This window comes from Caretta caretta, chromosome 2, assembly GCF_965140235.1.
Source record: "Caretta caretta isolate rCarCar2 chromosome 2, rCarCar1.hap1, whole genome shotgun sequence".
Taxonomy (NCBI): domain Eukaryota; kingdom Metazoa; phylum Chordata; order Testudines; family Cheloniidae; genus Caretta; species Caretta caretta.
In genome coordinates, this window is record NC_134207.1 from 81,330,992 (window position 1) to 81,456,794 (window position 125,803).

The following is a 125,803-nucleotide window of genomic DNA, read 5'->3' on the forward strand; positions in this document are numbered from 1 at the left end:
CTTGCTGTTAACATTACATACATAGTACATGTGCTTTCGTTATAAGGTTGCATTTTGCCTCTCCCCAGCATGTGGCTAGCCCCTCCCCCCTCCCTGTGGCTAACAGCGGGGAACATTTCTGTTCAGCCACAGGCAAACAACCCAGCAGGAACGGGCACCTCTGAGTGTCCCCTTAAGAAAAGCACCCTATTTCAACCAGGTGACCATGAATGATATCCCTCTCCTGAGGATAACACAGAGATAAAGAATGGATGTTGTTTGAACGCCAGCAAACATACACTGCAATGCTTTGTTCTACAACGATTCCCGAGTACATGCTACTGGCCTGGAGTGGTAAAGTGTCCTACCATGGTGGATGGAATAAGGCTGCCCTCCCCAGAAACCTTTTGCAAAGGCTTTGGGAGTATATCCAGGAAAGCCACGAATGCCAGGGCAAATTAATCATTAAACATGCTTGCTTTTAAACCATGTATAGTATTTTAAAAGGTATATACACCAGAGGTCCCTTCTCCACCTGGTGGGTCCGGGAGGCAGCCTTGGGTGGGTTCGGGGGGTACTGGCTCCAGGTCCAGCGTGAGAAACAGTTCCTGGCTGTTGGGAAAAATGGTTTCTCCGCTTGCTTGCTGTGATCTATCTACAACCTCATCATCATCTTCCTTGTCCCCAAAACCTGCTTCCGTGTTGCCTCCGTCTCCATTGAAGGAGTCAAACAACACGGCTGGGGTAGTGGTGGCTGAACCCCCTAAAATAGTATTCAGCTCATCATAGAAGCGGCATGTTTGGGGCTCAGACCTGGAGCAGCTGTTTGCCTCTCTGGTTTTCTGGTAGTCTTGCCTCAGCTCCTTAAGTTTCACGTGGCACTGCTTCGGGTCCCTGTTATGGCCTCTGTCCTTCATGCCCTGGGAGATTTTGACAAATTTTTTGGCATTTTGAAAACTGGAACGGAGTTCTGATAGCACGGATTCCTCTCCCCATACAGCGATCAGATCCCATACCTCCCATTCGGTCCATGCTGGAGCTCTTTTGTGATTCTGGGACTCCATCATGGTCACCTCTGCTGATGAGCTCTGCATGGTCACCTGCAGCTTGCCTTGCTGGCCAAACAGGAAATTGAAATTCAAAAGTTCGCAGGCCTTTTCCTGTCTACCTGGCCAGTGCATCCGAGTTGAGAGTCCTGTCCAGAGGGGTCACAATGGAGCACTGTGGGATAGCTCCCGGAGGCCAATACCATCTAGTTGCATCCACAGTACCCCAAATTTGACCCGGCAAGAACGATTTCAGCGCTAATCCCCTTGTCGGGGGTGGAGTAAGGAAATCGATTTTAAGAGCCCTTTAAGTCGGGGGAAAAAAGGGCTTCGTCGTGTGGACGGGTGCAGGGTTAAATTGATTTAACGCTGCTAAATTCGACCTCAACTCCTAGTGTAGACCAGGGCTCAGGCCTCAGAGTGACTTCTCTGTTGCTCACTGTTTGTTCAGAATGCAACAGTGCATGTACACACTGGCTTGAGCTTCCACAATCCTATTAAGCCCACTCTGTTCTCTGCATTGCCGGCGTATAGAGTGGCAGACTGCTTTTGTTGTTAACTATTTCTTATATTGTGCTAGCACATAAGGGCTCCAGTGGAAATCAGGACCCTACTCTGATATGCACTGTTATTGTTCAAAGCCCTGCATGGTAAAACAGGTCAAGAAACACTAACTTTTTCTGAGAAAACATTCCACCTGCTCTGTTAAGTGGAGTTTGGCCTTGATGCATTCAAACTCTCCTGCTGAAGTTCATGCTAAGGACTACTTGTGTTCTGACACTGCCCACCATTTACAGGTTTCACCACTGAGCCTCAGGTTATCTGGCAATTATGCCCTTGCTCTAGTGGGACTCAAAGTATGGAACTTGCTCTCCTCTTAATATTCATCACAGCCCATTCTTCCCCACCTTTGAAGAGTACTACGGGTGGGATTTTCTAAAGCACTCAGCACTGCCCTATCTCTCCTCCCCGCTGAAGTCAGTAGCAGTTTTGGCGACAGCAGAGATGGCTCAGTGTTGGGCTATCATTTTTGCTTACTCATTCTCTGTCGCAAATCTTTTCTCCTTCTGCTATATCGGCACCACAGTCTCCATATTTATTAACTTCCCTTATTTCTTTTTTCTCCATTTTAATGAGAGAGTTTTATTATAGTCCTATTTTATGTTGTTCAGCACCCTGACTGCCTCAACAGGAGAGTGGGGGATACTGTGCACTTTATAAATTCATTCTGGTTATTAAATTCAGTTCTTGGAAGGCTTTATTAATACAAATATAGTTAAAGTCCACATAATCTCTGGGGTTTGTCTGCAGTATGATTAGACCTCATGTTTATACAAAGCTATTGATTTTTCTTACGTCCTCTGTTCTCAAGTAGCATAATCTGTTGCACATAGGTGCTATTTTAACATGTTCCTCTTCATTATGCTCAAGTTTTGAATAAAATTTTATCGAGGGAGAGAAGAATCCTGCATATTTTCTCAATCATCAATAGAAACTTGTTTCCTGGAAAACCCTCGTCCTTTTGGGAAGCAGTAAAATTACACTTACACTTGGTTTTTGTTACTCACTCTACATTGCCATTTCACTTCCACCCAAGGTGATGATGACCTAAATGAACCTTGCAAGCAAGGAAGAGATTTTTATCCCTAGATGAATTCATAAGAACACTGTGTGTATTTTTAAACAAGGTCTGTTCTACCCATTGTTATCACTTCAACAATAGCCTTGGGCTGTTGGGAGTTTATGCTCTGATTTATTAGAAAGGTACTCATGAACCCTTCATTTTTGTGGCTTCTACTCCCTGCCCCCTTCCAAATTTTAAAAATAGTTCTTGGGCACCTGAGGATCAGAGTATTTCTCCTAGAATAATGGGTTTAAGCAACTATGAACAAATCACTTCCCTTTCTCTGCTGGACGGGGCTTGAACCTCAAAAGGTTCTGCTGCATCCAGATAATTCTCACACAGCCTTCAAAGAGGTTTTGCAATTCCTCAAATCCATGTTCATAGGGAGTAAAACTATTAAAGGGAGGGTTACCTAAGACCCAAAAGGGGCCTGGTGTACTGAGCCACCCTGCAAAACACAGGAGGCATAGTGGCCCCCTCTGCACCAGTTATACAATATGCTGGGACAACTGGATAGGTGTAAAGGTGGATTTGCAGCCCTTGCACTGCTCCAGGCCCCCGCTTTTGAACTTTTACACTGGATTACGTGGAGCTGGCATGTACTTTCCACAGTACAGAAGGGATGTAGGGTCCCTGTGCAGCTGCTCTGCTTGCACAGTCCCAGAACAATTCTCATGTGGAGAAACTACTGCAGTGGTTCTCTGCGCTGTGGGTTGACTTCACCATATCACCATTTTTTGTTTCAAATGTTTTCCCATTCGAATGGTTTGCTGCATCTCAGATGGTGGTGGAAGAACCGCTTGTGGTTCAGCTGATCAATTTGGTGAAGCAGTTCACACAAACAAGTTTATCCAAATCTCATTGCTCCACTTATTTAAACTTTGGTTTTACAATCCAAAACTACATCAGACTGTATAGACACTGGAGAGAGGGATGTTTTGATTTGCAGTTTCACAACTGTAGAAATACATTAGAAAAGGCAAAGATTGGCACTGATTCCTATGAAAAATGATCCAACATGATAACATCCAAGGAGGGAATCTTCTCCTTATACAAGGGCATGAGTGCCATTAACCTTACTGACAATTATGCATGCACTTTGAGAGGAGAATTAATCGGATCATCTCTATCTCCTCAGAAAGCCTGGAGAGCTCTAAGGTTGGCTAAACAAAATAGTGACCCCATTTACCATTTGTAACACATCTTGTGATTCTCAGTGTATTTTAGGACTTATCTTTCTCTCTGTCTGCTGCTGGCTGGCAATTACCAATGACCGAATATGACCTGCCAATTGTGGGGAATGTGTCAGCCCTCTTAGTATCAGACAAAGAAATTATAATAAATATTTGCTCAGTGATTTTATTTTTTCTAGGTAGTCCGTTTTGATTGTTTAGCACACTATCTCTGACCTAACATCATGACTGTACAGTAAAGTAAATGCCATAGATTCAAATAGGTTTTGATCATTATTTCAAAAGAAATCTTGCAGCTAATCACACTTTGTTACCTTTGTGTTTGGACTGAGGATTATATTATAAAGCATGGTATAGCAAGGCTAATAGTGTACATTATGTTCTCACCTTCATATATGCTCTGAATACCTTCACACTCCAATGCAAATTCATGCCTGAATTGTCCTGATTACCAGAGCACAGGCTTATATCTGAACATACTTTTACTTTGAACCATACAAAATCTAATATTGTCACTTGAGGCCATATCTGCTTTCCTTATTATACTGCAGTACTTCGTTTTCTTTGCCAACTCTACAACCACACTGAGACAAGAAAAACGCACTGTTTGATGTCTCACTAGGTCAGAAAAGCTAAATGTTGCAGCATCGGCTAGTGTTGAAATGTGGGCAGGGAGAGTAGTAGATCTTCGCTTCTCTTTTTATAAAAAGGAGTCACCCAGTGCCAGGAGCCTTCATATCTTAGAGATCCTACTTTTTGGTGTGCGGAATGGATTGGCAAATGAGGGGAAGCCTGATAATTCACAGTTTAGGCACCACAGGCAAAGAAAACAAAGGCATAGACAGGTGATAATGTCTTCTGAGTAAGTGTTCCGGAGTCCAGGCCTGGACCACAGGGCTACAGTCAAACCCTATAAATTCCTTCCAAGCACCGGAAGATCAAGCATAGATCCATTCCTGAGACCTGCTGGCAGGAAACCTAGGGCTGAAGAGAATTTAGATCGACAGATCAATCTGAGGAGGGGGTCAATTGCTGGCGAAGAGTCAACCCAGGAGACCTAGAAATTGGAGATTCGGGGGTTGGCTGGCTTCTCTTTGCTGTCTCTTGCGTTTGAATTTAGTACACCACCATGTTATGCATTACGAGGTATGATCTGAGAAGCCCCATAATGCATTATGTAGGAACATGCTAAAGCCAGTCACAAGGGGCAGCCAATGGGAGGAGGGCAGCAGTAGCACTGAAACAGCTGGGTCCACCAGAGAATCATAAGAAGTGACCACATCAGTGTTTCCAGTGCCCTTATCTGAGGGAGGAAGGACTGTCCCCATCCCACTGAACTCATCCCTCTGAGTAGTGAGTAAGCACAGCATGAACCACCGCTGCACAGGCCATTCTGTTCCAGCATCCTTTTGTTTCCTAGTCCAACTCTGCTGCAGTGCCTATTTATCAGCCAAGCAGCAGCATGGATCATGAGGAATTTGCAGCTGCAACTCCGCTTGCAGCTCTGGAGCAGGGGAAGCTCCTGGCTTACAGTGACCACTTTTGCTACATTTTCATGAACTGCTGCAGTAAATGATAAGTAGCTGGTTGTAAAGTGGGGATGTTCAGAGGCTCAAACTTTAAGTTCATTCCCTAAAATGAATTGGAAGCATCTGGTTGTTTTGCTGTCAGTGGGTAATGATGCAGCCATGTCACAAACCCAGATGTGATTCTACATTTCTGCAGCTGTTCTGATGGGAGTTCCAACACTTGAAACATCTGCTATTGGGAATCGGAGGCACGATATTCACACAGTGGTTTAGGGCTGTTATTGTTTTGTTTGGGTTTTTTCCCTTAGAAAATGTGTTTTGTCTCTCTAATGTATCTTCCTATTTTTTACTAAAAGTGTTAATATCCTCAACAAGAGGTTCGCTCTCTCTCTATCTTTGTTTCAGTAGCAGATGACACAAAGGTCAGGAAATTCAGAGTGAAGGCTGCATGTGTGTCACAAATGAGGTTTATGGAGATTGACATGATAGCACATTATGGTCTGTCATGTAAATATATATATGGGGAGCTGTTAAAATGAAGCTATTATTGTCTGTTGCATAAATATGTATTTACACCATTTTAATAATGCAGAGATTGCAGATTTAGAACATGGGTGGGAAAAGCGTTTTGAAAATGAGTCATTGCATAAGGGCTTTTTCGGGGGGGAATTCAGATGATCTAATTTATCAAAACAAAAGTGATTTGACTATCATACCACGAACTAACTAACCAAATCTAAGGATAATTCAGATGGGATGAAAGTGTCTTGAAAATCAGTAAGCCTCAGGGAGTGGGGGGGTGGTATATGACTTTATAATGCTTACATTGATTTATTAAAATATGGTGGGGGGGGTTGCACTCTGGCTGAGACTTTTGAATGCCAAACTTAATCCTGAAGTGGAAGTTTGATTGCATTGTATAAACTCATTAAACCCAGAATTTCTTATGGAAATGCTGATTTAGCACAGTAGCATGAACAGAAAATGTTATAATTCTTTGATTTCCTGTCACTGTGGACAGTTAATAAACTCCAAGTAAATAGGACATGGAAAATCAATATGAGGGACTGTATTATTCCAGCTGCTACCGTTCTGTTAATTACACTTTATTTTTATTGAGCAATTCAGCACAGACTTTCTGGTGTCCTGGAGGCCATCTCCTGCTTTGGAAAGTTAATCTCATATTTTAGCAGCAGCAAAGGACACGCTATCCCACTAAGGTTTCTGCATGCTGATGGACTCCCAGACATGCACCACAGTGATGATAATTGCGTCTCAGCTGTGACTTTTCTCTTACATTATCATAGACACCGAAGGTGCTGTGAGATAGCAGTGGTGGCTGGTAAGGCTGGGAAGGGAGGGTCAGTCAATATGAAGGGTATGAACCTTAGGAACATGAAAGCATGCTCTCTGCTGTTGCCTCTAGGGCTGAGAGGGTTACTGAAATGAGTGAGAGGCATCAAGGGGAATGGAGAGACTAAAGCAAAATGGGGAGAAGACAGACAATGAGAATGAAAAGATACAAGGTGGTAGTGGGTGTTGAACAGAGAGTTTGGAAGACGGGAGAGAAACAGCAGGAAGAGGAGGATAAGACAATTTGGAGAAGGAAGAGAGAAAAGCTTAAAAGAAGGAGAAGGAAATGGAAGACCGGAAACTGAGATAAGAGAAGAGGAGCAGGAAAAGAAAGAGGAGAGAGGCAGAAGAATTTCTTACCCTGGGAACAGGAGCTCGACTCATTTACTGAGAGCTTATGCTGCCTTGAGAAGAGCCATTTCAAGCTGTGGCGAGACTCATAGGAGGAATTAGGGAGCTCTGAGTTAACCATAAGAAAGCAAAGGAGGAAATGGAATTCAAGTGCAAATATAAGAGGAGAAGAAAAGGGGAAATGGAGAGAAACGGGAGATGTCATTCTCTTTTTGAGAAGACAGGATGTCCCAGTTTAACTTTACTATGTATTTTTGGACTGTTTCAGGAGAGGAGCCCCACTTCCATGCTAGATTTCAGCAAAGCAAACTCAGCTCCTTGCTTTGGCATCTCAGTCAGCAGTAATTTATATTGCTGTTCCTCCTTAATAAAATCCATCGTGCACTCCAAAAGAGTAACTAGGACACTTAGTTTTTATTCCACATGCATCTCATTTGTCTTCAGCAGGTTCTTCCATAATCTCATCATTATTGCTATCACCCTCTGAGGACAGCTGACTTGCATTAATCAGCTAGGCCTCTCTCATCCCTCACTAGATTCTTTACAGTTTTACTGTGCCCTTGGGCATCCTAACTTTACTTGAAAAATTAATAAACCTCCCCTCTCTTATCTTACCTTATTAATGTCTGTCTTTGTAACCCATTATCTGTGCATCTCATCAGTGACCATTTGAGGATGTGGTGAGCACCAAAGGATTGCACCCTGGTGATGTAGCACATAAGAGTGCCCTACATAAATACCCAAAAAAAAAAAAAAAGTTCAAAGACCAGCATAGTTGTTTACTAGTTTGGATGGCTGATGGAATGAAGACATGGGAATTGTTAGGAACCAAATAAAGGCCATTAAGGCCCATCAAATAGTTCCCTCTTGCCTTATCCCTCTTCCCATTTAGCCCCCCTCCCCCTCCAGTCCTCTTCCTGCACCTCTTTCTCTCTTGTACACTGTTAAATCTGACTCGTTAGTTTTAAATGTTTTGAAATACTGGTACATTAATCACTTGTGTTTGCACACTGTTTATGTGGGTTGTTGGTCATGGTCTGTAGTTATACTGGCTGTCTCCCTTGCTTACTTAAAAGTACAATCCAATTGAAAATAAAGATTTTGCAGGTTTGCTCATTTCACACAGTGATAGCAGCTGGTAAGTGTCTTTTGCAATTCATCAGAGGCTTCCCAGACCACCTGCTCTTGGCATCCTGCAAACAGCTGGCTCTGTGTAAGTACCATAAGCTATTATCTTACTCAATAAATAATGAAATAAAGAAAGCAGGACAAAGCCATTTCTTTGTAAATAAAATAAGTCCATTGCCATCCATCCCTCCTCTTCCAGCAAAGAAGCCTTCAAGTTAAGATACTTTGCAACACCGTATATCAAAACATTGAGATAAATCAACACCAAAATCGAATGCACTTTATTTTCTTTATACAAAATCTGCTGCATTTCTGAAAAGGCCATAGGGAGCTTTTGTGGAAATTTCAGCTAATGTCACCAGATGTCCCACTTTTCAGAGGTGACTGTTTTCTAAGGACTACCTCACTTAACTTTTTAACTATGAACTTTTGTCCTCTATTTGTGATCCCAGCAGTAGACTCCAGTTCACTTCCCCCTCCTAGTGCTGTGCTATACTGCAGCAGTGTCTTCTAGCAGCATGGGGTGTGCTGCTGATCCACCAGAGAGGAGATGGGCCATGCACTGCCACTGGGAGCAGAAGAGTCAGGGGCAGCTTGAGCTCAGAGCTGGTAATGGATTGCTGATTGGATAGAAATCCCAGAGCTATGAAGGAGAACTAGACAGCAATGTCCCAAAATCTCCCCAAGGATGTGTCTAGAGTCTAACAAGAAAATACTGCATTTTGGAACAAAACCCATGTCTAAAAGACTTTTTTTAAAACTGGGAATTCCACAAGGTGCATCTAACAAATAAATGCAATCTGTTGCATGAATGATTTATACCACCCTATTTTAAGTTTAGGGACTATTTTGTTAATGGCCTCCTGTTTTGTGCTTGCTATAGCTTGAGGTTGCAAGTGATGGCGGTTAGCTATCGAACGACCTGAATTGGGAAGACAACTACGCAGTTCAGTGTCTTGCCACGCTTTGCAAACACAGAGCCACCCTTCCTCATCCACAGGGAGACCTGATGATGCAAGCAGTCCCTTTTTCTTTAATGGCAGTGTTCATGGAGAATGATTCTACTCAATGTCAGCAAGAGTGACAGAATGTGAATCACAGTATGTGGGTTCAGGATGAGAGGTGAGGCTTAAATAGATTTTTAGTGTCTTTTAAAAAAAGTACTCCGGTTCTGATTTCCGTAACATTTTGTTTACACCATGACAGCACCCATGGGGTGAGTTGTTGTTAATATTTAACACATACTGGCTCATGGATGCTGGAACAATTTGTATAGTGGGGATGCTGAGAGCCATTGAACCAAACTGTAAACCTTGTGTATGATGTAAACCACTTCAAGTTAGCGGGTGCTGCAGCACTTCTAGTTCCAGCACCTGTGTACTGACTTGATTGACTAGAACTACCCCCCTGTACAGGCTACCTGGACACAGAGCCAGGCACCAGCCCCAGCAGTAGGTAGGTGTGGATGGACTGGATGGGATGGGAAATGGGTGGAGCCTTGGCTTTGACCACAGTGCACCAGCCTGCACATCTGAACTGAGGTAGAGTGCTGTATTTGCTCCTGGTATAGGTCACTACCCAAGCAAAGAGGAGGAAGGAGAATATTGTGCCTCAGGAGGAAAGTGCCTCCTGGGGCTACTTTTGGGGTGGTGCTGCTGCTTATGCACTGTCCCTTACTCGGAGCAGGCTCAAAAAGCACAATCTACCCCATACCATTTTATAGACAAAAAGTTAGTTTTACTCACACCCCCTACTGAGTTATGGAGAGGGTGTATTATCCCCATCCTGAAGATGGGGAAACGGAGGTTAGAGAGGCTGAGTGACTTGTCCAGATCACAGAGAAAGTCAATGGCAGAGAGCTGGGATCACAATTCAAGAGTTGCTCCCAGTTCCCCATCCTGTGCTCAGAATTCTAGTGCATTTCTAGAATGGGTCTGTTTGCTGAAAGAGAGAGGGCCATTCATAAGAAGAACAAGAGAGGGAATGGGGGAAGGGAATGACCTGTTAGGTTATCCACCTAGATGCTCCCATTCTTCCGCCCCTCCCCCCATTTGTTGCCCCTTGCTCTCTAGGCTTCCTCGGACCAAGTCTGTCTGGATGCATTTCCCTTTAGCATTTTTAATTGCTGTGTAGATGTAAGCTCACTGCGCTTCTCTCTATGCCTCTCCTGTCCTGCTGTCTTGGACAGCAGGTGCTCAGCGTGATGGAGGAGCTGGATGTGGAGCATTGAGCTGCAGGTCCGGAACAGAAGCTCTCCACCAGCCCAGGTGGTGAAAGAGCACTACGGTGGTATCCCATCCCCTTACATAGTAGAGGAGCTTGAAGAGATACAGAAGGGGAAGGACAGACATGAGTGGGGGCAGACACACCTCACTGAGGAGAGGAAGAGAGAAAAGGGGATAGCAAAGGGAAGAGAGGAGAATCAGAGAGACAGGCAGAAGAAATTCAGAGGGATCAGGGAGACATGGGCAAGCTCAGAAAAGGAGAAATGACGACCACCACCCCCCCCGAAGACACCAGAGGGGGATGGTCCTGTCATTGCCTCCCCCCCCCCAGTGTCTTCTGATGAAATGATGACAAAGTGGTAACTGTATGGATAAGCATCAAATAGCTAGGTGCTTTTATGAACCTACAGAGACCCACCCCATAGAGACTCTGCCTCCCCAGAAAACAAAGCACAGGAGAGCCAGGGTCTCTTTGGGGTGGCTGTGGGGCCTCTTTATGTTCATAGAAGCAGCTGAGCTGTTTGATCTTTACCCAAGTCAGTCGCGAATACCAAACACTTTGAGGTTCCCCAGTCATGGTATTTTATGGGTAATTTTGCCATTAGGGCAATGAGCATTGCGAATGGGCTGCTATGTATTTTGGCAGTGTTAGCACTAGGTTCCTGTGTTAATATTAAACATGGGCCTGTACCAGAACCCCAGTCCCAAGGGTCCCTCTGCTTTGGACATCAGCTTCCCCCACCTCTCTCTTGAATTTTCACCTTTTTTCTCTTTTTGACACTTAGCATTTTCTGAAGTGCATGGCTGGAAGCTATGGTTTTATGATATTTTTAATATGCTGCATGCTTATTGAAAGAGCACCTTATAAAACCTCAATCTTCAGTGAGCCCCCTATAAACTGGTTCTGTTTTACATCAACAGGCTTCAGATTTTTCCTGGCCATCATCCCCACCCCTTTTAATAAAACAAGGCAATCTCCAGTAAGGATTTCTCTTATGTATGCTGGTGCAGCCTACTCAAAATTCTAGACAGAAGGCCTTTATTTTATTATTTCACCGAGACTAAAATCCTCGAGATACTATTTTCAGTTTTAAGAGCAGCCCGGGTAAACAGTGAAATTGGAATTAAGAATGTCACTCTTGACTCAAAGAAACTTGAATAAAATTAACATGGGACATAGTATAACCTAGCCAGGAGCACAGAAAATAAGCTAATAAAAGCAAGAAATTCATTACCAGCAGGCCCCAACTAAAACTCTGGATCCATACACCCCAAAACTGTGACAAAGTTCAAATCTGAATTTTGTTCTACCCTTATCAGTATAATGGGTTGAACCAAACCTCTGGATCTGAATATTGAGGAGTATGGATTTACATTGAATCTTTGACACACAGTAGTAAATAGTGAAGGATGACCTTCAAAGGATTTGAACGTTTGGTTTAAACCATCCTCCAACAGTCTGGATGCCTCTCTGAAACATAACTGAACTACCCAAAGCTCTGCAAAACTGGGTTGGAATTATTATAACTAGCTTTTTTGTGAGATTTCCAGTCCTTCCTACTTCCAGTCAGGCCAGAAATACTGTAAGAGCACCCCTTTCGTGCATTATTTCAGCCCTTCTATTTATAGCTGGATAATATCCTGTATTTACAATATGATAGTGCCCAAAAGCACTAACCAAGATTGGGACCCCATTGTGCCAGGCACTACACACACAAACAGTAAGAGAGTCTTTGCCTTGAAGAACTTACCTTCAGTGTCCCCTATTCAGCAAGGCTTGAGGCATGTGACCATTCCCATTGAGTCAATGGGACTATTCACCTGCTTAGAGTAGGCAGGTGCTTGCTAAACCAGGGCCCAAATAGACAAGGCAGACAAAGGATGTAAGAAAGGAAGTATTATCTCCTACAATTATTGTCTGTAGTTTTTATTTTTATTATTATTATAATTAGGAAGATGTTAAGTATCATTCTCACTTGTGTAGGCCTTTTAAAGTATCTCCTAAGCTGTATGTTCCATGCGAGGGGCTACAGTACTTATCTCCCTTTTCTCAAGTGTTATCATTAACAAGGAAATGTGGCATAGCTGTCTGCAACTGCAGTTGAAGCCCACATACTTTAGTTAAAAACTGAAAGTAAATGGAGGCTCTGGAATATCAATGGGAGGTAGCACTCCAGCTGCTGGTGCAGCACTGTTAATTACACAATACTTTTTATTGAGCAATTCAGTGGTAATTCTTACTGCTACTCCTCCTTAATAAGATCCATTGTGCACCATAAAATAGTAACTAGGACACAGTTTGTATTCCACATGCATCTCATATCTCTTTAGCAGGTTCTTCCATATCCATAATCTCATCATTATTACTATTACCCTCAGAAGACAGCTGACTTGCATTAATCAGACAGGCTGCCATTCCCTTGCCAGATTTTCTGCAGTTTTATTGTGCTTTTGGACATTTTAATTAACTTGAAAAATTAATTAAAACTCTTACCTTATTAATACCCCCTTCTCACCACCCCCCTTTGTAACCTATTATCCCTGTTTATCACTGACCATTTATTCTAGGGTCACCAAAAATAGTGCTGAAATGGGTGACCACACAAGAATATCTAAATTAATGGTAAAATGATAAGCTGATTTGAGAAATGCTAAAAAGGGTTTCTTAGTATTGATCTAAATTATATAAGACCAGGAGAGAAGTTGAAGACACGACTATAGATCAGTAAAGTTTATTCTGGTTCTCTCTCACTGACTGTACGGCTATATCCTCAGGTCTTTACTGGAGTTGCCTGCGTAAGGACTGAATAAACTGAAGGCCAAATTACTCAGCACGAGTAAGAGTGGACTAGGCTACATCTACACTCGGAGCTGGGGCGAGGGGTGATTCCCAGCTCACATAGACACACTTGCCCTAGCTCTCATTGAGCTAGCATGCTAAAAATGGTAGCGTAGCAGGCATAGCACAGGCAGAGGAACAGACTAGGCATGCCAAGTATGTACCCATGGGGTTGAGGCTGCTAGCCTGTGCTGTTGCTACCCCAACTACACGGCTGTTTTGAGTGCGCTAGCTAGTGCTAGTATATTTATGTGAGTTGGGAATCGCATCCCCAGCTCCAAGTATTGACGTACTCAAAATCAGACCCTGAGACTTGGCTATCAGTAACATAGACTAGAGTTTTAGGACTTTCCTTATGGAAAAGAAAAATGAAAGAGAGAGTCTATAGAAATTACTCTATAAAACCCTACAGTGAAGTTTAATATAGTGCAATCCTTCCTATGGAATTTTTAAATCTACAGAATTTAATCAAGAATGCTACACAATTCAAGAAGGTGATTTAAAAATTCTGAAGAAGCAATATCATTCTCTATAAAATGCATAATACTATTCCATAACTGGATTTTTCATGCCTGTCTGTATTACCTGACACATTTTTATTAGAAACTCACACTATTCTTATGAGATAGTCAGTCAGATTAGACTACCCTTACATGGGTTGAATAGTATCACACTACAAGAGCAGTTCCATTGAAAGCAATAGGATTGCTTTCAGAGTAAGGTACTATTCACCATGAGTAAGGGTGGATCAATCTTGTCCTTATGATTTACATTATGATAGCAGTCAGATGCACCAATCAGGATCTGGGCCCCACTGTGTTAGCTACTGTCCATAGGCATATGAAGACATAGTGCTTGGTTGGCAATCGAAGGGCCAGATTTAGTGTTAAAACATGGTTGTTTTGAGTGATTTTTTTTAAACATTCTGCAGATTCTGTGGCACACTGTTCACACTGACACCCAGTTCAGTAATAAACCTTCCTACCTGAAATACTTACTAAAGGCTAAATCTCGGCCTGTTAAGCGCAAGTAGGGGACACATAAACCAGCTCCTCAACTTGCAACAAGTCCACCACTGCTCATTAAAAGGGCAGAAAGGCATAAAGCTGCTCAAGGGGGTGAGGAGCTTATTTGCTCTCCTTGCAGCCTGCAGAGGGAGCACTAGGAGGTGTAGTAACCTCTGTGGTTTCCATAAGGAAAGTGAGAGGGGCAAGAGCAAATCCCATAACAGCTCCCTTCAATCATACTTAGTATCTTCTGGGAGGCAGAGGAGGATGGAGATTGGAGGGTCGGGGGATTCTTTATCCTCTCCATTCTTGACTGCCTAGGGCAGTGGTTCTCAATCAGGGATATGCAGAGGTCTTCCAGGAGGTACATCAACTCATCTGGAAATTTGCCTACTTTTACAACAGGCTACATAAAAAGCACTAGTGAAGTCAGTACAAATTAACATTTCATAAAGAAAATGACTTGTATATACTGCTCTATATACTATACACTGAAATGTAAGTACAGTATTTATATTCCGATTGATTTATTTTATAAATTATATGGTAAAAATGTGAAAGTCAGCAATGTTTCAGTAATAGTCTGCTGTGACACTTCTGTATTTTTATCTCTGATTTTGTAAGCAAGTAGTTTTTAAGTGAGGTGAAACTTGGGGTACTAAGACAAATCAGACTCCTGAAAGGGGTACAATACTTCTGGAAAGGTTGAGAGCCACTGGCTTAGGGATAGGGTTGTTAACAACCAGGAAGGATGATCCAGGGACTAGTAAACTAGCCTAGGACTTGAAAGACCTGTGTTCAAATCCCTGCTTTTTCAACCTTCTTCCTGTGTGACCTTAGATTTAATTACTGAGTCTCTTGGGGTATGTTTACACTGCAATTAGACACCCATGGCTGGCCTGTGCCAGCTGACTCAAGCTCACGGGGCTTGGGCTGCAAGGCTGTTTAATTGCAGTGTAGACTTCCAGGCTTGGGCTGAAGCCTGGGCTCTAAGAACCTGAGGGTATATCTACACAGCAAAAAAAAAAAAACTTGCAGCTGGCCTGTACCAACTGACTTGGGCTTATGGGGATCAGGCTGTGGGGCTATTTCATTGCTGTGTAGGCTTCCGGGTTCAGGGACTCTAGGACACTGCGGGGTGGGAGGATCCCAGAATTCAGGCTCCAGCCCATGTCCAGAAGTCTAGATAGCAATGAAACAGCCCCGCAGCCCAAGTTCCATGAGCCCATGTCAGCAGACATGGGCCAGCTGCAGGTATTTAATTACAGTGTAGACATATCCCCTGACTCAGTTTCCCATCAGTAAAATGAAGACACAAGCACGTTCTGATCTCACCAGGGTGAAGAGAGGAAAAAGATAGACTATGAAGTGCTCGGATATTATGTTAAAGGAGGTCTTATAACTATCTTAGATAGAACTGTCAGGGCTGTGCAGGGAAGAGGGCCAGGAGTCAGTGCAAAGTGATTTAATATTAAACCTAAAAGACAAAGGCTACCCAGAAAACAAAAGATATTTACTAAAGTAGCCACAAAATAATTCTAACTCCAGTCGCACAATGGAAGATTCACAGAACTCCCAGCAAATGGAAGAACACGGGTGAGAAACGTCAAAATAGCCTGTGTTTTTAATCATTTTAATAGGAGAGACTTGCATTTTAATAGATGTTGGCATTTCATGCATCACAGTCCCCGCCCACCTTTAGATAAGGTTAAACATCCAGATTTCCAGAAGACAGACGCACAAGAGTGACCATCTTAGCTTCATAAGGAACAAAAAGCTCTTTGAGGTAGTTAAAAGCTATACATCCTATCACAGCCAAGAGAGAAGGTACTGAATTATTTAGTAATCTCGGACGGCTCCAAAGGAGAAGAAACTCATTGCAGGTCTCCATGGGACTTGGATGAAGTTATGTGGGTAGAAGTATTATATATTTATTCACCATGGACTTTGATAAATTATTTACCTGTTCTACTGCCACTGACAAGATCTCTGAATGGTGAGGTCTCTGCAATAACTAAATATAAATATTCCTTTCATTATTTACACAGGTGAGATCCTAACCTTTTAATACCGAAATCTAGTGCTATGTTCCCTAAAGTCACCTGAATAATGAGAGAGCCTCATGTTCTATGGACATAACTTAATGTATTTTCTAGCCACCTTTCTGGGCCTAATCCTACTTGCCTTACATTAAAATAATGGGATTAATCATGTGAGCATGGGCTGCAGGATCTGACCCTCTCTTTGTGTAATGCAGTTAGGCCTTTCACAGGACAATGAGAGATGTGGGGGAAATGCACAGTTTCTGTAGTACTGTGACAGGTTTCAGAGTAGCAGCCGTGTTAGTCTGTATTCGCAAAAAGAAAAGGAGTACTTGTGGCACCTTAGAGACTAACCAGTTTATTTGAGCATAAGCTTTCATGAGCTACAGCTCACTTCATCGGATGCATTCAATGGAAAATACAGTGAAGAGATTTATATACACACAGAACATGAAAAAATGGGTGTTTATCATGCACACTGTAAGGAGAGTGATCACTTAAGATGAGCTATTACCGGAGGGGGGGAGAAAACCTTTTGTAGTGATAATCAAGGTGGGCCATTTCCAGCAGTTAACAAGAACGTCTGAGGAACAGTGGGGGGGGGGGGAAATAAACAAGGGGAATAGTTTTACTTTGTGTAATGACTCAACCACTCCCAGTCTCTATTCAAGCCTAAGTTAATTGTATCTAATTTGCAAATTAATTCCAATTCAGCAGTCTCTCGTTGGAGTCTGTTTTTGAAGTTTTTTTGTTGAAGAATAGCCACTTTTAGGTCAGAAATCGAGTGACCAGAGAGATTGAAGTGTTCTCTGACTGGTTTATGAATGTTAAAATTCTTGACATCTGATTTGTGTCCATTTATTCTTTTATGTAGAGACTGTCCAGTTTGACCAATGTACATGGCAGAGGGGTATTGCTGGCACATGGTATTGCTGGCACATATATCACATTGGTAGATGTGCAGGTGAACAAGCTTCTGATAATGTGGCTGATGTGATTAGGCCTTATGATGGTGTCCCCTGAATAGATATATGGACACAGTTGGCAACGGGCTTTGTTGCAAGGATAGATTCCTGGGTTAGTGGTTGTGTTGTATGGTGTGTGGTTGCTGGTGAGTATTTGCTTCGGGTTGGGGGGCTGTCTGTAGGCAAGGACTGGCCTGTCTCCCAAGATTTGTGAGAGTGATGGGTCGTCCTTCAGGATAGGTTGTAGATCCTTGATGATGCGTTGGAGAGGTTTTAGTTGGGGGCTGAAGGTGACGGCTAGTGGTGTTCTGTTATTTTCTTTGTTGGGCCTGTCCTGTAGTAGGTAACTTCTGGGAACTCTTCTGGCTCTGTCAATCTGTTTCTTCACTTCAGCAGGTGGGTATTGTAGTTGTAAGAATGCTTGATAGAGATCTTGTAGGCGTTTGTCTCTGTCTGAGGGGTTGGAGCAAATGTGGTTGTATCATAGAGCTTGGCTGTAGACAATGGATCGTGTGGTGTGGTCTGGGTGAAAGCTGGAGGCATGTAGGTAGGAATAGCGGTCAGTAGGTTTCGGTATAGGGTGGTGTTTATGTGACCATCGCTTATTAGCACCGTAGTGTCCAGGAAGTGGATCTCTTGTGTGGACTGGTCCAGGCTGAGGTTGACGGTGGGATGGAAATTGTTGAAATCATGGTGGAATTCCTCAAGGGCTTCTTTTCCATGGGTCCAGATGATGAAGATGTCATCAATATAGCGCAAGTAGAGTAGGGGCATTAGGGGACGAGAGCTGAGGAAGCGTTGTTCTAAGTCAGCCATAAAAATGTTGGCATACTATGGGGCCATGCGGGTACCCATAGCAGTACCGCTGATTTGAAGGTATGCATTGTCCCCAAATGTGAAATAGTTATGGGTGAGGAGAAAGTCACAAAGTTCAGCTACCAGGTTAGCCGTGACATTATCAGGGATAGTGTTTCTGACGACTTGTAGTCCATCTTTGTGTGGAATGTTGGTGTAGAGGGCTTCTACATCCATAGTGGCCAGGATGGTGTTTTCAGGAAGATCACCGATGGATTGTAGTTTCCTCAGGAAGTCAGTGGTGTCTCGAAGATAGCTGGGAGTGCTGGTAGCGTAGGGCCTGAGGAGGGAGTCTACATAGCCAGACAATCCTGCTGTCAGGGTGCCAATGCCTGAGATGATGGGGCGCCCAGGATTTCCAGGTTTATGGATCTTGGGTAGCAGATAGAATACCCCAGGTAGGGGTTCCAGGGTGTGTCTGTGCGGATTTGTTCTTGTGCTTTTTCAGGGAGTTTCTTGAGCAAATGCTGTAGTTTCTTTTGGTAACCCTCAGTGGGATCAGAGGGTAATGGCTTGCAGAAAGTGGTGTTGGAGAGCTGCTGAGCAGCCTCTTGTTCATATTCCGACCTATTCATGATGACAACAGCACCTCCTTTGTCAGCCTTTTTGATTATGATGTCAGAGTTGTTTCTGAGGCTGTGGATGGCATTGTGTTCTGCACGGCTGAGGTGATGGGGCAAGTGATACTGCTTTTCCACAATTTCAGCCCGTGCACGTCGGCGGAAGCACTCTATGTAGAAGTCCAGTCTGTTGTTTCGACCTTCAGGAGGAGTCCACCTAGAATCCTTCTTTTTGTAGTATTGGTAGGAAGGTCTCTGTGGATTAGTATGTTGTTCAGAGGTGTGTTGGAAATATTCCTTGAGTCAGAGACGACGAAAATAGGATTCTAGGTCACCACAGAACTGTATCATTATTTCACTTTCAACTGTGAGTACAAAAGGCAACAGTGCTACCCACTCCCCAGCAGCATTCACTGCATGGAAGCAGAAGTTTTGTGCGTCCCTAACCAGTGTATTCTTCTCATTCCATTTAAATGAAAAGGCCAGATGCCATCTCTAAACCTTTTATAAGATTCTTCTTTTGTAAAACTCCCTGCCATAGTCTTCCCCTTGCATTTGTACATTATCAAGCAATAGTGACCTCAAGTGGCCTACGTAGTTGCTCATTGTTATCTTTTCCACTGTGTATTCCCAGAGGAAGTTATCCGTTGTCACCAGTCCATTTTGTAAACAGGAATCTGAAATAAATCCAATATTGATCATTTGTCTGGTTAGATCATATCTAATCAGTGTCTCCATGTCATGATTTAGATTATGTTTATAGATTATAATCTGATTGCCAGTAGATCCTCTAATTTTTCACTGTTTTAAAGTTCTCTAGCAAAAATGTGCCTGCATAATCCTATTGTCTGGAATACTGGAATACTCCCATTCAATCTGTAACACAGGGAAGAGCAAAAGGGTCAAGTATTATTTACTATCTTTTATTGTGATAGTGCCTAGCAGCGCCAACTAGGGATCAGGGCCCCATTGTGCAAGACACAGCAAACACATCACAAAGAGATTGTTCATGCCTCCAAGAGCTTGCAGTCTAGATATAAAATTAAAACCAACAGGTAGATATAACAAACGGAGCACCAGGTAACAATGGGATGATAACAGCATGATAAGAAGTGGTCATAACCCACCAGCTGCCCAAATGGTAAGTGAATATAAATCCCTAAATAATAAAGGCACATAATCCCTAAGTCTGTGGAAAGCACTCACACTGACACTACTAAAGATTCTTGGTGAAGGGCATTTGGCTGCACAGTGGACTTTCAGAAGACGGATTTGATGAATCCAGATTCTGACCGTCATTAAGAAATTCTGAAAAACCACCTTCTTTGCCTTTCCACCATAAAAAAATATGCTACTGACACCTCTTTTACTGCTAAACCCTAGCAGCTAAATAAACCTTCAAAAAAGTCAAAACAAAAAAATCCTACCTCAAGAAAAGTTTTGACTCCAAGGAGGGAGAGGTGTTAGAGACTCCATGAAACTTACTGAGGACTTTACTGTTTCTATAGATGGTACGTGGAAGGCATTCAGATACTATGGTAATGGGCTGCAGTATAAGGCCCAAGACAGAATACAGCAAGTTTCCTTTTTCTGAGCCTGCAAGCACATAGGAAGGGCTTAGAAAGATTTCAAGGACGTTTATGGTAGAGCTAGTTGAGTAATACAAAATTTGGCTTGTGGACTTTTTCACAAATCAACATGGTGTGTTCGGCTCCCCTGTTATGTGTCATGTGATTCGTTGCCCACAAATACTTGGGCAACTGGTGTGTTAGTTTATGCAAATGTTTGTGAACCCTAAAAGTTTCAGAGATTTTAGCATGGGCCAGCCCTGGGTTTTTAATTGCAGTGTACACATACCCTCAGCATATGTTATTTCAATACTACCATCTTCTGGAAAGTTAGAAAAAAGCAGCAAAAAAGCTGGAGCTGTTTGTCTAATGGAAGGCACTCCGATACTATGGGAATGGGCAGCAGTATAACACCCTAAGCAGAAATAATGGGGACAAAAACCTGCTTGTTGGAACGCTAGCAAATAGGAATAAAAAGAGACACAAACGTAGCTGACCTGGAGAATTATTTGGCAGTCACATAAATGTCCATGAGCCCCATTTTTACTGTATTTGACTAGCTCTAGTGCAGAGGAGCTAATTGACACGTTGTTGAAACCTGACTGCATTCGTGAAAGAGCTGCAAAGTCCTCCAGGTTTTAGTGATTGAAGAACAAGTCAGACTAGAAGTAGTTTTCACTTAAAAAAACATCTAAATACATTGGGCAATGTTGACAGATGCAAAAAAAACTTTCCTGGCAGTGCCCTAAATTGTGCTCCTCACACACTTGTACAAAACCCCTTTCTCCAAGGGATGGAGCATATATTAATATGGCAAAGAGATCAGGTATTCTGTGATATTTTTTTTTTTTTTTTTGGACAGAAGCATGCCATATAGAGAGGCTGCTCACTGCCCCCTTTAATCCCCATCATTTAAAACTGGTCAAATTACTCATGGAAAACGAGTAATCTCAGTACTTTAGCCCTTTTCATCTGTTTGTGAATTGTTAGTGAACTCATTCTGATTCCTACTGGTTATTCATATGGATTTGCCAAATAGTTTGTGTGCAAAAATACTAGCGTATGTGCTGCTCAACTGTTCACTATGACTACTAGCTATTTGTTATTCATTTTGTGTGACTGGTCACCTAAGTCACATGGTATTATTTCTGCTTCCTGATTGGATGACTGAAACTTTTTAAATGGAAAAATAAGGAGCTGGATTGACTTCTGACAGACAATTATTAACACTTCCAGAATGAATTTTTGTATGAATAGTCATTTGTGCTGACAGCATATATTAGAAGGAAGCAAAGTGAAAAAGTAGAACCAAGACCCCGATACAAAGAGATTCATAATCTCAGGCTTCAGGGGAAACAGTGTTCTTTCCAGCAGTGTGTGCCTTAAAAAGGATGGGTTGGCCATGCAAGATGAATGGCAATGCCCATGCAGATACCATCTATGATATTGGCTTATCAGGCTCTGACATATATTCTGGCTCTCTCATGTTAGACTGTCATGTTCTGTTGAATTCAATATTCAAACTAAACCCAGAGATGGCATGATCTGAGTGGTGATGTCACCAACAATAAAGATCACATAAGCCAAACATGACCATTTTTAAAGTTTTGGATATTGGTATAGCACCTCCTCCCCTTTAGCACACCCCCTCCTGTCTGGACTGGCATTGCAGGGAGCTTTACCTCTTGCACCCACTACTGACTATTTCCTTGCCTTGCAATGGCCTGTCTCTGTCTGAGCCTTCACCAGTCTGGCCCTCCTGAGTTTAGCCCCCTTCCAGGGGAATAAAAGGTCTAACTAGAAGTCAAAAATAAACACAGATTAATTATTCTTCTGCCCCTCTCAGGCTCCACTCAAATTCTCAGTTCCTTTTCCTGACCCCTGCAAAGCTTCTCTTAGTTTCCAACCAACAGTGTCTCCCCTCCCCAATGACTCAAGCAGCTTCTGTGCTCTTTGCAGAGCCTATCTCAGCCCCGCCCACCCCACCTCCCTTGGTCTTTCAGCCTAAATGTCTCCAGGCCCTTCCTATGAAAGACCTCTAGCCCCTCCTGTGTCTTTTTCCACTAAGTGCTCTGTTTATATAATCTTTCCCTGACCCTTCCACAGCTGGGGTCAGTAATTATTATGGTTGCCATCAGATGGGGGCTAGCTAGTAGGTTACAGGCAAAGCTGAGCCCACCTTGCCTTAAAGGGCCAGCCAGCCTGTGACAGATATATTTTCAGCTCTTTGGATATTATAACAACAATTAGGCCAACCATGTGTACGAGGAATATGCATGAGTAGATATGATGGAATTTCAGAAAATGTCTCCAAAAGGTCTAGGGACCTGCTTAGAAACCTCATGTGAGACCTGCAGAATGATCAGAATCTAAAACCGTTGGGTTGTATCACAGGGCACTGGGAGCCTTCGTTAATTTGCAGAAACTCTGGTTTAAGGTAAAGAACTATAGCTGCAGTTTTGCTAATAGTAATAATAATGAAAAGCGTACATCAACTTTACCATACGGATCCCAAAGTGCTTTACAAACAATTTTTTAGACAGACGTCATGTGATCCATACTTGTAACATTTTGGAGGGACAATTATATAGTCCATTTAATTTCCTAACAGAAGCAGAAGTAGGTGGACCTGGGATGTTGAAAACTTTTCCACCTCCCAATCATTGGTCAAGCTTTGTGTTTAATACCAGTTCAATCAAGCTCAACACTTGGCTCCTTTGATTTGATTTTGATTTTGCACGGGAGCCACAGTTAGTGCTGCAGATAAAGAGAAAATCCCAGGGTTGTGTTTAAAAAATTCCAGATGTAAAGCAAAAATGAATATACTTTTCTACAAAGTAGGGAAATAAAACCCCATCTGATGTTCTTCCATGCAATTTGCCCCAGGCAGAGAGCATTCCACTTAAAAAAAAATACTTTTGATCAGAGAAAATTAAATGTTCCCATGGAGGAATAGCTAGAGGTCAAAGGTAAATTCACTTTGCTGGCACATGTGTTTCCAATCTGTTTGACCCTGTGATCAGCAAGATGCAGACATGCAAAGGGAAAGAGGATAAAAAGGGATTGGGAAGAATAAAAAAAACAAAACAAAAATACTTAGATTTTCAAACTACAGGTATAAATTTCCTTTAAGGCAGGGAGGTGGAAAGCATTGAAGAAGTTTTCTGCTTTGAAAGAAAAAGGAGGAGGATGTGGACTGTGACAGAGAACAGGGGTTTTCTCAGCAGAAGAGAGAGGGAAGAATTAGCCTAGAGCTGCTGTGACAGGGGTTTGTTTCTGATGTAGTGCCGGATGATGGGCATACCTGAAAAGAATCAGTGAGGAGGGGATCAGCACAATGACAAATACAAATAATGAGAAAAAACTTTTTCCACTAAACTGCTGAGTCTGCATGCTCCTTGTCCTACTTTGCTCAGCGAGCACATTCCAGCTAGCTGCCTTTAAACTAGGCTCTTCAGACATGTCCGCTCCTAAGGGAAGTCCTAGGGGTAGAGTCTACAAATAAAAGCTGCCTCATGTCATACATGTCCTTGAGGATGTATTGCCTCCTTCCATAGTAAGTATGGGAGGGGTTCTCAACCTTTTTTCTTTCTGAAACCCACCCCCCCCCCAACGGGTTATAAAAACTCCATGGCCCACCTGTGCCACAATAACTGTTTTTCTTCACATAAAAGCCAAGGCCTGTGTTAGGGGGTAGCAAGCAGGGCAGTTACCTGGGGCCCCAAGACACAGGGGCCTCCACGAAGCTACATTGCTCAGACAATGGGGCTTCAACTTTCTACCCTGGGCCCCAGTGAGTCTAATGCTGCCCCTGCCTGGCAGCCCCCCTGAAACCTGCTCAAGGCCTTCCCGGGGGGCCCTGGACCCCTTGTTGAGAACCACTGATCTATGGGGCTACAGAGCCTTCTATTGCAAGACTCCATTAGTCTTTTGTAGTTCCTGCTACCGTTCCCAATTTCTGTGCTCTGGAGTCCAGAACAGGCTTGCTAAAGAGTCATTCCTTCTCCTATTACCTCTACACCAGAGGTGGGCAAACTACAGCCCGTGGGCCACTTCCGGTCTGCGGGACCGTCCTGCCCAGTCCCTAAGCTCCCGGCCAGGGAGGCTAGTCCCCGGCCCCTCCTCTGCTGTTCCCCCTCCCCTGCAGCCTCAGCACGCTGTGCTGCCAGCGCCCTGGCCAGCCACTCCTGCGGGGCAGCGTGGTGGCGGGGCTGCTCCGGCATGGTAAGGGGGTGGGGAGCAGGGGGTCTTAGGGGGCAGTCAGGGAGCAGGGGGCGATTGGATGGGGCAGAGGTTCTGGGGGGGCGGTCAGGGAATGGGGAGCAGGGGAGGTTGGACAGGGGGTGGGGTCCTGGGGGGTGGTTAGGGGACAAGGAGCAGGGGGCGTTGGATGGGTTGGGGGTTCTGAGGGAGCAGTCAGGGGGCAGGAAGTGGGAGGGGGCAGATAGGGGGTGGGCGCCAGGCTGTTTGGGGAGACACAGCCTTCCCTACCTGGCCCTCCATATCGTTTTGCAACCCCGATGTGGCCCTCTGGCCAAAAAGATTGCCCACCCCTGCTCTACACTGTGTATTCTCTCAGCAGTCAATTGCCCCTTGCAGTCCAGTTTTCCTTTTGAGCTAACCAGGTTAACATTAACGGATTCCAGTTTAAATGAGTTATAAAGATTGTTGCATGAATACGGTATAAATGCCTGGATGTCATGGACAAATGGATATGTTTGGTCTTGTTTCTGTTTCAAAGTTGATCAGTTTACCATGAGGTAACAAAGTCATCCCTTACCCTCGTACTTCAGCCATATTATTGTCATGAATGATTGAACCGACGGGGGGAGGGGGAATGAATGCTGCTATAATCGTTTTTGTTCCAGGTTGTTGCAGAATGACCCATCTGATGACTTTTTCTGCATTTTGTGTTCCTGGCTGCACATTCCTCCTCCCTGTGAAGTCACAACTGTTGTTTGTGCATAACCTGCTCTTCTAGGCACACCCTCAGTTTGGCTATATGTGTTTGATTTGTCTGTGCTGTTTATGGGTTGGGGATATTTGAGTGGAACTTTCTTGAGTGCTTTGCAGGTCTGACTGCTTATATAACATCTAATAATGTCTGAGTGGTGTGCAGTTGTGACTGACTGTTTCAGGGTCAGATCTGATTTTGCAGGCAGTGTTTGTGCTAAATCCTTACCAGAAATAACAATTATAAATGTCTCTCAAATGCTCGCTCCTACTACTCCTAAAGTCACAGAGAGTCATATCCTCAGCTGGTGTAAATTAGAATAGCTGTATAGATTTCAATAGCATTATGTGGATTTACACAAGCTGAGAATCCAGGCCACAGTGTTCTGCCAATACAGGCTTCCAACAAGTGTTTCAATTACAGCTGGACCCAATCAAAAACCCTTGCCCCTAACACACCCAAGCTGTGAGACAATTTAGAAATTGGCCCCTCTTTCTAATGGGATTGACCAAACCCTTAGATCTGAACAGCCTCAAATTTTGGGGGAAGTTTGCATCAGGAGGGAAGTTAGACTAAAGTCATTCATGAGGGGTAATGAGATTTACCCTACAAACATATCTAACTAGAAAAGGTAGCTCTTCCCTTTCCAAGGAGTAATTCAGAGTGGAAGGGTAGGCAGAGGTTGTACTAAAAGCAATGGAAGTTACACTTCCTTGTTTGTAGCTTGCCATTCTTAAACCAAATGTATGTTCCAGAAGCTCTGTGGCTTCATCGATTATAACAGGGTCTCAGTAATAAACCTGGGAAGAGATTTCAGAAAACAGGAGCAAATACAGCAAAAGTGTGTGGAGGGGATACACAAACAGGAGTGTCGATGTGGAATCCAGAAACATATTTTGCTAATATCTGCTTCATTTACTTGAGATTTACACCACCATTACTCCCCTGAAGTGACTGGATTTACACTGAGGGAGAGGGAGCCTTTGTCACACTCTTAAAAGATACACTCCTCTCTGTAATTAGATGTTGTGATCAGAATCCGTTTTACATGCCTCTGGAGTTCTCCTTTCAGCACAATGTTGCGAGTTTGCTCTTTATATTTTTGCACGCGAGATCGAGGATTGATGAGCCCATTCATTTCTCTTTTATCTGTCTGTAAGCTATATCACTAAAGTCTCTGCTTTGCTTGTCTTCTATTCAGTGTGCAGTGCAACTCATCTGCAAGCACAAATTACCTTGCTCAAGTATTCTTCAGAGAAATAATTAGCCACAAGCACCTCCTCTGCAGGCTCTTGCATATGCCTCAGGGGACTAGGGCGCTTGACATAAATCATTTAGTCCTGAGCCCTAGCACGTACCTTTCCCAAAGGACTCCATAATTGGCAAAGCAGTTGCCAACTGGGTTTAAAGTGATTTGAAATTGTTTTCTGTACAGCCTTGCTGACAGCAAAAGGTTTTCCCTTTACCTCAAGCTTGAGTTACAGTAACATGATTGAATGTAACCAGTTATTCAGTTCAAGCTGTGATTCTGATACAGTATAGACAATATAAATTCCCCGGAGCTCTGTGAGGCCACCTCAATGGTCCATTTAAGTCCAATTCAATTAGGCTCACTATAGTTCTTAGGATTTCTTAGGTATGTTTGCAGCAGCCTTGGGGTTTGAATGTGAGAACAGTATTCATCCAGGACTTTTAAATTAGGTCTCAGGTGTCATCATTCTAAATGAATTATTACAGTGGTGTGTTCATGCACTACAGTTAAGGTTATGTTAGCATCTGCACTCAGCCATTTTAATGCACTGAGGGCTGAGGTTTGGCATGGAAGGTCCTTGCCTAACAGTGACTATTTTAACCCAATTTTTCACTAATTGGTCTGTCAGGTAAATACTGAGGTGTATATATTTATGTGTAAATAGGTTTTGTACTTTTGGATTTTCAGTGGTATGAATTAAGGAAAGCATATTGTGCACTTGGCACAAACACTGTGCTACTGTAAACATCTACACAGACAGCAAGAAGACAAGGTCCCTGTCTCAAATAACTTGCAATCAAAATACACTATGAATAGATGTGGGGGCGTGGAGTGGAACAAGAACATGCAAAGTTACTGAGCAATGAACTTTAGCGTGTGTCTTGCAGGGGCCGTGATATTTTTGTTCAGACATATTGACTTTAAAAAAAGGCTAGAGCTGAGGGGATAAGATCAGCCTTTATTTTGCATTTCTTCACACTTGCTCATTGGTGTCTCAATTTAATCCTGACAGTATTTATCTAAATTTTCAAAGTACTCTCAATTTGGGCTCTTAACCATGCGTGCCCAAATCTGCAGATCCAAGATTTTTGGTGAAAAAAAATCATATTTTCTGCACACAAATGTCACTTGCACACTCCAGTTAGGTATTACAAATGTCACATGTGTGGTTAAATCTGAGTTTTTATGGATTAAAAAGATGCACAATTTTGAGCATGTAAATTTGGAGACGGTTTTGAACATATGGCCCTTAGACTCATATTTAAAAAGAGAAAGTAAATTTTTCTAGCCTTTCATTGTTATTGTTATTATGGTCCCACTTATAGGCTCCAACTAAGAAAGGGACCCCAGTGGACTAACCACTATAAAGCAGAGTAAGACACATTCCCAAAGAGTTTACATTCTAAATAGACAAGGGAGGGGAAAACTTTACATGTGGGGAACTGAGACACAAAGACCCACATCCACAAAGGTATTTAGGTGCCTAAACCCCAGATTTAGGTACCTGGATCTGAAGTTTAGGCACCTAAGTCCCAGTTTTGGCTCCACTTCGACACCCAAAACTCCCACTAGACCCTGTAGGTACCTAATCTCATTCACCCCATACATTTTCAGAATAAAAGTTCCCTAGGTGCCTATGTTTCAGCCTCAATGGTGGGTGCCCTAACCACTGGGCTACAGAGTCATTTTCTCTGTCTCTCTCCCAATGACTGTTTAAGTATTTATCCACAGTGGAAAAGTCATTGGCCCAGAGACAGTGGTACATTGGGAAGGGATTCATAGACTATAATGTCAGAAAGAACCATTAGATTATCAGTCTGACCTCCTGTATATTGCAGGCAGTAGCTGGTGTCATTTGAGCAGCCGTGCCTGGACACATCATGCTTGTGAAAACCGTGGTACCTTCAGGGGTGCGAGGAGGAGCATCTGGAGGAGTGGCACTTGCTGTACCTTTTTATAAGATGTTGCCTGTGCAGCTCCAGCACCATCTTGCCAGTGTGCAGTGGCCTACTCTCACCCAGACCTGCTTCTTGTGCGGATGGCACCATGAGCCAGCCAGGCAAGACCCACTCCTCCGAGTGCTCCCCCAGCACCCCTGAAGGTACCAGCCAGCATTCTAAATCTTGATACTGTAAAAATTAATTTCTGATATCACAAATTAATTTTCTTTTAGCCAGTTTCATCCATTTATTCCTATTTTTGACTCCTCACACTACCATGGCCCCCTCTTCTCCCTCCTTAATATAGCTACTGTACAAGTACAATCAAGGTCATTTCAAAGTATTACTGACATTCAGGGGAAGTCTCTCTTCTCTTTTGCAAGAACTCAAAGGAATTTCATTCAGTTTGCTTAAAATTAACCATGTGTTTAAGTACCTTGCTGAATCAGAGCCAGAATACAGGAGAAAAGGGAAGTGTAGGACTATACACAGAAGGTAGAATGACTATCTCCTGAGAATAGGATAACTTTTAGCCACTTTCCTAGACAAGCTGACATTATTTTGATCAATGTTTGTTTGTTTGTTTTTCAGATGTGGAATAATTCTGTGATTTTCCTAAAGAGTCAGGTTTTAGTTCTGCTTTTATGAAAATGTTTGTCAGTATTTTAACTATCCTCTTTTTTGCTAGGCAACACTTCTGGAAGTTTCTGCATCAACTGGATAATTAAGTTTAGTGGATATACAACAGACACCCCTTTTATGCATTGTGAAGGGCATGAAAATCCATGTGAAGCCAAATCTTGCAGTCCCTATTGCATTAGCATAAAAACATATTGGTAACTAGAAGTGAAAAAACTTTCACTAAAGCTACACAGTCCTAAAGCCTGAAAACATTTTTTGGGATTCTCAGAGTTAGAAATTGATCCTCATTTGCACAAAACTCATGTGAAGCACAGGTGATGTGGGTGGTGGTAAAAGAGACCAAGATGGGTCTAAGCCATCTTTCCGCTTCCTCCATCCTGGGGCTGGTTGGGCCCAGAGGAAATTAGAATAGCCACTGGGCTGCTTGAACTTGAACCAGCTGATGACCTTCTCCACTGGTCCAGCATTACTGGAGCTCATTGTGCTATGGGCAGAGTCCCTTTTCGTCCCCAGCACCCAGCAGGGAGGAATTAAGTGATGTGAAGTTGGCTACATAGTGAGAATACCCAGCTGTCCCTTTAGGGAAGCTTTACACGTCCTTAGAGTGCCACAGATGGGACTCAGTCTGGGCCAAAGGTCTGGACCCTAGATCCTGAGCTATTTTTGTCGGTTTAAATTGTGCAGGTTGGATGCCAAATACCTGCATGGCTCAGCTGAACCAATTCCCAGCACAAATTTACCTTCCCATACACAGGCAAAACTTTGTCTTCCTTTCTCTCAAGGTCCCTTCCAACCATACATATCTATGATTCTGTGTTTTTAAAAAAAGTTCTCAGAAAATAAAGAAACAGCCGTGCCCTCAATATTGCAGCGTTGTGGGCACAATATCAAAAGATGTCTTTCACTTGTAAAATATGCAGTGTAGTAGTAGTCATGTTGGTCCCAGTATATTAGAGAGACAAAGGTGGGTGAGGTAATGTCTTTTATTGGACCAACTTCTGTTGGTGAGAGAGACACGCTTTCAAGCCACACAGAGCTCTTCTTCAGCAACCCACAGATTACCACGCCTACCTTCATAGATCCAGTAACCCCATCACCCCAAACACACCAAGAAATCTGTTATCTACAGCCAGGCACTCGGATACCACAGAATGTGCTCTGAGAAGAAATACCTGCTCTGGAATATACACCTTAAAACACATAGAACTCCCTTCACCAAACAAGGACACTCCACCAGAGAAGTAGATCACATCATGGAATGGACCACCCAAATACCCCAAGAGATCCTGTTTCAAAACAGAAATAAAGCCCTCTCTGACTGCACATCCCTATTGTTACCTACCTCCCCACGCTGGAACCCATATGGGGTATCATCTAACTACAATCCATACTCAATGGGGACCCCATCATGAAGGAAATCTTTCCTGAACCCCCACTTCTGGCCTTCAAACAATCCCCCAAGCTCATCATCAGAAGTAAGTTCCCCACAGACTAGGACACACCAACCAGACCCTGGCAGAGCAACTGCAGACATATGCCCACTGCTACAATGATCAACATCCCCCACAACACCCCTTTCTAGATCCATGGATCCTACACATGCCTATCACAACATGTGGTATATATTATCCAGTGTGCTATGTGTGTGAAACCAGACAATAATTTGTTAGTTTCTAAGGTGCCTCAAGTCCTCCTTTTCTTCTAACAGGAAAATTATAAAAGACAAAAACACCCTATCACCTGTGGGTGAACACTTTTCACAAAGTGATCACTGTAAATCTGACCTATCAGTCCTCATCCTCAAAGGAAACCTGCACAACACTTTCAAAAGACAAGCCTGGGAGCTTAAATTAATTACTCTGCTATGTGCCAAAAATCATGAACTGAACAGAGACACTGGATTGATGGCTTATTACAACAATCAGTAACCTACCAGCCCCCTCTTTTTGTCCTGTGACTGCAAAGGTGTTAGGCCACTCTACCTTGAGTGGTCCCTTATAATATGTGTTAACTGCTTATGCTAAGCAATCTGTTCCACCTTGCATTTTGCTGTGATGCTGGGAGATCCTTTCCCAGACCTGAAGAAGAGCTCTGTCTGGCTTAAAAGCTTGTCTCTCTCACCAACAGAAATTGGTCCAATAAAAGATATTACCTCACCCACTCTTGTAAAATATGACACTCACAACATCTACATGGAGCTTTTTCATGTACTTGACTTTTCAGGCCTACTTAATGCAATAGCATCCTGTAAAGTATGCTAATGCTATACTGCACATAGGCCATGGGTTGCTATAATAAAACCCTGCATGTCTAATATAATTTACAGCTATAGTTCTGTGGAACAACAGTGACACCCAGTGGTCAGTTAGGACAAGTCAAAATGTGTATTTCATGTAACATGAGTTTCCCAGGGGAAAGTGCATCTCCTACTTTATCTTTCCTGTGTAACGACAACAGTTAAAATACTAATAAGTATGTGACACATCAAAAATCACTTGTCACTTCTGAAAAATTGGGCCTCTCTTTTTAACTGGAAAACCTCAATATAATACAGTAAACTAAGTCTATATATGAGAAATTCAGTAATTGAGTAAGGCCAAGAATGAGAAGCTTTGGAAGTAGTACAAATTGAAAATATTTCAAGGGGATGGATAAGCCACATCTTCTGAGGAGGTATGGTCTCATTGTAAATCCCAAGCCTAAGTATTGCCAACCCCAAGTGCTCCAAAATCATGTCAGCCCTTCCCCGCTGCCCCACCAAATGAGCTTTTTAAAAAAAGAATAAATGTTGAGTTCTTTTTCTTTGCCTTGTATTTTCTGAGCCTTAAGATTATAGTCAGGTCACATTTTCAAGCTTTTCTCCACGATCACAAGGGCTGTAAGATATTTTTTTTAAAAAAATGAAAGCCAAGATTCTCATATTATCAGATAATTCCAGGAGCTGGGCTTTAAGGAAAACCCTAAATATTGTGAGACTCACTAAAAAATCATGAGAGTCAGCAACACAGAAACCTCTTTTTCTTTTATTTTTTCCCTGAAGGCCCAGTCTTTCTATGTGCATGGATTAAAAGACATTAACAACTGTAAAATGAGGGCATTCCTGGCAAAAACAGACTTGAGGCCGAGTATACAAGAGAAATTTTTGTCAGTATAGCAATATCAGTTAGAGGACTGGGGAGTTTTTAATTACATGTTTTACCAGCAAAAGCATTAGTGTAGATGAAGTCATACCAGCATAAAAATGCTTATTTTATTCAGGGAATTGGTATAATCTATACTGGCAAAAACATTCTTTTGCCAGTGTAAACTGTATCTATACTAGGAGGATTTGCTTATATTGCTATGCCAGCAAAACTTTTCTAGTGTAGAATAGGCCTAAACCAGCCTTAACTTACCATTCCCACACATTCAAACTACCAAAAATTGCTAGGATTCCCCAGAAAAGGGAACATTTTTCCAATGGAAGGTTATGGTCCTTGGCCTCTGCTTTGGCCAAAGGCTTTTTACCATGGCTGTTAGACCAGTCGTTCTTTTCCTAAAATCTGAGAGTAAAAAGGCTTATCTACTTAAAGGACAATTTCACTGCAGCAGAGTCAGAAGGGCACCCAAGGCTATGTATCAAGCCACAGTACATTTGTTAAAGCTCTTGAGGATTGTGGTAAATACATAATAATCAAGTTTCTCAGTTTAAGCTTTCTGGGCTTTGCTCTGGGTGTCATAGCTCTAAAATTAACCAAAAAAATGTAAATGGGCACAAAGGGAATCCATAACAAACAAGTGTCAAGAGACGATGTCTTAACTCCTGACAGAAAAGGAAATTAGCAAGTTTATTGGGGTCACTAGTAGCTCTACTCCTTGCTTTTCCAGTGGCCATAGGGACATCCAGAGTTATCCACTGGTAGAAAGAAAATTAATAACTAATTGAGAAGCAAGCATTACAAGTGTCACAAGCCACTTGGCTAGACCTCCTACAGTAGAGGTTAAAACCTAATACTGTGAGAATCCTATTCCTTCCTAGACTTATCCCTTTCAGAAATCCTGGAAAGAGATTCCTCATAGTCAGTCTTCTTCAGTTGCTAACAGTAAGTGGGATATGGGACATATCAGAAACCCTACCAAAGCATAAGCAATCAGGGTTGCATTGAGTGTGGAAAGATCTTAGCGGGCTACTGATAACTCAGGAGATTCTGCACACGTGGCATTTTTTTAAACATTTCAAGTGGAAACTTTTAAAGATGAATGTGTAGAAAAAATTCAATGTAATACGTTCCATTGATGTCATGAAGAGAGGACTAAAATTGCTTTTTGCTGCTGCTGCTTTTGTAGTTACAGTTGCTGTCTCCCCTAGCTGATCTATGGAGATATATACATCCTGTGTCTTAATCAGCAAAATCCTGCTGCTGCAGTGTGTTTGTGAGTGGCCTGTGCCTGGAAGGAGAAGAGGAGGAGGATGTCAGCTATTCCATGAGTCATTCAGAAGCAGGGTAGAATATGGCTCACAACAGTACCAGTTTTGCTGTATAGCAATAGACTTCTAGTAAGTTTGAGTATGTCGGTAGGTACTGACTTCTTTCCTTCCCATGCTTGACTGAACAAAAGCCATGAAGAAGCAGCTACTGGTAAGTGCACAACAGCTATAATTACAATTAGGTCCCTCAGTCAGTGTCAACAACAGTGTGATTCTAATCTAGCAATGTTCCTGCAGCAGTTCTGTAGCTGTCAGCATGACAGGTGTGTGCCAAAGTTATGCCAATGCATCATCAGCCCAGAAGGACAGCTGTGGACAGAAGAAGAGCCAAAGACTGCAGGGCAGGGGGAAACCACTGGGGTACCAGCGTTGAAGTACATGCCATAAGTGACAGCACCATATTGTCACATAGGCACTGAGGAGAAATGTCCTCCCACCAGCAGAAAGGAACGGCAGTTTTCTAACAACCTCTCTCCAGCTTTGCCTGCCTTTTCATGTGCACCATCAGAAGCAGCATCTCCCGTCAATTGCTGACAATAAATCCTACGGGGACAGTGCAGATGCTGTGTAACGAAGGAACAGCACAACAGGCTAGCAGTAGAGTCGTGTGGAGTGTGTCAGCTTTAAAGGAAACAAGTTCTTTTGCTGAAAGAAAAAAAGTGGGTGGTGAGAACAAAGAAGATGGGAGGTGGGACAAGGCAGAAAAAAGAGGGGAAACCTGATCTGAGGAAATAAGGGAGATGAAGAAACAGCAAAGGGGGGAGAGCTAGTGATATTGGTGGGGTAAACAGTAGTTCCTTTACCCATTCCTGCCCCTGTCCCTGGTTTTGGCTCTGCACTGATGCTGCTGATTATTCTCAGGGACCAAAGTGGGGAGGGAGGGAAATGTGATGGAATGCTACTGAAGCTTCATCGCCAAATCCCTCGTTATGTCCAACATCCCATAATTCCCCCCACTCATCACGCTCACAGTCCTGTAATTCCTCATAGAGCTGCGGTGCCCCCCTCAACAAGGAATTTAGATTATTGTGTTAACAGGATTGCTTGTGATTTTGAAACACAGGTTATCCAGATTCATACTAGCCTGAGCAAGTCTATATATGGCCCAGGATCAAAATATAGAGATGCTGTCTTTTTCCTTACATGCTCAAAAATCTGCTCATAGTCATCCTCCTTCATCTCTTTTCAGCCCGCTCAGGATCTTCTGTCATGACCACTGCTCTTCTAGATGGAGTCCTAAATTCCCATAGCTGTTTCTTATAACTCTTTCTACCTCCCACAGCCTGTCAAACTCCCAAGCACCTCTTATTCTTACTTCCCTATATACCACCCTTTTCTCTCATCAGTTTACTCCACAAGTGCAAACTTTGAACTCCTCCATCAGCTTCTATCTCCTGCTTACTGCCTCTACTCTGTAACCTTGGGCACAAATCTTTGCTACACCTCAGATTTTAGCCAGCTTTGTTTCATATAGGCATGGCTCCTGTTGTTCACCTGGAAAATTGAGCCATTTGACATTGCATTTCCACTTTCCCAGAAGCCAGCAGGCTCCAACTAGTGAACAATCATCATTTAGGCTCCCTCTGTAGAGATATTGTGCTAATTTATGCCCAAAAATCAAACGTCTCCATTACCATGTATGCTGCAGATAGCGTGAAGGGATTTGAGAAACATTCTGATTTTGCATTAACTGGGAAAAATCTGATTTATTCCCCTCTCACTGCAGTAATTATCAAAGTGAGTGTGGTTGGATTCCCGTTTTCACTGGGTCTTGGCTGCATACTAAGAGTTTGGAGGCTAGGTGGCACATTTGGTGGAGAAAATGTTCTCACTTAGTTATTATCTTATTCAGCCTACTATTCCAGTGTTCTTTTCCCCACTACCCAGAACGCACGGGTGCACAGACAGACTCTTGAGCTGAAGAAGTATGTCATTTATTTGCTGCTTCAGTGAGTGATCAGTCCATTGAAACAGGGCATGGCATAGGGTTAAATGCAAGTGCACCCCCACATTCAGAGAAGTGCCAGAGATTCCCTGAGTCCCTTAGGGACTTGTTATTGTGATTGATTTTACATGGAAAATGTTTAAGTACTATGGTGAAGGGTGGCATTATAAAAGCCTAACATAGATATGTAAGATAGATCTGAGCCACTACCCTTTCCTCTTTCTAATCTTGCCACAAAACACAGCTCTTCCATGATGCCTACAAGATGGGATAGGTTGAAGGGGAGTCAGGAACAACTGAGGTGTTTTCTTTTATTCATTATTTTCACAAAGTATGCCATGTCAGTATTTAAAACGTCAGTGTTGTAAACTTTTTTGTTCTGTGTTTGTACAGCACCTAGCACCACAGGGTCCTGGTCCATGACTGGGAGTCCTAGGCTAACTGCCATATAAATAATAGTTTTCAGAGTAACAGCCGTGTTAGTCTGTATTCGCAAAAAGAAAAGGAGTACTTGTGGCACCTTAGCGACTAACCAATTTATTTGAGCATAAGCAGCTGTAGCTCACGAAAGCTTATGCTCAAATAAATTGGTTAGTCTCTAAGGTGCCACAAGTACTTCTTTTCTTTTTATAAATAATAGTAATATTTGATTTTCCCCCTCACCTCATCCTCCATTTGTTCCTTATCTTCTTAGATTGTCAGTGCCTTCAGGCTGGGACCGTGTCTTCCTATGTGTTAGTACATTGCCTAGCACAATGGCGCCAGATCCTGATTGGGATGGCTGAGCACTACTGCAGTACTAATCAAACCTAATAATATATTACATAGCATGTCTCAGACCACTTTTTTCTATTCACTCTTGCCACAGGAAGTGTTAGAAAGATCAGAGGTAATCATGATGATGTTAGGCTTAATGCTGCACATATCTGAGGGCAGTTAGTGAACACAATAAGGTGAAACAGCCCTTGTTCCTGCTGTGGACTATTTGCTCTGAGTCGTTATTTACCCCAGCTCTTCGCAATCCTGCTGTGTTAATACTGTTTCAACAGAGAGTTTTAACATTTGATGAAGCAGCCATGTTAGCATTTACCCAACTGATTGTTAAGTTCCATGTAGCTAAATCTAATTTCGCCCTCTCCAATTTCTTCTTGAAGCTAAACATCACATTTTATTTCAACCAAATCACTCCCTTAATAGGTCAAATTTTGAGCCTGATGGAGCTTTTTGATGACTTCTTCACCAGTGGAACATAAAACAGTGTCTAGCATATATATGTTTTTGCAATTTAATTCCAAATGATAAATTAGGAACCAAATTGAAAAGAGGGTTGACTCAGATCAGGGTCTCTGTCTTAAGAAGCATTACATCCTTTAAAAAAGGTTGAGAACAATTGATCTACAGGATGGGCCAGAATGTGAATGGCCTGTGCACAGGACTCCAGGAGACTCCCCCATCTTCCACAGCCCATGGAAATGTTTAGCTACAATTACAGACCTTATGATCAGGGGAACACGTGGGCCACGCCCTGCATAAATCCTAATGTGGGTGGAGGGATGGGGAAGAGGCATGTCCAGTGTACCCTTCTGTGAGCACCAGTAAGCTCAGGGAGGGATTATGCATCTATGTTTGTTTACCCTTGGGCACTGCAGCATTGCATTGCCTCACATAGGTACAACCTAGCCCAATGTGATTGTCAGTTCTTCCTACCATGTGGATAAACAAGATACAATGCTAACTTTTCTGGCGTATATTTCAACTGCTTCTCCATTCTGCAACTTTAATTATCCCCAGGTAGTGTCCAAGTGCAGTTTCTGGACGACCTTGATTTGGCACATTTGCTTATAAAATAGTCTGGTTGGTGGGTTCTTTCTGTTAAGAAAGTTGTACTTTCCTGGCCACTCCTTAGGGAAATCATTTCTCTCCAAAGATCTCCCCATGTCCTTAAACTGAGTGATGGCTAATCAAAGTAATAAACAAAGCCAGCTCTGAGAACTGACAATGTTGTCTTAGACTATCATACAATATGTTCAGCTTCACTAATCTTTCTAAACCATACAGGGAGCTGATAAGATTTTTTCTTATGCTGAATATACTTACCCTCTTTATTTTTCTCTGACAACGGATTTTCCCCTTGAAGTTTAGAAGGATCAACTGAACTTTGCAGGTAGTTCTAACACCACCTACACCAACCAGTGCTTCTCTCAGAAGATGGTTGCTATGATTTTACACAAAGCACATGCCCTGTGTTCACTTTGCACTCAAACTATTCAAATAGGTAAATTTAAATGAAAAAAATCAACAACTCTGATACAACACAAAACTAGCATCACTGTTCCTTTTATGAAATAGCAAGAACAATCAAGCGTTCCCACAAACCAGTGTAATTCTATTACATCATGAGTCGTGTCAATTATTACATCATTCATAGTCAAAAAAAGTCCTAGATTTTGATATCAACAAATATTATCATGAAAATAATAGTAATGTGTCTAAATGAACAATATTGTGAAAGGGAAAATAGCCTGGTGGCAAAGACCCAGGAATGGAACTCAAGAGGCTTGGCTGGCATCCCTGGATTTGCCAGACTTCCTATGGTGACTGGAACAAGTTACATAGGGTCTGATTCAGTTCTCATCTAAAGCAATGGGAGTAGGAGTCAGCCTTAATCCCTCCTTGCCTCAGTTTCCCCAGCTGACAACCAAGGATAGCAATATTTACCTACATCATAGGGTGTTGTTTGACTATATTAACTAATGTTTGTAAAGTTCTTTGGATTCCTGGGTTGGAAGGTACAAAGAACTATTATACATTACATAACATGTATAATTATTATACCTATATAGGCTCAATAATAAAAGAATGTTGGAGCAATAATGTAAAATGCTGGAATTATTTTATGTGTGGAGGGAAAGCATATCCATAGCAATGGGATTTTAGGCAAAGGGATAATTGAGTGTTTATTGATTTAACTGAGGGAAAGTGTAAGCTTTTTTTTCTTTGTAATTATAGGATCATTAGGACTAGTCCATTGTTGTTATTGTGTATTAAACACTGACATAGTTAATGCTTAGATACTACAGGGGTGCGTTCTACTGAAAATTCCTCAGAATACATAGATGTTTTGGCACTGTGTGAGACTCTGAATGAAGGAAATCTCAGCCCTGAAGTGCTTACAATCTGTTGGATGGAAATGGAGAGAACAGGACACACAGGGAAACCCAGAGGTAGTGATATTATTTTTGTGTGGATTTTGTTTTGTAATACAAATAAATCTCCCTTTTAATGTCCAGTTACCAGGTAACTACCATTATGTCAGAGCTGACAATCACGCAAGAGGAAAAACAAGATGTTGATTTAATGAACTTAAATAAAAAGTGATCTCACAAGAACCTTTTCTTTAATTAGCATTTTGCTTTACTTTTTAGCAGAATAAACCTTATAATCACTGAAAGAATGTAAAGATGGAAAAGGACAATGACAGTATCTGGTCCCACTCATATATTTTTGAGGATTTTTTCAGTTGAGTTGCAGAAGTCACACGTGATGGGGTTCCCACCCCTTCCTAAATCATCTCACTGTCACTGAGAAGTAAAATGCCAAACATAGTTAGGACAGTAGTAGTGCATTGTGGAAATATCTCTGTGCCCTTTAGTTACTACTATTCATTGGCTCAGTTATAACTGAACTATAGTAGACAGAGGAGTAGAAGAGAGGATGTAACACAGAATACACACTCACACACATATAAATATGCACTTTAGGCTTTTGATACTTTGATACCTTAAAAATTAAAAGCTCTAGTTGACCCACATCTGAATCAACTTTAGAAGTAGTTGGAAGACCCTTGCCTAGAAATTATACAGCTGGTATTTGAAAGGTTACCACCTAACCATGAAATTAAGGATTTATGTGCATTCAACTGCAAATGTGAAAACTTAGAATTAGTGTCTGTACAGATGAAAGATATTTCACATGTATGTGAGAAAAAAATTTTACATCAACTTTGGATCCTGTTCCTGTAAACACTGACTCACATGCTTAAGCATATCCACATGAGAGGATCCATTGAATTCAATGAGCCTATTCATACATATAAAGTTAAGCAAATGCATGTTTGCAGAATTGGGCCTATCTGTCCCAGCCATTATACACATAATGTACAGTATCATCTGGGGCAAGTTTTCATGCTTATAACTGCACAGCGATCAGTGTCCCATTGCTCATGAGCATACAGAACATCTCCAATTTGGGTCTCCTTTTGGACTATGTTTTTCCCCCTCTAAATTCCCTTTACATGGTATTCTTACATCAGTCACAGTAATGAGCTATGTTGAATTCTGGCGTCCACTCTGAGTGGCCACTTCAGTTGCTCTTAACTTTCTCAGACAAATTCCTTTATATTGTCCAGTCTTAGTCCCACCCCAAAGATGATTTATTTTTTTGAGGACTAGTGGCTCAAAATTACTTCAGTTGTATTTAAGTTATGCATATGCAGGGAAAACTGCTCTCTTTCCATATGATCTGACTGAAATTTTTGTGGTCACCAACCTCGAGTATTGCTAAAGTTTGGCTTCCATGTTGGCTTCCTCGCTGAGGAAGAAAATACAAGCCAGAACCCTGATCCTGCAGTCCAATCCCTGTGGGCAGATTCTTGCTCCTATGCAGAATCCCACTGAAGTTGGGAAGGAAGGCTCCAGAAAAAACACAGGTAGGGGCTGCTTCCAGGGATGAGATTCTGGGATCAGGGTCCTAGTTTGATAAACATTGATTAAAACATCCCTACATATATATATATTGTTAAACAAAAATCAAATTTTGGCACACATGGACTACACCCTTTCTCATTTCTTAGTTCATTTTGAGGATAAATCAATTTAGAATTCTAGAGATGCTGTGAACCAGTTTAGATTTGAGGCAACCTAAATAGCTTACGTGTGCCATAAATCTTTAAGATATCTTATTAGTGGCCATCAAGACTGCTACTAAATTGCATTAAGGGCTTATGACCGTTCATGATCTTCTATTGCTTTAAATCCTTAAAGCACCTTAAATTCTTATACTCACCTAAGATCTCAGGATGAATTAAGGAAATTCCCAAAATATTTAGTGAAACAAGATATGTAAATAAAAGTCAAAACTGAATTTTATTAAAGAGATGCTGATATAAGCAATACTGCTATGAGAGTGGATGGCTTTGACGTGACTTCATGGAAGCAGCCAACTTCCCTGTGAATGGGCAAACTTGAGGGATGTCAGTCATTTTAGTTCCAAAGTTATGTACATTCCATGTATACTGGGTTACCACACACTTCCATTGCTTAAAAATTATTTACACAGTAAAAAGGACTAATAAAAGGAAGCTGTAGATATATTTATACTGAATGAATCCCACAGCACTTTAAGATTCCTTAAACTTACACTCAGCATAGCTGTGAGAGGGAGAAAAGGCTTTACGTGACCCTTGCAGCTTCCTGGTCCCCAATATAACTTAGAGCAACTTCAAGATGGCTCTAGGTGATGCATGGCTACCCACGGGACCAAGGAAATCACTGTGGCATGTGTGTGCTAGAGCTGGAAGGTGTAAATTCCAGCTCAAGAAGACATACTGGGCTAGCTCTAATAGAGCTAGTATGTTAAAAATGGAAGTATAGCCACAGTGGCATGAGCAGCAGGCGGGGCTAGTCACCCTGAGTAGTACCCATGGTCTTGGACAGGATCTCAGACAACTAGCCACTCATGCACCTGTGGCTGCAGTCTATTTTTGGCTCCCTAACTCCATCAGAGCTAATGTGGATACGTCTAACTAAGCTTGGAATTACATTCCAGTTTCAATGTAGACATACCCCCACAGGCACTCCACCTACCTCTGTTGTGGGAAAGCCCCCTCTACTGGAGTGGGAGAGGTGATCTAGAGCCAGCTGAGCTCTGCCACCTCTAAACTACCTGAGGGTTCCCCACTACCAGTGGACTTCTTAGCTGGGACAGTCTGACAGGCTTCTGGCTGCTTTATGCCGCTGCAGTGGTGCAAAGGTGGTAGGACTGGGCTAAGGAGCTGGCTCTCTGTTTGGAAAAAGGTTTTCTATTTTTTTGTCTTCCCTCTTCCTTAAGACCACTTGAACACAGTTGCTCCCAGCCAGCCAGTGGACAATTTATGGCCTGAAAAACCTCATGAGATAGCAGTTCAGGCATTATTCCGAAAGCATTAAAGAGGAGGAAGTGCCTTAGCTTACACTGTGAACCAGGAAGTAAATGTGAGTTTTTAGCCAATAAGGAAACACCTGTTTTGATAAACCTAGAATGGATGTGATACTGAAAAAAATAAATGAGTCCACCACCCAGCTTTGAACTCGTGAGGCTCAAGAGAGTTGTAAATTAAGCAAAACATGCTCTCAATCCCTAGTTTTACATACAACAATGATTGAGCTTTAGAATACCTGAAGGCCTGGGATGCAAATTTCCTTAATTCACCGTGGACCCAAACTGCATCATGGACTTTATTTTATGTGACCTGCTTCAGATCTCTCCCCTTCCTCCTTTGGGCTTGATTACTGCTTTCAAAATCACTTCATGGCCACTCAGCAGTTTTCAACTATTAGAAAAGCTAAATTGGATGCTAAGTGGCCCGACTGCCTGCAAAGCGCTGATAATGACCATGTTACTCTGAAACATGGGCAAGGGGACAGTTTGAAATGCAGCCTTTCTCTTTGTCTGGACAGAAGGCTCACCACAGCTCCTTAGGTGTCTGGAGCATCTTGGAAGGTTTCCTTTCACTTAAATAAATCTAAACTGGGAGCAGTTATGGAAGAGGAAGAATTATTCATCATGGTCAAAGGGGACAAGACAAAGGCTAATGGCCTGAAGCTAGGAATAAAGACAATCCAAGGTAAAAGGAATCCTAACAGAAGGTCAACTGAGCAATACCATAATCCCCAAGGGAAGTCATCAAGGCACCATCATTGGATGTATTCCAGGCAAGACTGGATTTAACACTTGCCATAGGGCAGAGTAACTCCTGCACTAGTGGCTCTGAGGAGCAAAGAGAAGGGACATGACCTAGATGGACCCTTCCTGCCTCTAATTGTATGATATAAACAGAACCAGGCTAGAATTAAAAAAACACTCTAGGCATTAAGACACTCCATTCTTGGTGAGGAAGTGCATAGCCTTCTACGTTTGTAAAACTGCATTACTGTACAACAATAAGCAATGGGAGGTTTTATTACCTGTTTTTTTCTCTGGACATCTTATTTACATATCCAATGTATTGAAAACCAAAGAAACCATCTTTTGAGCCTAATGTTCTCATAAGCCACTGTCCGGTTTCTAATCTCCCTTTTCGAAGCAAGCCAACTGAGAAGCTGGTAAAGAAAAATCAGTTTCCAATTACCCCTGTTAGCTGCCAATATCCTGGATCCCTCCTAGCCAGGTTTCAGGCCAGGGTACAGTATTGATATTGCACTTTTGCTCACCTCTTCCTGGCTGTAGACAACGGAAGTATAGCCATACTAAATTAGTGGAATTTAGGCTTAAGCAACTTAGAAGACCTGGGTCTCAGATACTATGGTTTTGGGACAACATGTAGGTAGGGAGGTAAATAGGTCTGTTTGTAAAGAGCTGAGCTGGTGGTTAACTCTGGTGCTATCATACTAAAATGTGGATGGTGCTTTTAGAGTCTGCTGTGACGATCAAAAATATAGGTGCCCAATCAGAATTTGACACTGGACATTAGTGGCATAATCAGAATAAGATTATCCAATGTGTAATATGATCAACTAGTTCGAATTAGTCATTTGTAGAAAATGGAAAGGAAGAATTGTGCATGTAAAAATGAAACTATGGGTATGTCTACACTACGGAATAAGGTCGAATTTATAGAAGTCGGTTTTTTAGAAATCGGTTTTATAAATTCGAGTGTGTGTGTCCCCACAGTAAATGCTCTAAGTGCATTAAGTGCATTAACTCGGCGGAGCGCTTCCACAGTACCGAGGCAAGCGTCGACTTCCGGAGCGTTGCACTGTGGGTAGCTATCCCACAGTTCCCGCAGTCTCCGCTGCCCATTGGAATTCTGGGTTGAGATCCCAATGCCTGATGGGGCTAAAACATTGTCGCGGGTGGTTCTGGGTACATATCGTCAGCCTCCCGTTCCCTCCCTCCCCCCGTGAAAGCAAGGGCAGACAATCATTTCGCGCCTTTTTTCCTGAGTTACCTGTGCAGACGCCATACCATGGCAAGCATGGAGCCCGCTCAGGTAACCGTCACCCTATGTCTCCTGGGTGCTGGCAGACGCGGTACGGCATTGCTACACAGTAGCAGCAACCCCTTGCCTTGTGGCAGCAGATGGTACAGTACGACTGGTAGCCGTCATCGTCATGTCTGAGGTGCTCCTGGTCGCCTCTGTGAGGTCGATCAGGAGCGCCTGGGCAGACATGGGCACAGGGACTAAATTTGGAGTGACTTGACCAGGTCATTCTCTTTAGTCCTGCAGTCAGTCCTATTGAACCGTCTTATGGTGAGCGGGCAGGCGATACGGACTGCTAGCAGTCGTGCTGTACCATCTTCTGCCGAGCAGTCATGAGATGTGGATGGCATGCAGTCCGTCTGCTGCCAGCCAAAGATGTAAAAGATAGATGGAGTGGGTCAAAACAAGAAATAGACCAGATTTGTTTTGTACTCATTTGCTTCCCCCCCCTCCCCTGTCTAGGGGACTCATTCTTCTAGATCACACTGCAGTCAAGGTGCAGCGAGGTAAATCTAGCCATGTATCAATCAGAGGCCAGGCTAACCTTCTTGCTCCAATAAGGACAATAACTTAGGTGCACCATTTCTTATTGGAACCCTCTGTGAAGTCCTGCCTGAAATACTCCTTGATGTAAAGCCACCCCCTTTGTTGATTTTAGCTCCCTGAAGCCAACCCTGTAAGCGCCCCTCCCAGCGTCAGAGCAATGGCAAACAATCGGGCATCTGAGAGTGCTGTCCAGAGCAGTCACAATGGAGCGCTCTGATGGGGCTAAAACATTGTCGCGGGTGGTTCTGGGTACGTGTCGTCAGGCCCCCGTTCCCTCCCTCCCTCCGTGAAAGCAAGGGCAGACAATCATTTCGCGCCTTTTTTCCTGAGTTACCTGTGCAGACGCCATACCACAGCAAGCATGGAGCCCGCTCAGGTAACCGTCACCCTATGTCTCCTGGGTGCTGGCAGACGCGGTACGGCTTTGCTGCACAGTAGCAGCAACCCCTTGCCTTCTGGCAGCAGACGGTGCAATACGATTGGTAGTCGTCCTCATCGTGTCCGAGGTGCTCCTGGCCGCGTCGGCTGGGAGCGCCTGGGCAGACATGGGCGCAGGGACTAAATTTGGAGTGACTTGACCAGGTCATTCTCTTTAGTCCTGCAGTCAGTCCTATTGAACCGTCTTATGGTGAGCAGGCAGGCGATACGGACTGCTAGCAGTCGTACTGTACCATCTTCTGCCAGGCAGGCAAGAGATGAGGATTGCTAGCAGTCGTATTGCACCATCTTCTGCCAGGCAGGCAAGAGATGGGGATGGCTAGCAGGCGTACTGTACCATCTTCTGCCAAGCAGCCATGAGATGTGGATGGCATGCAGTCCTTCTGCACCGTCTGCTGCCAGCCAAAGATGTAAAAGATAGATGGAGTGGGTCAAAACAAGAAATAGACCAGATTTGTTTTGTACTCATTTGCCTCCTCCCCTGTCTAGGGGACTCATTCCTCTAGGTCACACTGCAGTCACTCACAGAGAAGGTGCAGCGAGGTAAATCTAGCCATGTATCAATCAGAGGCCAGGCTAACCTCCTTGTTCCAATAACAACGATAACTTAGGTGCACCATTTCTTATTGGAACCCTCCGTGCAGTCCTGCCTGAAATACTCCTTGATGTACAGGCACCCCCTTTGTTGATTTTAGCTCCCTGAAGCCAACCCTGTAAGCCGTGTCGTCAGTCGCCCCTCCCTCCGTCAGAGCAACGGCAGACAATCGTTCCGCGCCTTTTTTCTGTGCGGACGCCATACCACGGCAAGCATGGAGCCCGCTCAGCTCACTTTGGCAATTAGGAGCACATTAACCACCACACGCATTATTCAGCAGTATATGCAGCACCAAAACATGGCAACGCGATACCGGGCGAGGAGGCGACGTCAGCGCGGTCCCGTGAGTGATCAGGACATGGACACAGATTTCTCTGAAAGCATGGGCCCTGACAATGCATGCATCATGGTGCTAATGGGGCAGGTTCATGCTGTGGAACGCCGATTCTGGGCTCGGGAAACAAGCACAGACTGGTGGGACCGCATAGTGTTGCAGGTCTGGGACGATTCCCAGTGGCTACGAAACTTTCGCATGCGTAAGGGCACTTTCATGGAACTTTGTGACTTGCTTTCCCCTGTCCTGAAGCGCATGAATACCAAGATGAGAGCAGCCCTCACAGTTGAGAAGCGAGTGGCGATAGCCCTGTGGAAGCTTGCAACGCCAGACAGCTACCGGTCAGTTGGGAATCAATTTGGAGTGGGCAAATCTACTGTGGGGGCTGCTGTGATGCAAGTAGCCCACGCAATCAAAGATCTGCTGATATCAAGGGTAGTGACCCTGGGAAATGTGCAGGTCATAGTGGATGGCTTTGCTGCAATGGGATTCCCTAACTGTGGTGGGGCTATAGATGGAACCCATATCCCTATTTTGGCACCGGAGCACCAAGCCGCCGAGTACATAAACCGCAAGGGGTACTTTTCAATAGTGCTGCAAGCTCTGGTGGATCACAAGGGACGTTTCACCAACATCAACGTGGGATGGCCGGGAAAGGTGCATGATGCTCGCATCTTCAGGAACTCTGGTCTGTTTCAAAAGCTGCAGGAAGGGACTTTATTCCCAGACCAGAAAATAACTGTTGGGGATGTTGAAATGCCTATATGTATCCTTGGGGACCCAGCCTACCCCTTAATGCCATGGCTCATGAAGCCGTACACAGGCAGCCTGGACAGTGGTCAGGAGCTGTTCAACTACAGGCTGAGCAAGTGCAGAATGGTGGTAGAATGTGCATTTGGACGTTTAAAGGCGCGCTGGCGCAGTTTATTGACTCGCTTAGACCTCAGCGAAACCAATATTCCCACTGTTATTACTGCTTGCTGTGTGCTCCACAATATCTGTGAGAGTAAGGGGGAGACGTTTATGGCGGGGTGGGAGGTTGAGGCAAATCGCCTGGCTGCTGGTTACGCGCAGCCAGACACCAGGGCGGTTAGAAGAGCACAGGAGGGCGCGGTACGCATCAGAGAAGCTTTGAAAAACAGTTTCATGACTGGCCAGGCTACGGTGTAAAAGTTCTGTTTGTTTCTCCTTGATGAACCCCCCCGCCCCTTGGTTCACTCTACTTCCCTGTAAGCTAACCACCCTCCCCTCCTCCCTTTAATCATTGCTTGCAGAGCCAATAAAGTCATTGCTGCTTCACAGTCATGCATTCGTTATTCATTCATCACACAAATAGGGGGATGACTACCAAGGTATCCCAGGAGGGGTGGTGGAGGAGGGAAGGAAAATGCCACACAGCACTTTAAGCACAGCACTTTAAAAGTTTACAACTTTAAAATTTATTGAATGACAGCCTTCTTTTTTTTGGGCAATCCTCTGTGGGGGAGTGGCTGGTTGGCCGGAGGCCTCCCCACCGTGTTCTTGGGCGTCTGGGTGTGGAGGCTATGGAACTTGGGGAGGAGGGCGGTTGGTTACAGAGGGGCTGCAGTGGCAGTCTGTGCTCCAGCTGCCTTTGCTGCAGCTCAACCATACACTGGAGCATACTGGTTTGGTCCTGCAGCAGCCTCAGCATTGAATCCTGCCTCCTCTCATCACGCTGCCGCCACCTTTGAGCTTCAGCCCTGTCTTCAGCCCGCCACTTACTCTCTTCAGCCCGCCACTTACTCTCTTCAGCCCTCCACCTCTCCTCCCGGTCATTTTGTGCTTTCCTGCACTCTGACATTATTTGCCTCCACGCATTCGTCTGTGCTCTGTCAGTGTGGGAGGACAGCATGAGCTCGGAGAACATTTCATCGCGAGTGCGTTTTTTTTTCTTTCTAAGCTTCACTAGCCTCTGGGAAGGAGAAGATCCTGTGATCATTGAAACACATGCAGCTGGTGGAGAAAAAAAAAGGGACAGCGGTATTTAAAAAGACACATTTTATAAAACAGTGGCTACACTCTTTCAGGGTAAACCTTGAAAGTTAACATTACATACATAGCACATGTGCTTTCGTTACAAGGTCGCATTTTGCCTCCTCCCACCGCGTGAACGGATTTTGGTTGAATGCCAGCAAACATACACTGCAATGCTTTGTTCTACAGTGATTCCCCAGTACGTGTTGCTGGCCTGGAGTGGTAAAGTGTCCTACCATGAAGGACGAAATAAGGCTGCCCTCCCCAGAAACCTTTTGCAAAGGCAGAACCGCAAATGCCAGGGCAAAGTAATCCTTTCACATGCTTGCTTTTAAACCATGTATAGCATTTTAAAAGGTACACTCACCAGAGGTCCCTTCTCCGCCTGCTGAGTCCAGGAGGCAGCCTTGGGTGGGTTCGGGGGGTACTGGCTCCAGGTCTAGGGTGAGAAACAGTTCCTGGCTGTCGGGAAAACCGGTTTCTCCGCTTGCTTGCTGTGAGCTATCTACAACCTCCTCCTCATCATCTTCTTCGTCCCCAAAACCTACTTCTGTATTGCCTCCATCTCCATTGAAGGAGTCAAACAACACGGCTGGGGTAGTGGTGGCTGAACCCCCTAAAATGGCATGCAGCTCATCATAGAAGCGGCATGTTTGGGGCTCTGACCCAGAGCGGCCGTTCGCCTCTCTGGTTTTCTGGTAGGCTTGCCTCAGCTCCTTCAGTTTCACGCGGCACTGCTTCGGGTCCCTGTTATGGCCTCTGTCCTTCATGCCCTGGGAGATTTTCAGAAAGGTTTTGGCATTTCGAAAACTGGAACGGAGTTCTGATAGCACGGATTCCTCTCCCCAAACAGCGATCAGATCCCGTACCTCCCGTTCAGTCCATGCTGGAGCTCTTTTGCGATTCTGGGACTCCATCATGGTCACCTCTGCTGATGAGCTCTGCATGGTCACCTGCAGCTTGCCACGCTGGCCAAACAGGAAATGAGATTCAAAAGTTCGCGGTTCTTTTCCTGTCTACCTGGCCAGTGCATCTGAGTTGAGAGCGCTGTCCAGAGCGGTCAGAATGGAGCACTCTGGGATAGCTCCCGGAGGCCAATACCATCGAATTGTGTCCACAGTACCCCAAATTCGAGCCGGCAACGTCGATTTAAGCGCTAATCCACTTGTCAGGGGTGGAGTAAGGAAATCGATTTTAAGAGCCCTTTAAGTCGAAATAAAGGGCTTCATTGTGTGGACGGGTGCAGGTTTAAATCGATTTAACGCTGCTAAATTCGATCTAAAGTCCTAGTGTAGACCAGGGCTAAAAAAGCAATGCAATAAATTTATCTGAAATAGCAGCAGTAAAACAGATTGAAAAAATGTGTTGATCTGAATACACCAGAAATAAGGGGTAAAATATAATGCAGCATTTGATTAAACATAAAAGACAACATTCATCCCATGATTTCAATGGCATTGTTCTAGGGATGAATTTGGCCCCTGTAGTGTAATTATGATATTTTAGCTGACATATTTTGTTTCCATTTGTTGGAGCTTTGAATCTACTGGCAAATTTCAGAAGCCAAATCAGCATTTGGGGGTGAGTGTATCTGCAGGGCTTCTTTGTCAATATTAGGATATGGCTACACTGGGAGCTAGGGGAGTGTAATTTCCAGTTCGAGGAGACATACCCACACTAGTGCACTAAAAATAAAGTGCAGTCACAGTGGCACAAGCAGCAGGAGGGGCTAGCCACACTGATTATGCACCTATTTGTGGCAGTTAGCCTCTCCTGCTGCTCGTGCCCCCATGGCTGCACTCTATTTTTAGCACCCTAGCTCCATTAGGGCTAGAGCAGGTACGTCTCCACATGCTGAAAATTACAAATGGCTTCAAGTGGAGACCTAACTTCAATGTCTAACTATAGTTCTTTCCTAACAAATGGCCTGATGCCAAGTGCCTTCTGAGTGAAATTAGTGGAATTCAGAATGGTTCTGTACTTCTCAGGAGCTGCTCAGCTTTTTGCAGGATCAATCCCCCAATGCCTAGCTGTGAGTATCCCTTCACAATGGCAAATCACACGCACAGGTCCAGATCCTCATCTGGTATAAGCTGGTATAGCTCTATTGATTTCTCTGCCAAAGGAGCTGCCCTGCAAAATCTACTCTGGGAGGTGTACACTTGTCATAAGAGGAAAATAATACATTTTTTCCAAGCTCAAATTCCAAATTTCTGTATTCAGCCACATATGGCTCAAAACCCAATGCTGAGAGGTGGCCTTGGGGTTCAAATGCAGAATGCAAGGCAGCTTCCACACTGGAGAACACAAGAAGAAGTTCCATATCAGGATATGATCACCTGTATGATTAAATGCTTCCTTTCTTTACCAGGATAATGTGTCCTCCCATTAACCTTTTTCTTCACCAGACCAATTATAAAACAAAATGTAAAGGATTTGGTGGCTTTTTTGGCATAATTATATCAGTCTCATATTATATGGCATTGTGCAGGTGTTGTCTGTTGAAAGACCAGTGGATCTGCAAGGTTTAAAAATATCATGTAGCGCTAGTGACATCTACTGGGGGTAGCCTACTGAAACAGTGATAGAAAACACTACTCAAACTCAAGGCTCTTGCAAAAGCCTCACTTGTCTACACAGCCCTGCAGTTTGGACTAGGGAAATGTGAATGGCTGTGCTGGAATTCCCCCATGATGCTACTGGTTTGAACTAAAAGTTCAAACCTAGTTCGCATTAATGTAGTCCTGTTTGAAGAGGACTTTGTTAACACAAACCAGGGACCTTTCAGTTTGCATGACCAGCGTCCACACAGGGGAATTACAGCACAGCACTTTGGTGCATGCTGCAATTTACACACCCCATAGCCTGCACTGGGGCACAGTATTAAACATAGCCTAAAATCCAACTTTGAACCAGATTTTGTGAGCTTGAGTCTATTAATATGTACCATAGTTCAGGCAGTCAGTGGAAGCAGCCTTGCAAGAACTATCTCTAATTTTATTCTAGATCTATTTGTGAGAAGTAGTAGAATCATCTTTAGCAGGTGTTTGTGTTGCTTCCTCCGTGAGTCCCAGAGAGAGTGAATAACAATAGACTAATGTGACGAATACATGAATCAACCTGGCCAGATCCTTGTTCAAGAAGAAAGGACAAAAAAATTTAGCCTAAATTTGTTTTCCCAAGGTTCAAGGGAAAAGAGGCCAGTAGAATATCAACCAGCTAAAGTATATTAAATGTAGACTTTATTTCCACACTAAGGAGGAGGATGGATAGCAGTGCAGTGTTGTGCGGTGTGATGGGGTATTCACCCCACACTGATCCGGGAAGGGTTAAGGCAGACTGCGAAGGGGGCTAATTAAACAGCAACTAATTTTAAAAAGTAAGGAAAAATGGGAAAGCTTAAAGGAAAACACGTAACCCCTCTCTGTGGGCACAGGGGAACCACAAACAGCCATCTCTGGAATATAAAGTCTGTTCCTCACATGTCCCAGGCCTCCTGCCCAGGCCCTGGCTGTGCTGCAGGGAAGCTGCGGGTTGGATACTTGCTCAGGGGGTGGCCACACACCTTCAGGGTTTAGGTGGTAGGACCCTTCTTCCCAGCATCGCCTCCCCACCCCGTCGGGGTCACAATCCCCGTCCCAGTCCGGCCTGCAAGACCTCTTGGCTGGTGGCATCTCCCTGCACAGTGCTCTGCCCAGGGCCCCCCCTCACTCTTTCCAGCTGCTCACCGCACTTGGCTCCAGACTGCTCCAGCCTCAGCTCCAGCCCCAGCTCCACTCTGTCTCCAGCACAGCTCCCTGGGCTGCTCCTCTGGCTCTGGCTGGCATAGCTCTCTGCTCCCCAGCTCAGCTCAGGCTGATGCTCTCGCCTTAGCTCGTCCTGCCTGCTCTGGAGGCAGTTCCAGCTCACATGGAGGACGGGACCCGGGGCCTCCTTACTCCCTCATTGGCCTGCCTGCCCTGTCAATCAGGCTGACCTGGAGCATTGGCGTCTCTCCATTGCCCCTCGGGACGGTCAGTCTCAGGGTCCTGATTTCTCACCAGCCCTTCCTCTGTCTTTTTATACTGGGAGATGGCGAACCAAAAAACCCCACTAAGTTTCAGTAAGGGGCCAACAGCCCAACAAAGGTGGATGATGGATAGCAGTGCAGTGTTGTGCCGTGTGATGGGATGTTCACCTCACAATGGCTCTGAAAGGTTTAAGGCAGACTGAGAAGGGAATTAATTAACCTAACAGGCCACAGCTGAGGGGAGTCAGGTGACTAAGCAATCCCCTGATTGAATGAGGAAGCCCAGCTGAGGAGAAAGGAGCTGGGCTGGGACTACAAAGACAGGGAAATGGAAGCAGATGGGGCTGCAGGGAGAGTCTACAGTCATGCCCTGGCAGAAGGGAGGCATGTTTGGTGGCTGCAGTGACAGGTTGCCTGCAGTTGATGCCTGGGAAGAGGGAGTAGTGAAGCTGGCAGACCCAGGGCTTGTCTACACTACCGCGCGGGGTCGATCTAAGATACACAACTTTAGCTACATGAATAGCATAGCTGAAGTTGACATACTTAGATCTACTTACTGTGGTGTCTTCACTGCGGTAAGTCAACAGTGCACGCTCTCCCGTTGACTCTGCTTGCGCTTCTCGTTCTGGTGAAGTACTGGAGTCGATGGGAGAGCGCTCAGCGGTCGATTATGCAATAAATCGACCCCCACTGGATTGATCGCTGCCCGCCATAGACAAGCCTCCCGAGAAGAAAGGGAGAGCCAGAAGGTTAGGAAAGAGATCAGGGAAATGCAGCACCGTCCAGGGTGGCACAAACCTTGACTGCTGACTAGAGGGTCCCTGAGCTGGAACCTGAAGTAGAGAGCGGGCCTAAGTTCCCTAACCAGCCATTGGGGAAGTGGTACTGGTGGGGCAGTGAATGGGAAGGCTGCATAGTACTGCTGGTGAGGAAAGACTTTCCAATCCTGAGAGGGGAAACACGTATAGTTACCTGGCCAGAGGGCTAAGTCATGAAGGTGAAGCAGCACCAGCTCATGCAATCAGAGGGGCTGCAGACCCAGAGAGAGGGGCAGCGGATGGCGTGCAACTGCGGAAAGGTTGTTGACCTTGTGAGCTATTCCCCAGAACAATTAGGAGGACATGCTATCCTAGCAGTGAGTGGAGCACCCCATCACATGGGGGTAGAAAAACTGTGATCTAATCAATGTAATTACACATGACTGGTAGGGAATACTGCAGTCAGCACTGTGAGTGCTGAACAGTGCACTGGACAATTGAACATCTGTAAATTCACGTTATTCCTTTATCTGATTGCTAAACTAATGAACTCCACCTTTCCCCATGATACTGTGCTGCTCCAGCATTGCAAAGTGCATACCCAGTCACTCTCAACCCAGTCAATAATCACATGCACCATTTTACAATAAAAGAACTGGACAAGCTTTATTCAACCATTACTAACAATTCAGTTAGACCAGAACTTTTGAAGGTATAGTTCCAGAAAATCAGAAAGACCTCTGAGAGTAACTGAGTGCTTTCTCAGTTTGGACACATTTATTGTGTTTCTTTGCTTAAAATGCCAGCTTTCTGCTCTTTTTGAAGAAAGGGCAGATTTTTGTTTAATAAACAATATTTTTGCACATGTATAGTGCTTTTCATCCACGGCTCTCTTAGAACTTTACAGATATTACACCTGATCCTTAGTGAGTGTAAATTGGCAATAGCTGTATTTGAAATAAATAGTGCGAGGACAATTTACACCAGCAAAGAATGTGGCACACTAAGTCAAAACATACCTTCCCTGTGAGGCAGAGAGGTATTATCACCATTTTATAGCTATATTAAAGCACAGAGAGAATGATTTGTTAAAGATCACACAGCAAGTCAGTATGAAAACTGGGAATAACACCCAGAAAATCTGAGTCCTCCTGTTTGCCCCCTTTCTTCATGAGCCATGGGGAGAACAGGATTGCCTATATTGTCTTCAACATGCTCACGACACTTGCTGCTTTGAATTAAGATAATGACAATTGACTAGATGTGTTTTAGGGTGAAGGTTTACCTTCCTCTGCAACTTCCGAGATTGTCTGCGACTGGAGCTGGCATGCCAGATTGGGTGGACCGGTGCTCTGAGGTGGGACAAAGAGTCTTCTTTCTAGATATCTGGCTGATGTGTCCCACCCACATGCTCAGATTTCCATACAGATAACCAGATTTAAAATCAGAAAGGAATTCCCTCCCCCGGGAGATTGGCAGGGGCTTCAGGGTTTTTCCACATCCCTCCGCAATATGGGGTGTGGTTTGCCTGCTGGGATCATGTGGGCATAACTCACATAATTAATTCTCTGCAATTGCAGGGCCATCAAGCATTGGTGCCACCTCAGTCTCTCCTGTTCTCTCCCTGTAGTACATAGTTTACAGCATTTCAGTCCTCAGAAAACTAATCTATCCTTATTTTTACACAATCCAACATGATAAGCACTTTACAGAACAAATTGAAAGATGTGGTCCCTGCCCTGTAAAGATTAGTCTAGTTTTAGACAAAGGAGACAAGAGGGGGGTGACAAACAGTAGGGAGAGTGAGGAAGGATGACTGTTAACAACCATATGATCCCACCGTTACTAAACCTAGGCATGTGAAAATCATTATTTCAGAGATTCACAGATTTTAAGGTCAGACAGGACCATTAGATCATCTGTCTGACCTGTATAACACAGGCCATAGAATTTCACCCAGTTATCCCTATATTGAGCTCAGTAAGTTGTTTGACTAAAGCATGTCCTCCAGAAAGGTATCCAGTCTTGATCTGAAGACATCAAGAGACGGAGAATCCACCACTTCCCTTGGTAGTTTGTTCCAGTAACTAATCATCCTCACAGTTAAAAAAAAATGTGTGCTTTGTTTCTAATTTGAATTTATCTAGCTTTAACTTCTAGCCATTGTGTCTTGTTATGCCTTTCTCCACTAAATCAAAGAGCCCTTTAATACCTGGTATTTCTCCCTGTGAAGGTAGTTATAACAGGTTCAAGTCACCTCTTGATTTTCTTTCTGCCAAGCTAAACCAATTGAGCTCATTAAGTCCCCCACTGTAACCTTCCCAAAAGCATTGCTTACTGAGTGAACAGCACTTGCTCATGCTTGGGGCAAAAGCAAAAAGAATTCTTTGTGCAAGCAAGGCATCCTTTTGCACCCTTCCTGAATTTAAGAAATTGTCTTAAAATTAATAAGAGCCAATCTCTGTCAAGAACAGAACTGATAAAGACGCCACTTTAAAGAAGACAGCTGGTTACATTGGGCACTTGTTTCAGTTTCTGCCTTGCTTTAGATATTTTCTGCAACTATTAGTGAATATATTTTTTAAATCTGGTATTTATTATTGTGTAGGTATGATGCTTTAGATCATAATACCGTAGAATTCTCTTGATTGGGACAAATCAATGGATGGCCAATAACCATGATTAAATGGAAATTCTAGTCAAAAGGAGACCCTTAAACAAAGGAATTTGCAATGATGTCAAATGACAGAATACTCTTCTAAATAACAATGAAAGAATAAAATGGATATTCACTATAATTTACATTTAATATTTCTTATTTTCCACTTTTAATATTTATTTGGCAACTTCTGCCTTAATGCCGGTGTAACGGGATGCAGCTACTGTACACTGAATTCTAGACAGCTAGGTCTGCTTATGCCTGTAGCGAGTTTGGCCTTAAATCTCAGAATTTACTCCATTAATACTTTGGAAACTGGTCCATTATGAGGAATTTAGGCTCATATTATCCTAGTTAAACAGCAGTCATTACTATCCTATATCATTAGGCTACATTGGTTCTCTGAGGATATGTCTACACTATGAAATTAGGTCGAATTTACACAAGTTGTTTTTTTAGAAATCGTTTTTATATAGTTGATTGTGTGTGTCCCCACACAAAATGCTCTAAGTGCATTAAGTGCATTAACTCGGCAGAGTGCTTCCACAGTACTGAGGCTAGCGTCGACTTCCAGAACATTGCACTGTGGGTAGCTATCCCACAGTTCCCGCAGTCTCCGCCACCCATTGGAATTCTGGTTTGAGATCCCAATGCCTAATGGGGCAAAAACATTGTCGCGGGTGGTTCTGGGTATGTGTCATCAGGCCTGCCCTCCCTCCCTCTGTGAAAGCAACAGCAGACAATCGTTTTACGCCTTTTTTTCTGAGTTACCTGTGCAGACGCCATACCATGGCAAGCATGGAGCCTGCGCGGCTCACTGTCACCATACGTCTCCTGGGTGCTGGCAGACGCGGTACTGCATTGTTACACAGCAGCAGCTCATTGCCTTGTGGCAACAGACGGTGCAATAGGCCTGATAACCATTGTCATCATGTCTGAGGTGCTCTTGGCTGCCTCGGTAAGGTCGGTCAGGAGCGTCTGGGCAGACATGGGCGCAGGGACTGAAATAGGAGTGACTCGACCAGGTCATTCTCTTTAGTCCTGCCGGAAGTTGTATTGCACCATCTTCTGGCCAGCAGCCAGGAGATGAGGATGGCTAGTAGTCCTATTGTACTGTCTTCTGCCGAGCAGCCAGGAGATGAGGATGGTTAGCAGTCCTACTGCACCGTCGGCTGCCAGCCAAAGATGTAAAAGACAGATGGAGTGGATCAAAAAAAGAAATAGACCAGATTTCTTTTGTGTTCATTTGCTCCCCCCTCCCTCCGGGAAATCAATGGCCGACAATAGTTTCGGTGAGGTCTGTCAGGGGCACCTTGAAAAGTTTAATGGAGATTCAGCCCTGCCTGGAACACCAGGGGGAGAGATAGCTCAGTGGGTTGAGCATTGGCCTGCTAAACCCAGGGTTTTCAGTTCAATCCTTGAGAGGGCCATTCTGTGTGACAGTTGTTTTTGTTTCTCCTTGATGTAAAGCCACCCCCTTTGTTGATTTTAATTCCCTGTAAGCCAACCCTATAAGCCATGTCATCAGTTGCCCCTCCCTCCATCAGACCAACGGCAGACAATGAGGAAGGCCCCACCCCCACTTGGTTCACTCTACTTCCCTGTAAGCTAACCACCCTCCCCTCCCCCCTTCGATCACCGCTTGCAGAGGAAATAAAGTCATTGTTGCTTCACATTCATGCATTCTTTATTAATTCATCACACAAATAGGGGGATAACTACCAAGGTAACCCAGGAGGGGTGGTGGAGAAGAGAAGCACCAAGAGGGGTGGTGGAGGAGGGAAGGACAAGGCCACACAGCACTTTGAAAGTTTAAAACTTATTGAATGCCAGCCTTCTGTTGCTTGGGCAGTCCTTTGGGGTGTAGTGGCTGGGTGGCCGGAGGCCCCCCCACCGCATTCTTGGGCATCTGGGTGAGGAGGCTATGGAAGTTGGGGAGGAGGGCGGTTGGTGGGAAGAGGGCTGTAGTGGTGGTCTGTGCTCCAGCTGCCTTTCCTGCAGCTCAACCATACGCTGGAGCATATTCGTTTGATCATCCAGCAGCCTCAGCATTGAATCCTGCCTCCTCTCATCACACTGCCGCCACCTATCATCTTCAGCTCACCACTTACTCTCTTCAGCCCGCCACCTCTTCTCGCGCTCATTTTGTGCTTTCCTGCACTCTGACATTATTTGCCTCCACGCATTCGTCTGTGCTCTGTCAGTGTGGGAGGACAGCATGAGCTCAGAGAACATTTCATTGCGAGTGTGGTTTTTTTCACCTTCTAATCTTCGCTAGCCTCTGGGAAGGAGAAGATCCTGTGATCCTTGAAACACATGCAGCTGGTGGAGGAAAAAAAAAGGGACAGTGGTATTTAAAAAGACACATTTTATAGAACAATGGGTACACTCTTTCAGGGTAAACCTTGCTGTTAACATTACACACATAGCACAAGTGCTTTCGTTACAAGGTCGCATTTTGCCTCCCCCCACCACGTGGCTAGCCCCTTCTCCCTTCCTCCTCCCCATGGCTAACAGCGGGGAACATTTCTGTTCAGCCACGGGCAAACACCCCAGCAGGAACGGGCACCTCTGAATGTCCCCTTAAGAAAAGCTCCCTATTTCAACCAGGTGATCATGAATGATATCACTCGCCTGAGGATAACACAGAGAGATAAAGAACGGATGTTGTTTGAACACCAGCAAACATACGCTGCAATGCTTTGATCTGCAATGATTCCCAACTACGTGCTACTGGCCTGGCGTGGTAAAGTGTCCTACCATGGTGAACGGAATAAGGCTGCCCTCCCCAGAAACCTTTTGCAAAGTCTTTGGGAGTACATCCAGGAGAGCTTTATGGAGATGTCTCTGGAGGATTTCCGCTCCATCCCCAGACATGTTAACAGACTTTTCCAGTAGCTGTACTGGCCATGAATGGCAGGGCAAATTAATCATTAAACACGCTTGCTTTTAAACCATGTATACTATTTAAAAAGGTACACTCACCAGAGGTCCCTTCTCCACCTGGTGGGTCCAGGAGGCAGCCTTGGGTGGGTTCGGGGAGTATTGGCTCCAGGTCCAGGTTGAGAAACAGTTCCTGGCTGTTGGGAAAACCGGTTTCTCCGCTTGCTTGCTGTGAGCTATCTACAACCTCATCATCATCATCTTCCTCGTTCCCAAAACCTGCTTCCGTGTTGCCTCCCTCTCCACTGAAGGAGTCAAAGCACATGGTTGGGGTAGTGGTGGCTGAACCCCCTAAAATGGCATGCAGCTCATCATAGAAGCGGCATGTTTGGGGCTCTCACCCGGAGCGGCTGTTTACCTCTCTGGTTTTCTGGTTGGCTTGCCTCAGCTCCTTAAGTTTCACGCGGGACTGCTTCGGGTCCCTGTTATGGCCTCTGTCCTTCATGCCCTGGGAGATTTTGACAAATGTTTTGGCATTTCGAAAACTGGAACGGAGTTCTGATAGCATGGATTCCTCTTCCCATACAGCGATCAGATCCCGTACCTGCTGTTCGGTCCATGCTGGAGCTCTTTTGCGATTCTGAGGCTCCATCATGGTCACCTCTGTTGATGAGCTCTGCACTCACCTGCAGCTTGCCACACTGGCCAAACAGGAAATGAGATTCAAAAGTTCACGGGCCTTTTCCTGTCTACCTGGCCAGTGCATCTGAGTTGAGAGTGCTGTCCAGAGCAGTCACAATGAAGGCTGGGGTCTCATAGGACATGTGACCATGTCACCTGGTACTGAAATCCATCTTAAACCTGGTGCTTTTCCATTTAGAAGGAGGGGTGGGAACCCAGAGAGGGACAGAGGATTCCCGCCTTGTGCAAAAGATATATAAGGAGGTGGAACAGAACAAAGGGCTGCAATCATGAGAAATCCCCTAGCTACCACCTGAGCTGGAACAAGGGCTGTACCAGGGGAAAGGATGCCCAGACGAGGAAGACATCTAGTCTGTGATAGAAGCTTATTGAAACATCTGAGGGTAAGATTTTATCTGTAATCACTTTCTTTTACTATATTAGGCATAGACTTGCATGTTTTATTTTATTTTGTTTGGTAATTTACTTTGTTCTGTCTGTTACTACTTGGAACCACTTAAATCCTACTTTTTGTATTTAATAAAATCACTTTTTAATTATTAATTAACCCAGGGTATGCATTAATACCTGCGGGGCGGGGGTGGCAAACAGCTGTGCATATCTCTCTATCAGTGTTATAGAGGGCGAACAATTTATGCGTTTATCCCATATAAGCTTTAAATAGGGTAAAATGGATTTATTTGGGGTTTGGACTCCATTGGGAACTGGGCATCTGGGTGTTGGAGACATGATCATTTCTTAAGCTATTTTCAGGTAAGCCTGCAGTTTGTGGGACGTTGTTCAGACCTGGGTCTGTGTTTGCAGCTGGCAAGAGTGTCTGGCTCAAACAGGCAAGGTACTGGAGTCCCAAGCTAGCAGGGAAAACAGGTTAGAAGTAGTCTCAGCACATCAGCTGGCAGTTCCCAAGGGGTTTTCTGTGATCCAGCCCATCACAAGTATACAAACAGAGGAGGAGGGGAAGAGAGAGAACTGGAGACATTTTGCTTTATTCTCCTAAGTATTTTAAATGCTGCCTACTGACACATTGAACTCAATGGGATTTTGCATGCACATAGAACGCACTTGACCTAAGTGGAATATATTTTAATTAGAAATGGAAAAGGCTTGTTAGATTATGTTAGCCTGCTTAGTCTCTCTCTCACACACACACACCCTAATACGGGGAGCATGTAATGCCCTGAAGGTCTTACCTGGCTTCTATAACATTCTTGCAAAGAAAATATTACTGCTCCCAAAGGATTCTGTGACATTTCAAATATATATTTGTTGAATTTCTGTTCCTTTAAATGACAGTTATGGATGCATGAATCTGCTCTATTCTTTAAACACTTGGGAACTACATCGAAATGTGTGATGCAGACTGATGTCTCTTTCCCAGGAACACTTTTGTAGCGGCCTTTGAAAATATATGCCTTGTGTTGTCCCAATTTTAAATAAACAGTATTAATAAAAGAAAGGGATCATGTTCTGTGCCTGAGAACAAAATTCATAAATTAAAGGGATAGTGCACAATTAGGCAAAAGTTGTTGTTGAATTTAACACGGTACTTTCAAGAGAAAAGGAAACTAATGCATTGAAAATTATCAAACTATTGGTAAGTTCACATATTGCATCCTTGACTAATGCCATCTATGAAACACGCATATCTACTATATTATTGAAGATGAGATCATAACAAGCTTAACTGAAATGAGATGGTGGAGCTTCTGTTGTAAGTCTTTTAGTTTGGCTCTCTAAGAAGAGACTGACAGGGCTGGTGGCAATACCAAAAACCTTTTTGGGCACAATATTTTCATGAAAGCCTTCCGAAACCTAACATGGCAGAGAGGGTAGAGGAAGGGATTCACAGAGGAATTGAACCACAAAAGCCAAAATGTTATTTCATACAAGAATTTGTTGACACACTTTTCATAGCAGGCTGCGCGAATTATCATAAGTAATGAATATGGTGCCCAGCAAATGGCAAAGACACAGACAATTATGGCTAGTGACTTTGCAATATTTTTGTCCCTGTTCAATTTTGACCTGGTCTTCACCCTGAGGGTTACTGACTGATCACTGTCAGGGGTTATGGAATAGCCTCTGGACTGAGGTGAACAGTCAGTCTCCAGTGACTGCGTCTGTGACCTGGAAGTAGTAGAAAGACTGTCCTCTGTTTCTAAAACAGTAGAACGAACTTCTTCCTTCAAAGAGCAATGGTCAGCCATCAAGACATTGTTTCCTGTTGGAGGTACAGACACCTGTTTACTGATACTGACTGTGCTCTGGAGCCTTTTTCTCTTGCGTTTTTGTATATCCCAGTAGATGTGCATGTTGAAATAGCCCACAGAGATACAAGGTGTGAAGAACTCAAAGGTTGAAGTACATAGGAGAAAGTACCAGTTGTAGTAGAATTCAGCATAGCATTCTCCATCAGGTACGTTGCTGCAGCCGACCACAGCTTCCCAAATGAGGATTGCGGGACCATAGAGTAAGAATGCAAAGACCCAGACTGCCACCATCTTAGCAATAGTCTTTGACATCGTTCCCTGTTGAATCCTATATGTCACCTAGAAGTAAAATTAAAAGACCCCCATGTCAGTCATACAGTGCGTTCTTTTAATATCTAGTGCAAGTACTTTGTAAAAACTTCTGGGAAATTAAGAATAATATTTGTACTTTGGGTCTCCAGATGTCCAGAACATTTGTGTTTATATAAAGCCCTGAAAAACTTTATTAATCTTGGGCTCAAGCACTATAGCCTACTGTATGCTTAAGATTTGGGGGGAAAACATTTGAGATGGATATACCTTCCATTGGAATGAATGAATGAGTAATAGGAAATGGTTTGATGGCATCACCATTACAATAAGGAAATAACAAGGAGTCAGCTTCTGACTCATGAAAACACTGAATCTCTGAGGTGAACTAAGAATGGGGGGGGTTACTCCCACTGTAATAGAAAAGTAACCATGACTGCTTCCAAGTATCTAAATGTGAATATTTGTTTTTCTTTGTCACAGAATAAAATGTATCCCCACCCCAGATCCCCTTATAGTTCTTAAAGGAAGGAAATGCAATCATTTAGATGTTGTGTTATGGTTCTTTCTTTATCATGTAAATGGCCGCTCAGATCCTTTAGTGGTTGAGGTTTTTATGCCTTATCAGACTTTTTTTTTAAGTATCCAGCAACAAAAAAAGTTGCCAATGCAACCTTAATTCAGATCCCTTGTGTGTAAGCATTATGACAGAGTCTTTAATTACATGATCACATACAATTTTTTCCACAGGACCCCAGCTCATTCAGTGCACAGGGTGTATGATACTTCCTGACTGAGCAGCTTTCAATACTTTGGGTTTTTTTCCTCACTTTTCAGTGATTGGCACCAGGCCATACTTACTGCACACTATTCAAACCCTGCTCTGAAGACAGAATTAGTAATTTCCTTAGGGGCTTGTCTGGGGTGCTAATCACTATAGTATCTGAGCGCTTCACCTGGGAAGTGTGATGGTATGACTATTCCTATCTTACAGATGGGGAGCTGAGGCAAAGAGACAATAGCAAAACTATCCAATTTTGGGTGCTCAATCCAAAAAGCCTGTGGACTGATTTTTTTTTTCCAGAGGACCGTCCATTTTATAATACTTTATTTGTTCAAAGCACAGCTCCCATTGACTTCAGCTATAGCTGTGAGTGCTCAGGACTCTGCAAATCAGACCCCAGGTGTTTCAGTCTGGGACACAGACAGCGAAGAATAGTTAAGTGACCACTTGTGAAAAGTCTGGTGTAAGTGACTTGCCTAGTATCACATACAAGCTCTGTGGCAGAGGCAGGGATAGAAGCCACATTCCCAGGACAGCATTCAACTACCTTAACCGGGAGACCTTCCTTTCTATTCCTGCCATCACCTGCCCCATTCACTACACACCTTCCAATCCTCCCTCTTAGCAGAGGGTGTGGGCCTTTGGTTTTGGGCAGGCCTACACCCGCCTGTCCCAGATCTGAAAATAGTACACATCTTCCAACTTCTGCAACAAATGAGACAGAGGTCCTGTAGAAAGCCTCCTTCACTACCCAACCCTGCTTCCTTTTCTGAGCAACAGCCATACTGTGCATTGAATGAGGCACAGATCCAGCAGAAAAAAATAGCCTGTGATCATATAATTAAAGGTTGTATCATAATGCATATGCACACATGCATTTCTCCTAACTTCGAGGGCTAGATTCTGCAACTTTAATGCTCCTTAAATATAGGGTTTTTGTGTGCAATTTCATAGGTTTTTATAAAAGCAAACTGAAAAAAAAACAGAATTCCATCATGTGGCATCATATTGACACCCACATGGGTCATCAAAAGGGTTGGAACCTTTAGATCCAAAGCACAGAGCCCCTTGAGCTAACACAGTAAGTGATATCAGTATTAGGCTCTCATCCTTCATATGGACCAGACACTAAGGGGAGGTGAGATCCACTTTGCCAGTGGGTTTCACGGACATTTGCTGTCCGCAGAGAAATGTTGAGACTCAGGAAATATGGGTTTTATTCCAGGTGGTAGATGTACTAAGGTGGTTACAGACCCTTCTGTCCTTGGCCCCTCCATTCTGTCCTTGGTCCAGTCCTCTGGCCCTCCCTTAGATCCTCATCCAACATTTCCACTCACTCCAACCTCCTGGTTGGCTCCATTTCCCAAATTCCAATCTCACCTGACCCTCCATTTAGCTCCTTGTCTCAATCTCCCCATTCCTCCACTCATCTCAGGCCCTGCCTCCCCATCACCACCCTCTTTCAGATCTTCGTTCCCCAAGCTCCTCATTCTGGCCCAATCTCCCATCCCCACCTTCTCCCTGGCCCTTGTCCCAGCCTCCCCACTTTCCACTGCTCCAGGCTTGATTTTCCACAAATCTGCCTGCTAGGCAAGCAGCTTCCTCCTCCTCACTGACAGCACAGGAGAGACAGTCTCCCCGCTCTCAGCTCCAGTGCCAGACCGGCGCTCAGCATCCATATGCAGCAACTGCTGTAGAAGACCTGCTCCACTCCTGCAAGATGTTCAGCGTAGACGGAATTGTCAGAGAATTTAGTTGCCTAACTAACAACTCTCTACCGAGCCTGTGCAAACAGATTTTCAGAGGCTTTTAAGTTGGACAAATATTCACAGGAATAGCAAAAAATATGCTCCTGAAAGCGGGGCAACCCTCATACCAAATTTCAAGTCTCTGCTCCAATGACTGGAGGAGCTAGAGCTTCTCAACAAAACACTCAAGAATTTTTTATCATTGTCATAACAAAGTATTATCCCTAACCTTATTCTGAGAAATGGCTGAACTGTTAGTTGAAACTTTCAACAACAGCAAAAAAAGTTCACCCTGCAGAAGACAGCCAACACAGAAAACTTCAGCCTGGATGGTAAAAGTTTGGCAAAGTCATAAGTTACATGAAAATAAGATCTTATAATGTCAGGCAACCTTTATAATATAGGCATTATTACATGTGCCACCTATAATTTAGATTAGCCAAAGTTACTGGCCTGGGAGCCTGGAAATCTATTTCCAATTCTGCCATGGACTCAGTGTGTGACTTTGGACAAGTCACTTAAATTCTTTGTTGGATAATGCTTATCCACCTTTGTAAAGTGCCTTCCAAGCTATGGATGAAAAGTGTTATATAAGTGTTAAGTATTATCATAAACACACAATTACATCTAAACATCATGAGACATGCAAAGCTAACTATAAATGTTCTACTCACAGCTTTAGTAACTGACAGGAACCGATCATAGCTGATGAGGAGGATGCTAAATGCTGAAGCTGTGCACATAAGATAGTCTACAACTAGCCAGAGTTTGCAGAGAATTCTTCCAAATATCCATTTCCCTGTCAGGATGTAAGGGATATACAGGGGGATACAGAATACACCTATAGAGAAAAATCATAAACAAACAATCAAGTTGTTATAGTCAGGACTGCAGATGGTACTAATAGGAACCCAGAACAATTTTTGTGATACCCAATTACAAAAATGTCAGATTGGAATTTACAGATGAAGTTCTTGTGTTCTCATGAAATTAGTTAATGGGTTCCTTACACTTGATCTCAGCCATGTTTTTATGCACTGTTAATTCTCTGGCAGGTATAATATAGTGCTTATTATTAGTATTTTCCAGACTTGTATCACAACCTAAAGGAAAGAGTAGCTAGCCAGTGGTGGGCAACCTACAGCCCGCATGCCGCCCATCAGGGTAATCTGATTGCAGGCCGTGAAACATTTTGCTGACGTTGATTATCCACAGGCACGGCGCCCGCTCCCCCCCCCCCAGCTCCCAGTGGCCGTGGTTTGCCGTTCCCAGCCAATGGGAGCTGCAGGAAGCAGCGGCCAGCATGTCCCTGCGGACCACCGCTTCCCGCAGCTCCCATTGGCTGGAAACAGCAAACCATGGCCAACAACAAAAGTTAAAAAGATTCTATAGTTTCCTATACATACTCAGCCCAGCATTTTCCACTGATCATAATCCCCTTTTTGGCACTGAGCTGATAAAGTATTAGTCTGGAACACACATGAAGCAGTCTCAACACCCATGCTGAACCTAAATTTAGGTTCCTAAAACCACATATAGGCACTTAAATCGGCTTTCAAAGATGATGAACACCTATACTTCTCATCATCTTCAATGGGATTAGATGATGCTTAGGACCTCTGAAAAATCAGGTTACTTTTGTTTAGATGCCTCGATATGGATTTAAGAACCTATCTTTATACATGTAAGATTGCAAATGGTGGCCTCACTTGCAATCTCTCATCCTTAGTTAGCAAACAGGATGCACAAGAGGTGAGTTGTCTGTTTCTAACACATCTTACTGACTCTGAAGATTTCAGGCCCACAGGAAATTTGAAAGAAAAGTGGGAAACATTAAGGCAGTCTGAGGGGACTTGAAGCTCTCTGCTTAGACCTAGAAACAAAAGTCTCTGAAAAAACTGTCAACCATTGAGAAGAACAGTTCTGTGCAGAAGGCCTGAGCTATGGAACAGCAACTACAGATGGGAAGATGGTCAATGTGGAGCACAATGCCCTGGATATCAACACAGACACTCTTGTTTTCACCTCTATGCCAGTCCAAGAATTAGATAGAAGGCCATCAGTCAAGGTATGCAGGATTGATGCCCAAGGTTTTAACAGCTAAAGTGGAATGACTTAAATATTCTGATGAAAAAGAGGCGATACATATTCGGAACATGCATTGGGCACTGCTTGAAGTGGAAGAGATGGCTCAGTAGGAGGTTCTCCTTCTCCTGGTTCAGTGAACTAATGGCTCTGCATTGCTCTGGAAAATGGAAAGCACTGGTCTACAGAAAGTGCTATCTTGTGAACTGGCTGAAAATCAAGGTGCCCCCATCAGGACATTTATGACACCTCAAAATATGGTGCCCTCTCTAAACTCCTAAACCAAACATTTCAAAAATGAGAGCGACAGCTAAGCTGCTATATCATATTTAGGCATGATAATAAATGGTCTGAGTTTCAAAAGAGCTGAATGGCCAAGTGAATCCCATTGAGATCACCCTACACATACATACACTACTCATCTAAAATAACATTGACCTCAGTAGGAGCTGCTGGGTGCTCAGCACTTTTGAAAACTAGGCCAATTATTTAGGTGGCTGTATGGATTTAGGAACCTAAAGTTAGGTTCCTACTTTTTTAAAACTCAGGGGATTTTCTAATTAATTCAAAAAGAAATATTTTGACTCTGCCTCCTATCCTAAGGATACTTCAGTGCTTGTGGTGATCGCACTAGACAATGCTTGCAAAGTCTTTTATTAATATGGTTCCTCTAAAACTCATATTAATTTGCTGCAATACCTGTTGGTGTGTCACATTCCTGAAGGATAACATAGTAAATTAAATAAGTTACCTGGAAATAGCACATGCTACTATACAAAAACATGGTAATACTGTAGGAAAAGGTGAGCTGCACACAACTCACAATAAGGTCCTTACAGTCTCTCTTAATAAATATCCAGCTGGTAAGTGTCAACTTCTATAATTTGCATACAGAAGCATTTGATTAATTTACATTAATAATGACTGTCTGTTAGCATCAATCTCTATTCGGTGCATGGATAATGGCAATACATTTTGACATACATAGTTCATGTAATTTGTATACTGTTTGTAATACGTAGTTCAAATATTAGCACTGTCAAATTGTAAGGCATGAACTGATCCTATATTATTCTTTGGGGGATGAAATTCACTCCTGGAGGAGGCTCAGCATAAAGCCTCATTAAATCCCTCTGAAATACTTATGAGCAACTTATTCCTGTTGGAGCACTTAGCATGCTCCCATTCTGATCTCTGAAACCTCCCATCTCAGCCACCATTCCTGTGGAGTCCACAAACACTGCTTCTTATATGGCCAGTGCGGTTACTGTTAAAAGCTGAGAAGTGTTCCCTTCTCTTCAGTCTGGGTGGGACCAGAAACAGAACCCCATTAATGGGAGCTCTTCAGCTAATTCCCAGCACTGAAAATGCACACCTTCCCAAATAGTGCATATTACAGGAGTATATATTGTGTATGTCATAAATCTAACATTTAAATTATCCCCATTAATGGTGTTATGTTCTGAGCACGTTTTCAAACCCTTTGCTGAGAGAAGCAAAGACTAGTTCCTTTTAAAATGTATGACAGCAATATGATACTGTGCATTCCTAGGGCTCCTTTACTTATCAGTACAGTACACTAGAGCACTAGAGTCTAGATCAGAGGTGGGCAAACTATGGCCCAGGGGCCACATCCGGCCCTCCAGCCGGTTTAATCTGGCCCTCAACCTCCTGCTAGGGAACTGAGTCTGGGGCTTGCCCTGCTCCCGAGCTCCAGCTGGGGACCAGGGTCTTAGGCTGCTCCGAGCATGTGTGCCGAGGCTCCCAGAAGCAGCAGCATGTCCCCCCTCCAGGTCCTACGTATAGGAGCAGCCAGGGGCTCCGCGCTCTGCTCCCACCCCAAGCACCACACCTGCAGCTCCCATTGGCTGGTAACTGCGACTAATGTGAGCTGCAGGGGCAGCACCTGCAGACGGGACAACGCACAGAGCTGCCTGGCCGCACCTCCACATAGGAGCCGGAGCTGGTACAGGCTGCTGCTTCAGGAGCTGCTTGAGGTAAGCCCGGAGCCTGCACCCCCTCCTGTGCCCTAACCCTCTGCCCCATCCCTGATCCCTCTCCCATACCCCAGCCCCTACCCCAGCCCAGAACCCCCTCCCGCACCGTGAACTCCTCATTTCTGACCCCACCCCAGAGCCTGCACCCTTAGCCAGATCCCATACCCCAACTCGTGCCCCAACCCTCTGCCCCAGCCCTGATCCCCCTTCTGCCCTCTGAACCCCTTGGTCCCAGCCTGGAGCACCCTCCTACATCCCAAATCCCTCATCCCCAACCCCACCCCAGAGCCCGCACCTTCAGCTGAAGCCATTCCCCTCTCCCCTGCACCCTAACCCCCTGCCCCAGCCCAGAGCCCCCTCCCTCACCCTGAACTCCTCCTTTCTGGCCTCACCCCAGAGCCTGCACCGCCAGCTAGAGCCCTCACCCCCTCCTGCACCCCAACCCCAATTTTGTGAGCATTCATGGCCCGCCATACAATTTCCATAACCAGATGTGGCTCTCGAGCCAAAAGTTTGCCAACCCCTGGTCTAGATCGACAAAGGGATTTAAGGTGCCTAACTGCCACTTTAGGTGCCTAAATTCCTGAGGTGCCTAAGTTTCCATGAACAAAGTCCCCATGGCACCTACATTTCTACTGGTATGCCTGTGCAAAGCTTCCTAAGTTCTGATGCCCAGTTCACACCTAAGCCACGTTGGGACCCTGAAACTGCATTCCCCTGCCTACCTCACCTGTGGGGCCTGATCCAGTAGGCATTGTGAGAGGCTGCCTACAAGCAAGCCTACTGCATCAGGTCCTGTCCAAAACAGAGGAGGAACTATTACCCCCAATTATACACAATAGGCCAGTGGTTAGAGCACTCATGGGATATGGGACACTGCAACTCAGATCCTTACTCTGCCTGGTTCAGGGCAAGGACTTGAACCTCAGTTTCCTACCTCCATGCCCTAACCACTGGGCTACATAGCATTCTGAGATAGGTTTCTCTCAATCTCTGACCTGGTTTAGGTGCCTAACTCCAGGAGGGGTTCACAGCTGTGACTCTCAAGTGGAGTTAGGTGCTTCCTTCTGATCCAGATTTAGGTGCCTAATTCCCTTTGAGGGATGGAATTTAAATCACACACCTCTCTTCAGCATTTCATTCCTCGTTAGCTTAAGTGGTTTCTTGCTCAGCCTGCTAGTTCTGAGAATCCCATTCCTCGGCACACATCTCACCCCATGCATTGTATAGGGAGCCTAGACACCTAACTCAGGGCTGAGGAGCCAGGGGGCAGCAGGACACCTAAAGACAGGCATTGCAGCAAGGAGCTTATATCCTTCTTGTGGATGTAGCCCTAGGTCTTCAGCCTCATACCTCTGAATACCACATGAAGCATACAATAATCACCCAGAACTTTATTGCTGATCTTGTCTTATTGCTTAAGTAAAATAAGCAGGATGTAAATATGTTAATTACAGAAAATTCAGTTGTGTCTTCGAAAAATATTTAACATTCTTGAAATATTAATTCATTAAAAACTATTGTTCTGCATTTACAATGATTTAATTCTCTTCTTCCAGTGATAACTCTTCTACTTATTTGTTTAAATGCTATAGTGGTATAATTTTGGATTCCAACAATCAATTTTAATTTATTTCAAGCATAGTTTTTTAAAAGGGGTGTGTGTGTGTGTGTGTGTGTGTGTGTGTGTGTGTGTGTGTATAGCATCAACCCACTGAAATGATTAATAATTGATTATTTATTCTTTTCATATGTCCTTAAGCCTACAGCCAGATACAGAGATGAACAGTAGAATATTTGCAAAAACTGCCTAGTGCTAGTCAGTTGGCTGACTTAGTAAATGGAACAATGTAGCGTATGTACTCCTGGAAAAAATAACTAGTAATTCTTAAACTTTTGGCTACTAGTTAATTTCAATCGAATATAGAAAACCTGAAAGTAATTTGCAATATATACAAGATCTACTGGTTAACATATACTATGCTCCATCTGACAATCTATGATGAAAAGCAAAATTCCAGAGTGGAGGTTAATTAAAATCAGTTACAAACAATAACCCCTAAGCAGCAATGGTTTCACATCCATTCTACATAGAATAGTTGCTTTCTTTTCTGAAGAAAACATCTTTCACATTGCTAAAAGATCGGTTTCTCTTTCTAGTACATTTCTGAGAACTAACAGCCTGCTAAAGTACTCCATGCAGCTTCCACCCCATTATCTGATCTTAGGTATATGTTCAGGAAATTTGCTTGTTAAGAGAAACAACATAATGAAATAAATCTTTCTTTGAAGTAAACTATAAAATGAGTATTACATTTGCTTCATTATCATAACTTACCCACTAAAAAGTCTGAAATAGCAAGATTAAGAAAGAAATAATTACTCCGATGCCGAAGATTTTTGTTCACCAAAAACGCCAGGATGACCAAGGCATTTCCAAGCACTGTAATAAGAGCTAACAAAACCATAAGAACTGCCAGTAATACTAAAACAACCAATGTAAATTTTCGTTCCAAGTTCGATGTGGATGAAGTTGTCCTTCCGTTACATGTTGCAGTCATGTGTAGATCTTCAGTACTGTTGTTATACATATTGTGCATCCACTTCAGGCTCTTTTCTGAACTGTTTCTGTTAATGAAGATAAAGAATTTTAATAAGATACTGTATATTTAAAAGCAGATATTGAGCATCCAAAATGATTTGATAAAGTAAAAAAAAAAATGATTGCAAGATTCTGATGCTTGGTAAATATAGATTTTGCACAGCTTCCTTGTTTTCAAAAGCATGGTCCATTTAGCTGTAATGTCCTGAAAACTGAATCTGCAGAAGTATCACCAATAAACAGGATGCGGAGTTTTCAAATGCTAGTTTTAAAATGCAGTGACTGTGTGTGAGGTTCCCCTCTGGTGTTATGTGGACCAGTGATCTGCTAGGTCACTCCAATCCTTGACTCTGGGAGCCAGCCTTACCCTGCTCTGCTGTGAGAACTCCCACTCCTGGGCTATTCATGCACAGCCTCTGGCATGTAAGCTGCTTGGAATGTGCAATGACACAAGCCAATATCTCCAGTCCCAGACACAATCCTAGGATCCTCTGTCTTGCAGTGTCCAGTTATGTCTTGCAGTGTCCAGTTATGCCTGCTGGACATTGCAAGCTTATATGAGTTAATCAATTTAACAAAGAAATTGATGTGTACCAGGCTTGTTATCCCAAGGGGAGTCTCTGACATGCTTCAAACCAAACGCTTCAGGTAGAATAAACAAACAGATTTATTAACTACAAAGATAGATTTTAAGTGATTATAAGTCAAAGCATAACAAGTCAAATTTAGTCAAATGAAATAAAAGCAAAATGCATCCTAAGCTGATCTTAACACTTTCAGTGCCCTTACAAACTTAGATGATTCTCACCACAAGCTGGCTGGTTGCCCTTCAGCCAGGCTCTCCCCTTTGATCAGCACTTCAATTGCTTAGTGGTGATGTCTGTAGATGGAGGTGGAAGAGAGAGGAAGAGCATGGCAAACATGTCTCCCTTTTATCATGTTCTTTCTTCCCTCTTGGCTTTGCACACACACCCCTTCAGAGTCAGGTGGAGCATTACTTCATCATAGTCCCAAACTGACCAAAGGAAGGGGAGTGACTCACTCGAGAGTCCAACAGATCCTTTGTTGCTGCCTAGGTCAGTGTCCTTTGTTCCTGTGAGCTGGGATGGGTTTGTCCCATACCTGCCCTGATGAGGTGTGAATTGCCCCTCTGCTCTTGGAGAGTTTTTGTCTGGGCTTGTTTTAAACCATGAGGACACATTTTTAGCCTCATAACTATATACATGAAATTACAACCTATAACATTACTATAACAACAATCACTATAACATTACTATAACAATGCTCAGTGCATCATGAGCCTTCCGAAGACACCCAGCATGACAAACTTTGTATTGAATACTACACAATAATTTTATAAGGATGAACATGGGGGTGCTGGGTGTTCCCTCGAGTTAGAGAACATCACATTGTGTTTCCTTCAGGCTGATCCTTGTCGATGGAGGTCAGAAAAGCTGGCTTGAAAAATTGCTTTCTTGCTCACTCTTTCTTATTATAGACAAGAATTTTTTATTTTTAGCATAGTGTGCACACCAGATTTTCTCTTGAATTTGTTTCCCATTTACATGTATTTGCAGGGACTTAATTCTAGGGAAGAAAAATAGGTTTAATTTCTAATTTCTTCGGTATTTATCTAGCAACAACAAATTATTATTTATATTGCTGTAGGATTGCGTTCCAATTTGCTTGATGATGTACAACCATATAAAATGATGTTGTCCATGTCATGGAGATCAGAATTTTTTTTTAATATTTTCCTGTCTATGCAGTCTCTATAGTTCAAAGCTCATATACAGCAAAATTATATCTGATATTTCTTGGACTGATGTTAACCAATAAGGGCATGCATTGACTTTAGTGAACCAGGATCAGAAGCTAACTTCCGAAAAACAGGGGAGAAATCCTGGCCCTGTTGAAGTGAGTGGGAGCTTTGCTTTTGGCTTCAATGGGGCCATGACTTCATAGGGCTGGTGATAGAAATGGAGTGCCAATTGTGTGCACACATTAGATTGTTATTTGTTCACAAGCCACTCATTGGAAGCTGTGAAACAACTCTGACAATCAAGCCACTTTTATTCAGAAACTTAAAAACGGTTTTTAGGGTCTAACTTTAAGTATCCAAGTTTGCAAATGCTGGTTTCAACCTTTGACTCTGGTTACCCATCTTCAAAATGGGAATACAAATATTTACTCTATAGGGTGTTGGAGTAAATTCACTATTGCTTGCGAAATGCTTTCAGATAAACATTGGATAGAAGGCACTACAGACATGCAGAACATTATTTTTCATACAAAAATCTGCACACTATGTAAGTGATATCAGAATTTAAACTATATAAGAAGATACTCACTTCTACTTTGAGCATTATCTCATTTCCAGGCATCATTGTACAAACCACAGATCTTAACAACAGCTAAGCAGTGCTACAAACTGTTTTATTCCCCGTTACCACAGCCTGAAGTTTGATCTAAACTAAGTTAGCTGGATCTAATTCAACATGGGATTATCTGGTTGAAAATGAAAAGGAGCAGCATCCCACTATTTCCATATATAGTAATAGAAATGACAGCTTTCATTTAGACATGTGAAAATTTAAGAGACCTGCTTACCACTAGAGTTTTTCTTCCTATTATACATACATAAGCAAAGAAATCCATTAACTTAGACACTCAGTTTAACCCTGTCAGGAGTTTGGAAACATCTTTTTGTTGGACATTTGCTGATTATAAGACTCAAGCAATGCTTGATAGGACAGAAAAGTACCAAATACAGAGCAAGTTCTGCCTTCTAACTGCTCCCTTTTAATATCAGTCTTTAAAGGCAAAAACACTACAGTAACTCCTCACTTAATGTTGTAGTTATGTCCTGAAAAATTCTACTTTAAGTGAAATCTAATTTCCCCATAAGAATTAATGTAAGTGTGTGGGGGGGGGTTAGTTCCAGGGAAATATTTTCGGCCAAACAAAAGACTATATATACACACACACACACACACACACACATATATACGCAGTATAAGTTTTAAACAAACAATTTAATACTGTACACAGCAATGATGATTGTGAAGCTTGGTTGAGGTGGTGAAGTCAGAGGGTGGAAGAAGGTGGGATATTTCCCAGGGAATGCCTTACTGCTAAATGATCAACTAGCACTTGGCTGAGCCCTCAAGGGTTAACCCATTGCTGTTAATGTAGCCTCACACTCTACAAGGCAGCATGAATGGAGGGAGGGGAGATAGCATGGCAGAGAGAGACAGAGACACACACTGTGTGTGTGTGTGAGACAGACTGCAGAGACACACACCATGTGTGTGTGTGTGTGTGTGAGAGAGAGACGCGTATTGCTCCTTTAAGTATGCTGACCCCACTCTTAAGTACACTGCCTTCTTAAGTAGATCAGCAAGTTGAGACAGCAGCTGCAGCCAGCAAGCTCCCTCTGTCTTGAGCACCCCTCTTCTTCCCCCCCCCCGCACAGCAAGCAGGAGGCTCCCGGGAGCAGCTCCAAAGCAGAGGGCAGCAGCAGCACAGGGCAGTGAGGGGAGGGACAGCTGAACTGCCCAGCAATTGATAGCCTGCTGAGCGGCTGCTGCACAGGGAACTTAGGAGAGCTGATGGGGGGATTTCCAGTCCACCCTGGCTCCAAGCCCCCACCAGCTAGCTCCAACGGCTGCTCTTTCTGCAAGCGGTGGACAACCAGGCAGCTGACAAACAACATTATAAGGAAGCATTGCAGAACTTTAAACGAGCATGTTCCCTAATTGATCAGCAACAGAACAACGTTAACTGGGATGACTTTGAGTGAGGAGTTACTGTATTAGCTTTATAGCTATTATTTATATTATCGTGGAGCCTCGTAGTCATGGCCCATCACCCCATTGCACTAGGCGCTATACAAACTGTGACGGGGCAAGGCCGGATGGCTATAGAAAAGTAGTGGGAGATAGATATATTAGCTCCAGGCTAAACAAATCCCTGGTACCAGGATAAGCGAAATGGCAGCTGCTCCAGGTCAATTAAGACACCTGGGGCCAATTAAGAACTTTCCAGAAGGCAGGGAGAATGCTAGGTTGATTGGGACACCTGAAGCCAATCAGGGGCTGGCTGAAACTAGTTAAAAGCCTCCCAGTCAGGTGGGGGTGTATGTCAGGAGCTGTGGGAGGAAGTTGCATTGTTGGAGAGACTGAGTAGTACACACCATATCACGCACAAGGAAGGAGGCCCTGAGGTAAGGGTGAAGTGGAGCTTGAGGAAGTAAGGGCTGCTGTGTGGGGGAAGTAGCCCAGGGAATTGTACATGTCATGTTTCTAAAAGGTCAGCTACCATAGCTGATACTAATAGGGTCCCTGGGCTGGAGCCCGGTGTAGAGGGTGGGCCCAGGTTCCCCCCCTGATCTTTGCCCCCTGATTAATCACTGAGACTGGGAGACAACAGAGACTGTGCAAGGAAGGATAACTTCTCCTCACGTCCCTCACTGGCTTATGATGAAAATGGCTCAGTAGACTGTGACCCTTCTCTCTAGAGAGAGAAGGGTTACGTGGAGGGTCACAATGAGCCTCTGAGGCTAGCAAAATCCGCCAGGAAACGCGGGACCCATAGAGGCAAGGACAGAGTATTGTCACAAAACACAGATGGTTTCTGCCCCAAGAGAGTTTACAATCTAAAACTATGAGACAATAACGTCTTTTCTAGTAATGTACTTATGGAAAAGTCTGCTGAGGGTTGAAAGGAAATTGTATAAAGACCCCAATCTTGCAACAAGGCCTATCAATGGAACACCATACTAACCAGTTTACACAATATGAGAATCTGAACTTATTAATTTGAATATCTCTAGTATTGTTAGAAATGAAGCAGGGTCTAGGATCCTGAATACCAATTTTAGGAGGGAGAATGTAGTAGAGTGTGTATGGTACCTCCAATCCGGGGCTATAAGGAAGCTAGCTAGTGCCAATTATCGTACAGGTTCTAGTGGTATGATAAATAGACCAAGCTCATAAACTTATTTCACATAGGCCAGTAAGCAGCCATCAGATGGATCAGCAGAATATTAAAAAAAAGGTGTTGGGAGCCAACAGGCTGCCTATATTAAGGCTCCCAACACTGTTAGCAACACTGAGAAATGTTTCAAAAATATTCCTAATGTAGTCAAAGTTTAACCAGGGATCTATTCCATTAGTTCTTAGCAGAGTTCTGCAGCAGCACTGTAACTATAATGAAACTGGGAGAGAGAATTATTAGCTAGACTATTACTAACTATACTTGAAAGCTTAGAATTAAATAAAATTGTAAATAACTAGGAGAACTTCTACGGCAGATAACTGGTACTAATAGATTGCTGAACATGTGCCTCCAGCAGGATATTGTGTAAAAAGTTTAGTGGCAATTCTATAAAAAGAGCAAATTTCATTCAAATCAACGTGCTAGATAGTCGGTGTGAAAATCGAATATGCTCAAGTGAGCACAGTTGGTTTTGTGGATTTTTTCCTTGCAGGCATTCATAATGAAATTATTCCTGGGGGAATTCTGCACCACTGCACACGCACAGAATTCAGGTCCCCTGCAGAAGTTTTTTCCGCGGAAAATACATTCTGCCAGAGAGGTGCTGCAGTTAGGCTCTTCACCCACCCAGGCTACTATGGTGCCAGAATAGAGCACAGCTGCTCCTACTCAGGAGCAGCCAGCTGCAGAGGGGGAAGTGGGAGGAGAAGAGGCAGCTTTCCTCAAAGTGCCCTGCCAAGGGGGGCAGGTGAGGAGGCACAGCATATGGTGGGGACAGACAGCATGGGGCACTTTGGGCTGCTGCAGGGGTTTGCAGATTGGGGTTCAGAATGGCTATAGCAGTGATAGACAGTGGTGGGGGCTGAATATGGCTTATGGCAGAGCCACATGGGGACAGGGCAAATGTGCCTGACTGAATGATAGGCTAGGGTCAGCATGGGAGAGGCTCCACAATTCCCTCCCTTCCTCCTCCCCCAAAAAACTATTCCATACTTCTCCCACCCACATCCAACAACCCTGCAGGTTCATTCCAAGGCTTCTTTCCAGCAATTACTTCCCTCTTCCTCAGCTCCTATATTAGCCCTGATTCCCCCAAGCCTTTGCATTGCGGGAAATACATTTCTATATTGTAGTTTAAATGAATTATAACTCAAAGTTCTGTATTAATATGCCTACTAAGAAATTTATTGGTCAAAAAACATTTCCTGAATCTTTTTTGTTGTCTGTATTATTACAGACATACTTGCTGACATTTATTTTGAAATAAATTACCAAAATAATTGAAACTGGTATGATTATACTGTGGTGTTTTGACATATAAAATATGCAGAATTTTACAGAATTTTAAAATAGTGTGCAGAATTTTTAATTTTTTGGTGCAGAATTCCCCCAGAAGTATGAACTTCAAACATAAAACTGTACAGTAATAGGTAACAGAACTGCACTGAACGCCTTTTCAAAGTATTAAGACACTACAAGACCAAACTATTATTACAATTCAAAATTTTAAATTGCTATGTTGGGCTAATAAAATGATTTTATTTCCTGTAAAAAATAAAAATGGTTTAAGAACAAACTAATCCTTTTTAGATTTATGTACTGAAAAATTCCAAGTACATGGTAGGAGTGTTGGATTAAATGTTTTATGCTATCTTTTTTTCAACCTAAATAACTTTGCACTGAGCGTAATCAAAAACCATTCTGAAAACCATCTGGCCCCAGGACCTTGCAGTTTATAAGACCAGCAGGAACTAACTCTCAGTATTCTGTTATTCCTTTTGAATTCACCTTGGCTCATGGAGAACCCAGCACCTTGATAGAAAAGACTTCTAACAACGTTGCGTGTGTGTGTGTGTGTTTGAAAAATCCTTATCAGAGACCAGATTATAAACGTCAAAGGGCTGTTGGCAGAATGACAGCCACTTCAATTTAACCACCAAGAAAAAGGAATGCAGATACTGTTTCTAGGCACCTAAGGGTCCTAGAGTCATCAATTCGGTTTCAGGGGCAGTCTGTTTTGCTTCCAATATAGCAAAATCATTGCAATCAAAATAATTTAAAAAATTTAAAGCACCCTTCTCCCCCTCTGTTCTCCAACTGCTATTTTCACCTTTTTGTGGGCATATTTATATGGAGGAGGAGGCTGTATTTAATGACTTGAGTAGGGATTGATGCCATATTAATTTCTCTCTCTGAATTTTCATCTGATAGAGTGATCTGTTTATTTTTCCAGCCTACTGGAAAATCCTTTCACATTTATTGGATTAAATATGTATACAGTCCATAATTTGGTATCTGAATTACAGTGGTAGGGGACATTTAACAGCATTTAGTTTCTTTGCTTGTTTAAAAGCACCATTATATTTTATACTTCTAATAAAATATATTTGGATAATGGGTTTTAATGTAAAGGAATTAGAATGACTTTTGCACATTTCTTCTTTGTTTGATTCTATTTGCCAGTTAATGTCCTACAAGATTTGTTTAAATCTAGCTGATCCCATAGTAAATGTAGCATTGTTGTGTTCAGAGAGGGAGCATTGCACTGTATTTAAATTTTGATTTAATTTTTAAATGCATCCATCCAAATCCTTATGAAAATACTATAATATTTTGCAGCAAAGTTCCAAAGCACTACAGCTTGCAATAGTAAGTAATACTACTGCAATGTTTGGGGCTATTCCTTTAGGATACTGAAATTCACCTAATTAAGATAACATGTTTCACTATTAAAGTGAAATATAGGAATGTCCATTTATTTTGGACTAGATTGTGTCTTTGCCAAAAGCCCTGATGAGTTAAGGGGCAGACCAGGGACCATATTTTGACTCCGTCTCAACATACTGCCTCTTTCATCCCTCACTCCAACCCTATCCCCAACCCAGATTGTTTCCCCCACATGCTGGTTGGCACAGCTAAACTGGCATGGAAACAGTAAAGTGAAATCTCCATCCAATTCCCTGCCAATCTGCATGTGATGGGGGGGGAAAATCAGCCTTGCAGAGGCTGCTGTTCCCTGAGATATCCTTATCTCTCTCAGAAGAGAGAGGGTGTCTTACTCCCCCCATACTCCTCTGAATGGGCACATACTAGAGATCACAACTGTGCCTTTTATTGCCCATAGCCGTATCTCAAAATCACCAAGAAGGTGGATTACATCAGAGCTGTAATACCTAACAGACTATCACGGCTAGAGAGATTAAAGCTAGAAAGGTTCCCTGTAATGTACTGATCAGAATAAAACCGACATCCATCTAGAATTTACAAGCACATTAAACTTGAATTAAATAACATTCTCAGAGTTACACAAGTTGTACTCCAGCAGAGTATCCTTGAACACCATGCACATCCTCATTGTCAGATTTCAATAAACATCTCACTTGTCTTTATCTACATCAAACCTAAACCTTTTGACATCTGACCTAGGCTGCCCTTCTATGCTTTAAAGGACAATGAACAGAGAGGTGTATGCAATCAAACGATTGAGCCCAACCCCTTGGAACAAAAATCTATTCTCATGCTTTGTTGAAAAACAAGCATCTTGTGGAAAGCTACAAGAAAAACTTTGTTTTCAGTCAAGGAAGTTTTAAATTAGAAAAATACCTTTTAAAAAAAAAAAAGGCTATAACTTCTCTTATCATATCAGTCCAGAAGAGGTAGTTTGCCAGCAGCTAACATTCTTGCAGAAGAAACAAATGCAAGCATGATGGCCACCTTCCTGGAGGTGACACAAAGGGGACTGAACTGGGAACGTCCAGAGCTAAAACCAGGAGCTGCATGAGCTAAAGAGAGACAGCTCAGTAGCTGGCTGCTGTAATAAGTCCTCTATTCTCTGGACTGGCACAGAGGGGGATTTAAACACCAGTGGTTACACAAACACATACATACTGTCATTTTGACTATTTGCTCTCAGAGATGTTGTTTGCTACCTGAATGAAATGGGATTGTTTTTGCTCACTGATTCGTTGACAATCTTTTGTAATGGGAAAATAAATGGCAACCAACGCTTATCTGAATTTTCAGCTGAATAATTATTTGGGCTAAAATTCATGGAACTTTTGGGATTCTCTAACATCTTCATAAATAAATTGGCATTGGTCAAGGTATTCAAACAACAAACCATATGACACCATGAATAACATCTTAGCAAAGTTACCACATTTATTCACTAAAATATCTGCAAATCATTTTTAGTATTATCTGAACAGCTCTAACGTACAGACTTCCATGTCAATCTTTCCTAAGGATTCTCAAGTCTCTTAGCTTTGCTAGTCTGCTTTCCAATTTCCTTCAACTTAAGCACTGATTTGCTATAGTTTATTTTAGGAGAAATATAGACTTAAATTTTTAGAAGTGACCAAGGATTATGAGTTCCTCGATTTTAGGGTGCTTGACTTGACACTCCAGAAAGGGATTGCTTTTTAGGGGGTAGGGACTCAGCATTTTTTGAAAATCAGACCCTTTTAAGGTATCTCAACTTGGGCATCTAAAAACTTAGACACTTAAAATCACTAGTCACTTTTGAAAACATGAGCTAAAGTGTGCATTCTGGAAGGAACAAATGAAACATTCATATCATCATGGGACTGGAATCGGTAGTGTCTAAAATATCTGAAGCCCCACCTATTTTTACATAATAGCAATTTCTACCTCTGAGAAAAACACTGGAATATTGGGAATATTTGTCAACAGTTTACTAGAAGTAAAGGACAGTACTTTGGCTTTAAATGAATCCATCTGTAAGATAACTAAACAGCTGCAAAGAGATCTGTGGGTGTTCCGTTCTTTTGGAAGTCAGGCCATTAAATAACTTATCCATAACTTTGGTATGACTAAACTTGTTATGAGATTTCTCCATTGCTGTGTGACACTCTGGTGTAACTAGTTTAATCAGCCCAGTTCTATAGTAGAAAATGTTTGTGGGTATAACTGTACCAGCAACTCAAGGGCAGATTCAAGTTATACTAGCAAAAACGTGATTTTGCTAGTATATTTTATACCAGTTTGGTGAACAAAATAAACAATACTGTCAAAGCACTTTTTTTGCTGGTACAACTACATCTACACTAAGGCTTTTGCTGATATATAAATGTAATTAAAAAATGCATACCTCCCACTGATAGTGCTATACCACTAAAATTTTCTAATGTGGGCCAAGCCTATGAAAGTGGCTTTATTGTTAGAACTCAAATAGAAATTATCAACCCTAGCAATTAAAGATCATAAAAGTTAGAGATGAAAAAGACCCTCAGCTAATTGAGTACATCCATTCAAGTGAGAGATACAGGGGGAAAAACCTCAGGATCCACATGGCAGGTCCTTAATGCAAAAGAGGAATCCAATTGACTCCCTTTGCAGGATCAAGACCTAAATTTGTAGAACAGTAGAGAGAAATCTGGAAGCTCTATGAGAGGGGAAAATTATTGGCATGAAAGATTCTACACAATTAACAAAACAGAACCACTTGTACAGATACTTGATATTTAATATTCATTATTAGGTGAAATACATGATTTCAAAATTCCTGTTTCAAAAACATTGGCCCTTTCAATTTTAGGGCACCTCACCTACACAAATTTCAGCCTGACACACATGCAACAAAATTCTCAATGGATTGACAAAGTGAGTTTTATATTCTGTGGATTGCCACCTTTTTCTTTTTTTTTCTTCGTGATAGCTCTTGAGACTTCATCAAGCAGACTCCAAATTGTATGCTCAAGGACTAGATACACAAGAGAGCCTCTCCAAGTCAATTTAGCAATAGGCTATCTGCTTTTTTTCTTTGGTACAGAAAGCTTTAAAAGACAATATTCCAAAGTTTTTGTGTCTTCATCCCAATGTTGAAGAACCCTGCTGACTGAGTCCCAGGCCAAGACAGGCACTTGACTAGTGACCTGATGGTATGGAGGCCAGTTAATCCATGTTGTGCCTGAATCAACTGTAGTTGACAAAAAAAAATGGTTCTGGGTATGCACAGGACTCAGTTTAAAAGTATGAGAGTAGGGAAAACTCCTTTATTTAAGCTCTCCATTCCAGAAGGCTGAGGCCATCATTGAACAGAAAGAAAATGTTTCTAAACCCTTGTTGTTTTTTCTGTGGAATAAAACATATGAGGATCTTTTCTGCAGAAAAGATTCATATTTAATTTTATATAAATATGTGGAAACTGAACTTTATAATGTTGTTTTTAAATGAATTAATGTTCAGTTCTCTTCTTGTCCTTTCTTACTCTTTTGTTCTTTCCCAATTGCTTAGATGATTCTTCCTGGAAAAAAAAAATCACACAAATATGATTTCAGTAATCTCTTGCCTTCTAGTAAAGACCACTTTGTTTTTCTGTGCACTGCTAACATTCTTTTGAGGTGACTCACTACACTTAATAGTGTAATCAGTTTAAAATATTCATAGTTCAGAGATTGTGATCATTCAGACTTGTATATTTAACAACCTAACTTTCTTATTTAGTAAATTTTTGTCTTGAGCAACTCTAAAACCTTTATTCATAGTTACAAAAGGAATTATCGCCCTGACTCTGACCTCGCTTACAACAGTTAAGCTCTTCAGGGCAAGGATCTTGTCTTCCTCTCTACATCACCTAACAGAATGGACCTCTGAACCTAACTGGGGGCTCTGGGCACTGCCCCAATAAGCACTCAGATAATAAGGAAGAGAGCTGAATGAATAGATAAGATAAACATAATAACTTCACACTGGTGTGACTTCACTGAAGTAACACCATGTTAATCGGGAGTGGACCAACATGTGTGCTTCACTCACTATCTTGCACTTTAGGACCAAAAAATGAATGAAAGTGCTCACCCCAATAGCCAGCTGGGGTTTTGGTGGAGGCAGGAGCAGTGGAGACATATCTCACCCAGAAGCAGCTAATGCATTGTTCCACATGCCACCTTGCTTCCCACACTCCCCCTTCACCTCTGGTGGGTATGGGATGAGGCTGACTCCTGCTGCCACTGGGTAGGTGGACAGAGGAGGGGGTGCAGGGCTAGATGATTGGCTCCCATCTGGTGCAGTGAGGAAAAGGCAGTGATAAGGTTTGCTTCTCAGGTGGGGAAGCCTTGCAGGCTCTCTGTTTCAGCCCCACTTTTAAGCTACTAATGCTGGATCTCCTCTGATGCCAGGGGCTAACTTGACAGCCAGTTCTGCAGTTTCCTTACCTGGTGAGATTAGCAAGTTGCTGTGTGAGTTTTTTCACCTTCCACATGGCATCCAAGAGGTTTGAGAAATTTAATTACAATTGTTATAACTTTGGTATGATCTGGTGGATTAGGAAGGGTACAATTAAAGGCCCTAAACCCAGCAGGCTGCCTGGGCATTGGTCCCAAGCACTTTCATGGAATAGCAATGGAGTATGCCTATATGTCTCATGGAGCTTGTGACTTACCTCATCTTGTGTCTCCTACCTCCAGCATGGAGGAAAGAAGTGGGTCAGGACTCTAGCTTCCAGTCTGGGGTGCCTGGCAGACCTAAGGATGACCTTCACTCTCATGTTGAGGTTTATAATACATTGGGGTGTGGGGTGGCTTATCATAGTATGGTATGACTTGTTAATAAAAATACAGCCTCCATATTTAATCACATTATAGTGTCTGTGTCTCACTGTTTCCGTGTTCAAATCAACACACAGTGTTTACGAGCTGACGACAATGCAGGGCCTCCAGTTTCTCATGTCTGGTGTAAGTATCAAACACATCTGAACCTGCTGTAAAAACCTGTTTCCTTCCTACTAGCATGCAATTCTCACATTTCATGTATAATTTACAAAATGCCTTTGATCCTTTACTGGAAACTAGCACTTTTCCAAGAACCACAGACACAATTGCTATCTACAGCACTAGTATCTTTAGCATTCATTTGATAAACATTTCACTGAATGATGTTAACCTCTACAAAGGAGATCAAATTACACAAACCTTAAAAGGAACTGAATCAATCTGAAATAAAGTCATTAAAAAAAAACGCACCAAAAGTAAATCCTGACTCCCTGAGGACAATTTTGTTTTACAACCACATTTTCCTATTTTGAAAGAATATTTTTCTTTCCCCTGCTGCTGTATGAACAATTCACAACCCACACAAAAGAGAGGAAATGGACTGACTATATAAGGAAACAGTGAAACTCAATATACACAAAGTGCTGTGAAATGCACAAAGTAAACAAACAGAAAAGGGGGAAAGAAAATTCTTATCTCTTTCAGTTATAACCATCTTAGATGCACTTTGTATCAGAAGTAGGAGGACTTTTTCATGCAAAAGTGTGATTTTTGAAGTATCCCTTAAACAATTGATTCCAGGTGCCTGGATCCTTTTAGAGTTGGCAATTACATATTATACACATACATGCATATCTACAAACATGATTTATATCTTCTAGAGTGAAGAGCAGGAAGGGAACAGAAACATTAAGAGGCAGGAGAAGCTGGCATGGATGGTAAGGTGCAGGAGGTAGGGAACTTGAAGTTTCAAAATTTGAACTGTTTGGGAAAATTAGAGGAAAATATAATTTTGATACTTAGTACTTATACCCATAGGCGCTGACTCCATGGTTGCTCAAAAATGGTGGATGCAGCCAGATTCCCCCCTCCGGCTTAGTGCCTCCCGCCTGCTGGCGGCTCCGCCAATCAACTCCTCCCCCTTCCTCCCTGCGCCTCCCACCCACCGCGATCAGCTGTTCTGTGGCATGCAGGAGGCGCTGGGAGGGAGAGGAGTGAGGGCGGTATGTGCTCAGGGGAGGGGGCTGAACAGGGCAGGAAAAGGCAGGATGGGATGGAGCAGGGGCGGGGTAGGAAGGGGCAGGGTGGAATGGGGGCTTGAGGGAAAGGGTGGAGGTGAGGTGGGGGGGGAGGATTGGGGAAGGGGTGGAGTGGAGCACACACACACCCCCGGCACATTAGAAAGTCGGTGCCTCTGTTTATACATAACTTCTATTTCAGTACTTTGCAAATATTATTTCATCCTGTATGAGCAAATACTATTGCTGACACCAGGGGTGGGCAAACTTTTTGGCCTGAGGGCCACATTGGGGTTCCAAAACTGTATGGAGGGCTGGGTAGGGAAGGCTGTATCTCCCCAAACAGCCTGGCCCCTGCCCCCTATCTGCACCCTCCCACTTCCCACCCCCCGACCACCCCCTCAGAACTCCCGACCCATCCAGCCTCCCCTGCTCCTTGTCCCCTGACCACCCTCTCCCAGAGCCCCCTCCCCCTAACCTCCCCCCCCCCCGGACCCTACCCCCATCCAAGCCTCCTGCTCCCCAACCCCTGACAGGCCCCCCGGGACTCCCATGCTTATTCAACCACCCCCTCCTCCCTGACTGCCCCCCAGAACCCCTACCCCTTATCTACCCCCCCGCTCTCTGCCCCCTTACCATGCTGCTCAGAGCACCAGGACTGGCAGCCGCACTGCCTGGCCAAAGCCAGCCCCGCCACCTCACAGTCTAGAGCACCGGGGCAGGCCAGCGGCTCTCGCAGCTGCGCTGCCCGGAAGGAGTTCACAGCCCTGCCGCCCAGAGCGCTGGCAGCACAGGGAGCTGAGGCTGCTGGGGAGGAGGGAAAGCAGGGGAGAGGCCGGGGGCGAGCCTCCCCGGCTGGGAGCTCAAGGGCTGGGCAGGAGGGTCCCACGGGCCACAGTTTGCCCACCTCTGGCTTACACAATATATTACATAAGAAAGAATTATTATCTGTACTTTACAGATCAGGAAACAAAACCCAGAAAAGTTTAAGAGACTTTCCTGTGGTCACACAGGGAGTCTGCGGCAGAGCTAGGACCAGAACACAGATCACTAGACTTCAAATTAGTAGAGCCCTGCAAATCCACAGGTATCTGCTTTATATACATGGACAATTTTTGCGGATAGCAGTGCAGATGCGGATACAAGTTTTGTATCCGTGCAGGGCTCTGACGGTAAGAGATGGACAGGCAGCTGTGAGGTACTGCAGAACAGATCCTCCACCTGCCCTGGGCAGGGATCATGGGGGGCAGGGACACGGGGTCGGGGGCTGCTCAGGCCCCACGTCCAGGCCAGGAGGAGGGTCCACGGTGGCTCCGCACAGCGGCCTGCCTGGCTCTTATCATGTCAGGGCTATGGCTCCAAGCCATCCCCTAGCCGAAGCCAGGTCGGGGAGAGCCACGCTGGCAGCTTAGGGGAGCCGCAGCAGACCCTCCACCTGCCCTGGGTTGGGGGGCTGGGACACGGGTCGGAGGCTGCTCAGGCTCCCTGCACAGGGCAGGTGGAGGGTCTGCCGCAGCTCCCCACAGCTGCCAGCGCAGCTCTTCCTGACTCAACTCCAGCCGGGGAGAGGGGTGGCTCAAAGCTGTTGCCTGGCAACGGAAAGAGCCTCCCCTGGGCGGGGGGCCCGAGCAGCCCCTGGGCAGCTTCACAGGTCTCCCCCATTCTCCCGGCTACCCCAGAGTGGAGCCCAGCCAGGGAGCCGTGGGGAGTTGCGACCGACCCTCCACCTGCCCACAGTGCGGGGTTGAGGGGCTGAGAGCAGCCCACGGCCATGTCCTAGCCCCCCAGGCTTCCTGCCTGGCTGAGGGCAGGTAGAGGGTCCGCAACTCCGCATGAGCTCCCCACAGCTGCCCACACGGCTCTGCCCAACCAGCCTGCAGTGGTGGAGATGCCTCAGAGCCTCAGCCCAGCCCCCACTGTAAAGCCCTGCTTATCCGCGGATATCTGCAGATATCCGCAACGTGCGGATTGGATGCGGATACACATTTGTGTATCCGCGCAGGGCTCTACAAATTAGATACTTTAACCATGAGCCCATCTTACTCTCTCTCTCGTGGGCCTGTTAGGAGTAATGCCCAAATTGAATATTACTCTGGAAGACTACTTAAAACCATATACATTTGATTGCTGGGATTCTGTGCTAAGCAGGAGTGTGGGCAGTTAAGGGAAGACATAGGAGAGGGAATATAGTTTCACCATGGACTTGAGCAACACCACCAGGTGGTTTGTTATCAAGCTGTAAAATGTTTATATCAGCACTGTATAGTGTGGTAAAGTAAACATTTTCAAAGGCAACTAAGTGATGTAGGAGGCTAAGTCCCACTCAAAGTCAATCCACTTAGGTGCTTTTCAAAAATTGTACCCTTAGTCTTTTCTTTGTTCTTGATTTCCACTCTTCTAATCTAGTTTTTAAATGGGGAAAGTCTGGTGTTTTATTGTTTATGAATTGTTTACATGTTTTTCTGTACATATAAATTTCTTCTGAGAGCGGCTTTCTCTTTGATAAAGCATCAAAAATGTTGAATTGTACAATCAGTGTAGAGTGAACTGTATCATTTCTGAAAAACAGCTCACTGTAGTTAAATAACCTGAGATTCATACAGTGTATCAGAACAAATGAGGTGTTTAAGAAAAAAGAAAAAAAAAGATACAAGTATCAGACCAAATCCTGACTTCTTTGAAGTTAACGTCAAAGCTTCCATTGATTTCAATGGGACTAGAACTTGGCCTCACTCAATCTCAGGGTCATTTGAGATAGTGAGACCATGATGCTGCCTATCATGAATTTGGTTATCAGGCACGTATTCTAACTTGGGATCTCTAACGCCATAGTCTTTACCGATGTAAGTCAGTCAAATTAACCTTTTTTCTTTTTTTACTTTTACGTTTAACAAGCAACAAAACCAAAATTACACAACACAAGGAAAAATTCCAAAGAAGTAAAAAAACAAAGGGGAGTCTATGGAATCTTAATAAGGAGAAAAGTAGTGAAGGAATCTTTTTAACTGAGCTCTTAGGTTTAGCTTAAGCACTCAAAGGTTACCATGAGGCAGATCCTCAGCTGGTGTAAACTGTCATAGCTCCATTGACTTCAGTTGAGCGATGACAATTTATACAAATTGAGTACATGGCCCTATATGTTCAGATATTGACATTGTCAATCTTCCAGTAATAACTTACAGCTGAACTTGTGTAACTGTATTCCACTAGTATATTTCTGGCACAATTGTTGATGTGTTTAAAGCGATCTGGTCCTAGCCGGATACCTCCATACCAGCGGGATACCACAACCAAAACATTACGGACATTCAAAATCTGTTTTAAAAAACAAACAAACCCAGAACTTTATTTTAAATAGATAAACACATAAGTCAATAGTTTCTTTTGTATAATGAAAGCTTTTTCTTTCCCAAAGGAACTTGCAAGGGATATTATTAAAGGATACTTGTTGATTCACATTTATTATTTTTAAATATTGTGCATTTTTAGTTACTATTTGTATTGAGGCCTGAATCCCTGCCCCATGAACAGAGCTTCTATCTGCATTTTTAACTTTATCCTGAAACACTGTGGGGATTAGGGTAGGTAATTGTCTTGGGCTGGTTCTCTGAAGATTTTTGTAAGCTGCAGCTTCAGAACATGCACATGGAGCTTCTCAGAAATGCTCCAGGCCTGGGCTGCTGCCACTTGCAGGGCAGCAACAGTAGCACACGGAGAAGACATGAAAGGTAAGGAGAACTTCGCATCTGAACTAGGTTCTTTTCCCACCCTGAAAAAATAATTCTGGTGAGGAGGACTTGACCCTCATCTCTCCACTCAAACAGAAAGGTAAGGCAGATATTGGCCATTTGCCTCTTTTGTCCCTCAAAAATACCCTTTTCTAGTCCCTGTGTTTTTCAGTTAAGTAAAATGTATCTTTCCGCTTTACTCCCCCCACCCTCCAATTCTCTTTTTATAAGTGCACTGGAGCCAGAGAGTTTTGCCTAGCAGTACTTGTAGGAGGCAGTGCTTGTGCCTCCGGCTCATAGCCCCTCCCCTGGCTTTATGAGGCTGTGCCGCCTCGACCCCCTCAGTTCCTTAGCTCCGAAAGCCCAGATATTAAACTCCGATGAAGAAGGGATGGAGGATGGGTTGTGGAATACATGTCTGCATCACATCTTGAAGAACCACAGTGTCAGTAAGTAACCGTTTCTTCTTCCAGTAGATGCAGCCATGTACTCCACTTAGATGACTCACAGGCAGTACCCAGAGGAGGCGGAGTCTATCTAAACAAGGATTCCAGGATTGCCCTTCCAAAGTTTACATCAGCTCTGGAAGTTGCAGTAATGGCATAATGGTTCATAAATGTATTTATGGATGACTATGTCGCAGCCCTGCAAATGTCCAATATTGAAACGTCATCAAGGAACGCTAGTGACATTGCTTGCGCTCTCATAGAATTAGCTCACATCCACTCAAGAGGTGTAGTTGAAGCTATTTCATACGAAGACTTGATACAGGATGTTATCCATCTGAAGATTGTTTGTGAAGAGACTGCTCGATCCTTCATACAATCCCCATACAACACAAACAGGTGAGGCAAAGCACGAAATGCTTTAGTCCTGTCAAGATAGAAGGCTAGACATCCCCTGACATCTAATGTATGGAGATGCTGCTCCTCTAAGAGATGGATGCTGCTTAGGAAAGAACACAGGTAATATACTGCCTGGTTCAAATGAAAGCCAAGAGACCATTTTCAGTAAAAATTTTGGGTGCGGCTGTAAAGTCAATTTGTCCTTGGAGAACTGTGTATAAGGTGGTATTGTAATCAGAGCCTGCAACCTGCAGACTCTACTTGCAGATTTTATCACAACCAGTAAACAGTTTTCTGGCACAAAAGTGGAAAGGAACAAGATGCCAGAGGCTCACAGAGGTCCCACTAAGGCTGCCAGTACTGTGTGACGGTCCTACAGAGGAACCAGCTCTCAGACTGGAGAATGGAGATGAAGAAGCCCTTTTAAGACTCTTACTACCATGGCACTGGAAAAGACTGATCTTCCAGGAATGGGGGGATGAAATGCTGAAATTGCCACCAGATGCACCCTCAATGAGCTAAGCACAAGGCCCCACAACCAATGATGCAGCAAGTACTGGTTAGAAGCCAGCATCAGTTGAACTCTGCTGGCCGACAACCACACAGAAAACCATTTCTATTTCACCAAATAGGCAATTCTGGTAGAGGGACTTTCCACTGTTGAATAGAACCTGTTGAAAGCCACTGAACAATGCTCTTCCTCCTTATTCAACCATGAAGCAGCCACGCAGTGAGATGGAAAGGAGCTGACTAAGGGATGCAAGCTGTGACCATGATTATGCGTGAGGAGATCAGGATGGAGAGGAAGGGATATGGGAGGCTGAATCGGGAAGGTCATACAACCAAACACTGCTCAGCCATGCTGGGGCAATGAGGATGAACTTGACCTGATCCACTTTCAGCTTGAAGATGACCTACGGAACGATCGGGATCAGAGGAAACGTGTACAGAAGAGCCAATTACCAGCTGAGATAGAAAGCGTCAGTCAGGGAGCCTGGACCAAATTGCCCATAATGATAAATATAATAAACCCAATTCATCCCTCGTGTAACTCCATGAACTTCAGTAGTTACAGTATTGCAACTCAGGCATAAAATTGGAAGTTGTCCAATGGAACACATATATGGATACACGAGATCCAACACAAATTCACCTGCAACAGCTCAACTATCGCTACCTAGCCCAGACAGATATGTTTTATATGGCAATTTGTATAGAGAATCCTTATTTATGTAACTGTAAAAATATTGTCAAATTGTTCTGCCTTTGTATGTGGAAACAAGAATTCAATAAAAATTACAGCATAAGAAAGAATAAAGGGACTATCTAGAAAAGAAGTGTTGAGACAATTTCAATACAGTTCATGTTTCACAATATACTTATACAACAATTGTGAGCTCAGTGAATTAACTCTAGCAAAGCAACTCTGGATATCAATTGTTCATATTAAGCAGGATGCCAAATGGCATTAGGAAATTGTTGAGCTCTCTATCATTTTAAATCTAAAAAATAAGTCTTAAATATTGTTTCTTCTAACCGGAAAGTACTATCTTGATTGAAGTGGTTTTAGTTTATCTTAGACAAGATAAGAGTCCTACAGAAGAGGAGACCATATCTTCACAGATCATATCACTAGAACCTCAGTGATAAAGAAATATGCCCAAGTTGGGGCAAGAGCTGGGGTGGTTGTTTTTTAAAAAATGGTGCAATACAAAAGTTCCCCAAACACTACACTTTCCTCAAAACTGTTTTTATTCATTCTTCATGAGAATGGGGAAGGATGAGCCATAGTATAGTTACTGCATAGAATCTAATCCTCTTCCCCAGGCATGAAGTATAATACTTTGTTCATTTCTATTAGCGGCAGAGGTTAATTTAGTCTACCTTGTAATTTTGTATCCTATAGAGCAGATATAAGAAAATGGAAGAGTTAAAAAAAGAAAAGACAGGTAGAATTTATGGTTTAACTTCTTGCCTCATCAAGTTTCAGTAGAATAGAGACTGCTGTGACTGCAAATGATATACTAACCTGCAAAAACTGCAAACCCCCAAATGAAAATGAAAACAAAAAGAGCAGATTTACAATTATCAGTCATAAGTGTGTTTAAGCAGGAAGTCAAGAGATCTCACTGAAGAGCTACAAATGAACTTATGAACTGCTACTACTCAAGCGCTCATACACTTTTCTTTCCCCTGGGAACTATGCTTTCCTGATCCATACAGAATAACTCTCTCAAATATCTAATTGATGTGGTGGTAAGCAAAGTGATGGTCCTAAGTAGAATCTTACAAGCTGGTGTGTACTGTTCCTTTGGGAACAGCAAGCCTGGTAATTCAATGAGTATTCAGTGAATAAGGGGCTGGACACTGCAGGAAACGCTCTGAGAACCTGGGAGTTGGTGTGTACCTATCATTACCTAATAGAACTACTTTTTTTAAAGCCACGTAATATATAGAATACTAAATCTATAGGGCTATTTGCAGAGCAAAAATTAGAATAATCTTAAGTGTGTAAAGCTGTAAGCCTTATTTATGATCTATGATTCTAAAACACATTTAAAACTATCTAAAGACAAAGTTTGTTTCCTTTAACCTGCATAAGATGGAGGAGGCGTCCACCTGCTGCTGTCTCCCCATCATCTTCACAATCCTGTAAGTACGTCTGTTTGTCCTCACAGTATATTCTGAAAACAAGCAACAGTATTAGAACCTAACCCAAAAATATCACTTAATATTTTTTACAGTGTGACACCCTGGCACACCCCAACATTCACCACTATCGTAATTAAGATATGTTTTTTATAAATTATGCCTTGTGAGGTATCATTCTGAAAGTCTTGATGTGCTAGACAGTAATATCTCATTGGATTGTACGTGCTATCATCGTATGTGAAGTTATGAAGTTTGGCTATGTAAGTGTTATTAAAACATGTTGTGAGGTTGAAAATACCCACAAATAGCCTTTCAGGTTCAACAGGAAAAAGGCCAAACAATGTTAATGGCTTGTTGAGGAAATGCACACAAGCACAAGGATTACCCCAGGAACTGTGTACAATAGAAACCCTTTCAGAGATAGCACTACACAGTGGGAACTATTTGACCCAGATCACAGCAAAAGATCTTTCAAGCAAGTAGGAAGAAGATATAAAAGGGGGACAATGACATCATGATGGTACCTCACTCTCCCTACAACACACCTGGAAACACATGAGGGGCAAGGACTGAACTATGGAAAGCGATGGTCCCAGGCTCGAGGGATTTTTAGCCTGTGTATGAAAACCTAGGAAAGCCAAGGCAGCTTGTGCCTTAAGAATCTACCAGCCTGTTTATCACTCACGGTGAGAATTTGCTAATTCATATCCTACCTATCTAGTGTGTTAAGCTCAGTTTGCAGTTTTGTTTATTTACTAAGATAATTTGCTTTGATATGTTTGCTATCACTTATAATCACTTAAAATCTATCCTTTTGTAGTTAATAAATTTGTTTTTGTTTTGTCTAAAGCCAGTGTGTGGAAATTATAACTTGGGGCAGAAAACTGTTGCATATCTCTCTCCACATTGAGGGAGGGTGTGAATTTTATGAGCTTATGCTGTACAGTTCCCAGGTCAGTAGTGAGTTATTAGCATTTGATGAATGTTCTGTCTGATAGGACTAGGACTTACACATGGACAGAAACTCATCTGAAGTCCCAAGCTAAGCAAAGAAAACCCTCACCAGAGTTCTGAATTTATTTACAAGTTTTTTAATGTGACCAAAATAAAACAAACTAATAAAATCTGTGGCCACATTCTCTACATGCAGCTCAACAGACTTTAAACACTAAATCAAATAATATGAACAAAGCGACTAAGCAGCTGTGGGGGCCTCCCACCGCCTGCCGTGGCTGGGCTGCTGTGGGGTCCACTCATTGCCCACCACAGCTGGGCAGCTGTGGGAAGCCCCACTGCCTGCAGCAAGTGGGAGCTTCAGGTTCCCTGTGCCACCCTTGGCGGCTGGAAGCTCTGGGAGACCCCCACCACCCACAGGGGCTGGGAGCTCTGGGGGGGACCCCCACAGCCTGCAGGGGCTGGTAGCTCCGGGGGTCCCCCTGCTGCCCAGCGGCTAGGATCTGCTGGGGGGCCAGCCACCAGCGACGGCTGAGAGCTGTGGAGCTGCCTGCTGACAACTCCAGCCTCAGGGCAGAAATGTCACAGAGGTCTCTGAAAGTCATGGATTCCGTGACTTCCATGACATAGCCTTAGTCATGCATGAGAGACTTACACATCAGGCACTTTCGGAGCTGAACACCCTGGAACAGGTGATTTATATTGAAAGGACTGTGTCCTCAGTCTAGTTCCAAACAATTATCCACACAATTGGCATCATGTCACTTGTTACCCAAACTGATTTAATGACCTTTGTTTGTAACATCACACTCAGTTATTATAGAAGCAATGTAATCATGAAAAGAGAATTGTGTAATCAGGTGAAGAATATGAAGCAAAAATAAGATATTTTTGGTTTTGTTTAAAGTGTATGTTGCTAGTGATGGAGAGAGGTGTCATACTGGCAATAGTAAAAACTAACATCTTCTGTTCACAGACAGGTTTCAGAGTAGCAGCGGTGTTAGTCTGTATTCGCAAAAAGAAAAGGAGTACTTGTGGCACCTTAGAGACTAACAAATTTATTTGAGCATAAGCTTTTGTGAGCTATAGCTCACTTCATCGGAAGCTTATACTCAAATAAATTTGTTAGTCTCTAAGGTGCCACAAGTACTCCTTTTCTTTTTGTTCACAGACAGATATAGCATGCATGGTATTCAAGCCTCCTCTTGCTACCATTTTGCTCTTTGCTAGTACTACCACTAAAAGTAACTGTCTAGGTCAGTTTCCATGCATGCTGTTTCAGATCATTGGCTTCTCTGCTAAGACTGCCAACAAGGGATAACCGTTAGTATCAGTTATAGTGATGGTGGTTTTTGTGATATGGATCTGGACTGAGATCAAGTCATATATGAAGCCAATGTGAAATTAGTTTAGGATAAGGAGTGCTACCAGCTGCCCTACCTATTATTAAGGTTGCCCACAACTTCCCATTTATAAGACCTCATTTTCAGTTTTTTATAACTTTGCCAAACTTTTACCATTTGGGTGGAAGTTTTCCATGGCAGGTGTCTGCCTCTAGCTGATTTTTTGGGAAAATTTCAGCCAAAATGCTTCATCCGCTTCCAAGAATGAGGCTATATTCAAAAATTCTAGCAACTTTTTTTTTTTTTTTTGAGAAGCTCTAGTGTCCTCATGTTTTGGAGAATGGACTTGAAATTTGGCAGAAGACTGACTTTTACATCAAGGACACACTTTTTGTCATCCTTATTAAAATATGCCCAAACCTGGCCAAGATATAAGCCTTTTAAAAATCACAATTTGCACACGTTCAGCCTTAGATCTTCACAGCACAAACCTCTGAAGATTCACACTAGGCATGCTCCAGGCATGATCCATTCACATTAGGCATGCTCCAGCCCAGGGATGAGCAGGAATTTAATGTGCAACCTTAATTCATCCCTCTGGTGCATATGAATTATGATATAGTTCACATACTATCATTCCCACAGGACCCCTGTTTTATTTAGTGCACAGGATGGACAGTACTCAATGACTAGCTGTACAATATTTTGTTTCATCCTCACTGTTCAGTGTGTGACGCTAGGCCTTATTTACTGCACACTATTCAGACCCTGCTATGAACACAGGCAACCTTAATTCTGGTATTTCCTAACTTTTCAGTGCCTGACTTTGCAACCTTAAAAATGGTTCTTTCAATATGATTTTTGTGCAAGTAGTATACATAAAATGTATGTTTGTTTGTATGTGTTTCTCTTTCACACACACAAACACACAGTTTAACAAACACACATAAATCCACTGAAGTGTCTTTTTGGAAAACTGGAAATAATTAAATAACCTTCCAAAGCCAAAACCCTGCATGCAAATATTCAGCCCAGAATATTTTATTATCAAAATAAAGTAAATGGAAATGAGGACATTTAAATGTAGGCCAGGAAAACAGTTTATGGGATGTTTTACTTTATATTTATATGTACAATACAGTAATTGTACATTATCTTCAAAGCAGGGAGTCTCTAACGGATTTTGACCATGGAAACCTGGATGAGATAAAACATTGTTGTACGAGTACCATCCACACACAAACTGATTTTAGACATTTCCTGAGTAGCTTTTAAATATACTGTCCTCTATGTCCATCTTCACCATGCTTTGTGCACATGTATGTGGTGTGAGAGAGTGTGCATATATTTATTTCTCTTCCCATTCCAATCCCCAGTACCATACTTATTTATTATTTGTATTGCAATAGTGCCCTGGGACTTCAGTCAGGGATGGGGGTCTCATACAGATACATAAAACAAAAAAGAGGTTCCTGTCCCAAAATGTTTACTATCTATTTTTCTTTCTATTTTCATTATGAATTAGTGGACTCTGCTGGAAGGACTGTTTTCATCCAATAGCATTTCAAAGGGGTATGAGTAGATTCAGAATGATCAATAATTTTCAGACCATATGCAATCAATATGTACACTTTTGACTTGTAGTTGCAGATCACTCTTAGGCATTGTTTGAATACAAATGCAGCGTAAGAAGATTATGCGACCCTATAGCACAGTTTCTGATTTTTATTTTATATCTGTGATCTTCATGGTTGCTATGAGTATGTGTACTCATAACCAGACTTAATACTCTTAATGTATAGTTAGGGTCAAAGTTACTGAGGCTGAAAATCCTCTACTCTTCACTCACCTGTATGCATATATGTTGTGGGTAGCACTCGCTATTTTCTTATTCTCATGCAATTTGGCAAGAACCATTTTCACCTTGAAAAACAACAACAGGGTTTGTAGGCATCATTTGTAAAGGATCTGTATTCAGATGTTAAAATAAACAATTATCTAACATTAATCTTGAATTGTTTTAATGTATCAAAAGAAATTGGTGTTTTAAAAAAACAGGTAACGTATCCAACATAGAAGAACAGACACTGCTATCCCTATATCCTCTGGATTGCCCTGATTCAGCAAGGTACTTAACTTTAAGCACAAGATGGAACTATTCAGATGTTTATGTAACTTGCAAAATCAGGGCCTATAAGCATTGCTAGAGCCCTCATCATTCTAGAATTTAAACACTATACAGTCTACAGCACACTCCCTTGACATGCAGGTGTAACTACCTAATGTAAGCAGTGGTGATTATACAGAGCACGATTCAAAGAAGATATAGAAATTATTGTAACATCAAAGGTGTTTACTTCTGGAAGGAAACATGAATTTTCTGATATGTCTCTCCTATATCAATATGCAATGCATCTGTTGTTCACATGAAACACCCACAGAACATATGGGATGGTCTCTAGAGCTGCACATTACACAAGTTTCACAAGCATACATTTTGCAAACTCAGCAGATTACTAGAATTCTATGATGTATTCTGGGGACAACGTGAGGAACAGTACTAATCTTTTCTTAAAAGGTGATGACCAGTTCATTCAGTAGAGCTTCATTTATTCATAGAGCTTCACTCTATGAGTCGAAAGCATTTTAAAATTGCTTTTGTAAATGTGGAGGAAGCCGATTTCTCTCATTTAACACATATACACAGTATGTGAATAGCAGAACCAAGCCATCTCTTATTGACTATTGTTCCAATTCAGCATACTGTTGACACTGTAAGAAACTGATAGGCTGGAAAGAATAGAGCTATTTAAATATACAGTATTGATGACTTTGTAATGTTCTTATTTTACTATGCAGAAAAATAATCTCTTAACAAGTTGCTATCTCTGTTTTTAAACAAATAGCACTTTTAAAAACATCATTTAGCAAATCAATATTAGTTCCTCTTCTGTGTCTAAATAAACAAACTTGCAATTGTTCTGCCCTTATCAACTGGGTCTAGCAAAGAAAAGAGCTTTGCTAAAGACACTGTTTTAGTAAACAATGCATAATTAATACTACTTTAAGCAAAATATTATTAAAGTTGTGAGAGCTTAAGAAAGCATGCCTGGCAAGCAAATTGTTTTTAATTCAAAAGAAAAAATGTCTCTCTGGAGTAATCAATATACATCTCAATATTAATCTTTGCAGTATGGTGCTATTCCCATTTTTTTCCCACAGTGAAATCAGTAAATGCGCTGCAAAAATACATCTAATAATAGACCTCAACAAACCATTTACAACATCTCAGAAGAAAACGCTGCTTCAAAAACCTATTTTCCTGCAACAATTTTGTTCCTTTTTAAAATATATATATTGAAGTACTATTTATATCACTTTACACACTTTCAGAGCTTTGTCTGAATGGATGCAATTAAATTATATAATGCACACAATCATTAGTTTTGAGACTGCTTACCTAAAATAGTGCATTATTTATTATCAGTCAGGTTCCCAAAAGCATGTAATAAAGGTTCATTCTAAAGAACCTCAAGACACACACATAAATCTAAGCAATCACATTATTTTGTTTTGGTAACCCATGTCCTCTCTCTATTTCCCCTCCCTACTATCCTACTTGTTGCATTTTTTTGGTATATTTAAAACCGTAAGCTACGAGAAGCAGAGAACGTGACTCTTTATAAGTGCATCAGGCACCTGGCAGAGTTTTAGAGAACTTGCTAAAGAGTAAATGATAACAAGGTGAGGGTAAAAAAGAGGGGAAATAGGAGCACTCAGTTATCACAAATTCAAGATGTTGAAAACAAAATTAATCAAAGAACCAAAGGACATGAAGAGAAGAAATTATTTTTAATTGCTCAGACTCCAATGCTAGGAGCCCGAATAATAAATCAGAGGAATTGGAATTGCTAATTTATAAGCATAAATTCAATCCCATTGATATTACTGAAACCAGGTGGGATGATCTGCACAACTGGAATGCTAAGATCAACGGTTATAAGCTATTTAAGAAGGACCGAGTGTGCAAAAGAGGAGGGAGAGTGGCACTCTGTCAAAAAATAGCATTATCTGTTTCCAAGTCACTGATCACTCAGAGGAAAATGATCTTGAATGCATTTGGATCAATGTCCTAACAGATAAAGCACAAGATAGGGTACTATTTAGTGTCTGCTACAGATCACCAAATCATACTAGAGACAGAATGACTGACTCCTTATGTGGCTATCTACAACGTGTAGGAGAAAAAAGCAGCATGATCATGAGGGACTTCGATGTGAATGACGTATGTTGGAGGTCTTATGCTGCCAATACTAAAATATCCTTGGAATTTCTAAACATTATAGATGAGACTTTCCTAACCCAAGAAGTGTTTCAACCAACACAGGGGAATTCTATATTAGACCTTGCCCTAACAAATAAACAGGAACTGATCGTAGAACTAAAAATTAATGGTAGCTTAGGTATAAATGATCATGACTTCATCACATTTACAACGTGCAAGCAGAATAAAGCCCAGAATAGTAATATATCTACCTGTACCTTACTAGATCTCCCAAAAAACCAGAATCCCACAATCAAAGAAGGCTGTTCTGGTTAAAAAAACAGCCTTGGTTAGAGGGGAGGTGATGGCAGCTGTAAAAAACAAAAAAAAATACTATATAACAAATGGAAGAAAGGTGAAGAGAAAGGTGAGTTCTGAAACAACTCAAATGTGAAATTGTGGAACTATTAACTATGGTTTGTAACCTGTCCTTTAAATCAGCTTCTGTACCCAATGACTGGAAGACAGCTAATATAACGCCAATATTTAAATAGGGCTCTAGAGGTGATCCCAGCAATTACAGACCGGTAAGTCTAACGTCAGTACTGGGCAAATTAGTTGAACCAATAGTAAAAAGAATAAAATTGTCAGACACATAGAACATAAATTGTTGAGAAAAAGTCAACATGGTTTCTGTAAAGGGAAATCATATCTTACCAATCTATTAGAGTTCTTTGAAGTGGTCAACAAACATGTGGACAAGGGGGAGCCAATGGACATAGCGTACTTAGATTTCCAGAATGCCTTTGACAAGGTTCCTCACCAAAGGCTCTTACGAAAAATAAGTTGTCATGGGATAAGAGGGAAGATCCTTTCATGGACTGAGAACTGGTTAAAAGACAGGGAACAAAGGGTAGGAATAAATGGTAAATTTAAAGAATGGAGAGGGGTAACTAGTGGTGTTCCCCAAGGGTCAATCCTAGGACCAGTGCTATTCAACTTATTCATAAATGATCTGGAGAAGGGTAAACAAGGAGGTGGCAAAGTTTGCAGATGATACTAAACTGCTCAACATAGTTAAGACCAAAGCAGACTGTGAAGAACTTCAAAAAGATCTCACAAAACTAAGTGACTGGGCAACAAAATGGCAAATGAAATTTAATCTGGATAAATGTAAAGTAATGCACATTGGAAAAAATAATCCCAACTATACATACAATATAATGGGGCTAATTTAGCTATGACTAATCAGGAAAAAGATCTTGACGTTATCATGGATAGTTCTCTGAAGATGTCCACGCAGTGTGCAGCGGCAGTCAAAAAAGCAAACGGGATGTTAGGAATCATTAAAAAAGGGATAGAAAATAAGACGGACAATATCTTATTGCCCTTATATAAACCCATGGTACACCCACATCTTGAATACTGCGTACAGATGTGGTCCCCTCATCTCAAAAAGATATACTGGCATTAGAAAAGGTTCACAAAAGGGCAACTAAAATGATCAGGGGTTTGGAACGGGTCCCATATGAGGAGAGTTTAAAGAGGCTAGGACTTTTCATCTTGGAAAAGAGGAGACTAAGGGGGGATATGATAGAGGTATATAAAATCATGAGTAGTGTGGACAAAGTGAATAAGGAAAAGTTATTTACTTGTTCCCATAATATTAGAACCAGGGGCCACCAAATGAAATTAATGGGCAGCAGATTTAAAACGAATAAAAGGAAGTTCTTCTTCACTCAGCGCAGAGTCAACCTGTGGAACTCCTTGCCTGAGGAGGTTGCAAAGGCTAGGACTAAAACAGGATTTAAAAGAGAACTGGATAAATTCATGGAGGTTAAATCCATTAATGTCTATTAGCCAGGATGGATAAGGAAAGGTGTCCCTAGCCTCTGTTTGTCAGAGGGTGGAGATGGATGGCAAGAGAGAGATCACTTGATCATTATCTGTTAGGTTCACTCTCTCTGGGGCACCTGGCACTGGCTATTGTCAGTAGACAGGATACTGGGCTGGATGGACCTTTGGTCTGACCCAGCAATCAGAAGTTAGGAATTGTAGAACACTGATAAGAGAAGCCAAGGGACACGAGAAATATATGATCAGCAGAGTAAGAATCATAGAATATTAGGGTTGGAAGAGACCTCAGGAGGTCATCTAGTCCAATTCCCTGCTCAAAGCAGGGCCAACACCAACTAAATCATCCCAGCCAAGGCTTTGTCAAGCCGGGCCTTAAAAACCTCTAAGGATGGAGATTCCACCACCTCCCTAGGTAACCCATTCCAGTGCTTCACCACCCTCCTAGTGAAATAGTGTTTCCTAATATCCAGCCTAGACCTCCCCCACTGCAACTTGAGACCACTGCTTCTTGTTCTGTCATCTGCCACCAATGAGAACAGCCTAGCTCTATCCTCTTTGAACCCCCCTTCAGGTAACTGAAGGCTGCTATCAAATCCCCCCTCACTCTTCTCTTCTGCAGACTAAATAACCCCAGTTCCCTCAGCGTCTCCTCATAAGTTATGTGCCCCAGCCCCCTAATCATTTCCGTCGCCCTCCGCTGGACTCTTTCCAATTTGTCCACATCCCTGCTGTAGTGGGGGGGACCAAAACTGGATGCAATACTCCAGGTGTGGCCTCACCAGTGCCGAATAGAGGGGAATAATCACTTCCCTCAATCTGCTGGCAATGCTCCTACTAATACAGCTCAATATGCCACTGACCTTCTTGGCAACAAGGGAACACTGCTGACTCATATCCAGCTTCTCATCCACTGTAATCCCCAGGTCCTTTTCTGCAGAATTGCTGCTTAGCCAGTTGGTCCCCAGCCTGTAGCAGTGCATGGAATTCTTCCTTCCTAAGTGCAGAACTCTGCACTTGTCCTTGATGAACCTCATCAGATTTCTTTTGGACCAATCCGTCACTCTAGACCCTGTCCCTACCCTCCATTGTATCTACCTCTCCCCCCTGGCTTAGTGTCATCTGCGAACCTGCTGAGGGTGCAATTAATCAGTTCATCCAGATCATTAATAAAGATGTTGAACAAAACCGGCCAAAGGACCGACCCCGGGACACTCCACTTGATACCGATTGCCAACTAGACATCGAGACGTTGATCACTACCCACTGAGCCTGACAATCTAGCCAGCTTTCTATCCACCTTATAGTCCATTCATCCAATCCATACTTTTTTAACTTGCTGGCAAGAATACTGTGGGAGACCATATCAAAAGCTTTGCTAAAGTCAAGATATATCACATCCACTGCTTTCCCCATATCCACAGAGCCAGTTATCTCATCATAGAAGGCAATCAGGTTGGTCAGGCATGACCTGCCCTTGGTGAATCCATGCTGACTGTTCCTGATCACCTTCCTCTCCTCCAAGTGCTTCAAAATGGATTCCTTGAGGACCTGCTCCATAATTTCACCGGGGATTGAAGTGAGAATGACTGGTCTGTAGTTCCCTGGGTTCTCTTTTTTCCCTTTTTAAAATATGGGCACTATATTTGACTTTTTCCGATCGTGCAGGACCTCCCCTGATCGCCAAGGATAATGGCCAATGGCTCTGCAATCACATCAGCCAAATCCTCAGCACCCTTGGATGCATTAGATCTGGACCTATGGACTTGTGCACATCCATTTTCTAAGTAGTCCTTAACCTGTTCTTTCACTACTGAGGGTTGATCACCTACTCCCCATGCTGCGTTACCCAGTGCAGCAGTCTGGGAGCTGCAAAAAATGCATTGAGTACTTCAGCTTTTTCCACATCATCTCTCACTACGTTGCCTCCCCCATTCAGTAAGGATCCCACATTTTCCATGATCATCTTCTTGTTGCTAACACACCTGTAGAAACCCTTCTTGTTACCCTTCACATCCCTTGCTAGCTGCAATTCCAATTGTGCCTTGGCCTTGGCCTACAAGTCTGGTTAATAAAGGCAACAGTGTTGATGTAATATATTCATACTTCTGTGGGGCTTTTGACTTGTTACCATACAACATTTTTATTAAAAACTGGAATAATATATAATTCACATGGCACACTGTAAATGGCTTAAAAACTGGCTAATTGTAAATGGGGAATTGTCATCAAGAGGGTCCATTTCCAGTGGGGTCCTGTGGGGATTGGTTCTTAGTCCTACACCACTTAACAATTTTATTAATAACCAGGAAGAAAACAAAATTATTACTGATAAAGTTTGCAGACGACACAAAACCTGGGGGAGTGGTAAATAACGAAGAAGATAGGTCACGGATTCAGAACAATCTGGATTGCTTGGTAAACAGGGCACAAGCAAACAATATGCATTTTAATAGGGCTAAATGTAAACGTATACATCTATAAACAAAGAATGTAGGCTATTCTTACAGGATGGGAGATTCTATCCTGGGAAGCAGCGACTGAAAAAGATTTGAGGGTCATGGTGGATAGTCTGCTGGACATAATCTCCCAATGTGATGCTCTGACCAAAAGAGCTAATGAGATACTGGGATGCACAAAAAGGGGAATCTCAAGAAGTAGAGAGGTTATTTTACCTCTATATTTGGCACTGGTGTGACTGGGCTGGAACAGTGTGTCCAGTTCAGATGCTCACAATTCAAGACAAATGTTGATAAATTGGAGAGGGTTCATGAAGAGCCATGAGAATGACTGAAGAATTAGAAAGCGTGCCTTCTAGCGATAGGTTCCAGGAGCTCAATTTATTTAGCTTTATAAAGAGAAGGTTAAGGGTAACTTGATTACAGTCCAAACGTATTCACACGGGGAACAATATTTAATAATGGGCTCTTCGATCTCGCAGAGAAAGGTATAACATGATCCAATTGTTGGACGTCGAAGCTAGACAAATTCAGACTGGAAATGAGGCATAACTTTTTAATGGAAAGAGTAATTAACCATTGGAACAATTTACCAAAGATTGTGGTGGATACTCCATCTCTGATAATTTTTAAATCAAAATTGGATGCTTTTCTAAATAGTATGCTCTAGGAATTATTTTAGGGAAGTTCTATGGCCTGTGTTATACAGAAAGTCAGACTAGATGATCATAATGGTCCCTTCTCCCCTTAGAATCTATAATGTACTATTTTAGGTGATATTACACATAACAGAGTATCATTCCCTCCATTCAGATGAATCTTTGCAAACCTGTTATGGCACAGATTTAAACTGTGATCCAACATATACAGACTGATAGTGAGTGCAGTTATGTCTAGTACAAGTTTTCCAGGATGCTCCATGAATTTTATTTGCAGCAGATTGTGAAAAAAAGCGTGGGGGATTTTTTTATTTTTAATCCCTATACCATTATTTGGGCAGATCTCATCTGTTATTTCAAACAGATGTATCTGGAATGTTGTATATTTCTAAATGATTTAATTTTCCATACTTGTTACTAAGATACAAGATTAGATGCCTGAATTTCTGTTTATTTCAAATTTTGTGTGCTCCTCTCATAATGAATTCTAAAGAATTTCCATTAAAAATGTTGGTTTTTCTTCGCACATATTTCCTCCTGTGCTTTTTCAATTTTTTAACTCTGCAATAAAGTTAAATACATACACATCTTTTCCATAATAGATTTAAATAAAATTCAATAGTATACAATGGATCTGAAGATTTTTCAGTGTGATTTTACTAAATCAGCTTAATCTGATTTCACACTAATGGCTAGATTGCCCATAGAAGTGTGGGGAACAAAGGAATGGAACCCAGTAGCTCTTGCAGTTGGGACATACAGGGAGATAAGTAGCCACTACTTGGCATTTTTTTACCTGGCATCACCCTAGAATCACACAAAAGCTCTAGTGGAGCTCTGAAGGATCCTTCTTCTATATTATTTTGGAGGTGGAGCCAAAGGAGGTGAAACAGCACCAGTCTTCTGATGCATCATGCCTAGCTGACCATGCAGATATCTAAGTGGATAGCCAACTGAGAGTTAATACAGCATTAACTCCTTAAGAGCTTGGCTCCTCTGTAACTGCTACTGCACTTCAGAGGGACTCAACCAATGGATGCACAGGACCTGAAGGAGACATACTGCCAGGGCTGGGATGGAAGCCAATGGAGAACCTTGGGGAGAAGCCAGCCCTCCAAGTGGACACCTCTGAAACCACAGCAAGAGGGTTCTTTTTCACTGTGAGCCATCAGAATCTGCGAGATTAGGAGCCCAAACACTAACCCCAAGCCTTTCTCCCTAAACTCCTCCCAGTAGAAGGGACAGTCATCTGACAATCTGGAGGTTAAGTATATATTTTCCTGGTCTTTTGCCCTTCTCCTGTGGGTAAGCACAAACTAGCTTAGGGCATTCATTATTGCTTTTCATCTCACCAGTAAGAATTTATGAAGGATTTTTTCAGTGTATCTTGTATGAATTAATTTGTTTGGTGGAGGAAACGAGGATACTCAAAGGGAGATAACACTTTCAAATTGGATTAGTATTTTATACTTTCAAGTATATACATAGAAAAGATGCCAAGTAAAGATACATTCCAAAATGATCAAACAATCCAGTTCCATAGACTATATATGCAATGTGCATGTTTTTGTTTTTTAAATATCAAAAGAATAAGTTAACACAAAATATTAAGTCAGAATAATAAATAATGCCCAATGAATGTAGACCCAGGGCGGGTAAAGAAGCCCCTTTGCAAACTCAAAACATAAAATACCAAAAGTTATCTTCCAAGCACCAGGTCAACTCTTTGTAGCATCTTTCAAAAAATTAAATGCCAACCATGGAAGCTGTTGCATTTTAAACACCTAAACCCTTCAGCCAAAGAAGAGTAGAAAAAGTAATGCTAGAAAACATGCTAAATTGCCTGTGTTTTACCATTACCCATTTACCCATTACCTTTGTTTTCAGTTTTAAAATAATAATTACTATACCAATTAAAAGTAATATTATTTAAAACCATATTAAAGGTTAATTGAAACTGTTAAAAAATAAATGTAAAATACTGAACAATATTTAGACGTTACAAAGCACCTTACATTTTTATAGTGCTTTACAAGTATTAATTAATATTGTGAAGTAGACAAAGTGTTATGAATAGATGCTATTCCCTCCATAGTTACTGATGAAGCTAGTTTTTGTTATGAACCCAGTTTTGACCACACATACCATCACTTTAACTTTGCCCAATCAAAACCCTGTCTGTCTGAAATTTCCTAATTATTTTGAGAAGAGGGATGAAGAGAGGAAAGGAGAAGCATTATTTAGTTTTCTGCATAGGTAGCTTTAAAAACCTGTTCAGATGAGTACCTCTCTGCGGAGATCCTACTGTGTCCATGTCACAAATATATACTTTAGGAAGCGCACACCCACTGGTTATGGGCTTCCTCCTATCAGTATCTGTGCTATGCGTAGCTTAAGAACTGTGACCAATAGGTGCAAGTAACCCAAAGCAAGAAGAGGAAATAACATTGGTGGTACTGATTCCCTCCTTTCCTGAAGCCATATTATCCAGAGGAACTGAATTTTAGTGCCCGTCTAGCCACCGTAGTCAAAATAATATGTATATGTCAAGTGATAAAGATTCTGTAGGTCACATTACACCCTCCATGACAACCATGCAACTCTATTACCTCCAACAGGTTTGTTCTATATATCTAAAGTACTCATATGGCCCCTGTTGACACAGAATCTGAGCACTTCGCAATCTTTAATGCATTTTATGCTCAACATGCCTGAGAGGTAGAGAAATACTATTAGCCCCATTTTACAGGTGGGAAACAGAAACATTGACTAAGTGATTTGCCCAAGGTCACACAAACTTCTTGTGGTGGAGCAGGGATTTGAACTCCCAAGTCCTTGGCTAATGCCCTAACCATCATTCCCCTCTTTGTAGCAGCTGTCAAAAATGTAAATGCCAACCACAAAAGCATGCATTTTAAACAACTAATCCCCTTATGATCAGCCAAAGAAGAGCAGAAAAGGTAATGCTATAGAACAGGCTAAATTGCACCCAATACTCTTGTTTTCTGTTTTTGTTCAGGTATAATAGACACAGAATTTTGTTAATGATCCACAAGACTCCAGATCACTTTTCCATAGCTTTATTGGCTATATAGTATCAAAGAGACTGAAAAATAATTATTATTTGTATCACTAAAATGAGAACATGTGACTAAGAATACAAAAAAGATTAAAGATGTTGAGCTAGAAATTTAATGTGCATTCAGTCCCTTTTCAGAGTAGAAAGGCACTTTACACAATTTGTCAGTGTCACAACTAGGACTAGAAAACAAATCTCCTCACTCCCAATCCCATGCCTAGTCCACTTGAAAGCAAGTGATAATAATACTTACCTTCTTCAACAGTGATGTGGGACAACTGCATTAATGGGAAGTATCACAGGGAATAGATTCAGCAAATGGTGAATGACAACGACTGGTTCTTATCACAACAGTATTAATATACTTTTCACAAAATAGAGATGCATTCAGATAGTTCCAAGTACATCAGTGGTATTTAATCAGGCACAAAACTGTAGGATACAAATCTGTCTTACAAGCTTTACTAACCTGTTTGGGGCTCACTACAGGAGCAAGATGTGCTTGAAAAGTGCTCCTTCGGTCCGAGATTGGGTTTCCATGATTAATTGGTGGCAGTTCTTCATCTACCGATTTAAAATTAAGACCTCTTTATTTATATTTTTATTTTGGGGAGAAATATGTTTACAACTTCCTAACAATGTATTTAGCTAGCTAGGAAATAAAAATAAATTCTAAATAACAACTCAGAAAAAGCTGAAATGACAATATCTCACACACCACAAAAAAAGGAAGTTTTATAGTTACTATACAGTACTATACGCTAGGGAAACAAAATACTTTTTAAAAACAAATATTGCATTATTATTTGATAAAATACAAAGGATGGTGATAAAAAGTAGAAATATAAAGATTTTCTCTTCTAAATTTTTATAACAAAATTAGTAGAGATTCTTTTACCTTCTTGGCTTTCAGATATAACAAAATTCAATGTTTTAACTGTATCTTCTTGAACTGGTTGATACTCCAGGGAATAATCACCTTCATTGTCTTCATCATCTTCATCAATCTCTTCAGTAATTTTCTCAACGTTTGGTCCTGCTGGTGTAGAATGATAGAATTTGTAACAAATTTTATCAGGGTTGTCTAGCGCAAAGTATAATCTCCGATCACTTTGCTCAAAAGTCTCTAAAACCAAAAGAATAAATCAGTTTTATGACTGATTAAACTATTAAATGTATTTGAAAATAACATTAATTGCAACTGTCATTTTTTGTGCAATATTTGTGATTGCAATCTTGCTAAAAGGTATTATTGTAATACTGGCAGTATGACAGGTTTCAGAGTAACAGCCGTGTTAGTCTGTATTCGCAAAAAGAAAAGGAGTACTTGTGGCACCTTAGAGACTAACCAATTTATTTGAGCATGAGCTTTCGTGAGCTACAGCTCACTTCATCCGATGAAGTGAGCTGTAGCTCACGAAAGCTCATGCTCAAATAAATTGGTTAGTCTCTAAGGTGGCACAAGTACTCCTTTTCTTTCTACTGGCAGTATGGTAGCCATATGCAATAGACTATAAAACATATTCTGTTTTAATATTGGTTTTTAAAACTGAAGAAAATCATTACCTACTATTTAGATCAAAAGATTAAAATGTTGTTGTTGTTAAATAAATAGTAAGATCAGAATGAAAACTGAAGTTTAGTCATCCAAGTGTGATCCACATTAAACAGAGTTCCATACCACAAAAACAGTCCACATAATTTGGCAAAAATTATATGCTTTGGTCAAGGAAGTGTGAAGACTGACTTACTCACAGAATCAGAAATGAGATGAAAATGGCCTGGTAGGTTATCAAACCTATCCCCCCTGCTAAAGTAGGATTGTTCCCTATGGTGCACTTTTAGTATTTTGTCTACTCTATTTTTAAATATAAAGACTAAGCTTTTTAGCCTAGTGACAGTTAGTGTTAGTGACTGTTCCCTCCAGCTCAGGTCATTTGTTCAGCCCTGTAGGAAAGATCTGAACCTAATGCCCAACTATAACTAGTATGAGGTAATAAAATCCTTCAGTTTTTACTATTCCCAATTTCTTTCTGGTCACGTTTAAGTTCTATGGTGGTGAAAGATGCTACACTGACAGTGCTGGAGACTGAAGTCTTTTATTCACTGGAAATTAGACATTCTTATGGTTGCTGGCAGTGCCAGTTTCCTCAGTAGCATAGCTACAATGGCGTGAGAGGTGCTGTCATATCAAGGCTCATAAGGTTATGGGGGCCTACCCAGCAGAGGCTGTTCTACCTTAGGGATCATTGTACTTTCATCACAGTCTACCTACAGGCTGGCTAGGCAGCAGCCAACCAGCTGGGGCTCCAAAGAGCAGGAAACAGCCCCTAGCTGGGCTTCCGAGAAAAATGCTCCCAGGGGCTCTGAGGACCAGGAAGCGGCACCCAGGCTATCTGACAGGGAAGCACTCCTGCCCTCTCCACAGCCACTTCCTGCTCCCAGCATGGTACGATCATGGCTGTGGTTCAGGCACCAAGCAGCTCAGAGCTGCCAATGGAAGCACCACGAATGCTGCTGGGCCTTCACGTTGGCATCCCAATGCACATGCCACTCCGAAGCCAGACCCCATGGGCCCTGATGCTTGGCAGCCCGCAGCCCCTGCCCTGGTTGCAGCCTTGGATTTGCACTATAGTCACCATGTCACCAGCGAGAAGCTCATCTGGAAAGTTGTAGGGAGGACTGGTGGTGCAGGGAACCAGACAGGGAGTATGAGCTAGAAGAGGCTGGGGGTGTGGGCTGGGGGTGTGAAGTGCAGGGGGACAGGCAGAAGGTGCATGCTGGGATAACCTGTGGGAGTGGAGTGTGGGGAGGCGAGTGGGGGGTACATGGTGCAAGTATGAAGAGCCAGGCAGAGGGTGGGGGCTGGGATGGGCTTCGGGTGCAGGGGGCCAGATTATGGGCTCAGGGGGTCAGAAAGGGGATATAGAATGGGAGCCAGGCTGGTGGTGTCCAGGTCCCATTGTGGTTGAGCTGAGTGGCTGCAGGGGCACAGATGGGAAGCAGCCCCTGATTAGAATTAATCTCTTAGTTCTGTTAGAATGTGTTTCTCCTAACTAAGCTATTTTCACTACTGCACTCTAGCTCCTATGCAACATTTTGACAATGGAAAACTATTGTCAACCTCATCTGATAAGACAGTTAAATTGGGCTTATTGAGTAGCTGGAGCATACCACTGAATCTTGCCCTATGGGGTGGGAACAAACCCTATCTCAATAGAGTGTGTATCTTAGAGGTACTTAGAAGATGTTACAGATGTTGGTGAAGGCTGGCTTTTTATCTAGGCCAGAAAATATTTCTATGACATGGAAGCAACATAAGTGCCTGACTTAGATAGTAATGGGAAATGGACTATCATGATCTTGGAAAAGTGTATCAAAGGTATCATGATCTTGGAAAAGTGCTACAAATGTAGTTGTTTTAATATATGTTTTTGTTTGATTGATTGATTGATTGCCTGGCAGTATGGATTCTTGTGTTTGCTTTTTGTGACTAGTGACTGCACTTTCAAGAGCAGTCTGTATATCTGTGACATTTGCTTGCATTTGGTGCCCAGCCACATGATGTGAATGTAAAGCAAATGCTGTTTGTGGTCAAGCTGCAAGTTCTTTCACAGGCAAAACTGTGGGTTCAGGTATAAAGGTTCCACATTGCATCACAGGCAGTCCTTCGACTTTCGACACAATTGGTTCCCGAAAATTGAGTCATAAGTTGAAATGTCGTAACTCAGAACCGCAATCCAGTCCATTGCGGGACTGAGCATCGTAAAGTCAAAACCAATTTTCCTAAGTTGAATCAGGGTGTCAATTCAGAAGTGCTGTGCCATTTGTCATAAGTCGAACAACAAAGTCAAGGACTGCCTGTGCTCCCCTTTTACAGCAGTGTAACTCCATCTGTTTAATTCTAATACAGGTGCACCAACTTGAAACTATAGTAACACAACAGTGACTCAAGCCCTTGGGATTTTTGACTAACTACATATGTGCTTTCAATGTACCTTGCTTCTTAGTTTAATATTTGGCATATAAAATCTGAGTTGTGTGTGTTCTATGTTTATATGATATGTATTACTAATGTGTGAAGTCTCATAACTGCTGTTGCAATAGATTGTCAAGTAGTTAAAATGTATTCGTAAAATGTTTGTTAGGTTTTGAATATGGGTGTTTTATCTTATGACAACATCACACACAAGACACACATGACAGAATTATCAACTTGAGATAATGTACCCTCCACTACAAAATTTACATCACTGCCTCTGATCATTTTGTATAAATGTGTGAACAGAACTTTTTTGTGCGTAAATATCTTGCAAAAATGTACAGACCATAGCCTGTATATGGTGTTTGTGTATTTATGGATAACATAAATATGTTCTGATTTTCCAAGATGGTAAAGATAAGCAAAATTTTAGATATTGGAATCAGAAAGGGAGCCCCTAACCTATTCTTGCACCAGGCCTTCTGGGGCCTTGCTACGCCCCAGAATTTCCTCACATTTCCCTTCCAAGATCCATCCACATGGACCTGGATGAAATCACTCCTAGGGATGAGTTAGTTCCATCTCTATGCAGATGAGTGCCAGTTATGATGTTAGGTTTTATAACATGGTAACCTGTTGAGAGGAAAACTGACTGAGCCAACTAACATTTTTTAAAAAGCCAAGAAAATTTTGTCATCTGAGAGTAAGTTATGACCAGAGGTTGTTGCCAACACTCTTGGAGTCATTAAAGCCTTAATATCTCATTACTTATTCCTACATTATTTATTCCTACACTATTTGGAGTCATTAAAGCCTTAATATCTCATTATTTATTCTTCCATTATTTATTCCTACAGACATCTAGTTGCCTTTTTAGTTCTTACACCCAAATATTCAAAAATTTCACTTTTCAGTTTATTGTGGGCTATTGAAAACTAACATTAGATTTTATAATGAAAAAAACAGTGGCGCTATATACAATCAGGAAATGAAGCACAGAAGAGAACCACTATTGTACTTGCAGACATAAGACGCAGACGCAAGAGGACAGGCGCTCTGAACAACCGTCACGGGCGGTAAGAAGGAACAGAGGGCACAGGGTTAGCAGCACCTCATATACCGGCATGACGCAGGACTCGAGGGCATCAGAGCCAGCCCTACGGATATCATGAAGGCAAAAAATTCCAACAATGGTGCACATGGACGCGCACACCATCTCGAATAGAATCAACATGAGCAAGCGCTGGAAGCATCTTACTTTAAAATTAAAACAAAAGTAAACAGAAAACACCACATATTTTCTACATTACCTGTATCAGATGACTGAGATTTTTCTATCAGAACTTCTCGTATCTTTTCCACCCAGAGGTAAAGGATGCTTTCACCAAGATTCTTCCTGGAAGTTATACAAAATTCACAGTAAGTAAAAGGGCCTTTTCAGAGGCTTCACTTGGGAAATTATTTAAATTCAATAAATAATATGAACAAATTTTAGAAGTACATTATAGAAACATTATATATTGAAATGCTAAAGGATTGAGACATGCATGTGGGAGTAGAGTTCTTTTCTGAGTGGTGGTTTACTGTTTGAAATTCTTGATCACTTCCATTACAAGGTGCTGTAATTTAGGCTTTCTTCAGCTCCAAGGGTACCACTCAGATTTCCCTTAGCATCCTAGAGATTTATGTACGTTCACGAGTCCCATTACCACACTGAACATGAAGCCTCTTTAAATGTCTCAAAATATTGTTCAATACTATAGTATAAAACCTCAGTAGAATATTGTCCCCTACTCAGAAGGTGATGGTCCTATTTTTGACTCCCATGTTTTTTCCTAAGCCTCATGATCTTTAAGGTAAAGCAAGGTTGCACAGACTGCAGTCTATAAGAACACTCAAACCCTGATCCTGCAAACACTCTGCATATGCTTAACTATAAATCAGTAGTTCATATTGACTCCAGTGGAATTATTCATGTGCTTACAGTTAAGTCTGTGCATAACTGTCTGCAGTATTGGACAGTTAATAGTTACTATTTGGAAAGAACAAAACCTTTCCCAACTCTTTACAGATTAAGGGGAGAAATCCCAGGGAAAAGCCCTTCAACATAAACTTTTATTAAATGGATCATTGACAGTGTACCTGTACTGGATGGGTTAAAATTAAATTCTAGGAGATTTATTATTATAATCAGCTACTACTTCTATGAAAAATCTCTACATTCTTGAAATACGGCTGCCCTGTAGTTGAGACTTGGAGTTCAATTCCTACCTTAATGAAATATTACTCCCAATTCTACAGCTAGATCAAATTCTTGGTTTCTGAAGCTAATCCTTTAATATCTGTTTTAATTAAGCATTCCTCAACCCACCTCCTGGACTGTGATACCTCTAGATAATCTCCTATAGTGTGGATCTGCAGAGGCAATTCAGGATGAAGAAAGATAGATTACCCATCAGTACATGGAGTTCTGGCTGTATTGCTTCTGCAGATCCACACTGATAATTCTTCCTTACTCTTTTTTTGAAGGCCTTTGGTGAATATTTAAAGGTAGAGAGGAACTAAGAACTGCTATAAAGACTGCCTTTACTATTTCCTGGTCTTTGCACTTTCAGATCTTAGACAGACACAAATAGCTTCAAACAATTTTATAACTATAAGTGGTTCCACTGCTCACAAGACATGGCACAAAACTTCTATGGTGTGGATCTGCAGAGGCAATAAATTTGGAAAATTCCAATTATTGGTTATGAATCATGTTACTAAAGTTTGTTTTAATTACAGGTGAACAGATTTGCTGACAGTACAGTTATTCTTTCATAAGCAATAAAGGAGAGCATGACATATGTACAAAAAAGCAGATTGAGTGCTACAGCAAATATAAATACTATTATAAAAAGTTAAATCAATTATTTGTTTTTAATTATTTTGTAACAGTTGATCCATCTTTCCTCCAAACAATTCAGGAGATCCAACACAGGGAATAAGTCTCTCAATTTCTATCAGTTTTTCTTGTGAGCCACAATTCTATAGTGTACATTTATTTTCATAATAATTTTGATTAAATATGGAGTTATTTCAAGGATTCATACCACAAATGCTTTTTATTATGTATGACAATGTCCTAATTTATTAAAATTATACAAAGTCAGACACAGAAATCAAGAAAGTGTACTGATAAGGGTGAAACTTTCTTCCAATAATGAAAGTTAAATAATTAATTAGAAAGAAGTTTATAAATGTACTTCAGTGCCTCTCGGTGTTACAGTCATGGTACTGCGTGTTTACCTCTACCTGTATATATTCTTGCTTTTCCTTCACGTAATCATATTTTTCCTTGAAGTAATCTAATCACATGTAAAATTGTACATGTAATTTGCACAGAAATGGAAAATACTTATTAGGAACATTTTTATACTTTGCACAGAATTCGGAATCTATTACAAGCTGAAACTGCATGTACTAGAAAATGAAAATTTAGAACACTCGCCAAAATTTTTCCAATTATGATTTTTTTTTAAAGATGCTTAAAATTTGTATGTTTGCCAGGGTCACAAGACCAAAATGCATCAAATGTGCAAACTCAGGCTTCACTTTCAATAATTTTTTTCAAGTTACAGCCATCTTCTGGAATAATAATGCATAAGTACAATTCTGGGGTAGAAAAATAGGTTTAAAAATGTAAACTTTCAGTAAATCTGTATATTACTACTGAACATAATCAAAACATTTAGGCACTAATATTATTAAGAAAAGACTCAAACAAAGAATCAGGAAAGTATAGACTTGTAGCTGTGACCTCAGAATCCAGACATACTCTAGACATGCTCCTTTCTGACAAGTATGTATACCAGTACCATTTTTTAATACTTGCAATTTATTAAATTCTGTATAATGAAGAGCAAGAATTTTAACTACAGAGTCATGAATAATTTTGTTTAGCAATTCTATTTATTATATTTAATGTTTTCCACTTCATAGCAGATTTCATATTACTGAACTCTCATTAGGAAATGTTCTGGAATGGGTGAGATCGGACAAATCTCATGCAGTGTCACTGATGGGTCCAGGCAACTCCCTGAGGACTTCTTGAATATTAGCCACACCTTAAACCCTGCCTATTTCTACGCTACTCCCATTCTGGTAGTTCCTGTTCCAAGGTTGCTTTGATTTTCTTAGCATTTGTACCAACGATGTTAAATTAAACTGTTCATTTAACAGAAGCCTGATACTGAGAATCTCTTGGAAAGGAATAAGTGTCTACACTTGTTGAATGTGTAACTTTTAATATATTAAGGGACCCAGAGTTCTGTTTGTGGTTTGTAATTCTGCGATATAAAACCAACATTATTCAAGTTATATCTGTATTGTCAATGACTAAAACTTCTTAATGAGGTAGGAAAAAGCACCTAAACTGCAATGTTCATGGGCAGGATAGCACAGGGGCCAGTTTAAGAAAAGGTACGTGTACACTTATGGCAGTGTGCAAAGGAGACACTGCACCCCCAGCTAGCACAGGTATAAACAACAATGTGGATGGCAAAGCATGGCTTCGGTGAGTAGAGTGCCTCACACCCCTGAAATCCCAGGGAGGCTCTTACCGCCCAAGCAGCATTTCCATCTACACAGATATTTTTAGCAGTGTGATCTCCCCCTCCCCACTGGAGCCTTTCCCTGGCACTGCTTCCTGGCTGCCGGAGCCTTTCATTGCCGCATATAGCTACACATCGCCGTGACAAGTGTGGACGCTGCTTGCCTTCCACTGCAGTGTGTATCAGACATGTTGGCAGTGACTAAAAGTCAGACAGATCACTTAAAATAATTAGTGAAAGATTTGAGAATAATCTAAGTTATTTATGTTTAACAGAAGATTATCCAAGGTTTGGATAGGTTAGAGCTCAGAGCCCTACAAAAATAAGTGAGTGCTGTAAAGCTATGGTAGTCAATCCTGTAGGGGGCACTCCTGCCACCAACTTAAAACTGAACCAGAGCAAGTCCAGCATGTTAGAGACCACTGCTTTTAATACAGACTGCCGAATGAGATAGAAGGACAGATCTGTTGCTGCAATCAGTTTCTCCTAAGCAAAACAAAGAGGGGGGTGGAAATGTCAAATTGCCAGTTACATTTCCCACATTCCCATCCTGGGGACAGTTCTAACTTGCACCAGCTAACTATGGTCCACAAGGGTCCACGCACCAGCTAGGAATAGTCAGAGTATATCACACCCTGGCCACTGCACCCCAAACCTCGATATGGCCCCCGTTCCAAATGCTGTGGGTCAAAATGTGCAGAAGCCAGCTACTGTGTATCTACACATGCTAGAGACTCCCCCATGCCAAGCATCACCCTGGCTGGGGAATCTCTGGTCATTAAAGGTCCCTATAGCACTTTTCATAGGAGTAGAGCTGTTAACCCCCACACTCTGTTCAAGTTTTAACTTTGGTAATTACATTCTACCTCCCTAGATTCTCCAGGGCTTAGTTAGATAAGGTATCTGCCTCCAGGCCCTAACTGACTTACAGTGTTGTTTCCTGCCATTTAAAATCTACCAAAGTCCCCACCAAAGATTTTTGTATTTCAGTATTGAATGACATGACCTCAGTGCTTAATGTGTATTTCACTTTTGTTAGGTTCATATCAAGCTTTAGGATCAGATTGGATAAAATAGAATATATAAAATTATTGTTTCTATTATCCCATGCTAACACCAATAAACCCTGCAAAAACACAGTCTGAGCATTTCTAAATATTTATTTATTCTCACACATTATGAGAAGTTCTGTTATCTGCACATTACATTAACAAGCCTCTTCTAGCTACTGAGTGGCTTTATAGTTAATATTTTCTAAGGCTACTTTTATTTAAAATTCACTTTTTCTTTAGAGGAAACATTTGCTTTTAATAAAAACTGGTTTCTGCCTGTGTTCAAAGGTCTGAGTAGGTATTTTCAGATCCTGCAGTTTACTATATGGATATAGATTGGACATAAGGAATTTGACTTCCTGGGACCAAACTCTAAAAGTAACCTAACATATATTATAAGTCAAAACAAAGAATTCTATATCAATGGTACAAAGGGTTTAAAAATTATAATGATAATAGAAATTATCCATCAAGATTAATGCTTGTAACTTTATATAATGCCCCATTCTCAAAATAATTTAACAGATGTATAAAATGTACAGTAAGTATCTATTAGATTAGACTATTTTATTTATGCAGAAGTCTTACTTCATTTCAGCTGTTACAGCAATTACCTCAATCCTTCTGATTCAAGCATCTAGTACTCCTGGGGGAATTTTGCATCACTGTGTGGGTGCAGAATTCATGGCCCAAGCAGATTTCTTTGCTTACTCGCAGAAAAATGACTTCTGACGGGGACACAAAGGGAAGTCGCAAGAGCAGTCATGCACCCACTCTCTGGCAGTGCAGACAGGTTGGTTTGGGCACCCAGAGCAGCCGGTAGAGATATAAATCACTGCCTGGGAGTCGTGGGGGCTGGGTAGTCATATGTGTGTGAGAGAGAGACACTCTGTCCCTCTCGCTTGCTATTGCAACATGCTCGGCATGCAGGGGCCGGGCTTTGGGGTATTTCTGAAGAGGTGGGCGTGGGGCAGGCTCTGTTCCCTCAGGCAGAGGAGAACGCAGCAGCCTGCCTGCTTAGTGAATTGTTCCCATTGTGCTTAGTGAATTCCCCCAGGAGTATAAAACAGGTGTAAAAATGTTAAGGGTCCTTTACATTGCCAGAGTGGTGTAAAGGAGCCTTATTGTAAAGGACAGTATGGTCTTATAAATGCTTATGGTGCTTTAGTGATTAGAACTGGTCAAAATTTTTGGACTGAAAAAATTTGCTATCAAAATGTGCTCCATGAATTGTTTGCTACTGACCTTTTTGGAGATGGTCGGTAGCCAGTATAAATTGTGAGTTTGAGCCCCCAGCCCGCCCTTGCTCTTCAGTTGCCTATGATGTAACACTGAGCATGTGGCTGCATATATTTGTTGACTAACAATTAGAAGTAAAGGGTCAATACTAGCTACATTACTATTAGACAGAGGGGGTTTGGAAACTTCCTCCAATGCTCCCCACTCCCATTCTCCATCCATTGTATTATAGTTTAAATAAATTACCAAAATAATTGAAACTAGACAGATTATATTGCATTATTTTGACTTAAAAAAGACAGAATTTTACAGAATTTTAAAATATTGTGCGCATAATTTTTAATTTTTTGGCACAGAATTCCCGCAGGAGTAATCCAGTTAACATAATAGGTTTAGAGAGATGTGCAACTGAATTTTTAGAATTTTCCATCTTCTGCCACTTACACATAGATTTCTTCCAGGCTATTTGCTAGTTCCATATAATCCTGTCCTCGAAGCCAAGGGGCACTAGAATGACCAAAAAAAAATACAATGAAATTAGTGCCTACAAACTCTGCATTTTGGTGTCTTTGTTTAGCTCAAAAAATGATTGATTTAAAAAAATTACATTCAAAAGTAAAACCTTTAAGACAAAATATTGTCAACTGTTCCCACTGATAAAGATTTTGGTTTTCTAACATCTCAGGGTAAGCAGTCTTCCAAGATATTCTACTGCTCCCCTCTAACGCCCTACTTTGGGATTACCCCATCACTCCATTTGAAGAGGGCTCAACACACTTTCCATTTACTTGGTTCCAGAGTTGCTCTTAGCATAACGTAACATCTCTCCACTGTCTCCCCAAAAGCTGTGCATGCTGCTGCTTTTGTTCTCTCTGTCCCTGCTTCCATCCTGGCCTAACACACTTGCCCAGTGATCCTTTAATCCTGTAATGCTAACATTTCAATCCCAAATTAAACTGTAAACTTTACAAAAGTTTGTTAACATCTCTAATTCCCAGGATATATATTCAATTCAACCAGAGAGTTACCTTAAACTTCTACAAGCAGCTGCAATAATAATAATTTGAAACAAAATGCAGTAAATGTTTAAAATAAAAATCTGTTGACAAAGAGACATCACTTACTTCAGTTGATAAATAGGTGGGGCTGCAGCTGGATATTCAGAAGGCAGAATCACCTAAAAAGAATATTAAGTATAAATATTCATCAGGTTGGACCTCCAAAACTAGCTAAATTAAAAACAGACTATGGCAAAACCAATTGGAGTATTTGGATGGTAAGCCGTGTTATAAAAAGGAGGACATAGGTTGCTCCATTATTATGTGATGATATAAAGGCTGTATTTCTAGTGTGAGCGTATAATTCAGGCTTTTGCCCATCTGTGATACAAACAAAGTGTCATATACGCTACACTCTGTGAACAGATAAAGTAGCATACGATATATCCTTTACTATAAAGAAAAAAGGTTAGAAGTATACATATACACTTCAGCCCTGTCTACACTAAACAAAAAAGTATTGCAACAAACTATTGCTTGGAGTGCTCCTGACTTGTAATACTGTACAAAGCCATATAGGACTGGTATCCTAAACATTTTACAAACACTGATTGCAACATCTAGTAGAAAATCTTTCAAAGTCAGGTAAGGCTGAACTGTAATGCAGTCTAAAATGGTTTCTTTCTAATTCTGGAATAAAGCAGTAAGAGAACCAGCTGCACCAATTCAGCCAGCCCTTCTATGCAAAATACAGTGTATAAATAGATAAATAATGAAAGGACTATCCGGGAAATACACTTTTAATTAAAATATTTAAGGGTGTGGAAAAAGCAAAAATAATTACTGAAAAAGATAGCAGACAGCGACATTTTAAGGAGACAATAACTGAACAGACTGTGAAAAGCCTTTATCCTACGACTGGATCCATAGGAGCAGACCCTTGAGTCTATATGGAGCCCCATTAAACAAGGCACAAAGAGCAACCCTCCATGATTCCAATAGCAGAAACTGGGCCAAACTCTGTATCAACAACATACCTGCAAACAGAGAGTCCATTTTGGCTGCTCCAAACAATCACTAATCTTAATGCAAAATATCCTTTCATCTTCATCAACAACACACCAGTCATCACCATATATAGATGAGAGAGCGTCAATTTCATCGATCTACAAGAAAAGTATGTTAAATGACAAAGAACCCGACCCTCTAAGGTGCTGAGCACCCTCAATTCCCAATCACCAGAATTGTGCCCCTATCTGTAAATGAAATGAAAGTTGTCAAACACATAACTTACTGCACTGATATGATTTTTGCATCTTTTCAGTGCTACACATCAAACATTTTAAATGGACACCATCAACTTGAAAAACCACATCTGAAAAGGTCATACTACAGGTTTCCACCTGCATGGAGCCCAGTTAAAGTCAATGGAGCTAGCTCTATCCAATCACTTGAGCCTGCAAAGAACTCATTGCAGGATTGGGGCATATGTGAACACATTACTCTGAATTTACCAATTATATTGACAGGACAAATGGTTCTTTAAAAATGATACAGCGGACAAAACATTTAGATGCTGGTGTCTTGGGAAATAACAGTTCAACAGTTTTAATTTAATGACTTCTTCTTTTAAACTCTCAACAACAAAGTTGCTTTTTTGTAGCTTTATGCATTTGATTTCCCTGCTTGTACATATTTTTAACAGACAAAAACAAAGTTGGTGCCTACAACATAGGTGTATTTGGTAAATTTCCCATTGTCCCACTTGTGGTAGCAAACGGTGTCATTCCTAGCATAGATGAGGCTCCTGTAGCCACTGGTGTTTTTAATACACAGTGGCTCTAAATAGCAAAGCATTACGTGGGGGGGGGGGGGGCGGCAGGAGGGGATTGTGAAGGCCGGGTGACGGGCAGGACGCTGTACATGGGGGGGAGGGGGCAGTTCTGGTTGTGAAGGCTGGGTGAGGGGCAGGGCACTGTACATGGGGGGGAGGGGGCAGTTCTGGTTGTGAAGGCTGGGTGAGGGGCAGGACGCTGTAAGTGGGGGTGGGGGCGGGAAGCTTGTGAAGGCCAGGTGAGGGGCAGGGCACCGTACGTGGGGGTGGGGGCAGGAGGGGATTGTGAAGGCTGGGTGAGGGGCAGGGCGCTGTACGTGGGGGCGGGGGCGGGAGGTTGTGAAGGCCGGGGGGTGGGGGACAGGGCGCTGTACCTGGGGGCGGGGGCGGTTTGAAGGGGGGGTGAGGGGCAGGACTCGAAGGAGGCTATGGCGGGGGTGGGGGACGATAGCCCGGCAGGGCTCGCAGCAGGAGGCGCCACCCCGGGCGGCCGGGTCACCGCGCACAGCCCGGCCGGGACCGTCCCCGGAGCCGAGCCCGGCGTGTTTAACCCCCGCGCCCCCAGCACCCACTTGGCTCTGGGCCGTTTCCGCGTCACTCGCTGCCATTGGGCCCCGGGGCGGGGCACGTCCCTCCCAGCCCCACGCGCCGGCCGCCGCGAGGACGGTCTCCCCGCCCCGAAGGCGTGCGTGGTGCGAAGGCGCATGCGCGGCCGGAGTGGCCGGCGGGGGGGGCCTTGGGGCTGATGTTCTGCTCCGCTCGTGGGCGGCGGCGGCGGCGGCGGCGGGAGGGTGGCCCCGGGCCGGGGGAACAGAGCCGTGCGGGGCGGGGATGAGTGACCCGCAGAGATGGAGCCAGCCTCGAACAGCTGCGATCGGAGCTGCCCAGGAGCAACCCGGCCGCGTGCGGGGCTGTGCGGGCTGCGCTGCTCGCCTCGAAACGTACCTAACCCCGCGTCCATTCCTCGTCATTCGCCTGCGCGGCCAGCCCGTGTGCGCTCGCCGCCTCCTTGCTGTGTCCCCGCCCGCCCGGCCTTAGCAACCCCGGCCTCTCGTCACTCGGCTGTAAACTCTCCGAGGCGTGGATCCCTTTCAGGTGATCGACAAAACACTCAGCGCCATGGGTCCCGATCCTGATTTTGGCCTCTAGACTTCAATACATGGTGATAAAAATCTCAGTGTTTTCATTTCATTGGAGCTGCCGCATAATTCTGAGTCTGCCAGTGCAGAATGCAGAGACTTGGTGTCACAGTTACCGGGCCAGCTGCACCTCTGTCCCCTTGCTGGTCTCTCTGAGCGCACACCGTTATCTGGCCTTGTGCCCTTACCTCTTCTGGGATGGAATCGTGCAATCCCCCCACTCCTAGACCAGGCCCAGGGCTTCAGTACCCTATTGTGTCAACCATGCTTAGGTAGTTCTTCCTTTCAGGAGTCCGTGACCAGCAGTATGCAGTGATCAGGCAACCTTTTTAAACAAAAGTACTGTTTATTTTAACAGCAGGAAAAAGTATTTATTGTTATATTACTGTAGCACTTAGCAGAGCTAGTCATTGACTAGACCCCAGTGCCCAGCAGTGCACAAGTACAACAAAAAGACGATCTCTGCCCCCAAAGAGCTTACAGACTAAGTATAACACAAGAGACAACAGATAGAGACAAACAGATGAGGGAGTACAAGAATCAGCATGATAGGCAATGGTCTCAGTCCATCAGCAGCCTAACTTGTCAAGTTTCTTGTAGGCATCACAGCAGAGGAGAGTTTTGAGAAGGGATTTGGAGGAGGATAATTAGGCAGCTTTGAGAGTGTTTATGGGGAACATCTCCCAAGCATAGGAGAGATAGCATAGGAGAAACCATGAAGGTGCTTATTTGAAAATGTAACAAGTGGGCGATGGAGGCTGGCATGGGCTGATTGGAGGTAAGCATCAACTTCTTAATAGTGAATGAGAGATGATACGCAAAGTGGGGATTACTCATGAAGGACCTTGAAAATGAAGAGAAGCAGCTTATGTTTAATGCGATAGAGAAGGGGGAGCCAGTGGAGGGAGGCAGAGAGGAGTGACATGCTTAAAGCTATGGCCTAGGAAAATGATCTTTGCCAAAGTATTCTGAATGGACATATGAGAAAAGCAAGATGGCATTTGTCACATCCAGAGAGAAGGATGTCGCAGTAATTGAGATGCAAGATGATGAGAACTTGGATGAGAGTTTTAGCTGTGTGAATGGATAAGAAAGGCTCCTTTAAAGAGTTATGCAGAAAGAATTGGCAAGATTTAGATATAGTCTGGATATGGGGATCTAGAGAAAGAAAAAAGACCTTAAAGCAACAGTCTACACACATTTCTATTTTATCATCCTATTGACAGTGATCAAGGCAGACCTAGCTTCTTCAGACACTGCAGGTGATACCTTGTCTTTGTCTGGTTCCTCCAAACAACTACCCACCTCCTGAGGGAGTCCTTTTTAAACTGTTACAGCAGTCATTATGAACCCCAGCATGTGCAGATTTTTTCCTAGATATTCTAGGCGGCTTTCACATCCATGCAAACATTACAGTGATCAGCTGGGCTGAGTATCATTCAGAATCTGCAGTGGGACAGTAATTGTGGGATATAAACATAAACAGAACTATCAGTAACATGTTCCTTTTGCTGGATATGAAACAGGACATGGACAGATTTATACCTTTCTAGGATATGTGTTTTAAAAACTATTCCTGGGTGGTAAATGTTTAAAATCACAGAGATGCTGTAAATAAAATGTAATATTTACTAAAAAAAAAAAAAAAAAAAAAAACCTAAATGAAATTTGTATGCCTTACAACTAAATAGGTGATGCAAGTGTTCTCTTTTCATTAGGAAGAGAGGAGCAATTTCGTGAGAGTGTTTGCCACCATTCAGAATTTGCTCCTCAGCTAACCATACAGGATAATAGATTACATAATGGGGAGCATTAGATTATTAGGGTAGGTACTTGGTGAAAATTCTTATGCAGTCTAGGGCCAGTGAGTAGATGTGAGATATACAGTACTGTTGCATTTGCATTGAGTTAAGTGGGAGTTCTGTGTTTGCAAGGAATATACTTGACCTAAATGGAAAATATTGTAGTTATAAACCGAAAAGACTCATCATTGAGTCCATTTCCCTGAAAAGGTGGGATACGTTCCTCCAGTAGAGGACTTTTTAAACATTAAACTGATACTTCAATCTTGGCAAAAAATCCTCAGCCATGTTTCTATAGCCATTTTGCAAATAAAATGTTCCTTGAAGGAAGAACTTTTGAAAAATGTATCTGTAACACTTCTGTTTAATTAATGTGTGTGGTCATGATTCAGGAATGTACTTTAGCACATACTTTAGCATTGACTTCAGTGGGACTCTTCATGTACCTCAGTTCCCATGAATTAGAGCCTGCATGTATAATGACTGCAGCTATATACAGATCAGGGATGAAACCAAAAATCTTCTGCACCAAACTTTGAGATTTTTCCTGTTTGAGCTAACAGAGAATTTCTTTAACTGCAAGTAGCAAGCTGTTACAGTTGCTGGTGTCATGCACTAGAGAAAGATGTCATTACACACACTGAGTTGCATTTTCAACCAGTTACCAATCCATGAGAGGACCTTCCCTCTTATCCCATGACAGCTTACTTTGCTTAAGAGCCTTTGGTGAGGGACCTTGTCAAAGGTTTTCTGAAAATCTAAGTACACTATATCCATTGGATCCCCCTTGTCCACGTTCTTGTTGACTCTCTCAAAGAATTCTAGTAGATTGGTGAGGCATGATTTCACTTTACAAAAAACATGTTGACTCTTCCCCAACAAATTATGTTCATCTATGTGTCTGACAGTCTTGTTCTTTACTATAGTTTCAAGCAGTTTGCCTGGTACTGAAGTCAGGTTTACCAGTCTGTTTAAGGATTAGGTATTTCCTCCTTATGTACAGTTTTATATTTTTCCAGGAAGAAAAAAAGTCTTAATGGCCCTTCACTGCTCTCTGAAGGTCTGCTAATACTGGGTGTCCTACTCAGTTGACTTCTTTTGTGTGTTTTTATGTTGTGGTAAATGTGCATGTGGGAATAGGCCACAGATATTGCTCATATAAAAGTGCTTAAGACTGAAGTATACACATGAAAAGACCAGGTGAGATAATATTCCGTGTAGCATTTGCCATCTGTTATGGTGCTGCAGGCAGCCACATGTTCCCAAATGATAATTGCTGGGTCATCATGGGGTATGAATGCAAAATCCCAATTGCTACCATCATAGCTAGGGTGTTTGAAATCCTTGCCTGTTGAATTTAATAAGCCACCTAAAATAATATTAAAAGAGCATAAGACATACAGTGAAAGCTTGATAGGGCTGGTGCAGACTATTGTGCATATTAACACAAGGGAAAAAGTGATTAAAAAGAGAGAGTGCAGTAGAATACAATCCTGAATTAGGCCCTGATCCAGTAAAGCACCGAAACACTTGATTAACTTTAAGCATATTAGCAGTTTCATTGACTTCAATAAGATTGCTTGTTTTAAGCCAATAGGACTACCAGAGACATACCTGATCTGGCTTTTGGCCAGTGTGCTGCCTCAGTTTCCCTAAATGTCACACCTTAGTTTCCCCTCAGATGGTTTTCTGGCTCTCGGTACCATTAGGTTGCAGAGGTAACCTAGCCCTCTAGCTAAGTCATGAAAGTCTACCTCTTCAGAGAGTTAATCAAACCTCCCAACAGAAACACAATCCCCACCCCCAAATCTTCTGCCCCACCCTGTGCCGGGGTTAATTTCAGAGATATAGGATCAGGCCATAACTAGCTAGCTATCTGGCCTCCATCACCAGAGTTGAAAAGAAAAAATTAATTTTCACAAACACAATATAAAAATACTGTTAAAGCTTTTTTAGTTAATAGGACTACTCATGTTTTCTAAATTCAGCACAAGCTTCATTGCTGAATTATGGTCTAAAGCCACAATTTGGCTGACTTTTTATATTTTAAAACCAACTCATGAAAAATTATAATAGTATTGTCTTCAGTTTAATCTGAAATATCATTTATCTCTGTATTAGTAGGAATTAACAGCTCACTGCATACACTATACATACAGCTTTAGTAACTGACAGAGACATATTATAGCTGTTGAGGATGATGTGAAATGCTGAAGGTGTGCACATAAGATGGGCTACAACTTGCCGAAGTTTGTAGAAGCCTCTTCCGAATATCCACTTGTCTGTGATGGCATAAGAGAGATACACAGGGATACAGAATGCTTCTATGGAAAGAAATCAAATGCAAAATGCAGTTATTGTAGTCCAGGTTGCATGTGGTGCTAACAGAAAAACAGAACCATTAAAGATACATCAATACAAATTTCAGATTGGAATTTATACTGAAGTTCTTGTGTTCTCATGAAATCAGTGTGTGGGCTCTGACATATTAGGGGTAAATTCCTGGCTTTGTTGAAGTCAGTGGGAGTTTAGCCACTGATTTCAGTGGAGATAGAATTTCACCCTAGATCTAAAAAACATTTTTTGTACTTTATTAATTTTCTATCAAATAAATGTCACTGCTTATTGGTTGTACTTTCCAGACTAATCACTGTTTAAGAGGAACAACTGAGCTATAGAAGTTGACATTTTTAACACAGTTTTGAAATGTTAGAACTAAAAGAGGGTTTAGTAATAATGTACTAGGGTATTGGAATTAGATAGTCATTCTGTGGTTTGATAAAAAATTAGTCATCCAAAATTAACGTTGTAAAAATTAATTCCTATTACCAACTTTATGTTCTCTAAAAAGCATGATACAATACCTTATGTTATTCCAGAAGAAATAATTATATACATACACTGCAATAACTTGGTCTGTCTTAAGTATTATTCAGGTATTTTCAGATTGGTACTTAATTTCAAAGTAGAAAAAAACAAGGCAGTAAATGTTCTACAATATTTACAAGGTTCCACTAGTTAATCTCTACTGTGTGACAATTGTGACAAAGTTCCTCCTCTACCTTGGTGGGTCCTGCACTTATTGGCAGATTTTGCTCACCTCAGAGATTCACAGTAGTCCTCAGTTTGGCCACTTTCGTGGCTCAAATCTGCCGTTCACTCAGGTAACCTCATCACTGGCCAGCGTGGGGAAAAGGAAGGAGAACAATCCCCGCAGTCTCTG

General features: G+C 42.4%; 2 protein-coding genes across 4 annotated transcripts; both read right to left on the bottom strand.

Annotated features, from left to right (window-relative positions):
- Positions 1-56,713: 56,713 nt before the first annotated feature.
- Positions 56,714-70,446, bottom strand: HRH4 (histamine receptor H4). Its single transcript, XM_048840494.2, is given in 4 exon segments — positions 56,714-57,360; positions 58,024-61,172; positions 64,349-64,515; positions 70,095-70,446. Coding segments are annotated over 3 exon segments (1,335 nt in total). The 3' UTR covers positions 56,714-57,360; positions 58,024-60,356.
- A 10,374-nt stretch (positions 70,447-80,820) lies between these two features.
- IMPACT (impact RWD domain protein) lies at positions 80,821-120,354 on the bottom strand. Of its 3 annotated transcripts, none has more exons than XM_048840497.1 (11): positions 120,212-120,354; positions 118,843-118,971; positions 117,932-117,984; positions 117,252-117,314; positions 111,235-111,320; positions 106,841-106,978; positions 106,412-106,506; positions 95,477-95,550; positions 91,272-91,362; positions 87,286-87,420; positions 80,821-81,621 (listed from the first exon to the last, which is right to left on the bottom strand). In XM_048840497.1, the coding sequence occupies exons 1-11, from the start codon at positions 120,245-120,247 to the stop codon at positions 81,553-81,555; spliced, it is 969 nt and encodes a 322-aa protein (XP_048696454.1). In that variant the 5' UTR covers positions 120,248-120,354; the 3' UTR covers positions 80,821-81,552. The 3 variants fall into 3 exon arrangements, with proteins under 3 accessions (XP_048696454.1, XP_048696453.1, XP_048696455.1); XM_048840496.1 differs by having other exon boundaries at positions 106,841-106,981; XM_048840498.1 differs by lacking the exon at positions 87,286-87,420 and having other exon boundaries at positions 106,841-106,981.
- Between the last annotated feature and the right edge of the window lie 5,449 nt (positions 120,355-125,803).

Excerpts from the sequence above, each read along its gene's own strand:
- IMPACT (XM_048840496.1), bottom strand. The coding sequence starts at position 120,247 with ATGGCAGCGAGTGACGCGGAAACGGCCCAGAGCCAA. Across the intron at positions 117,315-117,931 it reads CCACCTATTTATCAACTGAA|TGCCCCTTGGCTTCGAGGAC; the intron begins GTAAGTGATGTC and ends TGGTCATTCTAG. Across the intron at positions 81,622-87,285 it reads ACAGTTACACAAGTTCAGCT|GAAGAATCATCTAAGCAATT; the intron begins GTAAGTTATTAC and ends TTTTTTTTCCAG.